Source organism: Aulonocara stuartgranti (genome assembly GCF_965226115.1).
Source record: "Aulonocara stuartgranti genome assembly, chromosome: 5".
In the NCBI taxonomy this organism is placed as follows: Eukaryota; Metazoa; Chordata; class Actinopteri; order Cichliformes; family Cichlidae; genus Aulonocara; species Aulonocara stuartgranti.
In genome coordinates, this window is record NC_138943.1 from 14,171,071 (window position 1) to 14,279,923 (window position 108,853).

Genomic DNA, 108,853 nt, shown 5'->3' on the forward strand with positions numbered 1-108,853 from the left:
TGCTTGTAGTGCTGTTTTTTTCAGCAGTCACTCTGTCAGCTGGTGTGTCCACATCAGCGCTCTGGAGCTGCACAAGCAACACACTGAGTTAATGTGTTACTAGGTGTGCATGTACACAGTGTACCTGGAAAATGTCATAGTGGTGACCGTGTGTGTGTTTAGATTCTATCATGTGCTAAGAAAGCGTGCAGTCAAAGAAGTTAGCATTTACATTTTTGCACTGCATGCAGCTTTGTGTTTGTGTGTGACTGAGAGCCTTTATTTATTAAAACAAAGGGTGTAAATTGAGCTTGACCCTGACCTAATTTGTCCATGTCAGCTCAGGACAGGGTCATCATGAGCTCACGGGTTTCTTGAAAGTATTTGAAGGCATCATTTTATTTTATTTAAGTTGCTTCATTAGAAAAAACAGATCCTAGAAGATGATTTCTAACAGTATTTTCTAAAGTCATGGCTCCTGCTCCTGACAGCCATGACAGACAGTTTGATGCAGTTCTGTCCTGATGCTGCTTGACAGTGGTCTCGTGATAGCTGATAGCTCATGATAGACTATCCCAAAAGGAGCAATCTTGCTGACAAAGTTCTTCAATAAGCAGGTCTGGAAACTCAGCATCTTCATCTAGGAAGGAATCCAGGTTGTTGTTTCAAATCCTCTTATTTATATACGAAAGGGACAATTAGGGTGAAAAAAACAGATTTGAGGAATATTCGACATTGTTCCAAAAATAAAGTTTAACTTGTTAGAAAAAAATGTTTTTTATACTTCAGATATGCACACTTTCAATTGATTACGGCTTAGCTGCTCAATCATGAGCTGATGCAAACAGAGCACTCAACAAATGCCATGTTAATTCACATTACAAATAGAGTAAGCCAAGGGAAAAGGGAAAGTACACTTACCCACATGTTTACAATGATGATGAGTAGAGAGAGATGCTGGCCACCAACAGCTGAACCTCCACTGCGCAGAAAAACATGGCAGGCTAATGTTTCCTGGTTTGGGTGTTAACAGGCTCTTTCAGCCACAATTTTACAGTAAATTTACTGGAATTTACTTGAAGAGGTTTGAATGATTCCTCCATAATTTTCTGATTCTTAACCTTGGAGCAGGCAATAGGTTCATCTTCTGTCTAAAACAAGCTGCTTTAGCATACACACTATAAAAGATGATGTGGTTTGTAATGTTAAAGCTACTGTGGTGTCACCCACTGTTTAATCCATATATGAAGCCTCAAGGTGAGACTTGTCAATCACAAGTCATTAGGCGAGCACATCCTGGATAATTCTTCAGTCTGACATTCAGAATGACAGAAATTAACACGATGCCCCAATATGAGTAAAACTTATTATGCCGGAAAGTGATTACTGAGGTCCGGACAGAGGAACGTTTTCCTATAGACTTCTTTAGAACAATAAGCCTTTTTGCAATCATGGCCATCGCCCATTAATGGCCATTACTAAGAATGCAGCTCATGGGTCAGCTTCATTTTTCGAACTCAGAAGCTTTGACAATCTTTTATACTGTGTGCTTTAGCTACTCCCTGGTTAATCCCACCTTTCCTTTAAGGTGTTTTTGATTGGCTAATCCTCCACAAATAAAAATGAACAGCAGGTGGGCGGGGCTTTTGAGCTTGCAGATGGAGCCGCCTTGCCAGAGACAACCATACAGGGGCATGTGCTCTCAATGACATCATAGAAAGCTAAAAGCAGAAAAAAAAATCAACATTTAGAGTAATTTGGGGTGTTTGACACATTATGTGAAATTTTAATCAGTATATAAAGAAATGCAGAAAAAGCATGGAGGGGGACTTGAAGCTCAAACTTAAATATTCAGGATATGTTGAGTCCTAAAATCATCTGGCTCCCCTGAACACTGAAAAATGAATTTTCATGATACAACATCCTGAAATGTGTAGCTTACTTTCCAAACCTCAAGCTGTTACCTAACTTAGTAGTAGATTCACTCTTTTTTTCCAACCACAACCTGAAAGGGAGTTTTAAAACAGATGCAAAGCTGGCTGCAGAAAATGTGCAGGTTGCCCAACTGATTATGTTACCAAGTGTGAGCATTTGTTGACTGGAGCCTGTGTTGCTTCAGCGCAGATGGTTGGTTGTTGCTGAGGGAGGAGAGCCCAAATTATCTGACTCAATCAGGGGTTTGAACCCATAGCACTTCTCCCGGAAACATACCAAGGCATCCTGCCACAGAAACAGTTACAACCACAGACAGAGGTGTCATAATGCAGAAACTGTCTGTTTTTTTCCTTTCTTGCACTTAATTTAATTCTGGAGAAATTCTATATCTTTCTATTGTGTACACATTGTGCATTACTTTAACAAAACTTCAACAAAAAGCGATGCATTAATTTAGTTATTTACCCCTTAAAGAAAGTAACTTTTTAAACCACGTCTACAACATTGCCATAGATGTAATGTAACTACGAGTACAAATATGTCTGTATGAATATGACAATAAACCTTACATATCACCAAAGTTTTAAACATGGAGGCAAACTGTGGCCTCACAATGTGGTGCCTTGCTTTCAATATTTTAACAGTTTTTATGGGTTTCCAAGGAAGTCCATGTGTTTTTTTAGAATCAGCATTAAAAAAAAAAGCAAAAATATTAAAAAATAAAACATGAAAACTAGAGGAACGAAACTTAAATTTAAGATTCAGACTAAACGGCTTGATAACAGCATCATCAGGGCGAGAAATGGGTTCTAGAAATCACTCCACCTCCCTGAAATGCATAAATTCCATTTGAATGAGCCAAATGGAGGAAACACGCCTGAAAAGATGCACCTGGTGACAAGAAGTTATAGATTGTAGGTTTGTAATGAAAGCTCTCAACTCTGTGACCAACAGTTGCTCGTCATTTTGCTGACTTTCCAAACGGTGACAGAGACGCTGATCGATAACGCGGGCTAATGTCGCTGCTTGCACATCATCCCACCATTCTACATAATGACATTGTACGTAATCACAAACTGAGACCAATATTTTCTTATGGCCATCTCTCATAGTGTGACAAATAGAGCAGAAAGTTATTACAGTGCTTGTTGGAAAAATATAATTAGTGCTGCAATCATTAAATATTAATTAAATGTCATTTCACTTAATTTGCTGCCCTGAAATGTTAACAGCTATATTTGTCTTTGATGGGCCAAACCTGAACTGTCCGTGTGTGTGTGTGTGTGTGTGTGTGTGTGTGTGTGTGTGTGTGTGTGTGTATAATATGCAAATATTTAATATATGAGCATGTGCGTGTGCATCTTTCTAATTCTGTATACACAAACTTGGCACATTTGTGCAGTGTATTGCCCTGATGACAAATTCAGCTGGGTGTGTTGTGTGTATGTTTACATTTCCTTCAATGATTTAGATGGCAAACACTGTAGTACCGACCTTCCTGCACAGCTTGTTCTCATCCCCAGGATGTCAGTTAGTGCCAGTTTGTAAATTATGGACACGGTGTCCTTTAGTCTGTGCTGTGACGCATGTTGCTTTACAGGATCAACGAAGATCCACTCTTAATTTACCACTTACCATCTGTCAACAAAACAAGTTATTGTTGTGAAGGGCTGTCTTTTAACCCAGTCCCTTAATCTAACCAGTGAGTGAATACAATGAACCAACAAGTGGGGAAAAAGTGGGTCTCTGAAATGGGATGGTTAACTCTTAGTTGTTGGATTAAAAGGCTGGAAAATGTATTATGTCAATGATTGTGCTCACAAAGAGAGGTTCTACATATATATGTATGGATCCAGGGACAGATATTCTGGGTTGTGTTCTCACCGGAGTTAGTATTGTCAGTGCTTCACAGTGATATAGCATGTTTTCACCGTGGGATGGGAGAAGACATAAATTCCACTGCAGTCTACGGTTTTGGTGTGAACAGTAAGAATGTTTTCCAGTGGGGTCGGGAATATTGAGAAATCCTGTACAAGCAGGATCAAGAAAACTGCCATGTTCCAAAAAACACAACTTCAGTGAATAGTCTTTCAGCTGAAGTGTCAGTACAAGATCTTGTTTCAGCATCAGCACGCATGATTGCCATTGCACTTTAAAGTGAACTTAACAGGTCAAAGCCCATCACGAGCTAAAAAGAAGTGAAAAATTCTGAATTCAGAAGTGTAGAAATAAAATGTCTGTACCACTTGGTAAAAATAAAACATAGATATAGACCAGTTAGGAAACTGGCAAGAGATGGACATGTGAAAGCTTCAAAGTCTCAACCGTCGCGGCACAGAAGAGTGTGTAACTCCTCAGTAGTTAACCATTATTTAAACTTTTAAAGTCGGCTCTGTGTTTGTGAGGTCTGTGGAGGGTCAGGCTCCTCCGTTCAGCTGACCTGGACTTCACACGTTACATCGAGTTTTCCTAGAAAATTCTGGTGAATGAAACCTTTGAACATTTCTCCACCAGCTGCTCAAACGATGACAGACTGAGTGAGACAATGATGTCAACCAGGTTCAGCAAGCAAGGTACAAAAATGTGAAGCAACATGATGCAACATAAATGCATTTCAAATCAGTGGAAGAGGGAAAAATTAAAGGATATGTCTTTCTGTCAGCGTCTTTACTTTGAAGTGTGCGTGTGTGTGTGTGTGTAGGTGTGTGTGTGTGAGAGTGAAAGTGACTGAGGTGAAAGTATGTGAACATGAACATGTGAGCCACATGTGAGCCACATGTGCCCACGTGCTGCTAAGAACACACCAGAGATTCAGCATGTGATACAGTGTTGCAAGGACACACAAACACAGCTGTGCTGGTTCTTGCTTCTGTGCCACAAAAGTTATTCAGTTAGCTTTAAGTCTTATTGAGGATTATTTAACAATACACTTACATTTTTGTTGTGTCTTTGTATCAGGGCCCAAGTGAATAAGTACAGTAACACCGGACTGAAGGCAGCAGATGTTTCAGATATTGTAAGACATTAGAAACAGTAGTTTACACAGCAGAAACTTGCTTGTGTCCAGGTGGCTCATGCTGCATGGTGTCTGCTTCTCTTTTTGTCATGTCTAAAATCAATTTTAAATCATTGAAAAATCATAAAATGTTTTGATTTTTTAATGAACTATTGTATCTATAACTTGTATCTGCAGTTCTTTTAGTGACCACTTGAGGGTGGGAGTCCAGCAGGGAGTCAGTCCTCACATGACCTGACAGCTTGAGGAAGAGAGTTCAGGATGTGTCAAAGAATAAAGGTGACCATACCAAATACTGATTTTCAAAAACTCTGTTTTTGCCTTATTTACTGCATTTCACCTATTTTCAATTTCCCTAGCAACGCATAACAAAATGAGTGGTGGTTCGGGACCTTTGCACAGTAATCTATGTAATATATGTTCTGAAACTCCATTAACAGTTTCTGAAGTCACATACACTGTCTTAAATCAGCTCTGGATGTGGCACACTGGCACGAGATGTTACATGACTCTTGCACTCAAATTCAGTGACAGCACATCTCTGCAGTGGTTATGGTGTTATCACTAATAAAGTGTTATCTGGACATATATGTGAGTTATTCCTGCCAGCTTTTAACAACACTTCTTTATGTTCTTTATATCCTTTATATGCAGCCCTATTCAGTAATGAGGTTGGGTGACTTCAGTGTGTCAGCTGATTTGTCCTTTTAAACATTATCCTGCATGTGTGTGTGTGTGTGTGTGTATTTCTGATAAAACTCTGCTGCTGCTGTCACACCTTCACTTCCTGACTATCACGTTCACATCACATGAACGCCGCATGCACACATGCCTTTCTATAGCTGTGAGGACACTGAGTCACATAATGGATCCCCTATTCTAACACAACTGAATGCCTCAACCGAAACCTTACCCTCACATACGCCTAACCTGACCCCAGCGCTCTGTTAGAAAATTAGCTCCGCTTTCCTCATTCCTGAGGTCTAAAAGTGAACCGAGTTCTCACAAAGGTAGACGTACAGCTGCACACACATCACACACGTAAAGCATGTTCCTCCCCTGCAGCTTTACTTTCAGGCGAAACTCGACCAGCATTTTTTTCTTAAGGGCAAAACGAACACACACAGAGAAACGGCTCCTGTTCATCCCACGAACATGTTCACATTTGTGAATGAAAGACACACACCCTCTCCCTCCCTCTCGCTCTCTCCCTCGGAGGAATGCGTTCTTCAAAGGGCTCCAGAAGCTTCTCAGTGGCGGGAAAATGCAAAATGAAAATCTACACTGTAAAAAGCGACGAGCATGCTGCACAAATATTAACAAAGACCTCATTGGCACCTCATTTAAAAAGGAAGATTATGAAAAGCATGAATTTTCTAATAAGATGCTTTTAAAATTATGTCAAACATTGCATCAGTTTGGATGCTTCTTAAATGTTTTCGTCCCGTCACTGCGAGGATTTGCACCACAGGATGCTGCTAGCTTTGCTCCGTCAACAAATTTAAATAACATGCAGCTGCATCCTCATTTTAAAGCTTTAAAACTTTCCAGACTGTTTTTATCTAAGTGAATCTAACAGTTTCAATCTGTAAGCGCTTGCAAATAGATAACTTGTGCTGTGCGATGAAGGTGATGCTGAACTGGAGAACAGTGTTGGGGAGTAACGGAATACATGTACCTCCGTTACGTATTTAAAATACAAAATATGAGAAACTGTATTCCGTTAAAGTTACCGTTTAAAAAGGTGGTATTCAGAATACAGTTACTTTGTTGAAATAAATGGATTACACTGCGGTACTTTCCTGTTTCATTTTGTCGCGGGTCAGGACTGTTTGGGTTTTGTTTGACAGCTACGTTCTTTTGTTCCAGGCAGCGTTACGGTTGCCATGGTTACAGGGCGACGCTCTCTCTCTCTCTGCGACTGTGTGTTTCCTGGGTGAGAGAGCGCCTTTTCGTTGTTGCTGTTGTTGTTGTGCTAAGCTAACAGGTAGAATGCTACAAGCATAGCTCTAAAGAATGTAGCATCATGGGCAATGTAGTCCGTGTTGCAGCGAGAATGGACTGCCATACACGTTATGTGTCTGTGAGCGCGAGGAGGGAGAAAAAAGGGAGTGGAAAGGTACGAGTTGTCATCGAGGAAAAACGGGAGCTGGAAGCATGTAAATATAATAATAACCACTTCAGCCAAGAAGAGTGCCTGACGAGCCCAGTTGTAAGTAAGCTATTAAGACTCGACTGTACACCGTGTTCGTGTTTTCCTCCGAAAACAACAAGTTCCGTTGGAGCAGCCTTTCAACGCCTCTCTCTGTCTCTCGCAAGAAAAGTTGACCCACACAACAAAGTAAAGCTATTTTTCGGCTGCGAGCCGACAGGGACCCCGCCGTATTAGTCAGAGGTCCCTTTACTACAGTTCGGAGTCGCGGACCTTCAGTAATAGTAATAAATCACACAGCAATAGTACATTCACGTTGTTGTAAAAAGCATGATAATATATTAAGTAATCCAAAGTATTCAGAATACGTTACTGTCATTGAGTAACGTAACGGAATACGTTACAGAATACATTGCATGTATTACATGCATGTATACATTGCATGTATTCTGTATTGTGTAATGAAATACATTTTAAAAGTAACCTTCCCAACACTGCTGGAGAATGAGGCTTATTTTTGCTTTCTTTTTACACTGAAGAGAATATTTTATGAATATCTCAAAAGGACAACTAACAGCTTTCATTTTACCTCACTGCTCAGACTGATTAATATAAAAGTGGGTAATAATTTGAAAAAGATGCATTAACTTTGTTGTGGTTTATTTCCATTGTAAACTTGGTCGCAAATTGTATTTCAGGTGGTAGGCACAGCTAGTTTAGTAAACAACTAGCTGTATACTAATTGGTAGGTCAGTGTTTTGATTCCCAACTCCTCCAGTCCATATGTAAGGTCCTCGAGGCAAGTTACTGAACCCCAGATTGCTTCCCAAGTATTCATCAGTCCACTTAAGGCACAGAATAAAGAAATATGTGAATGTGACTGGGGTGGGGGAATCCCTTTTTAAAAAACAAATAAAGCACTTTAAGTGCTCAGTTAGAGTAGAGAACCACTATTTAAGTACTAGTCTAGTGTATTACTATTTAAGTATTTAGCATTTAAGTAGGGACAACATGAATAGGGCCAGCTTCTTTGACCCTCGGTTGGATATAAGTGGTAATAACTTTCATTCATGCATACACAGTTTATATGATCATGTAATAATCCGAGTCATCCGTCATTTGTGATTGCTGTTCATCATGTGTGTAAAAATGTCCCCACACAGCGCGTCAGCACTGTAACTCAACTTTTTGCAGCGTGACCACCCACACACACTCTCACTTTCTCTCCCAGCTGCTTCTGTTTCCCTTCGGCTAGCTCAGCCCCTCCTCCCTCTCTTTCCAATTGGCTGCTGACTTTTTCGCGGGCTTTTCTCTCCACATGACTACTACTGCTGCCGCCGCCACAGTCAGCGGACACGGGAACAAAAGTTCAGCAGGGTGGTTTCCCCGGCGACGCATCTCTGAACACAACCTGCTCTGTAAACAGGCCACAGGCTGGAGGCCAGCAGGCTGAAACCAGCAGCACCAGGAGCAGCAGTTTAACAGATGGACGAGTCCACACAAGAAGTCTGAGTGGGAGATTAAAACTCAATGCTCCTTCTTAAAACAGCAGTTGGCAGAGTTCATGTGCATCTGCCTATGTATCTGAGTTAAGTTCAATACACTTTTTGCTGCATATTTTAGTTAGTTGAAAATAAAAAGTGGAAATCGACAATTTATTCACTGAGACTGGATGGAGTGAACTGCCGTCCTAAAACCTGCTGAACTTCTTAAATCTGCCCCTCAAAAGCACCCTGCATATTATAATAATTCAAGTAAAACTAAACAGTTTTAATCAGCCCACTCTAGAAACTATCTGAAACTAAAGAGAATAAATGTAAAAGCTAATTAGAAAATACAAAAAATATAACTCCAGTTCTAGTGCGCGCTAGCCGATGGTGGATATGGTTTGCAAATTTGTAGTATAGGGTGAAGAAAGACTGTATACAAAGGATGGATGTAGTGAAGCCATTAAATCTGCATTCTTTCTCATGCCTATCAGAGAGTGGTTTTAAGACGTCTGACTATATAGAAATCTGTGGGAAAACGGCTGTCAGATCATTGAATCTACGACCTCATCAAACACTCTCCCGATGACTTTATGCTCTCAGTTGCTCGTTTTATTTGATGAAACATGTTATTCACTTGGTGAATTATGGTCCCCATTAGAGTCAAAAAGGAAGATAAAGTAGATCATACTTCAGTCCCTACTATATGAGTGTGTATTGTCCTCTGCTTCAAAGTCAGGTCCACACCTCATAGTGAAAACCCTCAACTTAACGTGCAACTTATGTATGCAGTCTGATTCACTTATGGCTCCTCTGTGTGTTTGTGTGTGTGTGGTGTTGCTCCTATAACTCCAGGACTCCAGGACCATCATTGCATAGCTTTGTAGTAGCAGCATTTTTTTTAGATTTAGTGGATTTATTTTTGATCACAGGCTCTTTAGGTTTATAAGAAGTTCACAGCCTCTCTTATAGCAGTAACCATCAAAGAAAAGCCATCCTGGTTTTGCTTTCTGGAAGCAAACCTTTTCTTTTGCCATGTGGAGCCTTTTTTAAAACTACACCATCACAAACTAGTGATGGTTCAGACGGATTATGATGCTTTAGGAGCAACACCAGCAGTAACATCAGATTGTGCCTGTGGCTGTGCTGTGCTAGAATTCAGCCTCACCCCATAATTACAAAAGTGATTTTGGCAAGTGCTGATTATCCACCTGCTGGGATCCAGCTGGGTGCACAGACACAGTGGACTCCAACTACAGAGGACAATTTCACTGGGTCAAAAACAGTCTTGGACCAAATGTATTATTTTATTTCTTTTTATAGACAAGATATGAGCCAAACCCAAGTGAAATTTGCCCTGATGCTGGTACATAAAGACAGATATGACAACAAAGGTTTAGTTTCAGATAATAAGTAATAATCTCTCAATTATTTGAATTTGGCTGCATTCAAACTCCGGGTGGCAGTTGTGACATCAACCACTGATGTGTGATCTATTTTTAAAGATGGGTTTGTGACGGCTCTTCAGGCTGCAGGTGGTTTATTTTAGAATTAGGTCAGTTAAGTTGCCTTCTATGTTACCGTTACTTGTTAATATAGATGTTTCTATTTATAAATATCCTGAAGTTGTAAAACCACATATCAAATATCGCCCTCCTAATCATCACCATCATCATCATCGGCGTAACTGTTTTTGGGTTAAGAGGTTGCCCAATGACTGTTTGCTACCCATGTCACATTGTGTGAGCCGTGTGTAGGCTTTTACCAGGTCGATATAGATTGTTTGCTCAAGGATGAAGTCTCTTTAATTAAAAAATTAACAGCATCCATTCATCTATCTCCTGCAGCTTGTCTCGGTTGGGGTCATGCAGGTGGCAGAGATGCCCAGAATTCCCTGTCAGAGACATAACCTTTCCGGCAGGTCTCCTTCTAATCGGACATACATGGAACACCTCACCTAAGAGGTCCCCACGATGGAGCTTTTTCAGACACTCAAACCACCCCAGCTGGCTCTTTTCAGTATGGTGGAGTAATAGTTCTACTCCAAGCCCCCTACCAAACGACAATGTTCAAGGATCCAATTTCATCAGCCGGGTCCACATTGTACCAGTTCTGTATGGCACCTAATGCAGATGGTGCGTCCACATAAGACCATGTACCAAGATCTGGCCAAGAGATACTTGCAGGTGAGATGACTAGACAGGACTTATTTTTATATAGCACTTTTCTTGTCTACCTGAGACTTCAAAGCACGTTATACAACATGCCTCATTCACACAGACACTTTTTCTACGCTTAAGTGCTTTCTGTCTAACATTCACACACATTCACACTACAATGGATGAATCTGAGAGCAACTTAGTACCTTGCTCAAGAATGTTTGGCATGCAGACTGGAGCAGACAGGGATCGAACCAACAACTTTTCGATTAGTAGATGACCCGCTCTGATCTCTTTGGCTTGAGAGACCCTACCATGGGCCAACTGCCCTAGACAGCAGAGCTCCTGGGATCACAAAAGTACACAAACCCCCGAGGCGTCATCAGGAACATCCAGCCATTAAAGCTAATCAACAAAGATAGTTTCATGTTTTGGTGGATTTAGAGCTTTTTCAAGCAGCTGGATAAATTGTTTGGAAATTCTCTTAAATAACTGATATTTGTTTCTCATAAGAAAAGTAAATTATTTATTAGATTTTCTTTCCCCTTCCTTTTCCTCCATCCCATCAGAGAGTTGGCTCTGTGAGACAGAGCCCTCATTATTCTGAATTAGTGTAGGTGTAGTGGCTCTCTCTTTTCTTGCCCGTTGGTTTTATCTAACTAAATTTAATAAGGAAAAGCAGGTGGTCATGAAGTTTGTTCTGGTTTCAAATCCAGTCAGCAGCTGTAAGGGAGCAGTGTACATGCATTCAGCCTGAGGTCCTGGAAGGAAAGGGGGAAAAAAAGGAATACCAGCGTCAGATCAATGAAAGCAAACAGAGGGAGGTGAAACTTGGCAGGCCGTTAGGAACACGATGACGTGTGTTTACTGGACAGATCAGGGGTTTTGTCTTTAGTCAACGGATCAGAGTGGAAGGGATCGCAAGAATAAATGAAAGAGCAGCATAAGAGTTCGTTATGAAGTCAGCCCAAACTGACCCACTGAGGACCTCTAGTGGTAAAAGGTGATTTTTTATAATTTTAAAAAACTAAAAAGCATTTTAAAAGTTTATTTCAACACCAAAAACAACATTTATGTGAACCTCAAGCTCTTCTTTGCTGTTAAATATTCTCCCAGGTCCGTTGTTTTACTGCTTTCTACGCACTCATTTATTAACAGTATACCAGCATTTAGTGAGATGATGATGTAGTCACTATAAAGTCATTAATAATTAATAATCAACAATTTTTCACATTGATTGAACTTCTCTTATGAAGCCATATTTTATATGATTGCTACACAAATAAATACTTAAATACTTAACTCTGCTCGTAACTACATTAACAAACGACTGTTTGTAAAGGATCACGGTCAGCAGTGTGTGCCGGTCTGTTTAATGTCTGCACGCGGTCATTTGTCACATGGTGTGGCGGCAACATGACACAAATAGTTTCCATGGTGAGGGCACCCTGAAAGGGCCAGTATGCTGTCCCCTGGCCAAGCTGACCCAAGTTTGGCAGGAAAACTGTGTTTGAGTGTGTCTGTGTGTGTGGTCAAGACTGGTGTAGCAGGTCATCTTTCAGCACCGCAATGACCTGATCCAAACAGTCAGGAAAAGGGTGGATTCAGGACAGCTCAGCTGGTTTAGAGCCCAAAATGAATGAGTTTCACAGTAAAGGCTATACTTTCACACTGTCGTGTAAGAAAAAAAGCAAGAGGAACTCAGAGTTCCTTTACACAGTGTTTATAGATAGAAAGCAAACACACTCAGGTTTGGCTTAGGGACTGATTTGAAGCTGGGATCAGTTGTTTGGTCACAGTAAAGGTTAGAGTAAGAGAAATCGGGAGTCATGTAGGACAGTGTGCGTCCTCACAAGTATACAAAAACACAGTGTGCGAGTGTGTAGTTGTGTCTTCATAGTGATGGAAATGGTTTTAATCAATGTAAACACAGGCTGATCCAGAGTCAATCACCTGGTCACATTTTATCACCATTATACAGCCCTTCTGTGTCCCATCTGTTATCAGTAAGGAACGCTGAATGTCCTTACCACAAACACTAAACCATAAACAGTTAGGCAAACAGGTAACTCTCCAGCACCTGTGTACAAACAGAGGCTCAAAAATCTGGTGTATTCATCTGACATCTATCGTTTTGTAATGCTTATCCGGGGGAAGGTCAGAGCAGAAGCAGTCTATGTCTGCGTCTACAGTGGCCACTTTTCATGTAATGGAGATATAAACTGAATTCTTAAGAATCTGTTTTGATCATTTCCAACTCTATATTTTTTTTCTCATAACCCACTAGAGAAGCTTTGTATGATCTTACATTCAAAATAATCCTTATTCGCCTTAAGCTGGGTCTTGGTGTAGCCCCTCAGTCCACTTACTCTCTGACATTAGCTGGTTAGTTCGCTTCTTCTTCAAGGGCGAAATCTAAACTATCTAATTTCAGAGATTTATGAGGGAAAATATGTCCATGAGGCATGTCTTTCCACAAGCTCCTGTTCTCATCCTCCGACTATTTGACACAACCGGTTCAGCCACTCAGCTGTTCCATCCACCACATCGTTACAGCTTCAGTTGTAGGAAAAAGTTTGGTCCCTCTGGAAAATCAAGTCACCTCTGGAAGAATGTACCTGCCTACCTGCTCTCCACCTCTGCCCCCTGGTGTGAGTCCCTTTGGCATCCAGTCTAACTCCAGTCATTGTAATAAATACCTGGAAACTTGCTTGGTGTCTCTGCGTCTGCGTTTGGATCCACTTGTTCTGGCTAAAATCACGACACAATGAACCTCAATGTTTCATCGTGGGCCATGTTTAAGATGAACATCCTTTCTAACAGCATACACATGTAAATAAGCATGCCAAAGTCTAGGAGGTTCGCTTTTAAAATGATTTTTTTTCAAGTAATAATGTCAAAAATAAATTATATTAGTGTTGGCTCAAAGGTTTCACATCTGCTTTTGAGACTCAGAGTTCAGTTGGCTGGTTCCTATAGCAACACTGAATTACTTTTATTGTAGTTTTTTATCACTCTTGAAAAATGAAAAGTAATTCATTTACAAAAAGTTAGATCTACAAATATTCAAAACCTGAGGCAGAGCTTGGGTTGCTCTGGTCCGTGTTTCTCAAATACATACATTTGGCAAACTGAGGGAAAGTCTGGAAATCATTTCTCTTTAAAAGGCTTTAAAGTTCTCTCTTCTTCCTTTTTCCTCATCATCCCTGCGTTATCTGTGGGATTTTAAAGGCCAAGTTTTTCCTTTGTCTTGCCGCTGTTTAGTTTCAGATAACTGGCAGGTTGAGCACACAGTGTTTGATTTTCATGTTATCAGTAAGCCTTTAATGTGACTCATCCTGACTTTGCTGCCACCGCTGATGATAAAGAATCATGATAGCTTTTTCTAGTGAAGCAGCGGTTGAGTTAGACACTGTAGGGACAGTTTCGTATAAATAGTGTTAAATTTTAACGTTACACTCCCAAACTGCGCTGAACTTAAAAGCAATTGTCGCGCTCATGGAGATACTGACATCAGCCGTCTTACATCCGCTGAACACCTGCCGAGCAACATCACAAAACCTGACTCTAACAGGTACATCAAACAAAAGCAAACAACCCGTGGGCGTCTGAAAAGTACAACAGAGTACAAAAGTATGCTGTGTGTCACAGTGTATGTGTGACTAAGCTCCAGCAGTCTGCACTGTTCAGAATAAACATAAACATAATCTAGGCAAAGCACTTAAACCTTTTCAGAAACATAAACAATATGAAACTTTGCAAGCTGATGTCTAAAGCGCCGAGTGACCTGCCATAAATGGACTAGTTATTATATAGCGTTTTTCTACACTTACCTCACCCAAAGCACTTTTTTTAGGCTTAAGTGGTTTCTATCAAATATTTACACATCAGAGAGAAACTTGGAGTTAGTATCTTGCTCAAGGATATTTGGCACACAGGCTGGAGCAGCCAGGGATCAAACCACCAACCTTCCAATCAGTAGGTGACCTGCACTACCACCATCCCAGCCTTAATAGTATGTTTCCATACACAGTTTACATTAATCTGCACAGCCACCTTTATTACAGATTAAGACAGTGGATATCAAACTTTTTCTGTCAGCTGACAGCCCATTCACCGCGATGATTTTGGTTTTTTAATCATTAATAGTAACAATAATGATGATAATGATAAAAAAGAATCCATATTAAACTTTGGGTACTTTTTGTAATGCATTTCTCACATGGTGGTTTCACCCAAAACCTCTGCTGAAAATGACCCACACCTTTTTTAACACCTTGACTCATGTGATGAGGCACATGATTAATGGTGAGTCACAACTTCCACAGGGGGCATTGGATTTTTTCTACGCTCAGGGAACCCAGTGTGCCAAAAGCAAGCCTGAAGTCTTTGAACTTTCCTGTCCAGTCACAATGCTTTCCACAGTGGACTCACCCTGCATCCTCACAAACTGCTTCTAGCGCCCATCTCTGATAGGGACGAGTCTATGCGATCACACACGAACAATAGGACTCACTCTGTCCATGACAGCGCATTATCATCATTCTGAGGTAAGCAGCTAAAAATAGCACAGTGTTACTTCCTATCCATGCACCACCAATCTGGTCATCATTTCCCTCAGTGATATCACAATGACGCAGAACTGGGGACAAACAATAAATCAAGCAGATGAGAGATTTTAATTTCAAGGATCAGAACTGAAGCAAATCCTGGTCAGTCACATAAAGTCATCTCAGGAAAAGGACCTGAAAGGATCAAAATGAAAAATCGATATATTAATGAAAACATTAATGTATATTAATCACATTTTAATGTTAATAAACACCATTAGTAACATTCAGTGACAAAAAGTGTTAATGAAAACACCAGGAACAAGAAATGTTTTTAAACACTGAAACAAATAATGAGCTCGGCTGCGACATCTGGTTTGTTCCATTCAAATGAATTCATTGAAAATGTCATTAGTAATCCTCTTTAAATAGCGTGGGTAATCAGACAATTGTAAATTAATTTTTAACGATCCTCCAGAATGATGATTACCTTCAGACATCATGCTGGAAGTCAGAGGACTGAATATCTCAAACTGCTTTCAACTTTATTCTGACAGACAGAGCAAACGTTTTTGTATCTGTAATATTTTTGATAACAGCTCCATCAACCATTTTTGTCTTTGGTATATGTTTTATTTCCTTAATTTCTGTTTTTTCCTCGGTGGACTTTAAACTCAGAGGTTCAGCTTCAGCATCATTTTTTTTGTAAGCATCACAAAGCCCAACTATTTGTTTCTTTATTAAAGTATTTCAAGGACCTTGTTGATCCTTGTCTCTGTGAGACACATGAATTTATCGAACCAGAAAAGTAATAAACACTGATTTTTAGTATGCTTTATAAAATTGTTTTTCCCTATTATCATAATCTCAGTTAAGCCAAACATTAACAGGAAAACAGACTAAATATTCAGAATTCAGATTTTAAATTCAGATCCAGCTATATTTTTATTGCATTTATTGTTTTTCCCCCCGATGTGCTTGTCCACATCGTGTGAAATTTGATCATGCTGTCAAAATCAAATGATGAAGAAAGGTCTTCCTGCAGTAGAGGCAAAACTTGAGGTAATAAACCATGAAGCTGTCTGGACCCACAAAATGCTGAAAAGAAAAGAAAAGAAAAGAAAAGGGCGGCTCCCAAAGTAAGTCAGTCCCTAAGAACTCAACTTAAAACCGAAACGTTCACTTTCTACTCCTTGCAGCTATGTTTCCATTATTATCAGCTGTATGTGCGGGGATTGTTTTCAATGACTCATCTTTTTTTGGTTTTTATTAAGGCTTAAGGACATGTGCTTGCTTTGATGGACAGGTGTGCAATTGTGTGCAGCTATACCATATACCTGTCTACTAAGGTTTACTTGTGTCAATTCATCTCACCTCCCCATTTGTCTTGGTGTTGTTGAAGCCTTTCTTAAGGTAGCCGATCTGTGTATGCGTTGTACTGATACAGTTTACAAATGCTGGTTGCTAATTGAGCTTGTTAGCATTAGCTTTTAATGTTTTTCTCACTGTGGTTTTATGTCTATCTTTTATATACAGTCTATGATCTTCAGGTTTGTGTCCACTGCACTCTCGTATTTATGTTCCGTTCGAGTCCGTCATATCAAGGTTATACATTTTGTGAGTAAAGAGTGGTTTCATGAGTTCTTGAAGCCATTCTGTCGGTTCCGACCTATATGAGCGGTGACTTTTGTTATCAGCAAAGTGTTTAATCTACAGAGCTGCAGATTAAACACCTTGCATGGTTTTTGTTTTGAGATCAGCTGCCTACATTTAACATCCGGAAAGTATCAGCAAGATGGGATGCACTAGAATATCATACACTGTGTTAGTGGATAATTCTGTATATGCAGGTGCACAAGTGTTTTTATTAAAGTGATTAGAAATGTTTTATTAGGTTTTTTCAAGCATCTCTTTAAGACACTTTCTAAACTATACAGTATCAGCTGGGCTTCATTCTGAAAAATCGGATGAAAAAAAAAGGTGCGGAACAAGTAGCAGGAAAAAGATATGTGGAGATCTTTCAAGTTTTCTGTACATCCACAGCAGGAACCCAGCTGAGTGTTGTTGGAAGAGGATAAAATGACTTTAGTGTCTGTGCTACAGCGCAGGGAGGGCTGTAGCTCATTTCACTCTGGATGAGTCACCGGCTCCGAGTGAATGTTCACAGAGTTGATCTCACCATCATCCATTTACCATGACTCATCAGGACATTCACATAAAATGTTATTTCAGCCTAATGAATACACTTTTTATTTCAAAACCATGAACAAGAACACACAAAGGAACAAACAACTCGGCACGATCCACGAGCCTCAATCCTCTCTCTCTCCCTCTCACAAAGAGGGGAAACCTCTTGAAGATAATGATGCTTTCAACAAGCGGGGACGATTAGCATCAACTTACTGGAAAAAAAAAAAAAAGAGCATGCTAGCAAAAGCTGAAAACCCCTAAACGCTACGTGATGAGATGGGAGCATTAACAGGATAGAGATAAATCTGTTTTTAGTATGGACCATTGTATGGGCAGAAATCTGTGCCATCAGAAACTGAATTTGAATAAGTTCAATTTGAATTTGAATGGCTCCGATTGAATCTGAATTGTAACTTGAATAAATGCTTTTGAAAACTGAATTTGAATTAGTCTAATTTGAAATTGAATTTATGGTTTGAAAATGATCATCACTAAATTGAAATTGAATTTATATTTTGAAAATGAATTGATTTGCTTTGAAACTGCATTTTATCCTTTAAAAATTCAGCTCTCGAATAATTTCAGTTTCACTTCTCACCATTCAGTTTCAGTTCTACAATTCAATTTCAGTTCCAAAATTCAGTTTTTTGGAACTTACATCCGGTTCCGGTTCAAGCGCAGATTAATAGAACTACGTTTTACTAGCGGACCGAAAGTGTTACTGACGGGAATCTACAGCGTCTTGAGCTGAATTAAGACTTCAGAAGTCATTCGTCATGTCGAATGACCAGCGGATAAACTCTCAGGTTGCTAATAAATGTATTACATGTATAAGAAGAAGCGTCATGTTAACAAATGATAGCCGTACAGTAACTGTTATGCTTATTGTAGCTGTTAGCTAAAAACGCTAATTTAGCGTAGTTTGCCCTGAATTCAGCTTTGACAAACAAATATGATCGACTGTTTCTAGTAGAATTCCAAAGTTGTTGTCTTGGACCCTCTCAGAGTACCCCTCTGTATGCTTGCAGAGACCCCTACAGTAAGGAAACATGCAAAACGGTGCCCAAACCTTTGTGTTTTAGCTTTATTTATGTCTTACACAGCATCCCAACTCTTTAGCTAACTTAATAACTTTAGCTAAAGTGAATAGTTAGTCTAATTCATTAGTGCAGCATTACTGGATCACCTCTGTTTGAAGTGATATAATGTGATATACAACTATCACTGTGTTTAACTACCATAATAATTCTTAGGGTACTGAGTGAATGCTTAATTAGATATATTTTTTAAACATACTGCTCCATTACTATGTTTGACAGGCTGAAGTTGTCGGGTCACCTCCTAAATCGACCATCTTTTACAGGTGTTTTGTGCCAGAAATGGAGTGTCCACTGAAGACTGAAGATACTGAATCTCTACGCCTTGCCCTTGATCCCTCTTGTGCCTTCATCTAGACAAGAGACATTAACTTAACCACTCTCATATGCTCTGTACCTACATCACCTTCCCTGACAGTCGTAGCTTGGCTCATCTGAGGGTGAAATTATAAGAATGTGTTATTTTGCAAAGTGCTCTCTAGTGTTCCTAAATAAAATATGGCATTGAGGTCATTTCTTTTGAATTAATCCCTTCTTCTGAAATATAAGAACCTCTTCTGGTTTTAATGGCACTTTGGATTTCCTGACTTTCTGTTCCACTTCCAAACCCAAATAGATGCTGACAAGCTTGACACAGTAACATGGAAGAGGGAAAGACATTGGAAAGGACTACTACAAATAAACCTAATGCCTAACAATGAAAAGTGTAAAATAAGAACAACAATAATAATAATAATAATAAAGATAAAAGATGAAGTAACAAGTTTTTAGTTTTGTTTATTCCAAATGATCATCCAGATGTCTGTGACATGTGATGACAAACACCATAATGGAAGGCCTTAGTCATCACATGCTTAAACTCATCATATATTTTCGCATATGCTGATCAGGCAGTCAGACATGCTGTAACTGTGTGGTAGAAAACAGCATGAACACCATACGGCAGGGGTCTCAAACTCCAGTCCTCGAGGGCATGGAAAAGTTGCATGACACTGGCCCTTGAGGACTGGAGTTTGAGACCCCTGTCATATGGAATATGACAGGTGTGGTTGAACTGCATGAAGACTCTGAAGTTTGTCTTCTCTTCTGGCAGGACAGGAATGTGGCCTTGTCCTGTGAGCCACTGTAAGGATGTACTTAGAGTAGAACTGGACTGTCACCGGCCTCAGGCTCTTCACCCTTTTCAAAGACAAAGCAGTCATTTAGATAAAATATTAGATATTGTTTACCTGTAAATGCACAAAGAGAATTTAGAAATGTAATTATTGTCAAGAGTGAACAAGCGCTGATAGTGTAATCTACAGCTGTGGCCAAACGTTTAGAGAATGAGAAGTGTTGTTTGCTTATTTACAAAGTTTGCTGTTTCAGTGATAGTTGAATATCACATTATATCACTTCAAACAGAGGTGATCCAGTAATGCTGCACTAATGAATTAGACTAACTATTCACTTTAGCTAAAGTTATTAAGTTAGCTAAAGAGTTGGGATGCTGTGTAAGGCATAAATAAAGCTAAAACACAAAGGTTTGGACACCGTTTTGCATGTTTCCCTACTGTAGGGGTCTCTGCAAGCATACAGAGGGGGTACTCTGAGAGGGTCCAAGACAACAACTTTGGAATTCTACTAGAAACAGTCGATCATATTTGTTTGTCAAAGCTGAATTCAGGGCAAACTACGCTAAATTAGCGTTTTTAGCTAACAGCTACAATAAGCATAACAGTTACTGTACAGCTATCATTTGTTAACATGACGCTTGTTCTTATACATGTAATACATTTATTAGCAACCTGAGAGTTTATCCGCTGGTCATTCGACATGACGAATGACTTCTGAAGTCTTAATTCAGCTCAAGACGCTGTAGATTCCCGTCAGTAACACTTTCGGTCCGCTAGTAAAACGTAGTTCTATTAATCTGCGCTTGAACCGGAACCGGATGTAAGTTCCAAAAAACTGAATTTTGGAACTGAAATTGAATTGTAGAACTGAAACTGAATGGTGAGAAGTGAAACTGAAATTATTCGAGAGCTGAATTTTTAAAGGATAAAATGCAGTTTCAAAGCAAATCAATTCATTTTCAAAATATAAATTCAATTTCAAATTAGACTAATTCAAATTCAGTTTTCAAAAGCATTTATTCAAGTTACAATTCAGATTCAATCGGAGCAATTCAAATTCAAATTGAACTTATTCAAATTCAGTTTCTGATGGCACAGATTTCTGCCCATACCATTGACTGTTTTCTACAGTCAATGGTATGGACTAATTGAGCTCAGAAATGTAATGGCCAGCAGGGGGCATTAACACTTTTTCTGACAGGTTCATGTTCTGAGGTGCTATTTTCAGTTTGTTTTTTAATACAATGTTTTTTTTAGTGAATTTTGATTCCACTGGGATTCATAAAAAGACTGACAGCAGCCAGTGCTACCCCTCAGCCTACTAACAGATGTACCCATGGTATCAATTTGAAATTCCTACATCGCATTCACAAGATTTTCAGAAAACTTGACCTATGACCTTGATCTTAAGACTGAGGTCACATTCAAGATTTTCAGTAGATATAGCTATGGTAACAATTTGGAATTGGTACGTCATTTCGTTCTTGAGTTATTGCATATCACAAACTTGGGCGTCCATGTCACCTCCCCCCCAGGATGACGATGACGCATAATCAGCCTTTTGCAGCTGAGGGGTGATAAAGGAATATAAAACAGTTTTGTGATCGACATATCGCTCGTGCGATATCAGCTTGCAGTGTTCCTCACATTCTCTGTCTGATCAAATCACCTTAAACACAAAATAGCGAAAAGCCTCAGCTCAAAACTTCATAATGAGAGAAGGTCTCTGTGTGTTGGCCCTGAGACAGCCTGGTGACTTGTCCAGGGTGATCCTTGCCCTTCACTCTGTGACCGATGGGATGTACTCCAGACCCACAGTAACCGGAAATCCAATAAATGGAAGAAAAGGGATGGGGGGGATCATGTTATATACAGTATACTAAATACTGTGGGATATACGAGGTACCAGGGTGGCTTTAACTTTTACTTACAGGATCTAAAGTGCTGCTCACAGACTGTCTCACTATTAAAATGTAGTTTAATCATTAGGAGTATATTTTAACATATATAATACCTTAAGTTTATTTTCAGTATTGTGGTATTCAGAACAGAGTTGGACAGTGTGAAACAGGACAAACGCAAAGAATCGGAGGTGAAATTACAGGAAAAAAGAATAAGACTTAAGCATGTTTACTCTCAGAGGTGCATGTAAAGGCTTTATACTGTTTTGGTCTCTTGCATCCTCTGCTGGTACAGAGAGAAACTCCATCTGCTGCAACACTGGTGTAACACAGAGATTTGTGCACTGTCACTGTGATGTGGGCTTTGACTCACTGAGCAGTTTGCCTCCTTCAGTATTTGGGTCAGCATGACTCACCGCTGTCACAGCTTCAAGGTTTTATGTAACAGTGACTAAGTTCCTTACAAGTGGACAAACTCACCTGTCTTTTTGTGTGTTTTGTATGCTTATGTGGACAAGTATCATCTTGAACCTCTTAAAGAGAAGAATGGGTCTGGACTGTGCTGACTTCAAATCTTCAAAGCGCTTTTTTGCGAGTTTGGTCTCGGTTTCAGGATTCATAATAGAGTCTGGTTTAGGCTGGGATTGGAGGGGTTAATGAATACATTATACCAACAACTGTTCTCACAAAGATTTAAAAAAAAAAAAATGCATGTGTCTTTAATTCAAGTCCCTCGCCTCCCACCTGCTGCCCCTGAGCATCAGATGACTCTGAGCAACACAAAGCTCAAAAGATGACTCAGTGCCTTATGAAAGGACAACATGAGCCAAGTTACTGCTTTAGCCTGCAGTCACAGCTGCTGCCATCTTTACCTCAACTTTCACCTAAATTCCAAGTTCACCTGCTTCCACTGCAACAATAACAACACATACTCTTGTGAATGTAGTAGTCATGCCTACAGGTGAAGACTTCAGGGGAGTTGCAGCCAAGTTAAGTTACCGTGTCGTGTTGTACATAGTGCTGACATGGGACAGTTTTCCAGTTTCATTATACTATTTATGACTGTGCAATGATAATAAAGAGTTACCTTATCTTATCAAAGTCACCTGTGTGGGAAAATACCTGCCAGCAAGCCCATGCTTCCTCTTCATCTTGCCTGAGGTCATGAATGTTATTAGCATTAGCTAGGATGGGTGCTAACAGCCTCCCAGTAGCCAGTGTTGTTACATTACTGTGTCAGTCCATTACATGCTCTGAAATTCAGTGTAAGATGATAACCAGTTAGGAATATAAAAGTTAAGCTGCAGCCCCACCCAAATGTCCTACTGAGCACAAACACATGATCTTCCTTCTAGTGTTCAAGTTTGAGCACAAAACCAAAAACCAGCCCAATAAGACTTCAAAGCCATCACCAACCACGTGCAGGTAGGACCTGAGGCCCCAATGCTTTTGTTACCTGCTGAAAGTGAGGTCAGGTCAGCTTACACTCAGCTTTGGCATCACACTGGACTGTTTGCTGCCTTTGTGTTAGCATGCTGTCCGTGCAGATGCTTGCAAAGAGCTAATGTTGTGTCAGGAGTAGAACATAGCCATTTGCATCTTGGATGCAGTTTGGACTTTACCATGAAAATAAAAATAAGTGGTCATGTCCTCGCTCCTAAGGTGTTATAGACGACTCCACCATCCTCCTCCTCCCTTCACACAATGAAATCAGCTGATTTGACAAAAAGGCATTTTTTAATGGGTTTTTTTTTTCTTTTACTGCCCATCATTCAGATTATTGAGGATCATTTCAATAAATTCAATAAAAAAAACAACTGTAATCGCTTTTTACTCGTCCGCCACTTCACTGGTCCTACAGAAGCACAGGTACCACTGCTTTTGCATGGCAGCGTGAACATTACAGGATAAATCATGCTGAGCTTCTGTAGTTGGGCAAACAAATACGCAGAACAGGGCCCCTTTAGGATACATATCTTCTGATGTGGGTGGGGCTTCTGTCCTGAGATGACCACAATAGGGATATATGCTATTAATGACATCGTACAGTTGTAAGAGTAGAAAGGAACTAAAAGCACTTTGAGATTTTGGCTCTTGGTGATTACTTGTAAAAATGTTGAACTCTTTATTTGAAACGTTGGCCATGTTTAACATTAACATCCATCCCACTAACAGAATATATAAATGGCAGAAAATAAGGAGCAGCGTAAAGGGTCCCTTTTGAGGACACTGTTATGTGTGTTCGCTGTACTCCGTGGAAAGGATTTTGTATTTGTACCCCACACACGCCTAAATCACACCCCAGAGGATCATGTGAGAGCACTTCAGTTAGAGGAGGTGCTGGCTGGTACTGTAAATGATAAAGTAGCTGCAATACAACAAAAATAAGGACAAAAACAAAAGATGAATGTTTACTTGCAGTGTTTGACCAAAGTTTTCAGAACTGCTTATTTTGTAGAGTTTCAGCTCTATGAATAGCTGTCAGCAGTCCTTCAGTTTTCTGCATATTGAACATTTTATAGAAACAGAGCACTCCTACAGCAAATTTATACTGCTACAGGTGTAAAGAGTACAGTAAACAGAACACAGACAAAAAAAAATACCAGAACCAATTAGCATCAGCATTATTATTATTATTATTATTGTTGTTGTTGATCCCACAGCGAGCGTCAAAAGATGAAGAACAGAACATGTCTACATTCTCTTGGTTTATATCATCTAGATGTCCTTTCAGTCCTTTTGTTTAACAGTCTGATGTCCAATCAGGTATCAGATCCTCAAAGACCTGGAAGTTCACTGGGTTTCCTCCTTTAAAGCTTTTCTACAAAAAAAAATATGATGAGCGACGATCACTGGCAGCGTCAGATCCAACCAACCACGTCATCAGATCAATAATAAATCAACAAAATAAAAGTACAATCAGGATACGTATACGTACATCTTTATATAGATTTATAGACTTAGATCTCTCCCAGGAATAGAAGCACTAATATATACATACACAACTGCTGTGGGGCTCATTGGGTCCAATCAAAAAGAGAGGCTTAAAGACGAATCAGAATGAAGCTGCAGGAAGTCACAAAAAGTACACAAAAGTCTCTCCGGGAACTGACCAGGACCAGCTGACCACAAAGCAGACTGCATTTCCCAGCATGCAGCAGGTCTCTCACAGGCAGCTTCAAAGTAGAACTTTAGAAATACTGAGGCCCAGAGCTCCTCGCACCAAAGAAATTAGGAGCTACGAACCAAAATAAAAAATTTACCAGTTGAATTAACTTAAATTTTCCTGCTTTAATGTCGTCTCAGCAGTTTCAGGTATAATTTTGGTAGAAAGTATCATAATTGCTATCATGTTATAATTTTCTGTCCAATAGGCACAGACTGTACATAAAAGATGGATGTAGCCTCTGAAATCACCCACTGCTGGCACGAGCAAGAGGGCAATCTGAGAATCCCAGAAACACTGCACAGCTTAAACTAACCCTCACTTTGCTTTATGAGACTAATAGGAAGAAGAATTAAAATGAAAATAACGTTGTATTCAAAGCAGTGACAGAGCCCAACAACTCATCAGGAAAGGGAGATCACAGATAAGTAAGAAGTATGGTTGTTTGTCCACAGACTTCTTTTTCTAACAACATTTGTCCCCCGTGTTGGCTGTTAGTGAGAATGCAGGTATTCACTTAAATATAGAAGCTACGTCCATGTTTTATATAATTTTTAAACCAAAATTTTAAGTTTTAAGAATCAGAGGAAATAATTTATTAGAATGTAAAATTTTGAGCTAAGAATTAAAACAATGTGGAAAAATTTATAATTCATTAATCAATTATTTAAAAAAAAAAAAAAAAAAAAAGACCCCCCAACACAAAAAGAAAAAAAAACCTTTTTCTTTGATTTCTAAAATTGTAATTTGACTATTTATGGATTTTGGACATTTGACTGTTTTGTGCCATTTCCTGATCTTTTATAAACCTAATTATTGTTGGATTAATCAACAGAAGAACTACCACATTAAATTATTATAAAAGTAATCAGCTGTTGCTCCAACAAAAATTATTTTAACCACTCAAATTCGCCAAATCTTTAACTGAGGACAATCTGAGTCCAACATGCTAACAGCTCACAAATGAAGAAGATGGGCAACTTTTAGAAGCAACACATCGGTTTAGCAGCTGTATTAGCAGGAAACACCCAAGTAATGAGGCTGCCATGGTAAAATATGCTAAGCTACAAATTATTTCTTTAGTCAACTTTTATTAACCTGCACTTGATGCTATATTTTTCTGGTTCAAGCACAGGAAGTGAGCGCCCCCAATTTCTCATGGCCTTAGACTGAAGTGCATCAGAAGACAAAACTCCAGGTTAATTACTGAAAACATCTGAGGTGTGACTTAAAGGACTATAAACTAAAAAACAAAATAAAACAAAAACAAAACAGGGAATAAAAAATAAAATAAAGAGACTTATACGATTTAGAAGGTCATGATTAGCAGAGGTAAACATTTTACCAAATTGGAACAAAGATCAAAAATAGAACCAGCTATTTCAGTCCAACCAAACTCTGTAGAAAAAATGTTTAATTTAAAGTTACGACAGTTTGAGGCTCAGCAGCATTTTATCCGAGTTGATTACAGTAAATCAACTAAAACGAATGTTTCAGAGATATTTCAGTGGGTGGAGTTGAATTGAAAACTTCAAGCAAAACCTAAACTTCACTGAATATAGCAGATCCTTTGTTTATAGAAACTAATTTGAAAAATGTTTGTCTAAATGATAAAAGCATAGTGCTATAAGTAGCTTCTGAATTTTCCAATAGTCAATATGGAAAAATCACAAGGTCTTTGTTGATACTCAAAAACAATTTTTAAACCTGTAACTAGAGCTGAAAAAAAATAACTTAGTTTAATATAATCTGAGTAATTTAGAAAAACGAGACATTTTTTATGGTTTTCTCACATTTTATATAATAATATAACTCTTTTTAAAAATCGAAATAATTGTCAAGTTACATCTGCTCCTGATGCCCTTCAAACATGACTTCAGCATAACTTTTACTACTTGTGAATAAAACTGTATTATTCAATGTTCCTCGTGCCAACATGTTAGCGGTGCTTAAATCCGCATCATTGATGTCCTATAACTATACAGGGGAACAACAACAAGGAGGACTCCTTAAAATATTGTAACCAGGATATGCACACTCATCAAGTGGACTTCAAAGGCACATAACATGAATTATCACGACATGGCCTACAAACCACCCAGATTCAGTCATGCATTTACAGAAGACACCAGAATAAACCGATGCATAGGTTCTGTGGGTTCCAATAATAGTGGAAATAAAGAGAACTACAAACAATTACTTTAAAGTTGTTTTGGATTAATGTATATGTTGGTCACCAAGTAACAAGAAATGCCAAAAACCTATTTCTTGGTATTCATGTAGTATCTTGTCCACAATATCTCTTTAACAAAATTATGTTTAAAGCATTCTTGTTGATGCAAATATCTGTGTAAATAAATCTAAAGACTAAGTCTAGACTAAATCTAAGTCTTGAAACATGGCAGCGTTTACCTTATAAAGTACATTCAAACCATCAGTCCCCTGTGGTAGTTTTGTTCTACAGTTCAGCTCATCATAGCCAGCTATGTTTAGCAAAAATGCAACCCACATTTGTCAAGCCGCTTCTTCTGAAACATCAGTGTTGCCTCATAAAGTTGCCAACAAACCGCTGTCTATTTGTGACTTTTGCTCTAAAAAAAATTTGATGCTTATTTACACAGCAAACCAGAGTTTTTCCCCACAGTAACATTTTTCATTGTATTCCACAAACTCTCACGTTCAGAGGAAACATTTGGAGTCCCAGGAGTGGCACAAATCTCCAATCTAAGGTAAGAGCAATCAAGTGACCTCAGACCATATGCCACTTAAAAAAATATATATATATATATATATATCTCAATATATCTCAAACCCAGTCCTTGTGTCCTCAAACTCTTTCTTGTTCTACCTTATTTAAATCTAAAGCCAGATGCAAAGTCACGAGTGTTAGCATTTGGCTCTTTGAGATGACCAGAAACCAACTAAATACTCAGATCAAATACACCAGACAATCACTGACCCAGAGTCAGTAAATTCGAAACTCCACGATCATGGTTCAACCACTGTGAGTCCACTGAACTACTGATAAACCCCGCCATCCTGGGAGACTAAGCAGAAAGCAAATCAAACACAGCCAGGCCAAAGATGCTAACAGCTTCCTGTTCTGCCTAATGACATTTTCTGACCAGGAAGTGAGTACCAACTAAAATAATCAAATCAAAAGTTCTTTCTGTAAGACTGAGTCACACAAAAACTTTATCCACAATCAAAATGCATGAAAAAAAAAGGCAAAAAGACGTTTGCTGCAACAACAGAAAAGTCTCAAAAATGCTTAAAACATAAATTTAAAAGGGCAATCAAGTAAATTTATAAAATAAAACAAGCAATGTTGAGTTCCAGCGAAAAAAAATCAATCTGTCAACACTTTCAAAGTGTGTTTGAGTTTTCTCTGTGCTGACACACTCTGATATCTCTTCAGAAACCAAACTAAACTTAACAGTTTAGCAGAGAAATAAAAATCTGCTGGTCAGCCTCATTTGTGATTGGTTGGAGGGGGTAGGAGAGGGGCAGAGCGATCATTGGTGATGGTCCTTCTGAGCTTTACTCCTCTAAGAAGGGTCAACATGTTTCTGTTGCCTCCTCCATCTCCTTCTTCTTCTTCTTCTTCTTCTAGGGTGACCTGCTCAGGGTTTTGGTCCTGGCTGGAGGGTGGAGGAGCCTGGGGCTGGTAGTTGATGTTGTTGGGCACACCGGAGGGCTCTGCCTGAGTAGTGTAGGCCTGGTGCTGCTGTTGCTGCTGCTGGAACAGCTTCTGTTTCTGCTGCTGGTTCAACTGCAGCTGATACTGATCGTGCTGAGGCTGCAGCTGCTGGGCTTGCTGAATCTGGGGCTGTTGGAACTGCTGCTGCTGCTGCTGATGTTGAAACTGCTGCTGAATCTGTTGCCATTGCTGGAACTGTTGCTGCTGAATCTGTTTCTGCTGCTGGAACTGTTGCTGCTGAATCTGTTGCTGCTGAATCTGTTGCTGTTGCTGGAACTGTTGCTGCTGAATCTGTTGCTGTTGCTGGAACTGTTGCTGCTGAATCTGTTTCTGCTGCTGAATCTGTTGCTGCTGAATCTGTTGCTGCTGAATCTGTTGCTGTTGCTGGAACTGTTGAATCTGGAATTGCTGGTTGTGCTGTTGCTGTGGTTGACTGTATTGCTGATGTTGCTGGTATTGCCTCTGTTGCTGTTGTTTGACACTGTTCCCTCCCTCAGATGGCAGTGAAGGAACAGTGGGTATGGGCACTGGGATGGGCATCTGGCCTGGGACAATCTGGTAGTATGGGGAGGAGGAGGGTGGTAAAGCACTAAGGCTCTGGGTGGAGGTGCAGAGTTTACTGTGACCTAAACCTACAGAAGAGGGCACTTTGAAAACGTTCTCATCGCTTCCGTTGGTTCCGCCGAGGGGTTTGAGTGGAACCTGCGGGGTGGAGATGGGGATGGGAACCCCACCACTGATTGTTCCTCTGCGAAAAGGCGGCTTAGATGAAGGTTTGCGCCTGATGGTTGCCGTGTGGGATGGCATCTGGCGGTTAGACACACCACTCAAGTCGGACTCAGCCAATAGGCTGACAGTAGAGGCAGGACGCTTGGAGTGGATGAACTCCCGGTACTGGAATCTGAGGTCGGAGTTTCTCGGGATGGTCGATGACTTGTCGAAATCTGACTGGCTGTTGCCGTGGGAGAGGTGATGTAAGGAGATAGAGTCAGTGTCTCCGTGGAGAGAGATGGACTCATAGTCGACTGCAGAGATGGGGAGAGAATGTTAAAATGTTAGTTGCTCTGCTTTCAGGCAGACCTTTCATTACCTCTGGATTATCTCAGTGACATTTTTTTTTTTTTTTGTAAAGGGTTCTCATCCGCTCACCTGACAGACAAACAACAGAAGCAGCAGGAGCACATAATCACATCAGTGACTCACTGTCATGTTTGTGAATGAACAATTAGGGGATGCATCATTGTGGAAACTCTTATCAAACAAAAACAGGGCAACATGCAACCTAATTACTTTTAAAACGCATGCAAAGCTCCAGTTCAATGTTCCAAATAATAAGGTTAAAAACAGACGTCAATTCATGGCAACGACATTAAATTTGAAAAGGTCAAACACACACACAGACACACACAGGAGGAAGTAAATTACAGACAAAGCAGCTGAATTTGTTTCTAATGTTCTGTTTGTTTTGGGTTCCAAAATTAAGTAAAAAAAGGGACTACGTAATTTAAATGCTTCTGGCAGCTTCTCATCTGCTAGCATCAACACCAGAAATATGAAATGTGAGTAATTAATGTCTTTGCAAGCAAGTGTGATGGGAGAAACCTCAGTCTCCTATAAGCTGGGTGACTAAGCTAAAAAAAATATATATAAATAAATAAATTCCATACCTGGATTAACGTTGTATCCAAAAATGTATTAATTAACTTAATGGGTAAAATAAACAATGTCAGCTTGTCCGCCTGATGCCCTCACAGCAGTGTCACAAGATTTAGCCAATTTTTACATCACTTTATACTTTGATACAAAAGGAGCTTTATTTATTTATCTATTTATTTATTTTAAAGGATCTGCTGGGTAAGCAAGAAGTGACTATCCAGAGAAGTGTTGCCTCCTGGGCACCATGCTTCACAAGTGAATCATCGATAATTTGCTGATGTTTAAAATCGCAGTCCTGAAGCCTAGAAAATGCTTATGTTTTGTAACACTAACACTGTAAAATTGAGAAGAGAGATTTTATTTTCCTTGTGCTTGATAACCGAGATAACAAGAGGAAACTGCAGCCACTAATGATTAGGTTATTAAAATTGGCCATACAAGTGCCCTGACAGGCACCAAAATTAATAATTTTATCGTTGCCAAAAAGATTCTAATATTTGAAAATAAGGACAACGTTTATTGCTTCTTTTAAATAAACAGTGCTCTTTCAGCTGATGTAAGATCTTTAATAGATGAACCAAAAGTAGATTTGATGGTATGTTGGACGTGACATAAGCAGACAGGCAGGCAGGCAGATATACAGGCAGTCAGAGACCTACCATAGATAGGAGGATCTCTCTTTACAGCTGGAAGAGAAGGAAGGCAGTTTAACCAAGAAAACACAAAACTACTCAAAGAAATACAACAGGAAAAGAAGTAAAGATGAGCTGATACACCAGAAAAGCACAGAAAAAACAAGTGAACAGCAGGCAGGTCAAGAGAGTCAGTTTCACTGTCAGAAATCAGAAATGACACCCACTAAAGGGTAAATCCGAGAAATTCAGCCAGACAAGCAGCAATTCACACCAAGGTTATGGCTCCGTGAGAGAATGGGTTTCCATTTTCATAATAAACACAACATCTAATTGCTTTATTGTTGGCGGTGCTGCTGCCACTTTAGGTTGTATTTGGATCACATGATGTTCGTCTCGGCCACATAGTTGGTTCAAACAGCTTTTAATCAAGAGCTCAATTCGATTTTCTATTATCTCTAGGACAAAAACAACAGCAACAAAAAAATCCTAACAGCACAGTGAGCTGTGTTTAGTATAAATAAAAAGAAGTGTTGTGCTTTAATGTACTCACTGTGGGTGTGTATAGTGTCCTCGGAGCAGGACGGGGTGGTTGTTTGGGTGCTATAGCCGCTGGAACAGTGCAGAGAATCTCTGCTGCTTCTCGGGGCGTCAGAATTCAGCGCACCCAGTGACAATGCCAGCTGATCCTGGGCCAAGCAGTGCTAAAGGAGTGAAAGAAGGAGACGGATGAGGTTACAACTTTTCAACTAACGAAAGATCTATATACTCCCACAAGATCATGCTTCTCATTCACTGTTGACCATCCAGCGGTCAAAGCTTCTGTCCAAAGTGACATCCGCAAAACTTTTGTCAAGCTTTTGAAAGTGTGGTTGGAGGACAGGGGGTGTTTGTGCTATTTTATGTAAATATTTTAAACGTATTCAGCATTAATTTTTAGCAACCCTTTTATTTTTTTATTTTTTTATAATAAACTACTTTGGATTGAAAAGTGCTATAAAAATAAAATTCAATAGCAGAAATAGGACAGAAAGGCATTTTCTTGGCTCATAATCGGCCTTCGGGATTGTGACGAGGTAAATAAGCACAATATAGTAAAGGCAGTGCATTTAGATCATAATCATGAATAAAAATACGTTTTATTTAACGTTTCATTTTTTAAAGTGTTAACATTCTGTAAATGTTTTCATTATTTCCAGCCAAATCAACTTGAGACACCAAAAATTCCTCTATGGAGGAAAATCCCTGTAAAAGAGCTTTTGCATATGATCGACCTAGCTAACAAACAAAGCTAACAAAGTGGCTCACAACTTTGTTAGTTTTGAGACTTTTTAATAATCTATGCTCGTCCTCTGCCTCCTGCTGGGTTATCAATATGCCTGCATGTTCAGGGCTCCAGGTAAAATAAGTTCAGGTGTCTTTTAATTCATAAAGTCAATTAGTGATGAATGTAATTTGAGTATTTGGAACAAGTTTTTTTATTTATTTATTTTGCTTTAGAGAAAAACCACAGAAGCAGCCCGCTCTGAATGTCATCTTTGTAGTTTTAACTCCATGACTGTCAGACTCAGAACATCACCTGTGCGTTTAACCACAGGATGTTTGCACAAGAACCACCAACCACCTTTTAGAGCCTGTTTAGCACCAAAAACACCAGTTCACCACAAGGATCTGTATGCTGGCTGAGAACATCAACTGTGACAATTTCACACAGATGAAATACAAAGAACTTCTCTTTTTTCCCCGAAGCACTTAAACTGTCACAGTGGAGTGCCATAACAGCACCTCCTGGTTCTTCCTGTCACTCCCTGAAAGCAGGAAGCAAGAACATGGGAGGACAAAGAAAAGGAGGAAAGCAAAACAGACAAGGTACTGATAACAGTAGAAAGAAACAAAAGAGAAGAGGAGCCGCCATAAGATTAGGGGTGCAGATCATTTTAGTCCTCTGATCTCCTGCTGCCCTCTGGTGGATGATTTGGTTATTTTAAAGATCCAATTCCGCTGTTTTTGAACTCTATAATATACCATTGAAAATACACTTGCATGCATTTTCTGACTTTTATTTATTATGTTTTGTTTTAATAAACAGTTTTTCTTAGTTCATAGACTGGATCAGTAAACAAAAAATATAAACGTAAAATAAACTCGTGTCTTCAGGGATGTTTAGTACAGCATTATTTTACTTTAATATTTATCATTAGTTTTGATTTTTAATTCGTTCTCGTGAATTTTTTTGTTACAGTTCCATTTCATTTCAGCAATTTCCACAGTGGTTTTTCTCATTTTAATTCAGCTGTTATTAGTTTGTGGGTTTTTTGTTGTTTTATTTAAACAGAAATTTAAATACATTCATGTATTGTTTTGTATTTTTCTTTTAATTTCTATTTAGCTTTTTATTAGTTTTTCACTTTAGTGTTGTTTGTTTGCTGCTACAGCTTTGATGTTTAAAAATGTTTAATATTTTGGGTTTTTGTTTTAACATTTGTGTTGTGAGTGTTGCAGGTTTACATTATAATACACAAACAACCCTCCCAGTCTCAATAAAGATGGCATCAATTCCTTCCGTATGCTTTCCAAGCAAACACAGTTTGTTTGTTGTTTTTTAAATTATTTTAGACAGCACACAAATACTGTTTCAGTTAGTTTCATGTAGACTGAAAGATACAGATGAGATTTTACAAGAACAATCACCAGAATCCAAATATGCTTTCTGTGGGTTTTACCTTTCCAGATGCAGACATGGCGCGAGCTCGCTCTCCATGTATGTAGGCATTGTGTGGAGGGGCCAAGAGGCCGTTCTCCGCCCCTCCAGTTCCCCCAGAGGCCAGCTGATTGGTGGACCCAACTGAATCCTGTCATTAAGAAACCAAGTCAGAGCGGATCAAAGGTACAAATCATCAAATGTAGAATCACAAATCAACCGCAGAGAGTACAGAGAGTATAGTTCTGTTCAGCCATCATAAAAGTCTCTGGTGGAAAGAAATTGACAGAATATACATTTGTAATAAAAGCTTGTAACTTACATCCATGTCAGCACAGCCATCAGTTTTAATCAGATGTGTAAGAAACAAGCTCTATTTTCTATATATCAGACTTGCATAATGGCTGCTGATGTTAGACCATCAACACGACATGTTAGCAGTTCAGCCAGCGTTTTACTGAGAGAAACATCACACAGAAAATACTTATTTGTCATTTTAAAAATATCAATAAAAGTTCCTCATTCAACAGCAACATGAACCCTTAATGATTTTGTTCTTTCTCACGTAATTTTGAGATAATTTCCTCAATTTTAAACATAAATTTACATTTTTATTACAGGACGACTGACAAGACACCACTGACAGCAATAATGACACCAGTTTAAAAGGCCATTACGCCAAAATTCAAGAACAGAAAGGGCGTCTTAGCGGCGGGAGACAAATAACAGGTTTTTGAGATAAGGAGAAGGCTTGCTTTTGAGGTGGGATGAAGCAATCGTGTTATTTATTAAATAACAGTGTTAACAAGGAAAAAAGTAAAATAAATATGTCACGTTTGGCTTTGTGTAAAGCCATTAGTGGACGGGTTTGATTTTTTTTCTCTTTTTTAAAATAAAACAAATTATTACATTCACTGCTACTGAAAATAAGGAGTGGGATGTTATGAATCTTTTAAATGTCCAGGTGATCGTATATCAAAAATATATTATGGGCAGTTTTTTAGAATTCCTAATCCAAAAATCCAACATCAACTAAGCTAAAATGACCACAGCATTTCCAGCTAAACTCCTGGCTTAGAGAAAGCAGTCAGGGAAGAGACCTGACTTTTTTTTCCTTAAAAAAAAAAAAAAAACTCTAAAGAAGTGTCATTTTGAGTCTAAAAGCTATCAAGAAAAGTAAGGGTTTTTTTTATTGAATATTAGTACAGTACTTAACTGTAACACATAAATCTGAAACATAAGCATAAAAAAGTTGACACAAAACCACTTTTAAAGAGAATGAAAAAAAGAAAAGAAAAGACACTGATAAATAAACAAATACTGCAAATACTCACACAATTACAGAGTCCCTAGAACTGTACTTGTGAAGGCTCAGAAACATTTTTTATGGAATGGGATCAAGAATTACGTCTAAAATTACAACAAAATGGATTTGAGATATGAGATCCATCCTGGGACACTGAGGGTGGAGGAGGCCGTAGACAATTAAAGGTGAAACTGAAGGTGTGAGCTGATGAAAAAATGTGGAATTAAAAAAAAACAAAAGAGGTAAAATAGCTGGAGCCAATGTGACATTGAAACCAGATTCACACCAATGGAAGACAAAAGGGTCAAAATCACAGGACGGCACTCGGGTGGTCGGGAGGAATGTAATAGTTATATAGTTTTTTCCTCACAGTTTTCAAATCCCTGCGGCTAAAGCGGCGACTCTCAGCGGGGCGGTGGCCATAGCCAGCTGCGTAACCATAGCGACCACGGCTGCCGTGACGGCCGAGGCGAGAGGGGGAGTTCCCTTCGCTGAGAGATCGACCGCTTTCATCGCAGCCGGTGAGCAGATAGGGGGAGGAGCAGCGCTACACACAGGAAAGGGTTAGAGTGGCATGTGTTTGTTTTTGTCGTTACTGTTACAAGCTTTTATTTTGAAGATCCTTAAAGCTGACAGTGTCATTTTAAGATGTGGATGAAGCCTGAAGAATGTGGAGTGTACAGCATTGCAGGAATGGTATATTTAAGTGAAATGCACCTTTAAAGATATTGAAAATATTTGACCAGAATTTGCTTTATTTATTGCGGAAATTTGATTTAAAACTATAAAGTATATAAGTTTGAATGAAATAAGAGTATCTTAATATCACTGATGTACAGTATATGGCTAGAAATCAATGGACAGCCCCAAATGCTACACTTGTGATTTCTGGGCATTAATCTGCTGCTAACATTTGCCCACATTTGTTCCCATTCAGCCAGAAAGGTTTTAAAGTCCAACAATGAGGTTGGGGGATCTGGCCTAAAGCTGAGCGCACACACACAACTGTCAGGCTGATTTTAAATGCACTTTGGAAGCGTCGGCCATAAGCTATTTAAGAAAGATGGACATAACCACCGTGCCCTCAGCTATATTTTGCATTTTGAACTGTCAGTACAGCATTTTTGGTGCTGCCATTTTACATATATACACCTTTTTTAGCCAAATGTTAAAATATTTGGACAAGAGGATGAAGTGATTCTCTGTTAACGTTAGCAAGCACAGTATGGATGCAGTGCAGAAAGTTCATCTGAATTAGAAGGAAGTTGCTTTCTACAATTATATAAGAAAGATTTACCATTACTGTCCTGGAAATAAAAAAACTGAGCTAAAAGACACAGGAGTGTGTGAAAAGGGATGACCATGTACTTTTGGCCACATAGTGTACAATATATTCTTAACAGTATTTTTGAGAACAACAGAAATAAAATTGTTGTAACAAAGGTTAAAAAGTGCGTTACCTGCATGTGTAGTCCATCCACAGCACAGCTGATAGAGTCCAAAGAGGGAACATGTCTCACTGATCCTGACTGGTAGCTATGAGGCCAAGACACAGAAAATAAGAAATGAAGAAAGAAAGAAAGAAAGAAAGAAAGAAAAAAGCAGCGACTGTCTGGAATGTGAAAATCACATAATAAAGAACTTATTTAAGAATTAAAAGCCATAAACACTGCAAAACACAACAAAGTGAAAGAGGAATGAAGTTGCTGCTATAAGCTCAGTGAAAGTTTGAAATGGAGCCGAAAGCCAGTAATATAACACGCTTTGTTGTGATTGTCTGTTTACACTCTCATCCTGGACATCTCGAGTTATCACCTCTGCACAACGTGCACACTCTCATGTGCGTCAGTCATAAAAAGGCACGACTTTATGACTGTAACTGTCCAATCTGACACTTTGATTATCACAACTCAGAAAAATATGTAGTCTGAGCCTGGATTTAACTTTGACTTGCATCAACTTGCACAGAAACAAAGTTTAAGGTGTGATTTTTAAATATAGTGCAGTACACACAGTAAAGTTACAAACACTGTGACAAAACATCAAAATGAAAAGAAAGCAGCGATGCACACTGATATTATTAGAATGTGAAATGAAGTGATATGAAATACTGTATGTTGTAAACTGATATCAGCTTTGGTGTGTAACCCACCTGCTGATGCTGCTCTTCCTGGAGAGAGTGTTACTGGGAGAAGCTGGAGGTGTCTGATAGGTGTAGCTGAAATCAGAACCTTTAAGGTCCAGGATCACCTGTAATACACACAAAAGACAGCTGTGGTGTTTTTCCTTTTATTTTCCAAAGTTGGGATGTTTCTACTGAAGGCATAAAGCTCAGAAATACAGGAAGTGCTGAAGCTGGAACTATATTCAGTGGTGGATTAATACACATTTGCAACTCCAGTGGGTATTACCAGAACCAAGTTAGTTAATGACAGTGTGGGTCAAAATAAAATACAGCGTGTAGTTTTTTGGACAAAGATGGGTCTTCGCAGATAAACCATGCTTTGCATACATACACAGCACTTTCAGTAGAGCCAATCACTGTTGGTCGTAGTCTTTTTCTGACATTTGCTGAAAATAAGACACAAAATAAAAAAACAAAACATCATCTGCCTTGAAATTGCTAATGTACTTGGGCGGGGCCTTCCAGGCATATTAACAGCCACCTAAATGTTTCTGGCAGCTTGAGCATTTTTTATAATCTGTCAGAGAAAACAATGTCTTCACTCTTATGTTGAAATTTAAGGTTCTTTTAATCTTTTTCATTCAAGGGGGAAAAAAGAATTTTTTTATTTTTTTTTTAATGCAAATTCGTTTTTTTGTTGTTTTTTTAAATGACAAGGACCTGCTGATTAAATGGTTTGTCATGCTGGGCTACTTCTTTAGAGAAGCCCCACCTCCATGTGTTGAATTGCTTTGATCTGCAGTAAGCGGAAGAGCCACAAATCATAACCTGTTGCAAAAACTGATCTGTGTGCTGCAACATTAAGTTCACCAAGGTTGCAGAACAAGAGCTACTGTCAACTTGTCACAGCACTTGGCAATTAAAATATTTGTGGATGAGAGTCTCCCACCACAGAGAATCCAAATCTGGGGAAAACAGAGTAATAGCACTAAAAGGGTAATATTAGGCCTGCAGAGGGTGCTAGAGAAAAACTGAGAGATCAGTAAAGATGGAGAAGATGGTTAAGGTACCTGCTCGCTGGCTGGTGGAAGTTTATTGGGTTCAGCTGTCAAGTTTGTCAGATCTTCCAGAATGGTCTGCAGGTGTGTCACCTCACCCAGCATGTTGATCTCATGGTCCTACAAGACAAGCTCCTTTTATTTTACTTTGCCAGATTAGAAAAGTCTGAAAAAGTCTTGTTCTGTATCCCTCTTTCACACACAGACACACACACAACTGACCAGCACAGGCTTCAGCATGCTGACAAAACTACAGTATCGAGCTCTTTCTTCTATCAGTGCTCTGCACACAGCTCGCTTCTCGGTGTCCTCCAGCACAGCGTAGCGCACATTGACGTCCTGCAGCGCGTTGTCCAATTGTCCCCGAGCTTCATCCTTCCCTAAAACACAAACAGGAGGAACTGATGGTAGATCGGTCCAGATGATAGAAATATATGGAGACAGCAGAAATGTCTGTAGTCCAAAGCAATTCTGATATTTTAGCTTCATGATACAAATCACCAGTATTACACACACACACACACACACACACTCCTGGAACAATGATGAGAGGACAAGAGTATGTAGAAGAAAAGGCTCATGATAGAGCCATCGTACAGACGGATGATGGCCCTAAACGTACAGCAAACGCAACTCAAGAAACCCTTAAGGCAAAGAAATTGACTTCTCCACTTCAGCTCATCTAAAAATGTTTTTCACTGCAGGAAGGAAAAACTGAGGATAAAATTACCACAAACAAGCAGAAACAGAAGGCAGCTGCAGTAAAGATCTCAAAAAGAATCCCAAGGAATGAAACAGCTGTGTGTGGAGGAAACCACACAGAAACTTTACATAGAAATTCGTGCAAATGAATGATAGGCATCGTTTTAGTTTTCCAAACACTTTTAAACCTGTGAAAAATGCTATGTTTAAAAACCATCTGTAATTTTGTAACAGTATATACATTTATTTTGTGTAAAACCCATCAAATGAAAGCTGTGAGTCTGCACTTAATTACATTATCACCACAATGTTTCCCACTGTTTAATTTTAATTTGATTCGGCGTTAATTTGTTTTTCGAAAAATGAGGATATTATGCAAATGTCCTGATGCTTGATTACACAACAGTGAAAAAATTCCCACCACGCCATCTGTGGTAAAAACTTTCACAAATCCATCCTTAACTTTTTGATCAACTTTCTACTGCAATATAACAACCAGCTAATGTTAAATCTAAAAATATTTGCTTTTGGTGTATTCATGGTGTGGAGGCAGTTAACCAAAGCAAGTATCACAGTTCTTATAAACAACATTAACATCTCTTCCTTATAATGAGCAATACTGTGTGTGAAGGAAACCACACAGGCTCACAATGTGTTACCCATATGCTACCACCAGAGGGTAGAACAGCACCACATAAAAGCAGTGAAGAGACACATGCAAACACACGCACACACGCAGTCAGCTGTTTGTCACACACCCTGCCCGGCCTTATGTTCAGCGCACACAGAAGGATAAGTGCCTAAAATGTGAAAATTAGTATGGCAATGTAGGATTTCCCAGCTCAGATTAAGAAGACTGAGCGTTTTGTCGTTAACAGGCATCTTGCATGCTTAGAATTCCTTCAATAACGTGTCAGTAAAAGGCTCTGAGTAATTGAGGTGCTTTAGAGTGGGATGGAATTTGAGTTTGAGGAAGAGAAACGGACATTGGTTTCCCTTTCTCTGACTCCTTTGATTTGATTTACTACATTGTTTACTGGACTCTATGCCAGCATGTGAACCATACCAGGCTTGTCACATGAGTCATGAGAAGCCCTGAAACCCAGCTCACCACTGCAACAACCTCGAGTCTTTGTTAGACAATAATAGCCTTTACAAAGCTAGCCATGGGACAGTTCAGGAGTGATCTGCCTTGAAGATGATATTTTACAGTTCTGTCATCACCATTTTAGCTCTTATTCCTCCCTGTAAAGCAGACTGGGTATTATGCTTAGCTGATGCCTAAACCCTGAAACCTTTCTAATGGCCATTAGGGAATAACTCCTTGTTAGTCCATGACAAAATTACCCTATTGCTCTATAAACTTAGGAAACACTTTCCAGGTGAAACTCTGATCTCAAATGCTGGTTTCGAGTGTTATTAAAACCAAATTATATATATTTTTTACATTATGGTCCTCATTTGACTCACAAAGTAAGATAAAGCAGCTGGCCTCTTATGAGTGTGTAGTATCCCCTAGTTTCTCAATTAGAAAACACCAAGATGGCAACTGTAAAAAAAAAAAAAAAAAAGTTTAAAGTTTCACAACAAAACTTCGGTAACTAATGGGTGGCATCATCTTGTCTTAATCTTTGATACAGAGTCTATTCTTTTACACCGCCAGCCATTAGACCTGAAGAGGGCACATTAACTGAGATAAAGTGAGCAAAGGCTTATATATGAACATTGTGATCATATTGTGATCAAGATGGCGCCGAGTATGGCAGCCTCGTCGCGAGCTCCCCCAAGCACTACTGGAACTTCAACATTATGCACTCCACACTGTATATAAATGCCACTTGTTTTGCACATATTCAACTCTGTATATTTTATATATTTTATTATTATTATTATTATTATTATTATTATTATTATTATTTTATTTTATTTTTTTACTATTTAATTTGTAAAAATGTGTATACACACACACACACACGTAGGAAAATATTTAGTATACACATCCAGAAATGCATACACTATTATATATTGTACATATATTTATTAGTTTCAGGTTGGCCATTCTTGTATTTTGCTCGTTTGTGTTGTTGTGTTTGCACATCTCTGTTGCTTGTGGGGCTCGCACACAAGAATTTCACTCGCATGTGCTGTGCCAGTGTGCCTGCACATGTGATGTGACAATAAAAAGTGATTTGATTTGATTTGATTTGAACAACTGAATTCAAATATGACACACAAAGTGCTGAATTGTGTTAAATGCCAAGTATTTGGTAGACTGAAATCCTAACGTCCTGGATCCTTGATTCAAAAAGCATCAACTTTTCTCCAAATTTATTCAGTCTGGTGCACTCCAAGGTTCCAATATAAAGATTACATACAAAAAACAATCCATTTAAATGCTGCATCAGCTTTCAGCTAGCTTACAATGTGCCAACTGCATCCTGCACCAGCACATACGGTCATGGCTGTTTTTATGAATATGGACTCGTCACTGACAATCATCAAAATGTAATTTTTGCCATTAAAAAAACCCCAAAAACCAAAACACTCCTGAAACACACTTTTGAGTCAAAGAACTTTTTTTTTTTTCTCACCAGCTCACAGAAGGCTCTGTCTCTTCAGTGAACTGTGATCAAATCCGTTCCCTCATTTCTTTCTTTTCCACTCCAAACTAACAGTCTTCATGCCACACTGACAGGCTGTAGTATAAGGTCAAAGCTGCATAACTAACAGATATTTCCACGCAAGATTCTCAGCGTCTCTCCACTGGAGCCCACAAGTTTCCACATCACACTTCTGTAAGCTGCACACTGGACCTGCTTGTACCTACATGTGCTAAACTCATTTAAGGTGAGTGCAAAGAAACTTTCCCCTTTTCAGCAGACAAACGTAAAAACAGCCTTCTGGTGTCAGAACCGGCACATACGTCATTCTGCTGCGAAGTTCAAACATCCAAGTGGAGAAACAAAAAGCAAAGCACATTTTTGAGACCAAATTCTTCAGGATAATTTTCAGGATTCCCTTAAGAATCTGACCGATTTGTTGCACTAGAAAGATTCTGAAACTGAAGTTAAGCTAAAATCACTTCAGGCAATCTGAAATGGTGTGTAAAAGACATGACTTAAATGTTTTATGGCATTTATAACACATGCTCCATGTGTCGCCACTGTGAGCACAAAGAAAGTCAATGTCAGTGCAAACTGCTCCTCCACAAAATTCAACAGATGTTTGATGTCACCAAAGCAATAAGGATTATTTCTGAACTGTGAATCATTCAATGTTACTGGAGGAGGAGAATGTTACAAAAACATTTCAAAGGATATGGGGGAGAATGTGACAGAGCAGAGATGTAACCAAATGAATTTTAGAAGTAAGTCTTGTCAGTCCAAAGCTCCTGGGTGGATTATTTATTTATTTCTTTGTTAAAGGCAAAGGGTCAGTTTAAAAACCTTTTCCACTATAGTCTAGATTTCTACTAGAGATATGTGAAGTCACAGTATGGCTGCATTAAAAGCTCAGTACAAGTGACAACACAATCAGTATCTGTGGCTCATCCCCACAACGCAATGATCTCAAGCCTTTAAATACCCTCAAATTAAGAGGCAACCCCCTACACTGAAAATTGAAGCGGGAAGTCTGCCTCCACAGACTTGAAACTTGTATTAAGCTCTACTTTCCACATGCTTCAGCACAACACACTCTTTGAGAGCAGAGGGAGGTTAACTACCAGGTTTAGTGGTACAGAAAGTCTCTCATAGATTTCCCTTCAGGAATAATTAAGTGCCACTGAGGAATAACAGAGTCTGTAGGTGTAACTGTTTGGTACAGTGTTGTCTGGTCTGAGTCTGGCGGTTCAGACCCACAGGTAGAGAGGACAAACAGAGTTCTGACCTGCAGACCACCCAACTGTGGAAACAACCACTGGATGTAAAAATGAAGCCCAGAGGCGGTGAAAGAAGTTTTCAAAGAATTCAAAGTATCATGTTTTGCAAAGCAGCAGCTTTCATGTTTCATACACAGTTTCTTCATTTTATTTTAACTTGATATTGCTCAAAGAATATCTATATAGTCTCTGACACTTTTATCTGTCAGCCTTAGATGAATTTTAGTTTGAGAACCTAAATGCAGGTAAGTTAACAAACACTATCAGTTAGGATAGATGCCACTGGGCTATATGATATAGTGAGTATTTTCATACTGACTACATTTTATTTGCAATATTTTCTTACTGAACTCCATCACTTGCAAGCAGATGATTGTTTCAAATGAAGAATTACAGCCATCTAACATCTCATATTACAGCTCACAGCCACCTGCAAAATCCCACAAACTGATCCCCGGGCTTATCTGTTCACCAGATTTCTGTTCAACTGTTCTTTAACAAAGCTTGAAATATTTTTCCAGCAAACATGGTGCAAACAAGACCTCTTTCAAACTTCAACAGCGAGAAGTAGGAAAAACAGAGACGGGGACAGCAAGTCCTGTGAAAAACAGTGAGAAGCAATTTCCACAGCCAAACACAAACCCACACACACACTGAAGACTCTGTGCAGACGTTAAGCTCAACCTAAACACAGCCTGTTCCCTCAGGTGTGTGTGAGAGCATGGAGAAGACTGAGGATAATTTCACGTTGCTAACAGAAGCTCAGTGTCCGCGTGTGCTGTTAGTCTGACTTCTAGGCTCTGTGGAAACACACACAGGCTGCTGTTTCTACAAGGCTCTAGCTCAACACCCACAAAAACACAAAGACCTGAACTCAGAAGCTCCATCCTGCAAATTCATGCCGTTAAAGGTGAAACACAGTTCACGCAAAGCTAATTCTCACCAGCTGGGAGACATAATGTAAAAACACCTCATGGATGCTTCCAAATGTAGCTCCAGCTTACCTCAATGCATTTGAGAATTTGTTCCTGTGGCCATTTTGACATTAATTTTCTCAATCTCTAGATTTTTATGGCTTAACAATGTATAACACACAAACGAAAATGCCTCAGGCAAGCCAAAATCTAACAGAGCTAAATCTAAATTAATTCTACTCAAGTCACACACATGTAACCTGAGAAGTTAATGAGAGGAATCTTTTTCCTCTGGACTGCACTTCCCTGTAATCATCTGTCAGTCAAACAGTATGAGGAAAGAGGTCACTTATCAGTGTGTGGAGCTGCTTCCACACAAGCTGCAGTGAATATTGTCTTTGTAAACTGCAACAGCATGGCTGAATAGTGCATTTTTATTTTTGTACAACAACAAGACTTAATGACACAAAAGAATAGACTAAATCAGGCCCCGAATACATATATAATGCACAGTGGTGGTGCAGCGGTTGCAGTAAATGCAAGGTTAAATAATGAATGATCAGGCCCCATCATATCTTATAGTATTATATTATCTCTGGAGCACTTAACTCTCTAAGTGCAGCCTTGTGGCTCTTATAGTTTGCAAAGTAGAACTAGTTGCAGAGCTTCAGCTATCAGACACCTCTCCTGTGGAACCAGGTCCAAGTCTGGCTTCAGGAGACAGACACCCGATCTACTTCTGAAAATAGGCTTCAAACTTTCCTTTTAATTTACAGATAAAGTTGGATCAGGAGACCTTGAACCATCCCTTAGTTATGCTGCTATAGGCTCAGACTACTACTCTTTTCACCGCCCGTGTGTTTATATGCTGTTAATGCATGTCATTAACTTTTGTCTCCTCTTTCCTTTAATTTGTATTTTGGCCTCATCGCTCCATGATCCCATTTCTTTATCTTTCCTCTTACCCCCAAAACCAGCCGTTGCACAACACTCCCCCTTTACTGTGCCTGGTTCTGAAGTGTCTACTTATGTCTACTTACTAAGTAAGATCGTGTGACCATTGGGGTTTTCTCACTAATATTGTAGGGTATTTATCTTCCCATATGTTAAGTGCATTGATGTAACTGTTGCTCTAAACTGCTGCTATAAAGATCAAAAATATAAATACAAATACAAAAGTGTGAAAAGGTAAATGCAGATGTGGAAGATATTCGTATTACTGTATACAACTTTACTAATTGTAAAAAATACAGAATCCCAAAAGGAAAAAGCAGCTGTGGGCAGCTATAAAACGAATTATTCTTTGTATTAAATGCAATTATTGTGTCTAAAATATGGTTAACCAGATTCCACATCAAACTTAAAAAACGAACATTTCTTTGCTCTGTGTCACTTGCAGTTTTGTTAGACTTTAGAATCTAAAAATCTAACAAAACTGAAAATTGAAAATAAAAAAGGACATGACTGTCATTTAACTTAATGTTTAAGATTTCTCCTAATCAAACTTTGCTATTATCATTTGTTAGTGGAGTTCATCTGAAAAATTCCTCATAGTGCCAACAGTAACTCAGCTCAAGTATGAATTCAAAAACCTCCCAGCCACCACTACATCTTCCATGGACCAAAAATGTAACACAATCTGAAATGAACTCCTAAAAACATACCCAACTACACACCCAAGGAATTAGACTTGAGCCAAAATATGATCTGTTCACTCAGAGAAAGCAAATCCAACCTGGTTCTTGGGTACTGGAGGCTTAGCAGATCAATTAAGACCTCTTTAATTATATCCATATATTGATACCATCTCTCATTATTTAGTGCAAGGTTATTATAGCTAACTAGAACTAAAACTAGTGTAAAAACATCCATGCTTTTAAAAAAAAAAAAAAAAAAAGGGCCCGGGGAATAACCAAAATGACTTTCTCTGCACACAAAGGTAAAATAAAAAAAATATAGAGGGCAAGTATTTAGTTTTATGAAGACTGTTCAATTTCAACAGCTTGTAATGCCAAATGATGCCTGCAAAATAATTTTGAAGCACAATGACTAATTTTGATGCTGATGTCCAGCTGCTTTTAAAAGCTTACTCATTAAACAGTCTAGACCATCTGCGTCACATGCTGATGATGTCTTTGGTGTGAGACAGGTGGTTAGGCAGTTTTAGGTGATGTCAAAGGTTTCTGCAGCACTCTCCAAGGCAGGTTGAAACCAGCACAAGCTGTATGCAAAAACTGTCTGGATATTCAAATGAGGACATTTAACGTCCTTTAACCTCCCTGCTCTTAATCTCTTAAATCAACTCGCCTCCTTTTTACCTCATTGTTCTTGCTGTCCTTTTACCTTACTCTGCTTTCCAGCTCTATCAACCTCTCATCTTTATTATATTCTTCCTTTGTCCTCACTATTTTCCACCATCAAATACTTCTCTTCACTTCTTCGACATCTTCAGCCATGAAGCTTCGCTCGATTCTCTTACACTCTGGATTTTTTTTTAACTCTTTCTTGCCTTTTAGAGCAAAGCAACAATACCGCTTCCTCCTCCTGCTCCTCACTATGAACGTCGTCATCCCCAGCGTCTGATGGCATCAGTTATTCTTTCCACCTCCATCCATCCATCCATTCGCTTCCGCTTATCCTTTTCAGGGTCGCGGGGGGCGCTGGAGCCTATCCCAGCTGTCATAGGGCGAGAGGCGGGGTACGCTCTGGACAGGTCGCCAGTCTGTCACAGAGCCAACACACAGGGACAGACAACCATTCGCACTCACATTCATTCACACATTCACACCTAGTGGCAATTTGGATTATCCAATTAACCTATCCCCACAAGCTGCATGTCTTTGGACGGTGGGAGGAAGCCGGAGTACCCGGAGGGAACCCACGCAAACACGGGGAGAACATGCAAACTCCACACAGAAAGACCCCGGCCTGATGGTGGAATTGAACTCAGGACCTTCTTGCTGTGCGGCAACGGTGCTAACCACCGTGCCACCGTGCTGCCCTTTTTCCACCTTTTATCTTTTATTCCATTTCCAGAGTTTACACGTCACATTTTCTGTCTCAACTGTCTTCTCTTTCCAAATCTCTCTACTTCTCCTCTTAATGCATTTTTCCATTATCCATCTTTTTTTAAATACAGTAAACACAGCTGAGTCATAGAGATGATGACTTTAACCCATCACTCTCATGCTCTTCCTCCTCCTCTATTACCAGAGCAACACAAGGATGTTTAAGTTTATCAACCACGCAAGATTTGTTTAATCTCCCTTCATTTCCTACCCTCTTCTGTATCTACATTTTGTTATAAATTAAGTTTATATTTCTCGTGTTAAAGAAAGCATAAACACAAAGCAAGTATAAAATGTATAAATATAAGGCTGGTGAGGTGGCAGAGGCAAACGTTAGAGGGCAGAACGTTGAACCAATAATAAAATAACATAATAATTTCCTAAAATTAACTATTAAAGTCTAGTTAACAATCACTGATTACAATGCATTATGGAAAATAAATGGTACAGAAATAAAAGATGAGACTACCTTTTAGAAACTGAAGTAACTTCTACTATCCTGATTTGCATCTGTATAGCTCACAGAATGGCTATTTACATGTAAAAACCTCCTCTAGGCCTAAGGGGCTGAGGCAGTGACCTTCTTGTGCTTGGAAAATTACCAGAAATTCAAATTTCATGGCAATATCTGACATTTCCTCGACATCTTCTGCGCTGCCAACAAACGCCCGTGAAAAACAGCAATTTGAAAGTGCTGTTTACTGATGAAAACACTTGTAATGCAGTGAATCATTGCAACTTCTACAACTTAACCTCTACTCAAACGAACATGTTTTTAGGTAGTAGATGACATGTAGTGCAACTTTTAAAATGTGAAAACAAGTAAAACTCGAGCTATGAACTAGTGTTGACAATAAAAGACATGACATCAATTTTCTAAAACACTTAAAATCACCTTTATGTCTTATTTATGTTTCCCCAATACTCTTCCCATCATCTGCCTCTCTCCCACACGCACGCACGCACACCAGTTGTAGATTCCCTATCCGAAAGTGGTTAAGCACCACATAATGATAGACTGTACACATTCACACACAGAGAATCATATGGGATGAGATGATTAGTGAAGGAACAGATGTTTACCGTTATGAGGTCTTCCTTTAATTCAAACATACATCAGCAAAAACAGACTACAAAAATGAGCCTGTGAGGAGGAGGAGGAGGCAAAAGATGATTGCACAGCGAGGAAAACTGCTAAAAATACAGGAGTTCAACATAGTTTCATGTAGGTGTAACTATGATACAACAATATCAATGTCTGGACTATGATCGTGCAGAAAAAATCCAATACTGCAAAGCTTCACTGGGAACAAGATTGAACAAAAACAACATCTTCAATACAGCTAATCCATAAAATGACAAAACGCAGTGGGCTTTATTTCTGTTTAAGACTCCTTGTACCAACAAATGGCTCAGCAGTTAGTCTCTCAGTCTGTCCCTACTTATTATATGGTGTCTACACACACAGAGAGCACTGTACAGCAGGATAATTATAATGTGAAGCCCTGATTGGTGACTGTTTTGGTGCATTGTGCAGGGGAGGGAAAAAAAAATGCTCTCATGTGCGTGTGTGTGTGCTCTGTGATTACGTGGTGACAACATGTGAAGCTGTGGTTCAGTCTCTGTCTTTGAGTTGCTTTTGCTTACTTGTTTACTTATGGTCTCTCACAGCTTTGCAATTCTCATAGAGAGCGTACAGTTCATTCAAACCTCAATTTCAATTTTTGCAGCCTTGTCCATCATTTCTATAAACAATTACTGCATTGGACAAGCTTATTTCAAAGATAACTTTATAATACTTTCAGTGTTACAGTAAAACATGGGATGATTAGAAACACTGCCAGCCTTGTCTATATGCTTGTCACTTTCAAACTGACCTACATTCAGAGAAGCTACATTTTTAGCATCAACTTGATTAAAGCTTTTTAGCTTTAGATAAAAATTTCCCGCATAACAGCACCAGCTCAGGGCGGATACGTGAGATCTGTAACTTTACATATTCAGCACAGCGTTATCATTACAAGTAGAAAGCACAGCTGAAACCATAGACCCAAGCTGTAATTAACCCAAACTTTTCTTCAAATGCTCTGACTTTCTACTGATCTTTTAGACTGCCTGAAACTAATGTGGTCAGTCATTTTGAGCTCAGAAGTCAGAATAAAGGGAATGTTGCAGAAAAAAGACAGAAAACAGAATTAAGGACCAAAAAGGAATAGGAGTAGCAGAAACGTGTTCAGGGATGTTAAATTCACAGGCATCACTGTTTACCCTGGGCGGGTCTGCACTTGTGATGTGTGCTCAAACTATTTTTCTATCTTTGCATTTGCCCATTGGATTTTGTAGAGCCACAGGACAGAGAAGATATTTGTATAGAGGCCTTGAGGTTGCATTTCAATCTTCGTGTATGCATGTATGTTTATGAATGCAAGCCTGTGCATTTGTGGCATTTCTGTTTTGTTTTGTTTTTTAAATTTCTTTCTTTCTAGCATACAAGGCCTTCTGCAGTCCTTCCTAGCAAGCTTTCAGTTTGTTTGGTAATGGGATGTCAAGGCTAGCTGCAACCATTGCAACTGCAGGGTGTGTTACTTTGATAACAGGGGAGGGAGTGGCACAGGTATCTGCCTGCCAGTATGCCTGGTTTCTGGCACAAGTCCAACTGACAAGCCTGGAGTCTGACCTCAGGCCTCACTGTACAGAGGCTGCTCTCACAGTATTTATTCAGTGAAAAAATATTGGCAGATTTAAAATAATGATCAATTACAAAATTACTATAAGCACAATAGCTGACTATACCCCTCCATTTTGGGTAGGGAAGACATTTAATCTCATATTGACTGTGCTAAAAGTGGCAATTACCTTACTGTCGTAAGGTAATTGCAGCAAGCCCCAAATCAAACACAAGCAGTCCAAGAAGCACAAAGTAAGTGGAAACAAATCCACGTAATTCTAAAGTCAAGACCAACAAGACCAAACAAGATTAACAAGCCCGAAGGAGATACACCCTGAGATAAGATCAAACAGTCGCAAGGTAGCAACAACAAGCCCCATGTCAACAAGTCATTATTTACCCCAAAGTCCGAACACAATTTAAGGAACAACAAGTTCCATCGCCATACAGGTCAGGTCAATGAGAATTTCTAGTGCAAAACTAACAGTGCAGTTTTAGTACTACAGATTATTTCTAAACCCAATAAAGTTAGGTGTATCACATTTGATAGATGAGTTTTTGAGACCACTATTTCTCCAGATGCTCCAAATTAGTACAAAGAAATAAGCAAGGGTGACTGTTTACTATTGATATTTGCGGGGTGAGACAGTATTTGAGCTAAAATGTCAAAACTTTGAAAGAGCTAATTTTTTTATATACTTAAAACCAAAGTGGTGCATAGTTGTTCTTTTAATACATAAATATGTTTTAAGATTGGGTTTTTCTTGGGGCACAGATGACAGAAGGATGGCCATGAAATAATCCGTCAGAGAGCTGAAAACACTCATGTTAACACAATGAAGGCAGGATCGAAAACATTCATGTTGTTACTACAGAGATTAGCTCACTGTGGAAGATGGCTTACATATATAGAAGGTGGAGCCTTCTATGAATAATAATAATAATAATAATAATAATAATAATAATAATAATGGATACTTTATTGATCCCCATGGGGAAATTACTTGTTTTTCTCTGCATTTGACCCATTCACTCAGTGAAGCAGTGGGCAGCCCACTAAGCAGGCGCCCGGGGAAGCTGTAATATCTCCATGTTTTACAACTTGTATATACACATGGGGAAAAAACTGTTTTGTCCTTTTCTTGTTTTCTGTTGTCTGAGTGCAGCTGAAAACCTGCTGGAGGTGAAATGAAGGTGGTGATTCTTACCTTTCTTCACCTTCTTCTGCAGTTTGATGGTGTCTGAAGATTTCTTCTTGATGTCTGCTCTGGCCTTCTTGTACTCTGAACCACAGGAAAAAGCAGAAAGTGAGGAAGCTTTTGTCTTTGCCTAAGTGTCTGTGAGTGCGTGCTAGCCTGTTGACATACCTTTGGCGTGGTCTTTATCCAGCTGACTGGCCACTTTTTTCCACTCCTCCATTTTCAACTCAAGAGGTGTGATGAGACCTTCTGAGAGGGACCTGAGGGCAAAAAGAGATATAGACTCACTTTATAAAACACTGTGCCGAAACATTTTTTTTAAAATAATTAACACTGTAAATCAAAAGAGCACTTTAGTGAAGTTCCAATAAGGGCCTAAGGGTACATCTTTCGCCATCTTACAATGCTGTGATTGCAGCCATTCCCCAACTACCTGTGAATGGTACTCATGGTCATTGATCAGTGGGTTTTGGTCAGTGGTTGTTGATCAATGGTCATGAGAATTTGCATAATTATGATTAAGGAACTGACCTCCCAGCCCATTGTTCCTTCAGTGGGCTGTTTTCAGTCATTATGCAAATGTACTGTTTATAAGATTTGGGGAAACCTGCAGTCAGCTGAGACTGAAGAAGTCACTTGGATGAGTGACGAAACGTTTCTTCCACAAAACGCTACGTCCAGATGAACAGAATCAACTTTTGGAGATTTACTTTCCTGGATGATTGAGAATGAATCAAGATACTTATAAATTGACTTTTGTCCATCCGTTTACAGTAACTAAAGGAATAGTAAACAAAACTTTAATTACATGTTGACCAGTGCTCTATCAATTTTAAAAATACCAGCAATTGTAGGTTCTACTACTCAGCCTCCTAGTAGATACATCTATGGTATCAATTTTAAAATCCTACATCATCTTGTTCTTGAGTTAGCGCATTCATAAGGTTTTCAGAAAACGTAACCTCTAACCAGAGGTCAGAAGTCACTGAGATCCAAAATGTTTAGTAGATGCACCCATGGTATCAATTTGAAGCGCCCATATCATCTTGTTCTTGAGTTATCGCATTCACAAACTCAGTGTGAGAATTCAATGCTTTTATACGCTCATGTTACTGTGGATATCTGGAGGAGAGAAACTGCACCAAACGTCTTTGTGATGAAATTGTATCGATCTTTATTGATTTACTCTTTATTTACTCATGGTTCACACATTTTATTGAGTAAGACTGGCAACAAGTCATCAATTAAAACCTTAAAATCAATTCTAAAATTACATGGTAATAAGAATGATAGGAATAAGCTGTACTTTATGTAGACTTACATGTATAACAGCTTTCAAAATAAAAGAGGAAATAAAAGCATCCATGACCATCTCTAGATTTCCTTTTTGTATAAAACTGAGCTGACCTTACTGAGTCTCCGGAGCTGCCTAAAACATGACTGAACATCTGAGCTGACAAGCTTTTTGTGACTGAAGTGATCAAAAATGACACCAAGGTTTTTACAATACGGCCCCATATTTAGTGAATGAGAGCCCAAATGTGTTTTGGTATATGTGTTAGGTGCTTCCATTGTACTGTTTTTCATAATTTAAACAAACTGGCCACACCGTACAAAAGCAGTTTACAACAAACAATCTGAATAGTAACTTTAATCTAGACTTCTTTTTCTTCAAATGAGTGGTTCAAATAACTGAACTGGGAATCTGTGCCTGCGTGCACTTGATGCTAAATTATGTGCTGCTGCTGTGTCTTTACTATGAAGCTGCTGAGTTAAATATTAAATAAGGCTGTAAAAGCACAACTTTATTACTCAGTAAGGGACAGAATAATTTAACCTGAGCATTACCTCAGCAGGCTGGAAAGAGACAACTTTACAATTTAATAATGCAGCTGTTATAGCAGATATCTGCTACCTTTAAATAAGATGTTTTCTTTAACATTCTCATTTATATAGATGAAAGAAGATGGAAGAACAAAACTTGTAGGGGACTCCAGACAGGCAGCACAGGTACACCTAATAATGTGGCTTCTGAGTGCATGTGCCGTGATCCGCATGAGACACAATATATGCGTCACTGACTGACACCTCTGCTAATGACAGCAGACAGTAATGACAGGACAGCTGTAATGTTGCAGTGACAGTGATAATGGGTGAAATCAGGATAGCATACAAGTCCAGCTTTCTCACACACACACACACACACACACACGGTGTTAACATATGTCTGTTGGAAATAATTACCCAATTCCCACACTGCCTGATAAATGGTGTCACCGCACCATCATTCAAACCTTCACCTGCCTTACCTCCTTCCTACATAAAGATTATATTCAAAGCTGTGTGTGAGTGGAGGGTGAGAATTAGTGTCTTACGTGGTAAACAGCTTAAGTTTGGACTCGATGCTCCGGTGTCTCATACACATCCTGGTTAGCGCTGAGCCTATCTCCTTGGTGGCACCTGGAACAATCAGAAAATAACTTATTTTTAAAAAGAAAAAAAAAAAATCAGAATAGAGTTAATTTTAAAGTGCTCACAAAATTTAATAATAAAATGTAAATAAATTACATTCCGGTATTTGGCATTACGGTATATAGCTTATATAGTTGTTTTCTATGAGATTAACTGTACAAATGGATACAGAGAACCACAGGAGTTATCAGTCACGGCTCTATTGATCTATAATTCCTAACAAGTGTTAGTGTTGTTTTTTTAAGGGTCCAACACTGCTGATCAAAAAACACAAGAGGAGAAGAGCAATCTTCCTTTCAGGACATGATTCCTGCACCAAGGAATTCTTTTCCTTTTTTTTAATCCACATAAAAACAAAAAGCTTCAACCAGACCTGACGGAAAATGAATTAAAATAACACAGAACAACATGTTTTTACAGTTTTTAATAAAAACAGTAAAGATATCTTCACCCAAGCATTTATTAATTTATTTTTTTAATCTGAGAAATAGTACTTTGTGTGAGAAGCACAGTCAGTGGCTTTACTGCCTGGGACTGATCATTGTTACGGATGGAGTCCACCCCCACGCTTAAGTTTCCTGTCCGAGTCAGGAAAAACCCATCTTAGCTAACTAGCTAGTCCAGCTCTGTGGTCTTCAAACATTTTTGTTCAGAGGCTGATCATTAAGGAAAACCAGGATTTGCCAGTAATGCAAAAAATCTGTGTGTTCATCAATACGCACACCTGTTGCTATGCATGCTCTTAGCATGAATTAAATAAATTGACATGTAATCCACATTATTAGAGAGATTTGGTTGGATTTTGTTGGTATTTGCTGACTGTATATTTGTGAAAGACATCAAAGGAGCTGCTGAAAGGCCAGACATAAGACAGAGTCAACACCTCTGTCAGTTTAAAAGGAGCTCTTATCACTGCGATTTTACCCAGATGACTATCATCAATGTGGCGACTCTTATTTATTTATTTTTTTAAAGCTTTTTGCTGCTGCTGCTGAAAAACCAGTGAAGGAAATCTAGATCATAACCTAGATCATTATGAGCAGATGACAGGATATCTGTCAGGTGTTTGTATAACACACCACCTTAAACTTTCTATACTTCAAAACAACGTAAGGGCTCCAAAAATCTAAAGGTTTCTGAGCTCGGCTGATCTAAATGATATCTCTACATGGAACTAAACAGAATTTCCACATCATGATTTTGAGTGTCTGGCAACCCTTGCAGCAGCAATTTATGTCTAATTGTCCAGATTTATATTAACATACGTAGTGAAGACATAGAAGGACTTTGACAAGCGGTATTAAGTGTATTTATGTTTCGCCAGTAGAGCTGAATTTGCTCATTAAGTTGCAGTCATGACAACAGACAAAAACTAATCAATGAAAATTATCAACAAAATCGAACATGTCATAAAAAAGCTAAATGAAGTTTAAAAAGTCTAGTAAAGAGCTTGAAACATACAAAAGCTAAATAAAATAAAAATGGTGAATAGAGTAAAACTGTAGTAGAAAAAAATTCTGAGATGAGTAAATGAGTTGTTGCCCGTAGCCTGCATGATCTGTAAAACACAAAAACAGGAGCTGAACTGAAGCTCTTGAACATTGTAGCAGTTTGTGTGAGGTTGTTGCTTCATTAGAGGCTATTTGGAAATCAATCGGATTAAAATCTTATGACGAGTGGTGTAATGTGTGTTGAAATAATAGGTGTGTGTCTCATTTTGTTAAAAAATTATGTAAGAAAGACACCACCTCCTTTAATAACCAGTTTGGGTTTATATGATGTTACAATGTTAGCTTCATGCTGAAATGCCCACAAAAGCATGACAAATGCAAACACAGCCAGGACACATTTAAACACACTGACTAATACACATTTGATAATGAGCTTGTGTGCACATCAGGAGGTTAGCTCTCTCAGTCTCTTTCTCCATCTTTATATCATTTATAAAAGGTATTCCCCATTTTGCTCCCACTTTAAAGAACAATGATCTGAGTGGGTGAAAGCCCAGAGCTGTGATTTTTTCATGTTATGAATCAAGACATCATATATGAACACATCCATTACAATCTCCAAACCAGAAATAGAGAGAAGTGTTTGCATCTGTTAGTTTGATTGTATATTTAGGCTTGATGTAACACTATGTTTGCAGAAGGGATAAATACTAGAATAAATACCAATAGATGCCAAAATACTGAAAAGGCAGTGGTACTTGTTTTTCTTTGTTACCATAGTACCAAATGTACTGAGGTGACAGTTCTTCTAGAAATGAAACAGGCAGCGTACAGCTACAAGTGTTGTAGTCCAACTTTACTTGACGAAAAATAAAAAGATACCCCACAAGAACAGTAAAAAGTACACGTAGAAAATGGTGATTGGTGCAGCTGCCACGACAGCTCTGCTGCGACACACTGATAAAATTGATAAGGAAGGTTGAGCTGGCTAGGGAAGTAATTTGCATTTTAGGGGGAATGACCAAAGGGGTGAAACTGATTTGCAAAAGGAAATATGCAAATGATTTTATCGTGTATTTTGGATCAAGGGAGGAAATACTTACAATTTAGCAAAGCACCTAAAAGACCGACATCCAATATATATGTTTTCCTGAAAAACATGTTATCATTTTGTTTGAGACAGCTGGCACTGCCGCTGTGAAATCAACTCTGCTCCATAGGCTAAATGTTTGCAATGCCTAGTATTAGATGCTTATGATAATGTAATGCAACTATAATATCAGCAAACTATCCTAACATTTCCATTAAAGCCTCTCCAACAAAATGTAATTAAAGATCTGCCACTGCGTCTATGTTTTAAAACAAGCTTTTAATAAAGGAGTTTTGTATGTGGGATGATCACTTTGTTTTGGTATCAAGTTTGAGTGTCATGATTGAGGATCATGTAATTCTGGTGGAATTGATACTGACTACAAAATTTCTGGTGTTAAGACATCCCTAGTTTGGAGAGACTTTTTTATTTTATTTTATTTCACCGGGATTGTTTTCGTCAGTAAAATGGTGAGGTCTGTGGGGACGCCACGGTGAGCCAATTTACACACAAAAACCAGACTAAAAGAGTTAGAACTACAGGCCCAAAAAAGAAAAAAAAGTGAGGAGAAAAACCCACACAATTCAGGCAAGTTTTATGATTTAATAACATTTTAGCTGATCAGCTGAAATTAATTCAGTAGCCTAATGGTCACTAATTACAGTAGGCCTATTCATTCAAGGTTAAAAAACAAACAACAAACAAAGCTCTCCTGCTGATATAGCTTCCTTTCCTTTCCTTTGTAAAGTAAGTAGGAAATAAAGTTCTCAGTGTGTGTCCATCTCTCTGTGGTTACACATTTTGCTTTTAGGCCACCCAGGACGCAGTATGAAAGATGGATAGCACTGCCATTAGTGCAGTTTGATGGCATCTCTTGTCCAACTCTGGCAACTATTTGTGTATTTCACCAGGGATGACAGAATGACTAGACAATGAAGAAGCTTACGTAACCTTAGGACCACTTCAGAACATTTTAATAACACCATAGAAAACGCGTGAACGTAACACATCAAGTCAGTGTAACAGGACCAGTTTCTATACCAAGTGTTTCTTAGTACAGAAATTACATGAGTTCACCAGGGGCTTTTAAAAGCCCCTGGTGAACTCATGTTTAAGAAACCAGCTTGAGATGATATGAGTGTTGTGGTATCCTGTTCAAAGCCGCCATTAAGAGATGAGTTCACTGTGGTCATATAGGGACAGACATGGTCAGCAACAACACTGTGAAAGGCTATGATGACTAAATCTTGCTCAGCTGCCACCATGAGGCTAAAAACCACAGCAGCATGAGATGTTAATGCAATCATGACAGGTACCATTCTTTACTGTTTACACCAAATTGTGACGCTGTCATCTAAATGATACAGCAAAAATGTATACAGAGATGCTTATATGCATATGCTTGTATTATTAAAAGGAATATCTAAGGTTCATCCAGGTTGCACTGTGTTGAGCCTATTGATATCTATCATACATGCCCAGTTTTTTTACAGTCTGTATTGTTTCTTAAGACTTTCTGTAACTGTATTATGGAGAGATAGGTAGATATCTATAGATAGATATACATGTCAGATATGTGAAGCCTAACGGTGAGTACGCATTCAATTCCTTGTGGATGAGCAGTTTCTGAAAAAGACACTCATGCCGTTTCAACTACCTTTCCCAATGCTACACTTTATCTCCAGCAGTAGTCTTGACCATGTCTACATTCTTTAAAGCAGTGAGATTCTGCCACGTGACTAGCCGATTAGGTATTTGCTATAAAGAGCAGTTGGGCATAAAGTGGCTGGTGGGTGTATGGGACCTTTATTCAGATTTGTTCCACATTTTGGAGGTCACATAAATGTTGAGGCAGAAGAACTAGAGTGGGGACAGAAATGCCTCTTCATTTCAACAGTGAGTCCTCTGTCGTCCTCTGCTCATCATAAAGGTTTCTTTGTGTGACTCAGTGTGTCTGTGGACACAACACTTCCTGTTAAACTGTTAATGTTTTAGCGTCTGAGACAAACAAACAGAACCGTTACTTCCACAGCCCGTTTTCCTTTTGTTGTGTTTTGTTTGCGTTTTTGTACAACAAAAATGACAACTTTTGACAAAGCAATCCTGTTAGTTCATTCAAATTAAAAAAAAAACAAAAAAACAAAGGCAGTTACATTCCTAAACTGGTTACAATCCTAAGCACCAGAGGTATGTGGAAGTTGCTTTGGTTTTTTTTAGATTGATCTGGTCGGTCAATCATCCTTTTCCATCCACCTACTTTCTTAACTGTTTATTCGATTAACTTAAGATCCCTGGGTCTATCTTATTTCTCAAAGAACAAGAGGCTGGGTATACCCTGGATGAGTCGGCAATATACTATATGACCCAGAGTCAGGCATACAACAATTTACATTCTGACCAACAGGATTCATCAATAAACCGGACCTAACATGTATGTCTGGAACCTGGAGTACTCAGTGAAAACTGGATATAAATTCATTTGAAGAACTGAAAAGTGCCTTTCCAAGCTATTTGCAGCAGCTGATTAGAAGTGCTAAACAGTTGATAAGAAGTCTAAAAGATATAAATGGCACAAAGTCATCAAGGCTAAAATTAGGTTAATTATGATGCAAGTGAAAGTACGTAGCTGTTGTCTCAAGGTCCTTTGTTTTCATTTGATAAGACATTTAACTGGCATTTTTGGCACACCCATTCTACTTACACTGACTAATACTACCCGACTGCAATTTTTTAAATATAAAGCAGGCCTCAAGCAGGTCTGTATCGGCTGCATATCCAAAAACAAAACAGACACTACTATGGAACCATTAATTCTACCTATAAAAGAGAGGAGTTTGCAATGGTGTTGAGGAGCAAGATTGTCCTTTCTCTTTTAAAACAAATGTGGACGTGCTTTCAATGTTTTTCAGGCCTCTAGCAAAGGTCTTTTGATGATTTGTGACTGTGTGGGTATGTTCTGTGATTTCAGCTCTCCTACTCTGACACTGAATCGAACAATTAGTGACATCCACTTTACTCAGCTCTAGTGTGATGAAAGTGATACAGCAGATTTTCAGCAAAGAGACCGAGCTGTGTGAGCTCACACTGACTCATTTTGTGTCGTTTGAATATCTAAATCAGAGACCTGCACAGGGAGGAAGCAGGAAGGCTCACATAGGCTGCAAAGCTGACTCATAACTGACACGTTTAAAACAAAAGGACAATTACACTGGCAGATCAGGTGTGTCTGCTCATCCACTCAAAGAGCAATTTAAGAGTAAAACTGAACTGACTATCACATTAACACTCACTCAATCGTCCATCATTTCATCTGCCTCTATAGATCCTCTTTCTTTCTCTCTTATCCATCCTCAGTGCCCCTCCCCCTCCTCCAGACTTCTGTTATCCCCTTTACTTCCTTTCAACCTCCTCTCTGCTGTAACTAAACAAAATAATTATGAGCCCAACATGTGCAGCAACATGGTGGACAGCATGTGTAACATTCATAAACATGTACTCTCAGGTATGAAGTTTAGGTTCATTTCATGGGTGGGGCGAGGTGTGTTTATTTGCCTATTGCACTTCAAGTTCTCAGCTCAGGTATCAATTAAATCTTAAATGTTACAGTCATATCATCATTATCTTAATACAGCTACAGCAGATGTTCCAACAGGCCTAAAAATATATATTTTTTAAATCTTTAAATACATTTTAAATCTCTATTTAAAATTCTAAGACATAACGATGGCTAATGAGCTTACAGTAGACAGAAAATGAACACCGTCTGGGCTGGTCCCTCAGTTCTAAGATTTTCTGGGCTTTTTTAGATAAATTTAGTTTCGTGTCATGGTTCAAGTTAAGCTCAAATAACCCTTGCTGTATAAACCAGATCATTCAAAAACTTCACACAGGTTTGAATGTCTTGAACATGTTTTAAACATGTCATACATACCGGTACCTGCACAGAATGAAATAGGTCATAGTTAAGTACATTCACATAAAGAAAAATAATTACCTTTCCATCAAAACAGCTGCGGTCAATGACGCTTCTATCATGAGCTAATTGATAAAGATTTTTTCAATCTGTTCAGTCAGTGCAGTTCAAGTTCTACATTTTTGCCATCCTGTGTTCAACATCCAAAGTATTTCCAAAGAAGAGTTTAATCATTCTCTCTTCAACTATACATACTTGTATACAGAGCTTTGATCAATTAACCACCAGCCTAGCATGCATGTCTTTGGGCAATGGGAAGAAGCCATAGTACTTGTGGGGAGCCCACATAGCTACAGGGAAAACATGCCAACTCCAAAGAAATGCCTCACCTGGGGTTCAAACCAGGAGACGCGTTGGTGTGAGGTGACCGTGCTAACTACTGTACTACCATGATGCATATACAGTGCACTTATTGGTACTATTAACAGTTAAATATTTGTCAAGTGAATATTCATTTCTTTTGAAATATTAATTTATAAAATTTGATTTATATATTTTTGTTATTGTTGACAGCCCTAAATGTACAACTGTAGCAGAGGTAAAAAAAAAAAAAAAGGACAGCTTGAGCCAGATGTTAAAGTGTAACATTCTGTCATTTAGATATGGATCACTTTAAGGTAACGTTCCTCACAGCATCGTTCAGACGTTCCCATATTTACCATTTTTATTTATTTATTTTGTTTTCTTTTTACATTTCCATTTGGCAGTTTCAGGTCTCCAAAGTTTAAAGCAACAATGTAGATAGCTTTCATTTTGTTTTCCAAATAACCCAGTGCTTCCATCATTTCCTAGAAATTACAGTTATCAGAATCAGAATACTTTATTGATCCCTGGGGGAAATTATTTTTTGTTACAGTGCTCCATTTTAAACCAACATTAAGACATTAAGTTATGACACCCTCCCATTATTTTGCCTCCATATAAGACAACAATCAAAGACCTTTAACCCTAACACATGGTGTGAACATTTATTTAATAAGACATGAATCACACATGGTGTGAAAAGGCTGTGAAAAGGTTGGGATTAGGCAATCAGCTCTCATGGATCATTTTAGTGTAAAGGTCAAATGCAATATATCAACAAGAATACCCACAGGGCTAGTGAAACAAAAGTGTGCAACCAGGTATTGAACAGTGTGGGCGGTTCTTGTGATTGTGTTCAGACATGTCTAACAGCTCCGTGTGGCGTGGAGATGACTTCAGAGAAAAATGTAACCTGACAAGATCAGTGTGGGAGTGAGTTTGTTTTTGATTCTCACATTTTGTTGTGTTCTGAATTTGACATAATGCAGATTTAAAGCTCTGAAGCAGTTTAGAAATTGCATTTATGAATTTGAAGTCTTTTTTAAATACACCAAAAGGTCAGACGTATTTGGTTACCAGTAAATCATGCTTGACCATGGGTATCATACAACGCTGTGTCTTTGTGAGGCCTGATATATGCCATTTGCGGTCCATTTCTAATATTTTTGCCAGGAGCATTTCTTTCTTAAATTAAATCCTGCTCAACTTGTGATGTTCTTTGCTGAATTTTCTGGCACAGAAAGCCAACACACAGACAGCATATTGCTGCCATCTGTGTGCCAGCAGATTTGTGTGAAGCCATTAGCTGGAATGTGTATTACATCAGCTGACATAATAACGTTAATACTGCCACTATTGTTTGAAAACACCACCCTAAATGTGGTTCTGTAACTTCCACTTTACAGAAGATCCTTAATGACCTCCAACACCGATTTCCACATCCTTTTGGCGAAACACCAGTAGTTAAAACTTCACATGCCCATAGACGAAGCAGGAATCGTATATAGAGGTTGTTTATTTTAGGCTTCAATCACACAAGCTTAGAGCCCATCAGCAACCCCTGAAAACTATAGGTTGCTGAGGAAAAAATGTTTACTGCCTGACTAGTTAGCAAGTAGTTGCTAGACACTCCTTGCTGTTTCTAGGTGAAATCAGTCACAAACAGGGTTCTGCAATAAAAATAAATAAATAAAATTTTAAAAACTCCTTTGTCACTAGCAGATTGCTAAGGTTCCCTGTAGCCTACATGGAACACACTGACGTCTGCAAACACTCACCAACTGCTTGCTGAGTGATAATGAAACCATGAAAAACACAAACTGGAAACAAACTGGCATTGTGGCCGACTGTGGCAATCTATTAGAGATCTAAACAATCACGAGGAGGAGGAGGGGTACAGTACTTTATACCTATTTGCAACTTATGTCACTTTTAGCAATTACTCGCCAACTGGCTGGGGAATACCAATTTTTCCTTAGTAACCTGTGATCACCAAGGGATCACTGACCAGTCTCTGGGACTGACTTTCTTTAAACTATCAGAAGCCATAAATAATAACTGAAAAGAATATTTGATCAACTGCCCAGCCATACTTAAAGGACACACTCCAAAATTTTGACAGGAAACCACATCAGACAAATTAATACTCAAAGCATTGGCATCAAACTGTTTTGATCTTATTTTTGTCTAATTTAGGATTATTATTTAGGATTTTTTACCACAGACATAGACACAGAGTTCTAAAAATATTGAAATATAATTCACCAAAACAAGATATATGTAAGTAAATAAGAATTACATGACTACAATCAGTCTTAAGTGGAAAAAAAAGGAAAAACAAAACTCCAGTCACTGATAATTTCCCTCCATTTTCCAATGACGACGCCAGAGAAACAGTGCAAGGGCTGTTTGTCCTTCTCCTAAACCCAGATTTTCCAGCTTCACTCTCCTCCTCACTGCTCATAATGTGGCCCTTTCAGAAAAGCCTGTAAGTGTGTATGTGTGAATTAATTCCTGTCATTTTTTTTTATGCTCCTGAGTTGTTCCACCAAGACTAGCCGCCAGTGTTTTCTTTTCCTCCAAACCTACTGTGATTGTGGCCATCAGGAGAAGAAAAAAAACCCTATGTATCATGAGTTTACATAGTTGATCAGTTTAGACTCAAAGGCCTTTCAATTTCTGCATGCACTGTGGCTCATTTAACCTTTCCCCTTCTATTGATCCACTTGTTATTGATTAACTGACCAGCTGACCAGTCAATATAGAGAAAACTGCATGTTTACCTCTGCAATACTTGAGCAAGCAAACATGCAGAGAAAGCTGACCTTAGGAAACCTCTGGTGGAATTAGTCAGGACTCAGTAGGTCGTCTTGTGATCTCTGTGTGTGTAACTGTGTGTGTGCTTTGAAAGCCCCATGATGCTAAAGACGTCAACAGTTCCTTGGTTACTGAGGAAACCAGTCATGTGGAATCAAGAGAGGAGGGGAACCTGCTTTGAAAATCAGCTGATTGTGATGAGATTTATTGAACTCTAGTGCTGTTCTTATTGTCACACTTTAAAATTAACATTAATAAATACTGGCATTCATTTACTCATAGAAATTAGAAGAGGAAGACACTCAAAGACTTTAAATCAATGCAGGAATTAGTTAGTTCTCAGTTAAAGCCATGAGAAAGAGGAGAGCCTTTATCATTGTTTACTGAAATATAACAGAATTAAATCACATGTGATTTAATTGGATAACCCATCCTATCCCCCACTAGTACTGCCACAAACGATTATTTTGATAGTCGACTAGTCAGATCATCATCCATTGGACGTAAAACGTACAGCTTATTGCACTAGCATGCATCTGCTCTTATATAACTATCATTAGCTTACAGCTTTAAGTGTTTAAGGTATGTGCTAACTAAAAATAAAGACAAGATGATAGTTTATTAAATTTAAATGAAATTTGCAGATTGTTTCGGTGGTGTTTAATAAACTCCTTGCTATCTAAAATATAACAGGACACCGGAGTATATTCTCGAGCACCTTTAATCTCTTTTCAACTTTAATCTCAGCCAAACAGATTTACTCAGGAACAAATAAAATACTAAAAAAGCCAAACAATAACATTTTTAAGTTATCTAAGTGACTCATATATCATGTTTAACCTGAGTAGCGAAAGACGGCGGTGGGTTTGAAGACGATTTGCCGGGAGTCCGGTGTTCTCACGGGCTCTAGTGAGCCTTGCCCCGGGCTCGCTATCGAGCTAGTGGGTAACAGACGTCTCCGAAAACGTCGGAGCTCTTTTGAAAATATGTGGTGTCTTGATAAACTGAGCAGATATTTGAGGTTTACACAGCTACATTCTTGCCTAAACGTTTATTTTGTGACCCAGAAAGAATAATGAGAGTAATATTAAAACTAACTAGCTGCCGCCATTGTTGTAAACTGCGCTGGGCTGTGCTATGAATTCTGGGACACAGCTTCTTCTTCTTCGGGGTATAACGGCAGCTGGCATCCTTGTACATGCAGTGCTGCCATCTTCTGTTTCAGTCCGTTATTACACTCTTAAATCCTACTACTTATTCCTGCGTCTTTTGGGATCTTGCAAAGCTTCAAACGACGCGTCGACTATTAAATCAGTCGTCGACGATTTTGATAGTCGACGTAATCGTGACTAGTCGACTAATCGTGGCAGCCCTATCCCCCACACACACGCATCGGAAAAAGAGGTGACATTAGCCAGTCAGCAGCCTTAGACAGTATCACCTCTTCCATTTAGGGATACTCTAACCGATCAGGTGTTGATTGCTTTAAAGCAATGGCTCAATGCAATGAGTTCATAAGTGGCTTTAAAAGCTCCGACTTATTTTCTAAACCAGCTTCTTGTTGAGAATTATGGGGCCTTACATTAACACATTAACCCTGTGACAGACTGGCAACCTGTCCAGGACGTTCCCAAACGTTCACCCTGTGACACCTGGAATAGGCTCCAGCCCCCACAACTCTGAACTGGAGCGTATGAAAATGAATGCATGAATAGATATTAACACACCACCTTAAGGTCTGAAGTAGCTGCAGCTCAGTAAGAAAAGATGCCTCATAGTTCTGTGGATTTAGCAATAATCTGCCAGTTTCAATTGTAATCATGCCAAAGTGCTCAGTTTGGTAAGCAACAACAAAAGCAGATAAAGGAGGATGAAATGTCTCACAGGACAAAGATTTTCTGGCTTTGCTGATTTGTGAGGTCACCTATTAGAATATTTTTTAAAAACTGGATGTTTACTAAAGTGTGCCAATGCCTGTAACAGGAACCTATGACAAAAAAATCAACACATGAGAATCAGCTGCCATCAATCAAACGGCATCCTATGGCATAAATGTGACTTTATGACGTTTGGAGGGAGAGACAGTTTCATATTTTTTTGATAGTTGCATATGTGGGAAGCAGACTTTAAATAAAGCTATACTGTCCAGTCAAAAAATAAAATCTTCAATTACAACAGTTTACCTGTGTGGTTTTATTTCGCATGCCTTTTCTGGCTGTATTCAACAACTGATGTTACAGGTATTGACACAACAAGTACAAGTACCTCGGGCTGTGGGTGGACAATAAACTGGACTGGTCATGCAACACAGAGCACCTGTATAAAAAAGCCCAAAGCCGACTGTACTTCCTCAGGAGGCTGAGGTCTTTTAACATCTGCAGGAAGCTCCTGAGGATGTTTTACCAGTCAGTGGTTGCTGGAGTACTTTTCTATGCTGTGGTGTGCTGGGGGAGCAGCACAGCAAAGAGGGACTCATCCAGGCTGGAGAAACTGATCAGGAGGGCTAGCTCTGTGGTCGGCATGAAGCTGGACACTCTGGTGACAGTGGCAGAGAAAAGGACATTAAAGAAACTGATGGACATTATGGACAATGCTGGGCATCCTCTGCACACGGCCATAAACAACCAGAAGAGTCTGTTCAGTGACAGGTTGCTTCTCCCCAAGACAAGAACTAACAGACTTAAAAACTCCTTTGTCCCACACGCCATCAGACTGTTTAACTCCTCTCTGGAGGGGAGAGGGAGGGGAAACAGGAGGACAAAGGAGGGGGGAACAACTAAGCTGTAGTGCCTCTGCACCTCACTGTACAATACCTTGTGCAATACTTTTTGTAAATAGTCAACAGTGCAATAGACTCAATACTTGAAATGTGCAATTCACTTGTATTTTTATTTTTTATTCCTATTTATCCCCTTTGTATATTTTATTTATATTTGTCTCTGTATTTATATATATATATATGTGTGTGTGTGTGTGTGTGTGTGTGTGTGTGTGTGTGTGTGTGTGTGTGTGTGTGTATATATATAACAGTTCTGTAACTGTAACTTTGGTCGTTGCTGTGCTTTTTTGGAAGTCGAATTTCCCAGAGGAACCCACCCGAGGGATTAATAAAGTTCTATCTTATCTTATCTCTCTTATCTTACAACACAAGGATGCTGTCAGCGTCTATGAAGCATGAAAGTGGATAACGAACAATTAAAGTCAGCTGTCACTGAAAGTTGTCCTGACACGTTTCCACATTGAGAAACAGCAACATGGGGTGTTCAGCAATGCTGAACAATGCCACCTTTGACCAAGACACCAACTGATACCTGTCACTCATGTCTGTCTGTCTGTCTGTCCTGGTAGAAAAAAAAAATTCAAATGCACAACTTCTCCGTTTCCCATACCACAAAACTATGACATCATGAGTATTACCATGAAAAGCAAACAAAGTGCCTACACATAGACCCGCCAAACCAGTTCTGACATACATGTAGTCCCCTGCAGGCAATTCAAGGGGCTGAAAAGGAGAAAACAATTACGGAATTTACAAGATGCCAGGACTTGCCAGTGTTAAAAGTGAACATGTGTAGGAGTGTGTGTTAAATGCATTGGCCCTGCTTAAAGTCAGCTGTTCCTTTTTCTTTTGTCTGCCTTTTCTCTCACACACTGGACAGCTGAGTTGAGACTGCAGAGAATGAGGGGGATGAGGCAGCTGTCAAAACACTATGCAGATGCGCGCGCATGCACAACAGAGGAATGCGTCTCATCAACGCGCAGTGTGTGAAGGCTATATCAGCTTCACATTGAACTAAGTGCCAACAGATGGTAACCTTCCTACATCCACCGCTGTGCCAAACAAGAACCAAGGTTTGATTACGGCACAAAATATAATTAATTTTTATAATTTGGATAGTAATTATAATTTCATTTATTTAGCATGACTACTCATTAAATTAACACTTTCCTTTGGGAGGTGTGACCATGCACAAAAGCATGAAAGGGTGCGTGGTCAATATAGTTAAAACAGGGGGTCTGACTTGGATGTTTAGTATGTCCATTTTCTTGATGAACAAAGTGCAAGTGAATTAAATACCATTTGTTTTAATTACACTTATGGTGACATTCCTAAAGCCCTTGAGGTGAGCTCCGAATTATTTTATATTTAGGAATTATAAGACATTTTAGAAGAAATTTAAATATAAATATAGCCCATTTTAATTGAAAAACAAACATAAAATAGCAAAAAAAAAAACAGGTGGATGATTTGATGAGGGATACACAGGAGTCTGGCACAAAGTATTGGATGTAAAGTCCATCTTAAAAGGGCAACAGCTGGTCCCTGCCTTCCCTCCTGACAACATATAGATTGGGAAACAACAGGAAAAGACATTCTTTGGAGATCTCCACAGCAGCCAAACAGAGGCTGATTGACTGCAAACAAGGCAACCTAGGGCTGTGCGATATGACCAAAATCTCATATCCCAATATAAGACATTTTTCATCCCGATAACGATATATTTCATACAATAGTGCATTTTCTGTAAATTCTGTGAAACTCGGGCAACTCGACTTGCGTGAAGTGTTTTCATCTGGGCGTCGTTTATCTGGAGTCGAGTGTTTTGACCGATGCATGAAAGTATATATTTAGAAGTTGCAATAGCTGTCATTTTCTTTGTGAGTATTTATTACATGGCGTGCTGCGGGGGAAAAGCCTGTTCTAACATTTGAGTCTAAGGTTTATTTTGAGCACCTGACCACTCTTATTTGCTTCTCATCCATAAACTCTCTTTATACACTTTCACGCGATTCTCACGTGGGTGGTAGAAGAGGTTTGTCATGTTTGAGTCTGTGGTGTTGACCGGTTTGCGGCATAATTTGCATAGTAGTTTTCTGGTCCATGTCAGACTTTTCATAACCAAACCATGTCAATGCTACAGAGGTAGCCCCTTGCTTAGGAATAAGGTCCTCGATTTCTTTTGACTGGTCCTTCTGTTTGGAGCTACCTGGTTCTGCCTCATCTTCACTGGCCATGCTGTTATTCTCTGTATGGTGACCAAACAATGAAAGAAAATATTGCCGTAAACAGTGTATTTTGCGACGCCACTAAACAAACGATAGCATGTAACATGAAACGATAGATGTTTTAATTTTGGCATCTAGTATATTTCGTTATATCACACAGCCCTAAGGCAACCCAACCCTCAGTCATGTGGCACCAAATGCAGACTGGGTGATAGACCCTTACAGATCCAGAGACAACTATTATAGCTATAAACAGTAAAAACATTTCTACAGATTCACATTTTAAAACTTTTTACAAAATCTATTTCTTCTAGATAGATTTTGCTGAGTAATGTCCTTCTTCTAGGGCTGCATTAAACAGCACGTGATTTCGGGTGCCGGCTAAGTTGGTGAGCAGGTGACCATCTGCTTCTTACATCATACATCATTAGCAGTTTCCGAGTCCAGACACCTCTTCAGTTTCCAGACTCAAACAAACACTGCGGCATCACTAACAGTTAGAAACTCTAAATTCTTTAGTCTGAAATAATAAACAAAACACAAGCTTTGTAGTGAAAATGAATATAAAATATATAAATATATAAAATAACTATGAATACCCTCCGATTATGTCATTCATATAATTGTTGCAAGTTCAGAAATACCAAGATACAGATTATACAAGGCAGAACAGACTTCTGATGTTGTACCAAACAGGTTCTGATTAACAATTCTCTCAACCTGAACTGAAACATTTTGTGCCTTCTTAAACAAACTTGAATGAGTTGGCAGGCTGTATGAAGTCTTCTTGTAAACTAAAATTATGCTTCAACATTGCTCACTGGGGGATCAATGAATTGCACTATTTTCTAGGCCATAAGCCACCTGCAAAGGTCTTACAAAAAGAAAAAAAATGAAAACCTACAGCATCCATGTTTACTAGCTTGCAATCAAGCCCCGACTTCTTGGCACACTGCAGTTTCTCTTGGCATGTTAGGGTCTACCACTGAATGACTGTAGTGTGACACTACTGGAAAAACTGAATATGCAAGTCAAGAGGAATGTATCTAAAACCTTCCACATTTTCACCACTCTACTAATCTGTATGCAAGTTTATCTTCTGTAATTCATGATGCTGTAATTTCTGTTTAAGTGACCGTTTTCCAACATCTACAAGTCAGACATGATACTAACGCTGGTATTGGTACTGGATCCATACCATCATGACAGGATCGATACTTTACTTTTTTCCTCTAAGTACAGCATGTAGCCCACTGAATTGTGTTAAATAAATTATTTTTTAGGAAATGAAAAAATATACCTTAAACATGCACCAAAAAAAGATCTGAACGTTTTGAGTTGACTGTATATTTTATTTAAATCCATTAGCACATTTAAGGAACAGAAGATGACCCAAAGTGCTTTATAAACAGGCACATTTACATTCCAGGTCTCAAAGAACCCCAACTTCAAAATACAGAAGCTGAAAGTTGTGTTTTGTTGTGTTAACTTATTAATGTGGAAATTGTAAATCGTAGTGATTTAGTGGTCGATTATGATTCACCCTATAAATCATTACACACTGCCCTCCCCTACATATGCTGCCTTTATAAGTTAAAAGTATTGGTATTGGCAATACTGGCTCTGTATTTTTTTTGGGTATTGGATCAATACCAAAATCTGCAGTATTGCACACCAATACTAAACACAGCAACATAACCCTCCCACCAACAAGCATGTGGGAGGTGGAACACTAGTTACAACACTATTGGTAAGCATATTTGAATAATGTTTATATGGAATTAATTTGTACAAGTAATTCCTTCTAGTAGCCTATCACACTTTATTTTATTTTTTTTAATTTAGACTGACAAAAAGTCCTGTAATCTGCTGCCAATTTAGAGAAAACACAAAAGTTTATTTATTCTGACTCATTCTTTTTTGAACAGATTTTGGAATTTCCAACAGACAAACGTCATTGATTGGTTATGGTGGCAATGACAGTTCTTACAAAGAAAATCAGTTTAAATAAACTAAAAATAAATAAATAAATAATAGGACTTTCGTATAGCGAAGATCAGAACTAGCCAAGAAAATTGTGTGATGTTTTAAAAAGTTATTCAATTTCCCATTCTCTGAACCAAAGAAAAGCAAAAAACAACATTTGGGAAATTCCAACCATTAATCCAATCTTAATGGATTCAGAGTTGCTGAGGTCTGGAGCCTATGCCAGCTGGGTGAGTATATGAAAAACCGTAAACCTTATATGTTGGAGATTTTGATCGATTCAGAACGCAAAAATGTTCGTTCATTTTTTATTTATTTTTTTTGCTACTTGGATTCAAGTAGCAGGAACTACAGTTTATCTGTGACCTATGAAGGAAACATGTGATGAGGCGGTTTACAAATTTTGTCTACAGATTGTATCCTAAAGGCTGTTAATCAATTCACTGTCAACCCTCTCACTTATACACACACACACACACATTTTCTTTAGCACTCCCTGATTCAATATTTCCAATAATAACCAGAACTACAAGAAATCATTTCAAAATCTTGGCTGAGACTAAACAGAGAATCCCACATTAAAATGTGTCATGGTCTTAACCATGACACAGAGCCTTTTACAGCCTTAGTTACAGACAAATTTGCATTTCTTCTATACATTTTCAACAAAATTATTAGACTTCTCAGATGACCTGAGATGTTACCTGAGGACATGCAAACCGAAAAGCACCCACAGGCTACAGTAGGATTTGAATTAGTGACTGCTTTTTGTTCAAGTTTTTGTTGAGTATGTCCAGCAGACTAATCACAGCCCTTAAAAATGTTTAATTAACTGTTCATTATTTATTAACATCAACAGCATAATCTTCATTAGTTGAAGTAAACAAAAATAGCATTAGATTAAACCTGATATGTAAAAAGCTTTTTCTGGTGAACTAGAGCACTTTATGGCATTTGCCTGATAGAACGCAATCGAAGGTTCTTTAACACACAAAATTAGCCATGTTGTCACTTAGCCCGACTTATGGTGAGGAGGTATACCCTGGACAGTTTGCCACTCAATCACTGGGCCATCAAAGAAAGGCAGATAGAACGAGCAATGTACTGACAATTAGCTAGGGGCTTGTCCTGCCACATACCATCCTTTAGTAGCACAATGGTTAATGGTTTTTACTTGATATTCTATCCCACCCACATACTGTCCACGGAGAGTTAACAGCGCTAATTAGCTCCCTCATGATGTTACTATTTATAATAAAAAGAGAAACAGTGAAAGATCACATTGTGAGGAGAAAGAAAGGGAGAAAACATTTATCTTGATTTGCTGTGAGTCACATAAAAACACAGAGCAAGATGATAACAACTGGGCCACAGACAGTAACGTGTCAACTGTGTGTGTGTGTGTGTGTGTGTGTGTGTGTGTGTGTGTGTGTGGTTACCTCTGGTTCCGGTCGCCATGTCTGCCACCTTCTGAAAAGCATCCAGGAAGGCTCCGGTCACCACGATGGTCGTTCTGAAACAAACAACACGTGTTACCTGTCGTGCTTAATGTACACATAATATCATTCCATCATGCTATCATTTGTTCAGGTTTAGAAAGCAAAAGACGCCACTGCATTAACTCCTCCAAGAAAAGCCCAACACACAGTGTCATGGCAACATGCGTAGGTAGACGATCAACTGGTTGAAAGCACAAGCATGACATTGTAAAGAACCAACAACTCTTTAGATGGATTAAGTTAAATACCACACAAAAACCTCCTTTTTAGATTTTTACTAGCTTTAGTAAATACGCTCTATCGCACTGATGAGGTGTCTTGCAGAGCTTATTTGTGCTTCGGGTCTCAATCAAGTTTCAAAGAGACACAGGCTCACAATTTAATGGGCATTGCGTCCACACTTCCGTTGGATGGTAACGTTTAAAACGAAAAAAGTCTCTCACTCTCTGATGAACATTTGCATGAGGCTGGAACTGTGGTCACGCTCAGACTCACTGAGGACCACGAAGCCGCCAACGCAAACAAATTAGATGTGACGAGAAGGACAAAATCTTAAATGAGTTCACACTTGAGCAGTGTTTATCAGAAGTTCCCATTTCAGAGGGTGCACACTGGTATCAGGCATGGCTTATTTGATACAGAATCATAAACAAAGTGACTACAGCATACAGTATGTACCTTTGGGGTTTGGACAAACTGTTAAAATCTGCAACAGTGGGAATAAATAGGTCAGGTAATCAGACACATAAGTGCCACCATAAGAACTTTTTCTAAATCTGAAAGACACACACACACACACACACACACACACACAGACACAAAATCAGAAGATGCATCCCGAACAAGCCTCTGCACTACTCGAGGAAAAAAAAACCAACCCCCCCCCCCCACTTTTATTATGAAAGTCAGTCTGGTGAAGATAAATGAGTCCAATCACCTGCAAAGGCCAGTGTTAGGAGTGCAACTGGAGACCTTGAGAGGCGCACATCAGCTACATCAATGGATCTTTTGTCTGTGTATGTGTGTCAATTACCAGTCAGGTCTATGCTTCTATAGCTGCGCAAGTGCATGTATGCACACACACGCACACACAGTCATTATCTCTGAAAGCCAAACTAAGAAGATCATATGACACTCCTGTCTCTAGTTTGTGCATCTGACCTCAGTGGAAATTCTCTTTCATATTAAGACCAAAGAGTTCTTTCTCTCTCTCTCTCTCTCTCACACACACACACACACACACACACACACACACACTTAACAATGCAGTTCACAAACAGGATAGGCTGAAGACAACAATCCAATTTACAACAACTTTTTAGAAAATATGGAAGAATAAAAGTGTAAACATTAAAAAATAAATAGTCAAATGACTCAACAAATTAATGAACCAATTACAATAATAATAATAATAATGATAATAATAACAGCAACAACAACAACAATAGTAAATGCTATACAAGCACTGCTCAGTGGTTATTTGATAAGCTGGAAATATAAAGCTCACATCTAAGTCCTCATGTTTTTAAATCAGATATTGGGTTTGTATCTGTGACATTATGTTTTTTCCTATACAAACTGAGACAGACTAATTTTGTTATTTAAAGATTGCATTAAACACTCTGCAGGTTAGTGCAGGATACAGGTTAGTTTGCTGTACTGTGATGGATTTAAAGTAAACAACAGTGTATTGGACTGGTGCACAGTGGCTGTGGTTTCATGGTCAGAGTTAGGTTACATCAAGTGTAGCAGAGATTGGTTTAATTTTAGTTGATGATGCTTAGATCCACTTAATGAATTCCATCTTCATACCAACTTTATACCATCTTGAAAAAAGACAGCATGAACTGGAGTCGTGTTTTCTTAACTGTCTGTGCTCAAGTGCCTTTAAATATATTTTATTATACCACACTGTTTAAATCGTATTTACCAATTTGCTGTGCCCATATGATTTTGCATGTTGTCCTATCAATGCACCAGCAGTAGACTTATAAAGGTAGGAATAAATCTGGTGCATTAACCAGAGAACATGTTAATTGGTGCACACTGTCCATAATTATATATAATAACTGAACAGAAGTAACTAACAATAATTTAATTTAATAACTTTCCAAAAACACCTAATAACAGTCCCAGCATTGACAATGTGTTGTAGCACATAGACACACAGTCAGACTACAAGAAACATATAATATAATTAAACACACTCTTGAAGCTCTGTATGTGCAAATATGTATTTGATCTTCTCCATCTAAATCCCTCACTGAATGAACACTCTGGTGGTGCTGCAGAAAAACACAGAGTCCCAAATACTTTAGCAAGACTGAAAACCCCACTGGAGCCTAAGAGAGGCTTCAGCTTGTCTTTTCAGCTTGTAACTGCTGCTTTAAAGTTAAACTACAGATCTACAGACCAGAGTCTGACTGTTTTGTTTGTTTGTTTTTTTTAGCTGAAATCTCTAATTAATCTCTAACTGCAGAAACATATTTTTTGCTATTAAAAATGGTGCAGCAATGAGCCATCACTGATAAAAGATGTCAAGTGAAACGGACTTGTTATATTTATTATAACTGTAAACTCATTTGAATCTTTCATTTTTAAAGAAGTGTTATGTCATCATGTCTGTTATCAGCAAAATTTCTCTGCTAGTCAAGCTTAACAGTTCATGCATGAAAAGAGACAGGAAAAATGGAGTTAACTGTTTCATCACCCTCGATGATCAGCCTGAAAGTTAAACTTTATTTTGTCAATTCTGTACTACAAGGAAATACGTTTATGCGAATTCCAGTGAATATTTATATTTACACATATATCCTAAATGTGTGCCCAGTATGCAGAAGAGTCCAACTCTTCTGCATGCCTCAAGCTATTTGTTGTCAAAACTTCCTCCTTTTGACTACGATTACAGCATTTTACCAGCTCAACTGCATCAGACAATGTTCCATTTTGAGGCCTTTGGACCTCTTGCAAATCATGACATGCCTGTATTTTGTGTTTTCATAATTCAAGCTATGAAATACTACCTGGTGAAGTTTTAGTGTTAATGAGGCTAGAAGGTATCAAGAAAAAGTGAATTAATAAACAAACAAACAAACAAACAAACAAACAAACAAACAAACAAACAATCTTTATTGGTGGCTGTATGAATAAATATAACTGTGAAGTTAATGTGTGAAATAAAGCTTTGTGTGTGCAAATTATCCACAGCTGATCTTTTAAGTAGCATTAAACATTAGAGCAAAGTGGATGCCCTTTATTTATGCCTGTATCTGTAGCTTTGTGTGTGCATAGCTGGCTGACTGGCAGGGCTAATGGACTGTGAGTGGCTACAGCAAGCAGAGCGATGCTTATCAAAGTAAACTGGCCTACTGGGAAATTCAGCAATTATACTGTCATTAAACCAAGCCAGCTACTGGACAGAATTAGCCTGGGTCAGAACATGTGCAGCTTTCATGTAAAACGACAGAATACAACAATGACCAGTAGGGCTGTTTGATATAACGATATATATCGGATGACGATATAAAAACGTCTATAGTTTCATTTTACGCTATCGTTTGTTTCGTGGTGTCGCAAAATAAACTGTTTACGGCAATATTTTTTCACCCTTTTGATCATGGTTTTGATGGTCACTGTGGTGGCTATATTAATTTCTTAAAGTTCTCTCTTTCTCTTATATTTAATATAACCACACTACAGACAGACAAGCGCCTGTTTTTATGCGTTGTGGTTAGCAACAACAACGGTAACAGCATCGCGTGTCCGCTTGTTTATGTTCCACATAAACCTTTCACAATAAAGCTCAAGATCCTTTTGAGACTTCAAAATAAACTGAATCACATGAAAGAGCAGATTATTTACGGATGAGAAGTAAAAAAAAAAAAAAAAAAGAGCCGCCGGGTGCTAAAAATAAACCTTAGACTCAAACGTTAGAACAGGCTTTTCTCCGCAGCACGCCGTGTAATAAATACTCAAAGAAAACGGCGGCCGTTACAACTTATGTCTAAAAATGTATAGTTTCATGCATCGGTTAAAACATCGGTCTCCAACCTTTTTTGCGCCACGGACCGGTTTATGGCCGACAATATTTTCACGGACTGGCCTTTAATGTGTGGAAATTACGGAGGCTATCACTTATCACCTGACCAAAGATATGGCTCCCATCAACACTGTGCAAAACGAGGGATTTAGGAAAATGATCAACACCCTAGACAAACGCTACACAGTGCTGTCCCGCAACTATTTTTCTATTGTTGCACTACCTGCTCTAAACACGCAGTGTCGAGCAACGGTGGAGACGGAATTTCAAGCAGTACAACATTTTGCGGCAACAACAAAACGTGAGACATTTGTTGTTTTTATGTTTATTTTATGTTCAGTCTCAACTGTTACGAAGTTGATGAGCAGTTAATAAGTGCAATAAATATTTATACTGGAAAAGAAAATCGTGAGAGAATCGTGATCTCAATTCTAAGCCAAAAAAATCGTGATTCTCATTTTATGCAAAATCGTGCAGCCCTACCTTACACTCTAAAAATCTCTTAGTCTCTTAATCTCTAAAAGCCCAAATCTCTTAGTGTTTCATCTGCGACCTAAAACTGATGTCACAACGACACAAGACAGGATGCGGTTGATTTGTCATCGTGGGCAAATATTTTCTATGGAAAAACGAACTGAAAAAACATGACTAAGTATTTGGCAACATGCCATCCAATTATAGTTCAGGGAAACTGACAATGTTCTGCTGAGTTGCAGGATGATCAACAAGATTTTCTGACTGATAAAAGATATCAAACAGTCACATTCCTATTTTAAATAGGGATGGTCATGACCTTCATATATTTAAACTATGAAGTTATTAAAAAAAAATTCTGGTTCATTTAGCAATTTTTTCCCTTTTAAGATAAATAATTTCCCTTACTAATAGGGGTGGGCAGTAGAAACTGTATACGGTAGAAACGATATGAATTTGGCCAACGGTAGAGATTTTGACTATACCGCTCTACCGTGAAAGTGCATGTTGATAGTGTCATCAAGCTGCGCCTGCTTTGGTCGAAAGCATCGCAGCAGCTGCAAGCAGTATCATCTGCAAATTATGCTGGGCGACAGTAATAGTGAAGAGAGGAAGCACGTTTTGGAATTTGAAGAAAGCCAAAAACTGCGCTTGAATGTTGAATTCTCTCGCAGCTGCTCTATTCCCATGTTGTTGCAGTATATTAATAACTAACCTCGTATTGTGGATGGATTATCTCAGTTGTTGTCCTGACTGAAGTTTGGTTCGTTTACAGCATCCTGCCATGCGATTGCATTTGACCCTCACATTAACTTTTATCGAGTGGAAAGAAGTTAGCGTTCATCCTCTAGCTTCACTGTTTATGTTATGCTAACATAGCTGTGTCACTAGCAATCACGTAGCACATCATTATATATTATATACTGAGGCTCCTGACTACGGAAGCCGTAATGCTCCGGCAATCCATCAAGTGGTGTGGCTTCGTAGTTCACCAAAGTGGTACTAAAACATTTTTGATAGATTTTTGAGGGCCGTGTCACACATAAAATCGGTTCAAGGTCAGTAAGCACAACCAGAATTCATACATAAGGCACACCGGATTATAAGGCGCACTTTCGATTCCACCTTTATGGTGCAGAAAATACGGAAGAAAAAATATATTGCGATATATATCATTACTGCAAATGCTTCAAATTATACCGCGATATGGATTTTAGGCCATATCGCCCAGCCCTACTTACCAACACCAAAAACAGTTTGCAAGTCACTATTAACTCATTCACTGCCAGCCATTGGCAGTGAATGAGTTAAACCCATTGACTCATTCACTGCAACTGACGGCTAGAGACGTCAATGGCAGTGAATGAGTTAAACAACAAAAATATAACACTCGGTAGTGAGAGAATAAATAGAGGAGAAACATGCAAAACTGTTAAAACTAACATGTCACTGTGACACACTTATGACATGTTCAACAGCTTGTCTTTGATGATTTGATGAGTGGTTGAAAACAGTATCGTTGCGTGAAACGGCAATATCTGGTTTTATACAATAGGTTATGACCAAAAATTTGTGATACAGTTAGGAGACCTCATCTATGGGCTCAAAATGTGGTCATAAATATTTTGTACTTGTAAATCGGTTTTGTACTTGTAAAAAAGATTTGTATGTGTAAAAACAAATTTGTGTGTGCATAAAAAAGATTTGTATGTGTAAAAAAAATTTGTGCGTGCGTAAAAAAGATTTGTGTGTGGACTTAGCCCAAAAAAAACCCTGCAAGTTACAAGTACGAATTTTGACCCTATTTTTCTTCCTTTAAGCTGATTGGTCAATGTCATGTCAATCACAAATTAAACAATCCAATCAGAGAACAGATGGGTTTGGCTGTCGGAGGGGCACTTTTTTGAACTGCAGGTCCTTGAAGGGTAATCTCTATATAAATATCCGATAGCAGCTAGGTCCCCTTACTTTCAGCAGCTGTTGAAAGGATAAAGTTGTGGTATGTCAGTGGTTAGAAATACCATTATTACTTTAGGATTAGTTTAACACAACGTCAGGGCTGACCCGGGACCATTGCTGTGAGTCACAGTGCGCAGCATAAAAGTCCTTTCACATCGGACGCAGGATGTGCTGCTAATGCTAACTGCTAACTAAAAGCAAAGGATCCAGAATTTGTTGCTGGCTGCTGGGCTCTGTGGGTTTTTGCAGCAGCTCTACCTGTACTAGATGCACCTGCTCCTTGTCGTTTTTATCTCTGACTTCATGTGAACTACAAGAGTTTGTGGGGTTTTTTTGCTAGTTCTTCAAATGTTCAATAAAAACATCTATGCTAATTCATAACGAAGAAAGCTTTGTAATGAAGACTGTCATTTCCAAAACACTGCCCCCCCCCCCCTGCGTCCGCAGCGCTGGTGAAAAGGCTGTGGAAGTCCCTGTATTAAACACGTAGTCCTGTGACACAAAAATCACCAAACTCGGACGACCACAGACTGTTTTACTTCGTGGTGATGAAGTAAAATGCTGGGTTGGCATGTAAAAGGGCATTTATTCCCTTCAAAGACCTGCAGTTCAAAAAAAGCGCCCCTCCGACAGCCAAACCCATCTGTTCTCTGATTGGATTGTTACATTTGTGATTGACATGACATTCACCAATCAGATGAAAGGAAGAAAAATAGGGTCAAAATTCGTAGTTGTAACTTGCAGGGGTTTTTTTTGGCTAAGTCCACACACAAATCTATTTTACGCACACAAATTTTTTTTACAAGTACAAAACTGATTTACAAGTACAAAATATTTATGACCACATTTTGAGCCCATACTCATCTACAGGTTAATCTGCTCTACAGGTGAAAATGTTTCATGTTAATAATGAGCTGCTGATTTAAAAACACACACAAAAAAGGGGTTAAAATGTGCCTCTTACCTGAGCTGTGACTGCAGTTTATTTCCTTTGGATACAAAGTCCTCCCATGTAGGATAACTGGCCTGCGGGGGGGAAATGAGAAGACAAATGAGGGCATTAAACCTCTGTAACACAAGTCAGGATGCAACAAGATTCCTTAAGTCTAAAAGAGATGTTAACAATATTTCTTTCACAGCCATAATCCTGAAGGAGTTGTAGCCTTAACGAAGGGAGAAAGGGGCATTATTTAGGTATTAGTATTAAACTTGCCAGACATTTGTCTGCACAGGACTGGAATGTGTAGAAAACAAATCACACAAAACTGAACAGAGACGCGTAAAGCTGAAACATTTGACCTATTTGAATCCAACAGGAGCATTCAACATCAACACTCTGTGAAACAAAAACTGAAAAATTACAGTCCTAAGGGGAGTTCATATTCCAACAAACTATGTTAAGAGAAAGAAAGGTGCTACAGAAAATATGTTGTCAGTGCTTTAGCAGAGCATTACAGCTGCAGTATTAAATCCAGTGAGGATTAATGGACTCCACTTAAATGAATTTGGGATTTAATCAAAATGAAAATCAGGATGACAGAAAGAGAACAGAGGTCTGAAATGTACAAATGCGGGGGGGGGGGGGGGGGGCAGCATGAAGGTATTAAAGAAAGTAAAACATTTAGGTCAAATGAGATGGAAAATCTAAAAATAAATACTGAATATAAGTGAAAGGTTTGACAAAAACCTTGTTTTCTATTTTGCTGGATAGTTTATTGCCAGTTTTCAGTTAACTAATGACAGATTTAAGCAATAAATGCAGCTCTTAACTGAATCCTAGGGGATCTAACATTCACATATATTTAGAGTTCTCCAGATTTTCTCTAACATAACAAAAAAAAAACAAAGCAATTATCAGCTGTTCGGCATGTTACTTTTTGCTTCTAGATGCGTGTTATGACAGGGGATGGGGATTCTGAGCCTGACAACTAATGAGCAGAAACACCCGAGTGGCGCTAAACATGAGCAAACTAATGTTCTTATGCAGATGTCGCTGATTTGCCATGAAACTGCAGTTCACACTCTGAATCCATCATAATGTTCATGATGTCAGTTTTAACCTGCACTCAAAAAAAACAAACACTGAAAACATGAGAAATTCAACTGATTAATCAATTAGTTGCCTAATCCCTAAAGCTTTAAATCTCCTTACCAATTTAACACACCCTAAGGGCTCAACAAAAACAAAAGATGGCATGAACACCAGGGATCTCAATGCAACACCTACTTCACATGACGTCATCAGTGCACTAACTGCTAGCTGGAAAGCCAACATATTAAAATACCAAAGTTAGAAAAATGTTAGTAGTTTGGAGACTTGTCATGGCTACTTTTTTTGTTTTGTACAAACCCCTGGAAAAAAATCTTGGGAGCACCAAATGTGCTTACTTGCAACAAATAAACACATCCCACATAACAGGCAAAACTAGTTTTTTTGTGAAACATACTTCAAGCAAATCAAATTAGCTTAATTAATTGCATCTTTAAACATATATATCATAATCAGTTCTTTGGTCAACAGCCTGAACTGCTCGAGAAACTGACTTCTTTTTTGAAAGGAGTTGTATAATGCATTCCAGCTCTCTTTTTGAGGCCATGCTTACTTTCGATCAGCCAGGTCCAACTGCTTGTCAAGGTTTGCAAACGTGCTCTGGTAACTGATTTACATATTCAGATTTATTCGAGTATTTGTTTTAGAAATGTGTTCATTTTCCCTCTACTCTGTCTGGAAAAAAATGTAAAACTAAAAATTTAACTGAATTTGCTTCAGGGATCTTTTACAAAGCCAGAATATTCAGCTATTAAAACAGTTGTGTGTCATATCTGTGATTTATTTACAATTTAACTTTTTGTATAATTTCTTAAAATTTTTAGTTTAATTTTTTTTGCAGTTTGTATATTTGTTTGTGACTTAAATAACAAACTGTTAAAGTGTGGCAAACAAAAAAAAAATCTCCCTGTCGACTTCATTCTCTCTGTGTCATTGTCAGTACTTTTAGTTTAAGAAGAAGAAGAAGAAAGTGTACTTTATTGGTCCCCGTGGGGAAAATCCCTCTCTGCATTTAACCCATTCACTCAGTGAAGCAGTGGGCAGCCACTGGGCGCCCGGGGAGCAGTGTGTAGGGACGGTACCTTGCTCAGGGGTACCTCAGGGTAGCTGTTCAGGGGAATCGAACCCCCGACCTTCCGATCATGGGGCCACCACTCTACCTACTGAGCTATCCCTGCCCTGTTTAACACTTATTAGGAAACTTTTATTGCATTTGCACTACCATAACATGTTGCAGTCAACTCCACTCACATCATTTCAGTTCAACCTTTTATATTTAACTTCCAAAGTTGGGAAAGTGATGTTTAAGTCTAACTTGATGTTGATTAAGACACAAGAATAATTGCTCAGGCACTTCTTCAAAGTGAGTAAAACAGCTTTTAAATTTAACACTAGTATCACAGCAGGTCTCTGTAACAAAAAAGAAAAATAAAGAGACCATTGTTTTGGAGCTGGAAAAAAGATTAATTATTAACATATCTTGTTGGCATTTACCGTTGAGGGGTCAAAGCTACTTCTTTATCTACATTTTGTAAAAGCGGCTGAATGATTATGTAATGTAACGCTGGTTCATGTAGGCTCTGACCTTGGGTTATATCTGAAGGAACAGCTGCTGGTGCAGTGTCCTGGTTATTGAATTAAAACACAGGAAAGCCCTGCTCGAACAGAGGTCCGATTCCACTTTCTCTCTCTTTATTTTCATGAACCCAGTCACCCTGTCTGTCCTCTGTCTCTGCTGGTCCACCAAGGAGAGGATAATACCGATTTAACCCCTAACACAACAACATTAGCCTCTTAGCTCTACACTGCTAAAGCCGTTAGCCAGCCCCCGCTTTACAGCTAGCCAAGTATGCACGCAGCATGGGGCTGACAGGTTTACTAGCTGCAGGGATTTAGCTGTGCATGATGAAATACTGCAGGTGGTGGGCAGAATGTCTCTGGTGAACATCTAACAGCGAGCCTGTGATGAATAGAAAATTACGAAAATTAAGAGAAAAGGAAAGACTACACTCCAAATCCATTTCTGACTTGTGGGTGGAGGAGTGATAGGATGAACTTGGAGTAAATTTGTACTGGGGTTTAAGAAAAAGCTTATATAACTTAGGATAATTAAAGTTGACTTAATTTGAAAACTTATATATACTAACATATATATTAGAGCTGGGCGATAGAACGATAACGATATGTATCGCGATATAACTTTTACTCGATAGAGAAATTAAGCTATCGCGATAGACCTCGCCGCTCTTGTCCTCTTAAAATAAAAATAAAAAAATTAAAAAAAAAGGTCAGCCAATCCAAACTAAGTAGCGCAGAGCCGAACCAATCACAGCCGCAGCGTCACGTCGCGTGACTTGTTACGTACAGCACAAGTGCCAAGCCGCACGTGTGTTTGTTTGGGAAGCAGCCAGCGGGTAATGGAGGAAATGAGTGTGCCGACTAGAAAAATCAACCGAGCGTGACCGAAGAGAAAACCGATGATGGTTCCAATGCCGGAGAGATTGTCGAACGGAAGAGCCATAAAAGTTCCGTAGTGTGAAGGTATTTCGGCTATTTCAAGTCTGACAAAAAACAGAGTAGCGTGCACTGTAAATTGTGCCGAAAGCAAGTCTGGAAATACAATAAACTGGTGCATGTGTCACGCTGTGCGCCACGTTATTGTTTCGGTGAAATGAATTTCTACAATACTGTTAATTCTACTCTCTGCAGTGTTTAAATGCTTACATATACACACAGTTACTGTCCGTCCACACATACGACTCGGTTCTGCTTCTATGCCGCAGCTTTGTTTACTTTTTCCCACCGAGGCTTCTAGACTTCTGATTGGCCAACATTTCTGCACGGTTAGGAATCTAGCGCCACCTGCTGCTTTGGCATGTTCATAGCAGCGTTTTCCTTCATTTCTGCCTTTATGTGTGGACGGGATTATTTTTTAAAACGAAAACGGAAAATCTCCGTTTTCAAAAATACCCGTGTACGTGTGGACGTAGCCTCAGTCTCTGACTGGAAGCGCTAATTCGTCATTCGGCTTTTGTCAGACTAAAGTAACTGTTAAAACTGTTTGAAAAGCTCAGCTATACAACAAGGAGAGATTGAGAATTTCCTTTTAGTTCTCAGTTTATTTGATATTGACAAAAGTTAGTCAGTTTTGTCTGTTATTCTGTAAAACAAACTAAGATTTATTTTTAGAATTAATATTTTGTTTCTAAGTGGAATTGACAATTTAGTAGTCTGTTTCGTTTGTTCTATTTTGAAACTTAAACGCTTTAGCGGCTGCCTTTTGTGTAGTTTGCAATATTTGCCTTTATTTATCTGAAAAAGTCTCATGTTCCTTAAGTACATCTACCCTGTTGAACTTATTATGGGAAATAAATATTTAAATAAAAACAAGCTGCTGATTATTTCACATTTTACTTGTGAGCAACGGCACATTTAAATCTTACAAATATAGTTATTTGGCTTATATCGTGATAGATATCGTTATCGCCTGAAATGAAAAAAACATATCATGATATGAAAAAAATCTCATATCGCCCAGCTCTAATAAATAAATATATATATATATATATATATATATATATATATATATATATATATATATATATATATATATATATATAAAAACACCCAGCACGCCCCTGCGGGCGGTTTATCCTTCAAGCTCGGGTCCTCTACCAGAGGCCTGGGAGCTTGAGGGTCCTGCGCAGTATCTTAGCTGTTCCCAGGACTGCGCTCTTCTGGACAGAGATCTCCGATGTTTTTCCCGGGATCTGCTGGAGCCACTCGCCTAGCTTGGGAGTCACCGCACCTAGTGCTCCGATTACCACGGGGACCACCGTTACCTTCACCCTCCACATCCTCTCGAGCTCTTCTCTGAGCCCTTGGTATTTCTCCAGCTTCTCGTGTTCCTTCTTCCTGATATTGCTGTCATTCGGAACCGCTACATCGATCACTACGGCCGTCTTCTTCTGTTTGTCTACCACCACTATGTCCGGTTGGTTAGCCACCACCATTTTGTCCGTCTGTATCTGGAAGTCCCACAGGATCTTAGCTCGGTCATTCTCCACCACCCTTGGGGGCATCTCCCATTTTGACCTCGGGACTTCTAGGTTATACTCGGCACAGATGTTCCTGTACACTATGCCGGCCACTTGGTTATGGCGTTCCATGTATGCCTTGCCTGCTAGCATCTTGCACCCTGCTGTTATGTGCTGGATAGTCTCTGGGGCATCTTTACACAGCCTGCACCTGGGGTCTTGCCTGGTGTGATAGACCCCAGCCTCTATGGATCTTGTACTCAGAGCTTGTTCTTGTGCTGCCATGATTAGTGCCTCTGTGCTGTCTTTCAGTCCAGCTTTGTCCAGCCACTGGTAGGATTTCTGGATATCAGCCACCTCCTCTATCTGCCGGTGGTACATACCGTGCAGGGGCCTGTCCTTCCATGATGGTTCCTCGTCTCCCTCCTCTTTCTTGGGTTTCTGCTGCCTGAGGTATTCACTGAGCACTCGGTCAGTTGGGGCCATCTTCCCAATGTATTCTTGGATGTTCCTTGTCTCATCCTGGACTGTGGTGCTGACACTCACCAGTCCCCGGCCCCCTTCCTTCCGCTTAGCGTACAGCCTCAGGGTGCTGGACTTGGGGTGAAACCCTCCATGCATGGTCAGGAGCTTTCTTGTCTTTATGTCAGTGGCTTCTATCTCCTCCTTTGGCCAGCTTATTACCCCAGCAGGGTACCTGATCACGGGCAGGGCGTATGTGTTGATGGCCCGGATCTTGTTCTTACCATTCAGCTGACTCCTCAGGACTTGCCTGACCCTCTGCAGGTACTTGGTGGTTGCAGCCTTTCTAGCGGCCTCTTCATGGTTCCCATTTGCCTGCGGGATCCCCAGGTACTTGTAACTGTCCTCTATGTCTGCAATGTTGCCTTCTGGTAGTTCAATCCCCTCAGTTCTGACTACCTTGGCCACAATCTGACTTGACATAAAGAACCCCCTCCCCCCACCTCCAAACAATCTAGGAGCTTCTTTTAAATTCATTTAAATTCATTTTATATATATATATATATATATATATATATATATATATAAATAAGCGAGTACGTTTTTAAATTAAGTCAACTTTAATTATCCTATCTCTATCAGCATTGGCATTAACACAGTACAGAGTTGATCTGTGGAGAAACAACTTGATATATTTATTTATATTAAAGTATAACAGCAGTAACCAGTTGGTTTAACAATGTTTTAATGCAGCTTTGATTAACCAGGGCTGTAGCACTGATGGGCAACCACACCCTTCCCTCTTTCAGTGATGGGAGGTTGGAAATGAACAAGGTACAAAGCAAGCAGATGGCAGCTGAGCAAAGCAGCACTGTTTCTGGAATACCTTAATGTCAAAAACAAGCAGTCGTATGTCGCCTTTGTCAAAGTAAAACGATATAACCACTTGACTGAAGTGCTGCCTAACCGTTTTCTCCATAGGCGTGGCATTGTGTGACACTCATTTCAGAGACATTTAAAACATTTTAAAACACTACAATTTTGTTATCAAATTGTTTTAAATTTAATGAAAGTTTTTTTAAGCAACAATATATATGGCCAATGTTTAAACATGTCCATTTGATTGTGCTCAGTTCTAAATGTTTTCTGAGGCTTTTCTGCTTTTATATTTTCCAAGTTTAATCAACTAATAAATTGATCATCAAGAACATCCCTAATATTTACCATAAGCTCTCCAGAAAAATGGCTCCAACTACCCTGTTGATTCCAGAGTAGTGCTGTGTCTCTCATTTTGGATATTTGTTTGAGGACATTTTCTCCAAATGGACCTCCTTAAATTTTAACTGAAGACCTATGCTCTACATTATTCAGATTTATTCCCAGTGACGATTCCCTCCACTGACTAGACAGAGTACAACAACACTGACTTGTAATAAGGCAGTAGTCCATTGCATGCTCTGGAGATACTCTGCAAATTTAGGACCAGCCTGGTCAGGCAGTCCAAAGCAATAGATTTTGAGTTTCACATGGCAAAATATTCAAAGGGAAACTTATAAATTATATTATTTGATAGTTAATTTAAGAAACGATACTAAATCTGTGGGAAACACTGAAATTGATGTGAAATTAATTTCTAACATCTAATAGCATGAGGTCTAACCTCTTGTGCCTGGGTATATGCATGTTTTGTACTGTATGGTTGTTGAATTGTGTTGCTGCAAATCTCTGATCATTTTTGGGTTCACATATGCTTACCCAGGTTTATTAGCGTTCATATAAATTTAATCTGGTCAAACTGACATTTCTTTCCCATAGATTATGTTAAAATTTGCTTGAATTTCAAAGTAGAAATTATGACCAATGTGCTGAAGTCAAATCTAGTCTTTCTTTTATACTGCCTACAAATCTTGGTAATCCGTACTAATTAAACTTGGACTCCTTTTTAAAGTTGAGCAGACACTAAGCGTCATCCTGGACAAGAACGTCAAGCTACAAACCAAGAATGCGTACCATAAAAAGCACATCCTGCTGCTTGTATTTCAGTCTGTGCAGCTCTTGGAGGCCTCTTCTTGTTCCCCTGCCACCTCTCGGCTAAACCTAAAATTCTGCCTGGCTTTGTTGTGACTGCCAGGAATGTCACAGTCGGTTGCAGACAAAATATTCCAGCACTGGTTCTGCAGCAGGCAGGGCTGAAGAGACCGCAGGCAGCCAGAGTATCAGGGTCCACTGCAGCTTGATACTAAGAGGTTTCGAGAAGTGGTTGCTAAATTAGGGTCCCAGGACCCACAAGGGTCACTGATGATGTCCAGCGGGTTCCCCGAGACAGCTGCCGATGAAACAACTGTCTACTCTCATCTGGCTGGACAGCTATTTTTACATTTTAACTCTACTACATTTCTGGAGTGTTAGTTGAAAATGCAAATGGAAATGTTAGTGGTATTTACTGTTACTCCAAAATGCCATTTGGGTCTTTTTTCAGTTTAAATCCAAATAAGAAATTGTCCATTTCTAAAACATCAAAAGAGATGCACCTATTGAAGCTCCCAAAACCTTTCCAAGAGTGGCAAATTTAATTAAACAAAATGGTAACTCTTTACACTGCTGTTGTTAAGCACATGGGAATATCACAGCGTAGAAATATGAGCCATCTGTGTGAAAGATCCTTGATTTGGAAGCTTTCTGGTTTCCATTCGTAGTCCACTTTCAGTCCAAATTGAAATGAATTACGTTGAAAACAAAGGGAACTGCATTTGACGAAATATAACATGGAAACAACAGCCCTTTGTATGCTGATTTAGCTTTTAATTAGCTTTTTACATTTATCTATCTGCTTACAAAACCAATGAGCAACATCTGGAACAGGAAATCAAGCACTGGGTAAGCTGTTGTTTGCTATGTGTTTACATTTTCTTTCCTGATTTCACCAGATGTCCTGAAATATTGACTGTTTCCCCTCACATACAAATTCAGCATATTAGCCAAAAGATTTCTTGACTGGACAAACATCTTGAGAAAGTTGAGGGTAAACAGGAATGTCTCCTCTGGATGAGTCCGACTCTACCAGAGGAAAAGGGGAAAGATGCAGAGAAGACAGCTGGTAATGGGTATCTACAGTTAAAAAAAAAAAAAAAGCTCTGATAGTTAAAACTCAAGGTACTCTTAGTAAATGTTTGTGTTTATATAAGAATCTATTTTTATATATGAATAAATATTTGTCTACAATTTTTTTTAAAGAAAATCCTAAATAAATTATTGACCTGGTTGCAGGGCTTGAATTTCAGTTCTGAGTTGCAGGGCTTGAATTTCAGTTCTGAATTGCAGGTATTGTAAACAATATCAACATACCTGAAAATCTAGCAGGTACAACAACTGGCAATAAGTGCTGCAAAGGTAGACTAAAAATCTCCCTTAGATGTGAATGAAACTCTTGCCAATGTACACAGATAGAATAGAAAAGAACAGAACAGAAATATCCTTCACTGTTCCTCATTGGGATAATTCAGGTGTTCCAACAGAAAAGTGGCAGACAGATGGAGCAGGTTCAAACGTGCAAACTCCAAGCCATTCAGTTAGCTAAAATGCAAATTAATCAATGAGGAAACACCTCAGCAAAAAACGACTGACTCTGGAACGATTAGTTCAAACGTAAGTCCCACTGAAGCCAACGCTTACGATGTGAATCCTCAAGAACATTATATAGGTAAAGCCAAGGTGAACCATTAGTTCAAACATACATTTCTTGGTTAAGTGGCTTATAATATGTTTATGTAAATACCGTTTAAAAAAATCTGTTCAACTTGTGACCAGTGCTGAGGTGGTGACGTGATGGGACAGAGGGGATCAAGAAAAAAACAAAAAAAAGAAGAAAAAATAAAGACAGAAAAAAGGATGACAAAGCACAATGTGAGGTAAGAATAGGACATACTGTACTTCCAATCGGTAGTATCCCTCCCCTAAAGTCTATAAATAAGATTAAAGGAAACATTTAAAGGGGAATTCCCCCAATGTTGAAACCTAAATTTAATCCCTGAGTTGTTTTAAAATCAGTGTTAGGTTTGGTGTCTGATAATTACTATACATTTTCACTTCTTTTAATCAAACAGCTTTTATACCTGCTTTAAGCTCTGCCCAAGGAGTGGAAACTGTACGTAACCTCCACTGGCACTGACACAGTAAACTCTATTCACACAGCCTAAGCTCTCCTTGTAGAGAACACATATACATACATACATAGACAGACATACAAACACACACTGTTATCCTATCTGCTTAGTCAACCGGGCAGCATTAATAGGTATAGAATTACCTCGGTGTGTGTAGTCACCTGCCATTAGCATCTAATCCTACCACGGTAATCCTGACTTGCTCTACTGACCAACACAAAGAAATGATGCAGCGAGAGAGAGGAGAGATAGACGTGACATCTCAGGAAAGTGAGTATACTGCCCTGGTGACCTTCCTAGAGTCAAGGATTAACTCAGCCACTCATTCAACTAGTCAGCCAACCACTGAATTCATTGGTTCATTCATTCAATCAGCCAGACAGAGATATAACATGAGGTTCAGATACCAGTGAAAAGCACAATTACTGGTGCAACATACTAACGTCAATGGGATTATCAAAATAACAAAGCCATGTCAGAAATACTGAAAGAGGTTATGCTTCAGTGCCAAAACTATTTTGTAATCAAACCCTCCTGAAACCCTATGCCACAACTTCCCCAGAAATTAGACTACATGTCACCTCAGTGAAACCCACAATAACTGCGATTGCGTTTCCTACCTCCTATGCATTTCCAAAGAAACCGCCAATATTTGAATTGACTGGACGAGGCCAAACTCAGCACCAAGTATTGTTTTGGTGGCAAAATTGCAGAGCAATGTACACACACCACATACATAAGTATAAATAAGTATAAATGATGCTTCAACACAAAAGTGTAAATTAACCATAATGCTACCCTAAGCTATGCGAACAGTTAGTGTTTCAATTACACTTTCTGCACTTGCAAGTTCACTACGGTCTGCTCGAGTCTGACAGACCTGTGAGTCTTTGAGGTTTTGTTCGTTTTTTGCCGCAAGAATTCGGCAACAGAGATTTTACGTTACACTGCATGAACTATGCATTCTGTCCATGTGGTGGACTTCCAAGAAGTACAAGAACAGAGTATAATAACAGGAATGACTATTTGGCCGTCATGTCTCCAGCTCTCCGAGAAAGTACAATCAAGGCATCAAGTAGTCTGAGACGTTCCCAAAACAGTCTGGAAAAATAGCTAATACTTGCTAATACTTCTGCAGTGCACAGCAAAAGTGCTAGAACAACAAGAGATTAAGAAGAACAGAAGCATATATGCATATGCATATATATGCATATATATATATGCATATATATTGCTTGGTTTATTTACTATGTACTGTCTACTTAATAATTCAAGGAGTACTTAAAATAATCTTTAAGCTTTTCTTCTGCGCTGTGTAGCATTTTCCATTGAATTTCTTTCTGTCCATGTAACTGCATTTTGCTGCTGTACAAATATAGTTAAGTACTTTAGGTCTTACTTGCACTTGTGCAGCCATGCGTGCAGCTCACTGCATAGTTTGTGTGTGTGCTTTTTATGCTCCATCTTTTAGAAAACACAAATAAACTGATAAGAGTTTGTGTAGATGTGGGTATTACTGACAGACAGGAGCTGTTATTTTCCAGGACAAGCAGGTTTCACATGAGCTTCAGTTAACAAGCTTAACCTAATGAAAGGATGATATTAAGGCTAAACCTCACTTGTATCCATCAGTCAACATGCAAAAAAAATGCCATTAATTTATATAGGCAAAAAAGACTAATAAAAAAAAAAAAAAGAAATTTTAAAGAGATTTTATTGAAGAGGCTTTGACCATCCTCCAAAGGAAAATCAGACAGCTGTAATAAAAAAAATTTTTAAGACGTTAAAAAAAATTAAAGTTTTTCTATTTGAGTTTCATTTTGATGAAATGGTAAGGTGACACAGACTCATTAGTTCAAATGTGGACTAATCATACTTGCATCCATATTCACTCCCTAAAAGGGCAGTTCTGTACAGGGAAAAACCCTATGTTTACCCTAGTGAAATGGATTAACAGGCATTGTTTGGTTTCCATCTTTCACATAGGAAGCTGAATCAACCAATTGTCTTGCTAAACCAGCAGGACCGAACAAAGCATTGCTGCAAACTGCCCAAACAACCCACAGTTACCTATGACCTCAGTGTCTTTGAGTACACCTAGAAGAGGTGCCACTTTCACCAAGTCTCAGATTATCGGATAAGAATGCAGAATGGTCTGTTTAAATGTTAACTTAATCATCGGAAACTAACCACTGTTTGAGTAAAGCATCAATCTACTTAAAAAAAAACAAAAAACATCTGGTCACCTAATGCAAGCCTTCCCATCTTTTACTTCTAATTCCACAGTTTTATTAGTGGAAAAATCCACTCTTGACATGTGTGGGTCTATTGATACACACCTTCTCATAAATCACTGAGTGTCACACCGTGGAAAAGTTATTTGCTAAAACAATATGATGGCTGAAATTCCACAGAAACCAGTTTGAAAGCGAAACCTGGCGATTACGCACCACTAAGATGTGTAAGTTTTACCTTCATTTCATCTTCATTTCATTAACAGAAAACATTGTTGTAGGCTTTTTGGTTGCATTTCATTCTCAGTATCTCACTGACCTACTGGATAATGCACACAATGTTCTAATGAGCTCTTACTCTGAGCGTCATTATTTTTGTTTGTTTTATATTGTTCAATAAATCTCCAAAAATCTGTTGGATGCATGTTTAAACTTATCTAGAAAACCCAGATATACATTTTGAGTTAGACTGACCCATTTGTGAAAATTTTATACTAAAACAGCTAAAAGAAATTTTTCAAAAAAGAATTTTTGTGTTTTTCAGGTTTGAAAAATGTATCTATGCTCAATTCTTAACCTAAAAATGTAAAACTGTATTGTATTATTTATTAGAATTACAAATGGCTAAATGCTCACTTGTAGCACATTCTTACATGATTGAACTTCTGACAAAAAAAGAAAAAAAAAAAAAAACAACTCCACTATGTTTATAAGAAACCGCTGAGCGACCACAGTCCCCACAGGTTGAAGATGGAAAAGTTACCAGCATCACAAAGGGGGCAAATTTCACTGTCTGGCGGGTTGACTGTGCGTTTTTCCCTGGTAGCTGAGACGGTCGCTGGGTGAGGATTTTAGTCAAAATAGTGCAATTTATGCAGTCTATGCAACACAAACTGTTTAATAAATTACATTTTTCGGGCATGAAAATACTTGCAGACAGTGAAGTTAGGAAATTTTGAAGAGTCCAGTTGTTCTTGATTGCAATATTGCTTGGCTTCTTTTTGGACACAGCCTTTTCCTTCTGGAAAATTCAATCTGAGTTTGCAGCTAAATAAATGACATTTTAATTGCTTGAACAATTTATATCTCTGTGTGTTCTTTATAAAGAACTTGTCCCATTTATAAATATCAACTGAACCACAGGTTTCCAAAGTAGTATGTCAAAAAGTAATCTGGCAAACCATCTGTCGATACAAAAATCAGTAGCAATAATCCGAAAGTTCACAAACTATAAAGTCCCAGGGGCAGCAGATGTTCACACCTTGGGAGATCTGCATGGTAACAACAGTGGAAGTGACGGATCGTCAAAGCCATCAGTCATGGAGGTTGAGAGACCTTGAGTAATTTGGAGAAAAATGCACCCTTCAATAATTCCACCCACATAAACCTTTAGGGTTTTACTTTCTATCGATTTGTCTTGCTGGCCACAGGCTTTCCTAGTCTTCTTGACTGGAGCCGAACTAAGATGTGAGTGAGCTTTAATTGAAGAGCAAAAACACAAAACTGTAAAGAAAGAAATGGAATGTGCTTGATTTTTTTTCTTTAAATAAAAGACTGATTCATAGCAAGCTATTGGAAATAAAAGACCATCATTCACTGGCACAACCCTATTTTGGTCGCACTTTTAAGGCACAGGAATATCAGTGTTTGTTTTTGAGATTGTTCATTCAATAATGGAAGGGTATGGCGATACTAAAAGAATTTTTTTAAATAAACTAGAACATAACCACAAAGTTTTCTCATCTGGGATAAAGCACAGCTGAAGCTTAGAAGTTAACTTAATAATTACTACGTTAGCTTAAATATATATATTTGGAAATATAAACTAGACATTTTGTCCACTGGCCTGCCAATTATGTCGGAGGCAGTCGGCGCACTCAAAGGAACTGTGCTGAAGGCATCAGAAAGCAAAGGGGAGAGAGGGTGAGACTGTTCAAACAGCACATTGATAGTTTGTTTGACGTTATGTTTGAGTAACACTGGTTGACTCAAAGACAGAAGACTAAAAAGGAGTGGGGGTTGATGGAAGGATGTGTCAACGCGAGTTAATGGTTTGTTCTATAAAGTCTACGTGGTCCACACTCGGCAGTCTGATCTTTTATCTGAATTTCTTTTTCATAAGAAAATGGCAGGGGAAAAGGGACTTTCTCTTCTTTTATTATACATTCCTTGATGTCACGCAAATATTTTTTCTTTCAGTTTGCTCCCGTACACTTTGTTGTTCTCTCCTATGTTTCATGATTTTTTTCTTTGGACTGCATCTTTCCCTACTTTCTTCATATAACATTTGTAATACCATAAAGTTGCTCACGTAGTTTGCTATATTTAAGAGCCAAAAAGGTTACTCCTTAGGGTCCACAAGCACCCGCCAGGCTCAGTCAGTTGATTCCAGACTAAAAATATTATGCTGAACCGTTAGAAGTACAATAGGAACTAAAAGAGATGAGAGATAATATTTCTCTATCCATGTGCTTCCTCTTCATTTATACAACAGTGGCCATTTTGCATCAGACACTTCATCTCAACATTGAATTTTCATATCAGGTAAGCTGTGACTCCAAGATATAGCACTTCTATTTTTCCATCTCTCCAACACAGTCCATGGCCAGTTTCTTTGTGCAGAATGTATCACTCTCATTTTGGAAATGTAGAAATGTAGTGTTCTGCTTCATCCCCAAAGAATATCCTGGTTCACAGTCAGTCATACTCCAACTCTCCTCTCCATAACTGAAAAAGTTGGTACTAGATATGTCCTGGTTAGATCAATCAAACCAGGACCCATAAGGCTGCAGTGCAGAATAAGGACAACCATCTGCTTTCCAAAATTCGAAAGACTAAACCTAACCCCCCTTTGTGTATGGCTTCTCTTTTACCACAGGCGAAGTCTAATGAGAATGAGAATAAAGAGTCTAAAGAGTTCTTTAATTTTGGTGAGATGAGACCCTAAGCAGGCTGCTTTTGCTCAGATGATAACATAGCAGATCAAAATATAATTGTTGCTGTCCCCATTCAGCCCTGTTTAGTAAATGGTAAATGTACTTTTTTTTAAATTGCTAATTATAGATTTACAGAAAAGGATGAAATCCCCAGGCTCAAGAAGTCTGTTATCTACCACTTTATGAGTCAGCTTTGGTTGATATCATAGGCGTTTGTTGCAGCTGCCCTGCAACAAACAGAACATAAAACTGTGGAAAAACATTGTAGTACTTTAAACTCTTTACTATATTATTTTAGGCCCATTAGTTGATGTACTTGTAGTTTCTTTTAACTCTAGTTACAGAAATTCATTAATGCATTGTAGACAGACTGAACAGATGCCTTGAATGTTTTCTGAATATGTGGCTCCTTGTAGTTTCATGTTGAAATGCTCAATATTTCATCACTTCATGTTCTCAAACCAGCAGTTAAGTAATTTTCTTGGCTCTTTCCTTAATCTTCAGTTGTCGTTTTCCAAAGTGCTGACAGGGGTTCCCGTTAGGGTGGAGAAGAGGAAGTAAAGGACAGCAGATCTCCATGTGACCATTTCTTTGCATATGATTTGAGTATCTCTTTCTCTTCAGTCTTGCCACTTAATCTCCTTCTGATTAGGCATCCATTTCTCCACATCTCATAAAAAACATTAAGCATTACAGAGCTACAAAAACAAAAAAGATGAAAATTTCCAGTTCTTGAAAGAAACTTTCAACTCTTTTCCTGCAACTAATTAAAGGTTCTGCATCAAGAACTACCAAATAAGTATGTAATGACTACTGTTCATAGGTAATGTATGTAATGATATCCAGGTGTTTGTAAGTTAAATCCAACACCCTCTTTTAAGCTGAACTCCATGCACAGTCAAGTCTGTTGCTGTATCGTGATTCACCAGCTGGATCCTCGTGAGGTTGCGTTTCTGCACGTTAGAACAGATCAGCCTGATCTGAAAGGTTGCAGTAAAATCTGAGAAATGTAGTCTGTTTAAATGAATAAGACGGGCATGATCAGTTTGTCTTCACAGGACTTTTCCTGCTCAAATTTGCCTTCAGGGGTGATTGTATGCTTAAGCATTATTGGTTTGAATATAGTTAAGGCAATGAGGCTAGGTTAGTTTACTCAGGGTTTAAACCAGTGTATTGCAAGCTCAGCAGCCTACATGACCTAAGGTGACCTTCCACAGAGCCTAATAATCTTTCTTCTTTTTTTTTTAATAGAAAAGTTATAAACTTATTATCTTACTGCTGCCTTTAACCATTTTACACATAAAACAAAACAGGAAGTTTGACAAAGAGATAATAAATAAGGTTAATGTCATACCTTAATACTGCAGCTAATATCTGTCCACTTGTAAGTTCAGTAATTAAGAAATACAATACGCTAGGCCAGAATGTTTAACACATCTTAGTGCCTCATAAAGGACAGCTTGAACAGAAGTAGACCACATGAATAAAAGCCCTGGATAATAACATTAAAACCTTTTTATTAAGGTGTATGTTTATTATTTTTAGTCAATATTTTCAGTGTTGTTCATTTGTTCAGTTATTTATTAACTTCAATATCATATAATTACTGAAATTTAAAATTTACTTAACTTTTAAATTACATGTATATTTACAGTTTTAATTTTATCAAGAGGTTTTTTTAAAGGAGATAAACGACAGACGGGGGAAAGAGAGGTCTAGACTGCTCACAGGGATTCACAGGGATTTGCATGGTAGCCATGAAGACAGCAACGAAGAGCATACACCCAACCAACACTTCAGTCATGTGCTGACAAAATTAGAACAGGTAATCCTCAAGACAAAGTCAGCTGCAGACAACCTTCCTGACATTTTAGCTGAACTAGAACAGGGCACAACTGTAAAGGGATATTAAAAGAAAACATAAAAAGTATTGTTTTTTTTATCCTGATTATCTAGTTTTCATAATTGATGAAAGACCAAATTGTTCATGAAATTAAAATCTTATCAATTCCCCAGCTCAACACGCAGTTAGACATTTCTTAGTCCTGAAAAATACACTGGTTTTTGGCAAAGAAGGAAACTTGACACTACATTTAGCTTCAATTAGCTAGCTTATTCTCACATTGGCACAAAACATCATTTTACCCTTGTACTCAGGAAGCTAGCACTCTTTAATGTGTGCAGTTTGTTCATTTTCTCCTTACAGCTCCATTAAGTAATATCTGGAAAAGTTCAGAGCTGCAATGAACTCTGCACACTAATCTATCATATGCTCAGAAGAAAAATCATAACAGTGTAAAGCTGGTGAGCACTAAGCTTTTCTCAGCAGGATTTTACTGTTTTTTAATGCGCTAGAGGGCAGCTTACTGATGACAATGATCGATTTAAAAGCACCTGAATGCATGTAGCTTTACTTTGTTTGATCATTTTATCCAGGGAGGAGGCTCAGGTCTTTGTTCATTGTCTCAACTTTAAAACATCACCTGAGGCACATCTCTTCTTTCATTTACTTTTTTCTTTTTCTTCTTTGTCTTCTGTTTTCCTAATTATCCATTTCTCAACCTGTTATTTCTAATGTCCCTCCTTCAGTTCTGTATTTGCTCTCATTTTAATTATTCTTCCTCCTTCCCTCACAACATAACCACACAGATGACACACCTTTACATGTGAGTTTGTTTGGCCAGTTCTGAAGAAACGCATGCTCATTAAGAGTGTGTGTCCTCGCCCACATTCACCTGAGGCTGCCTATAATCCTGTCAACAACACTAAGACTTCCCTGAAATCAGCCGCTCCCACACACACTAAACTATGAGGAACCATAAACGTTATATGAGCAATGTGACAAATGCAGTGTGACGTCACCAATAAAGACGGGGGGGATACAGTCAGAGCATGAAAACAGAAGTACCAAGGATGTCAGGATGGAAGGATAGATGTGAGCAAAAACAGATGAGTGTGGGAGGTCGATGACTCATAACGCCACTCCTGATATAGCCGAGACAGAAATCAATAATCCGTCTGTCTCTCTCCAGGAGAACTCAAAGGTCTAATGAAGCTGCAGCAGCATGGATTTTCTTCTGATAGGTAACATGTCTTTGCATCAAAGAGGAAGTTGGAGGAGAATATAATAATGAGATGATGAGTTGAGATTAAAACACAGCTGACCACTTGTAAGCTCTATAAGATAATGTAATTATCTTATAGAGCTGTGGACTGGAGCCTCAATTTAAGACAGCACAGAAAGTCTGCTTGCTAAGGAGTCTTAAGTGAATGAACACTGAGAGCCTCTTTAGCTCTTGGACGCATTTCCACACATGCTGTTAAGACAGTCCGTGTGTTAACTGATGATGTAAACATTCTGCCGAGCTCTGTCAGACACAAGTTCGCAAAACTATTCAACAGTTATACTCTGACTCTCCAGCTTTTTTACTCGTGCTATTAGAACACTTCAGAAAATATTCCCCCTTCGTCAGACTAAAATTTCTAAGTGAGCATTAAACTTAGGATTGGGACTTTACTGATACCAAATAATCCAAACGACAAGGAAACACTTGAACTATTAATCTTATATCATCTCAGATGATTTCTTGGCTAAAGTTTGATCTATTTTTTTCCTTTCTTTTCTATGATGCCAATTATCACTGTCCATCAAGGACCCTCAACATGGACATTTACTCAGAAAAAAAAAAATTACCCTCATCCTCCATTTCCCCTGTGCTAATTTTTTTATGTTAGCCTGGCCATAACTTGCTCAACCTCGAATCTCCCCTCCCCCCCCCCAAATCTATGGATGTCACCTAGGGCTGTCACGATTGGTCGACTAGTCACGATTACGTCAACTATCAAAATCGTCGACGACTGATTCAATAGTCGACGCGTCGTTTGAAGCTTTGTAAGATCGCAAAAGACGCAGGAATGAGTAGTAGGATTTAAGAGTGTAATAACGGACTGAAACAGAAGATGGCAGCACTGCATGTACAAGGATGCCAGCTGCCGTTAAACCCCGAAGAGGAAGCTGTGTCCCAGAATTCATAGCGCGGCCCTGCTCAGTTTCCAACAATGGCGGCAGCTAGTTAGTTTTAATATTACTCTTATTATTCTTTCTGGGTCACAAAATAAACGTTTAACATATTTTCAGGCGAGAATGTAGCTGTGTAAACCTCAAATATCGGCTCAGTTTATCAGGACACCACATATTTTCAAAAGCGCTCCAACGTTTTCGGAGACGTCTGTTACCCACTAGCTCGATAGCTAGCCGGGGGCTAGGTCACTAGCGCCGTGAGAACACCGGACTCCCGGCAAATTGTTTTCAAACCCACTGCTGTCTTTCGCTACTCAGGTTAAATATATATGAGTCACTTAGATAAATTAAAAATGTTATTGTTTGGCTTTTTTTTTTTTTTTTTTTTAGTATTTTATTTGTTCCTGAGTAAATCTGTTTGGCTGAGATTAAAGTTATAGTTTTTACACAGCTGAATAAACGTCAAGCAGACAGCTGATTATCAGAAGTGTGAGATGCTTGAGAATATTCTCCGGTGTCCTGTTATATTTTAGATAGCAAGGAGTTTATTAAACTTTACCGAAACAATCTGCAAATTTCATTAAAATTGAATAAACTATCATCTTGTCTTTATTTTTAGTTAGCACCTTAAAAGCTTAAAGCTGTAAGCTAATGATAGTTATATAAGAGCAGATGCTGCTGGTGCAATAAGCTGTACGTTTTAAGTTCAATGGATGATGATCTGATTAGTCGACTAATCGCATAAATAATCGGTGACTAGTCGACTATCAAAATAATCGTTTGTGGCAGCCCTAATGTCACCTAAACACCTAAAGAACATACACCGTTTATTTTATTGGAGGTGAGAGAGAAAGACACTTTAACTCTCAGCAGCGTCTCGGTGTTCGTTTACCAATGGGAACTGAAGGAGCATTCGGATCTAAAAGTTCATTATGCTTGATTCAGCATTGTAATAATGTGGGGAAAACGCACAATCCAACACATTTTTGAGATGATGGTGAAACATCAACCACATATTTCACTGCAATCCATAGTCCATTTAAATTAGGCAACATCCGGTCCTGGGTGTGGGTGTGCATGTTAGTCAAAGCTTCCAATGCTGCAGCCCTTGCTCTCTCTCTCTTAATTTTAAACGATGATGGCCAAATGTAAAGCAGATAACAATGCCACTACCTAGCACAGTTAAGCTGTATTTAAATATAGAAATTAAATTGCTGTATGCAAGTTTGTGCTGTGCAATTTTTTAACTCTAACTTTCATGACACCCTTTCCTTTGCTTTTGCTATTCTGTGGAGGTCAAAGTTAACGCCCTGGCAGACAAATTTAATTAAGCTTATATTCATTTATTTTCTCGTTTTCATAAAAATTATAAATAAACTTCAAGGAAATCCACTTAAATGCAATGAAGAGTTCAATCAATCCACAATTTCTCCAAAGTCAGTGAGTAATTAATATCAATCAAATAATCCATAACCCAATATTTCGCAAAATAATTGTGTTTAAGATTTTTGCTGTAAGAAAGAAGAATAAGTGTAAGAATAACCACTCCACTGGAGCAACGCATAACCACATCAGGACATGTGTGGACAATAGCCTGGAAGAAAAGAGGGCTGTTGGTGCTATTATGATTCACTCTGCTGGGCTATGTCATGACACACCCATCACCTTTTTCTGAGGAGTCCATGGGGGGAAAAAATGAAGTTATATTTACCATTAATATCTACTTAATAATCCAGACTGTAACTAGATTAACTGAACTGGTTTCTCCTTTCCATTATGTAATTTTTTTCCTGGCCACCATGAGTTGAAGCACTGTCACTTTTTTTCCTAGCCGTCCAATGGGGAGAGGAAATGCAGGACTACTACTGCACCAATCAACTCTTAAGTCCCATTTGTACAAGTGCCGAAGAGGGAGAGAAGTTTCGTCTAAACACATAAGTGAGATGTGCTAACATTAAATGACAACAGCATCCAGTATAAAACTCTCACACAGAGCTGAATTGACACTAGTGTAAATAAATTAGGTAAATAATGTAAATACGCGGTTATATTTGTTTTTATTTAATCCATCCTGGTCCTGCTAGTTCCTGATTTATTCTCTTACACAGGAAATAATATTCTCATGTTCTTCCTTAAAGTCTGATGAAAAGCATAATCTACATAGGGATAATCCTGACTATGGATCAGTACTTAGTAACAGAACTGGAAGAAGTTGGATCAGTGCATCACAAAATGACCTACAATCTGCTAAAAGCATCTGTGCCTCCCTGCCTATTGGTTAATTCAGAAGTGTGAAATCTTCACAGGCACGTTATGATGCCCGGAGGAGAGATTTATCTGAAGAGAGACTCTACTTAATTAGACATGACTCTGTGTGTGTGTGTGTGTGTGTGTGTGTGTGTGTGTGTGTGTGTGTGTGTGTGTGTGTGTGTGTGTGTGTGTGTGTGTGTGTGTGTCAGATGGTAGCAGTGCCCCTATTGGGTCTGTGCCATGTTGGTGAACCAGGATATGATGCCACACACGCACATACACTCGATCATAACCATTCCTCTTCCTTGTTATCTGACAGCAGAAGTGACTCATGTGTACTGCTTGCTGTTCTCACCACAGGACGTCTGCAAGTTCCATCATGTTACGCGCAAAACGTTTAACTAATTTTCCTCAGACTCTTCATCACACAGAGATCCAGTAACAGACAACAAACACTCACTCACTACAGCAACATGACCCCTCTATTAGAGATGAAGGTCTGCTTCAATCAGAGGTGTATTATTCAGTCCAAGAATGTGCATTACAATGTTGAGAAAAATAAAAACAGCTCAAAGTAGAGCTGCTATAGCTTCCGTGAGTCACCCGAAGATCCATTGTTACACAATATCGCTGTATTTCTGAAGACTGAATCATCTGCTGTAGGTTGTTTTCGTAACAGGACACCAGAAAAGTGTACAATGAAGGAATCCCAACAAGTTGCTTCTGTTCATCTGCACGTAGCGAAGAAGTCACTTGGATGAGTTATCTGGATGATTGAGCACGCATAAAGATACAGTGAAGCAAGTTCAACACAAACAACCTTCTTTTGCATTACCAGGCTTGACAAAAGCTAAAACCCCCAGTTGGAGATGGCAGGTAACACAACGGTGGTTTTCAACTTCCTCTGTTAAGCATCTGCTTCAGGCTCTGTGCGCGCTCACATGTCATATAACAAAATGATCCCTATGAGTGCCACCTACCACAATATTATCTACATAATGATGACCTATAAGAAACATAAAAATGTATAACAATAAAATGCAACGCTGTTACAAATAAGACAAGCTACTGGAGAAAATCAATACTCTAGTAAAACGTTTCAGTTTTCATTATTATTTTATGGCTGAGTATGTGCTTTTAACAAGATGGTGGCGCATTAGCGTTCCGGTACATTAACCAGACACATTTAAACATTAAATGTTACTGTCCCATAGAATAATAAAGTAGACAATTAATTAATTTGACCGACTGACTTGGTATTCTTGCTGTTTGTTCTGTGTTCTAGCACCTGCAGAATGAAGTATTAAAATATGTACACATTTTTGCATCACCAGCTGAATCCTGCACATCACAGTGAGAATACAAAGCAGTCTTTATTCATCAGGCTGCACATTTTAACATTTCCCCAACAAACAATCTATATTGCACACAAAACGTGCTATGAATAAAGGAAACAGTGAAAACCTGGAGCTTGCATGCGATTTCAAACCAGACTGAACATAACCTGCTCTGGTTATATGTTCAGCAGAAGTTATGATGGTGATTTAGCCAGGTAAGGAGAGAGCAACTTCCATGACACAGAAAACTCTGACTTTAAGCTTTAGAATACCTTGCTAACCTATTAATCTTACTTCTTACCACCCCCTCTGACAATACATAATAGCAAATACTGACAAAGAAAAAAAAAAGTTGTTATTGAAGAAATATATCAAGAACAAGGACATTTGGGCTTAAAAATAAATAATTAATAACAGGTACACTCAAGTACACAGCCATGCTCAAAAGTACAGAGATCATCCCTATAAAAACCAAGAACAGGACTGAATATACATCCATTACTCCCTTCATGGTCACCTCCTGGTCCAACAACATGGCTCAATATGCCTCCCAGTATACAGTTCCATCTTTTAATCTGTAATTCTATGGTAAAAATGTAAATGAGAAACATAAACTGCTCTAGAAGACTGCCAAAGTTACCTTACTTAACAGTAAGCTATGGATTTTTCTGTAAATTAAAGGTCACTTAAAAAAAGTTAGAAAAATCTTGGTGATTTGGTAAACAGACTGGTACTTATATAATGGTACTCCTTTCTACAGGAAGAGCTAGGGATCGATCAGCTGACCTTCCCATTGGTAGACGACCCACTGTACTCAACCCAACCTTACCCAAATATAGACATTTTGGCACACCAATCGGACCGGACACATTTTTTTTCTTAAACATAGCACAATGGTATTATCCTATGTTTTTAATGCATTGCATACATTACCTTCATTTTGGCATGACCTAAAAGCCCAAACAAGCACAGCAGGCTGAGTTTACTTCAGATCATATTTATGCATCTATTTTTATAAGCTGAGTTTAAAGGAAATCCACAGTGAAAAGTAAAATTTAAAAACTCCCAAAGTCTGATTAACTGATTCCAAAATGTCAACAAATGGCTAAACCTGATCAGTAAAAATCACCCATGCCCATGCCAGTGCCAGTACGTGAAAGGCCAGTAGAACCAGAGCCATTTGCTGCCTATTCTGGACCAAGGGGGGGAAGAAAAAAAGAGATGAGATTGGAAAAGAGAAGCTGCTAACTATGAACATCTGAGAGCAGTGGAACTCAGACAGACAGGCAGCAAAAGGGCAGAGTGCTTGACAAACATCAAAGGGTGCACAGCTGGTAAAATCCACCCCCATCCAGCTCTCTTACCCTCTCAGATGGCCCACTTCCAGTTTTAACCTCTGCTCATTCATTACCTAATCAACATCAGCAGCACTGCACATCCAGAAATCCCATGTCAAGCCTTTAATAACCTAAATTTCAAGCTTACTCGTGCTTTCCTGAGACTCTATATTTTAAATTCCACTTTGTTTATGCATTTTTTAGATGTTATGTCCAAATCTGTCCCAATCAATAGTTCATGACAGTCATAATTTATTTATATATTTATATATATATATATATATATATATATATATATATATATATATATATATATATATATATTTTTTTTTTTTTTTTTTTTTTTTTTTTAATATATATATTTTTTTTTTTTTAAGTGTAAGTCTCACGGAGAATAAATAGAACTGCCAAATCAGCATTGCAAGGGTCAAATCTTCAATACAATATTATAACAGGCTTACAATATTACAGGCTGCTGCCATGAAGTTACTTAATATGAAGCAGATATGACTTTTGAAGTCTGATATTACAGGTAACCCAATATATTGGGATAAGTATGCAAAAAATAAAGGGGAAAAAACAGCTTGATTAAAAAAAAAAAAAGATGTAGCGACATGTAATGAGATGACTTGTATGTCCGGTTTTTTTTACCTTCATGTCGTTCATGATGAGCTGGAAGAGCCCTCCCAAGGCGCTGCATTCTTTCTCTATTCCCGCATCCATTTTTTCCACAGGCTTGGAAAAATCCTTCTCAACTTCACAACAACTTTTTTTTACCTCCTCCTTGAAGAGAAAGAAATAAAAACTTCCAGCAAAGTGTTGAGAAACTCCAAAAGAAGAATCAATTGAGGCTTTTATTTAATATAGGGAGCGGAGTTACAACACCCCGAGGGCAAAGTCCGCTTTTTAAAAAAAAAACTGTTTAAAAACAGCAGTGGAAAAGGAAGAAGGGGGGAACACACATGAGTCCAATCCGAGGTACTAATGCTGGGCTTCAGTCAGCCAATGCTACCAGCCGGCCAACTTGACAAACCTCCGAAAAACCCACACATCATGCCTGAACCAGCAGCCTTCTGTCTGGAAAATGTCGGGCACTGTTTCTAAACTTTAACCCCGCTCTGCGTTCACTCCCTGCGGACGGAAAGCCCAGCTAACCACAGCGAGCTAGCAAACCCGGCTAACTCCGCTAGCAACCTGTGTGACTGCGCGCGCGTGTTTGTGTGTGTATGTGCATCCAAAGGAAAACACGCGCGCGCACACAGTCCGGGATCAATCCGTTGGCCCAAAAATAAACCGACGCGGCTTTCAGCTGATGTGCTGCTCAGGTTTAACGTTCTGAAAGTCGTTGTTTCCAGGAGTGTATCCGAGTGATTTACGTTTTCCTCCTGCGAGTTTTAACGACAGACGCTGCCCCGTCCTTCTCTCCTTACTCCAGTGGGAGTCCTAACCTGAAGTGAATGAGCGCGTCCGCGAACTGCGCATCAAGGTAGCCGAAGTGACAGCGCCCACATCCCGTCAAGAGTTTCACAATAAAAGCCATCAATCTAAAATTTCAGTCACTGTAGTTTTTTTTATTAGTTTTAATTTTTCTGTCATTTCGAAATTGCGTTTTCACGTTTCGGCGAGTTATAATTTAAAAAGGACCAAACTCACAAAGCACTTGCTGTTTTCTTATTTGCTTCTTTCATGTTTTTACTGGCTGGGGAACATGTGCTCAAAATTTTGAGATGGACATTTCCAGTTCCCATTGAAATCTATACATGTAACGTTAAACAGTATATTTAATAAATTCTAAAAGGCACTTTTTGTTTCTTATTTTACAGGAAATTTATACATTAAAGCAAGGTAAGTTTTTCAGCTCTGCGCAGCTTTACTTGATTAAAATTACCTGCCTGTTCCTGTGTGGAAATGAGACTTTAAAACAAAATGCATTTGAAATACAAAAATATTGTACATGGAGGATAATAGCATACAATCTCTTCTCATATTACTAATTGCCTAACCACACGCCAGCAAGCACCTGAAGCCCACTGAACTAGTTTGTGAACTGGTAATTTGAGATGAAATTACTTTTAATTTAAGATGACTTCTCTTAGATAGTAAAATTTTAAATAGAGTGCTCCATCAGTACTTTAGGAGTTTGTGACTGCATCTACAGATTGACTCATGTGGTCAGTTTTAACCGCTAATTGTTGCATATTATTATGGATACCAATTTTTTTGCCAATCAGCACTCTCATCTCAAGCAGTTCTTGCCTGGAATTTATTACCTCCAAATATGAATATGTTGCCTTAAAATGTTTCCTATTGAACAATCAATTAGGTCACATGATCTGACAACAACAGCAACAACATTTATTTGTTTGGGATAACTTTTATAAATTTATTTTGGGGTTTTTTTTGTTTTGTTTTTTTTTTTGCTATTTTATTCTAATAAAACTCTTTCCTGGCTGGGGACTCCAAGTGAAAATTAGTCTTCTTGGCTAAATGTGATAAATGGATATTTTGCCTCTGTGTGAAGTTTATTAAACCATTATACTTTTACCAAAGTTCCAGTGGCGGCAATTCATTTTTATTTTGTAAGCAAACAAATAAAATAACTCACTTTATTTTTGTCCTTAACATCTTGCACAATCCCTTATTTTATATACAAGAAATTATCTTGAAAAGTTGCATTTGAAATGCATTGATAAGTAGACCTGAGTCAAAATGTGTTTTTAAAGGTTTACTTTGTTGGGGCTTTTTATTTGTAGTGCTACGTAATTTCCTGTCGAAGCAGCGTTCGGCTCACTTGAAGCTGCTGCCTCCGTGCATAGTGGAGGTTTGTTGTGTGTTGAAGACGCGGCAGTCTGCCGGGGCGGAGCTACAAGCTGTGACTTTAATGTGACTTTACTGGGAGATGACAATAAGAGCTAAACTGGTCATCAGCCAGTTTAACACGAATGGAGTCTTTGCAGAAAACGTACTTGTGTCTGTTTATTCATCACTTCTGCCAAAACTGACTTGTAGCAAGTTGTCTCTAAAAATCTGAGAATCGCACTGTGTAACGAGGTATTTACTCTCAAGGCTTTACCTTAGCCTCCACTGACACTGTGAGGAACCTTGGAGTGAGTTTGGAGCAGTGTAGGTCCTTTAACTTGCATATTAAACAAATATCTAGGAATACCTTCTAGAGCAGGACAATATGGCCAAAAATATTTATCACAATATATATTTGAACATTTGCGATAATGATATAATTGACGCGAGACAAAATACTTTACAGGCTTTACACACTTCACAACTTTATTAGTGCAAAAAAAACCCATCAATATATTTTCAATTAAACAAGCAGTTATTTTTTTATGTGCATTAAAGCTGTATAAAATTTTAACAGCGCAAATGCAAATTCCTTGCTGACGTTTTAACCAAAAATAATTTCCAGTGGAAATTGGCCGACATATCCATATGTTGAAGCACAGTACCTATCACTCCGCAAGGCTCCTGAAATGGTAGCCGTAATGCTCCGACTGTCATGGTCCTGGGCCATGTGGGCCCAGTATTCTTAGTTTCTTATATTTTTGTATTTCGTTCCTTATTTAGGCCATGTTTCCTAAGTTGTCCTGTTGTGTTGTTCCTTATTTGACTTCCCCTTGTGACTTTTATCCCCTGTGTGCCCCTCTATGTATCTGTGAGCCCTCATCTCCCCTCCTTGTTTCATTCCATGTTTCCCCAGCCCACTATGCCCGCGCTCTCTCTCTCCTCCTGTTTGCACCTGTGTACTTCCTGTTTTACTTTGACAGTCTCCCGTCAGTGTTGTTTACTCCTGCCATGTCTTGTTATGTTTATCTGTGTCAGCTGTGTTCCCATGTGTGGCCACTTCCCCTGATCATCCCTCTTGTGTATTTAGTCTCTGTGTTTCATGTAGTCTGTGTCGCGTCGTCTGTGTTACCACCCCCTGTGTTCCGTATCTCCAGCCATAGCTTTTCCTTAGTTTATGTCCAGTTTAGGTTTCTGTTTGAACTATTACTCTTATGCTGCCCTCACTCTGTTTTGTTCCTTTCATCAGCCAGAATAAAAGGCTCGCTTTTGTTTAACTCCACTCCTGCATCCTCGCTTGTGTTCGCTCCTGGGTCCACCACACACATTTCCGCACGGTCTGCCTCCGCAGACCGTGACACCGACAATGAATCAAGCCATGCGGCTTTGTAGCTTATCAAAGTCGTATTAAAACTAGTGCTGTCAGCGTTAATCTTGTTAAAATGACATTAAAGCCATAACCGCGTTAACCCGGATGCCCAGTGTGTGGCCAGGTTTTTTGGCTGCTTAGATGTTCTACCAAAAATTGTGCTTTGGTGTGTATCTGACAGACAAAAACCAAACCAGTTCCACACCACTGAAGTTGGCACCATTTTTACAAACCAATTCGGGTTTATCTGTTTCAATCAACGATCCGCTTTCGCCCTTCTAATTCTCTGTCGCCGCCATGCTTTTTCCACCATGTGTGTATGAAAACAAAGGCACTGCGCACTCGTTTTACCCATATTCTATCGCGATATTTCATTTTCTTATCATTGCCTAACATTATACCGGTGTTACCGTGAACGGTATGATATGGCCCAGCCCTAATACCTTCTATCATCTGCACATTATTGTTAAAACAGCATTAAATTAAAATGATGCAGAAAAATAAGTGCATTTGTTACTTTTAGGGTGGACTCTTGTAATTCTTTATTGTCAGGCTGCCTTAACAGCTCACTGAAGAGCCTTCAGTTGATCAAAAACATGTAAGTGAGAGTACTAAAGAAAAGATATATCATATTTTTTCTCATATTAGCTCATTTTCATTGGCTCCTTATTAAACCCACAATTGAATTTAAAAATCTCTTTCTCACAATCAGATCCCATCATATCTTAGAGAACTCATAGTAATAGTGTGATAGTATAGTATAGTAATAATATTAACATAATCGCTGCATAATCGCTATCAGACTGCAGGCTTACTTGTGGTTCCTAGAGAATTGAAAAGTAGGATGGGAGGCAGATCCTGTGGAACCAGCACCGAGTCTGGATTTGGAAGATAGACACCATTTTTACTTTTAAGATCAGGCTTAAAACTTCCTTTTTGATAAAACTTGTATTTAAGGCTGAACCAGGTGACCCTGAACCAACTTTTAGCGATGCTGAAATAGACTCAGCAAGCTGGGGGACTTCCCGTGATGTAATCAACACTTTTCTCCACTCCCTTCTTTTCACTTCCCATGTGTTTATATGCCTCTGTTTGAGGTGTCTTCCTGTTTATAAACAAGGTTCTGTCTTCCCACTACCACCAAGTGCTTGCTCATAGTGGATTACGAGATTGTTTTAGTTTTTCTCAAATATTGAAAGATCTTTATTTATTGTATTAAGCACCTGAAGACGACTGTTGTGAAGTGGCGCTGCATATGAAATTAAATGAAGTGAAATTAAAAAAGAGGAAATAGTTACAGTTTCCAACACCTGGTTTGCAGTTCAGTGAGGGCCACCTGATGATTTGCTACCAGGTTTTGCTTATATTATTCTCTAACGCTTCGCCTCTGAGCTGTCTTTTCCACATTTGTCCTGATGATTATTTAAAAATTTGGGAGTTGTGTGAGTTGGATTACATTTATAGCACTCTTGTCCGTGAGGAGCCACAGATGCATTTGGCTTCAGAAATCCTTGTCTCTGAACGGTTTAGTGTGCTCAAACCATAATGCCTGCACAGGAAAAAGGCGTCTCAAGGGTCATGTTATCTTACAGGCCACACTTGCTGTTTTTAATTCTTAAAAAAATTGAAATTAATCATTTGGAGTCATTTGTTTTCTTGTAATTATAGTGGTGTCCAGCTGTTTCCTCTTTATTGTCTGCAGCTGAGTGAGACTTTTTTTTTAGATTGCAGCTTTAAGAAACAAATAACCCAACAGTCACATCCAAGCCATGGACCAATTAGTCAGATGTGAAAGTAGGTGACTGACCTCTGTTTTTTCATTCTTGACGCAGGTCTTTTGACTGAGAACAGTCCAGAGGAAAGCACCATAAATGCTTTAGAGGAGAGACTTTCTGAAAATGTGGCTCTTATTGCCATTTATGGCAGGCAGGATTTTTGTTTATAAGTGCAGAACAACATTTAATAAATGCTAATATTTATAAATGGAACCTATTATGGTTTTCAGTATTTTTATATTGTCATGTTGGACGTTCGTATTATGCACAAAGTTTCACATACTAAGATCATCACGCACACAAGTAAATATGGTAATTACAAATTCACTTCAGACCAGTCCAGCTCTATCTTAGAAAGAGCAAAGAGCTCTTTTCTACTCTTTGTTCTTGATGATGTCACAGAGGCCATCTTCTCAGGACATTTTTGCTGTGAGGCAACAGTGATAACCACTACCCCACCTTGCTGCCCCTGCAGAAGAGTCCAATGATAAAAAAAATATCGAGATTGAAATGAGCATAAAAAGCATTAAAAGCATAAAAAAGCATTGCAATGTTACTATAACTGGATATAAGTAAATAGTGCATTGATTTTTTTGTAAATCCAAACTCAGTCATTCAGCTCAAAAGTTTATTGCGAACAGCTCTCACAAAACCTTT

General features: G+C 38.7%; 1 protein-coding gene across 4 annotated transcripts; it reads right to left on the reverse strand.

The window, feature by feature from the left end:
* Nucleotides 1-23,979: 23,979 nt before the first annotated feature.
* On the reverse strand, nucleotides 23,980-103,736 carry mtss1 (MTSS I-BAR domain containing 1). Of its 4 annotated transcripts, none has more exons than XM_082533919.1 (15): nucleotides 103,702-103,736; nucleotides 102,905-103,036; nucleotides 78,391-78,452; nucleotides 70,895-70,968; nucleotides 52,732-52,816; nucleotides 50,525-50,616; nucleotides 50,366-50,440; nucleotides 38,148-38,305; nucleotides 37,938-38,045; nucleotides 36,895-36,992; nucleotides 36,203-36,278; nucleotides 33,459-33,587; nucleotides 31,289-31,439; nucleotides 30,763-30,789; nucleotides 23,980-29,472 (listed from the first exon to the last, which is right to left on the reverse strand). In XM_082533919.1, exons 2-15 carry the CDS (start codon nucleotides 102,974-102,976, stop codon nucleotides 28,220-28,222), a joined length of 2,460 nt encoding a protein of 819 aa, XP_082390045.1. In that variant the 5' UTR covers nucleotides 102,977-103,036; nucleotides 103,702-103,736; the 3' UTR covers nucleotides 23,980-28,219. The 4 variants fall into 4 exon arrangements, with proteins under 4 accessions (XP_082390045.1, XP_082390044.1, XP_082390043.1 ...); XM_082533918.1 differs by lacking the exon at nucleotides 103,702-103,736 and adding an exon at nucleotides 103,630-103,698; XM_082533917.1 differs by lacking the exon at nucleotides 103,702-103,736 and adding an exon at nucleotides 103,216-103,695.
* Nucleotides 103,737-108,853: the final 5,117 nt, after the last annotated feature.

Excerpts from the sequence above, each read along its gene's own strand:
- mtss1 (XM_082533919.1), bottom strand. The coding sequence starts at position 102,976 with ATGGATGCGGGAATAGAGAAAGAATGCAGCGCCTTGGGAGGGCTCTTC. Across the intron at positions 50,617-52,731 it reads AAACTTAAGCTGTTTACCAC|GTCCCTCTCAGAAGGTCTCA; the intron begins GTAAGACACTAA and ends TTTTGCCCTCAG. Across the intron at positions 33,588-36,202 it reads TGGATGGACTACACATGCAG|GATTCAGTTGGGTCCACCAA; the intron begins GTAACGCACTTT and ends TCTTAATGACAG.